The sequence below is a fragment of the Mytilus edulis genome, chromosome 1 (genome assembly GCF_963676685.1).
Source record: "Mytilus edulis chromosome 1, xbMytEdul2.2, whole genome shotgun sequence".
NCBI lineage: Eukaryota > Metazoa > Mollusca > Bivalvia > Mytilida > Mytilidae > Mytilus > Mytilus edulis.
In genome coordinates this window covers 111096982-111241160 of record NC_092344.1, presented here as the reverse complement: position 1 = coordinate 111241160, position 144179 = coordinate 111096982, and the positions used below count along the sequence as shown (strand labels likewise).

At 32.2% G+C, this 144179-nt stretch overlaps 4 protein-coding genes across 4 annotated transcripts; 3 read left to right on the top strand and 1 right to left on the bottom strand.

The window, feature by feature from the left end:
- Nucleotides 1-2458: 2458 nt before the first annotated feature.
- LOC139499669 (trimethylguanosine synthase-like) lies at nucleotides 2459-17554 on the bottom strand. The gene is made up of 11 exons (XM_071288426.1): nucleotides 17418-17554; nucleotides 15697-15791; nucleotides 13589-13814; nucleotides 11500-12844; nucleotides 10995-11106; nucleotides 10481-10561; nucleotides 9285-10057; nucleotides 7798-7929; nucleotides 7086-7302; nucleotides 5722-5800; nucleotides 2459-2885 (listed from the first exon to the last, which is right to left on the bottom strand). The coding sequence occupies exons 2-11, from the start codon at nucleotides 15789-15791 to the stop codon at nucleotides 2511-2513; spliced, it is 3435 nt and encodes a 1144-aa protein (XP_071144527.1). The 5' UTR covers nucleotides 17418-17554; the 3' UTR covers nucleotides 2459-2510.
- Nucleotides 17555-28153: 10599 nt separating this feature from the next.
- On the top strand, nucleotides 28154-29092 carry LOC139498794 (craniofacial development protein 2-like). Its single transcript, XM_071287388.1, has one exon. The coding sequence runs from the start codon at nucleotides 28154-28156 to the stop codon at nucleotides 29090-29092; it is 939 nt and encodes a 312-aa protein (XP_071143489.1).
- Nucleotides 29093-34923: 5831 nt separating this feature from the next.
- On the top strand, nucleotides 34924-75661 carry LOC139518202 (nuclear pore complex protein Nup155-like). Its single transcript, XM_071309889.1, has 34 exons — nucleotides 34924-35036; nucleotides 39059-39207; nucleotides 39658-39795; nucleotides 40471-40567; nucleotides 41023-41093; nucleotides 41350-41442; nucleotides 41928-42085; nucleotides 43615-43720; nucleotides 44039-44204; nucleotides 45337-45434; nucleotides 51181-51333; nucleotides 51691-51791; nucleotides 52227-52373; nucleotides 55005-55115; nucleotides 58266-58328; nucleotides 58962-59070; nucleotides 59473-59629; nucleotides 60485-60551; nucleotides 62362-62474; nucleotides 62692-62768; nucleotides 63785-63918; nucleotides 64417-64476; nucleotides 65029-65160; nucleotides 66065-66142; nucleotides 66944-67140; nucleotides 67925-68075; nucleotides 68498-68602; nucleotides 69408-69562; nucleotides 70287-70530; nucleotides 70862-70982; nucleotides 71232-71342; nucleotides 73506-73642; nucleotides 73972-74078; nucleotides 74381-75661. Exons 2-34 carry the CDS (start codon nucleotides 39063-39065, stop codon nucleotides 74514-74516), a joined length of 4038 nt encoding a protein of 1345 aa, XP_071165990.1. The 5' UTR covers nucleotides 34924-35036; nucleotides 39059-39062; the 3' UTR covers nucleotides 74517-75661.
- On the top strand, nucleotides 75570-141083 carry LOC139518207 (general transcription factor 3C polypeptide 3-like). The gene is made up of 28 exons (XM_071309895.1): nucleotides 75570-75964; nucleotides 76444-78685; nucleotides 80928-81117; nucleotides 87957-88097; nucleotides 89533-89555; nucleotides 89924-90047; nucleotides 90424-90500; nucleotides 91077-91191; nucleotides 91911-92077; nucleotides 92629-92716; nucleotides 93855-93913; nucleotides 94789-94901; nucleotides 97370-97457; nucleotides 97929-98075; nucleotides 99003-99183; nucleotides 100535-100566; nucleotides 101425-101554; nucleotides 103424-103492; nucleotides 103735-103787; nucleotides 104425-104529; nucleotides 104826-104912; nucleotides 105219-105317; nucleotides 107821-107896; nucleotides 112106-112230; nucleotides 112904-112991; nucleotides 119517-119587; nucleotides 120465-120576; nucleotides 139140-141083. The coding sequence occupies exons 2-27, from the start codon at nucleotides 78641-78643 to the stop codon at nucleotides 120573-120575; spliced, it is 2604 nt and encodes an 867-aa protein (XP_071165996.1). The 5' UTR covers nucleotides 75570-75964; nucleotides 76444-78640; the 3' UTR covers nucleotide 120576; nucleotides 139140-141083.
- Nucleotides 141084-144179: the final 3096 nt, after the last annotated feature.

Genomic DNA, 144179 nt, shown 5'->3' with positions numbered 1-144179 from the left:
ATTTAGAAAATTGCTAACCAATGAACCAAAAAAATGAGGTCAAGGTGAGATAAACCTTACAAGACAACATGTACATCTTGAAGTCATACACCAAATGTAACTGACCTATTATTATTAGGTATCTGATTAACAGACAAAATCCATTAAAACTAAACACTGACCAATGGACCATGAAAATGAGGTCAAGGTGAGATAAACCCTACAAGACAACATGTACATCTTGAAGTCATACACCAAATGTAACTGACCTATTATTATTAGGTATCTGATTAACAGACAAAATCCATTGAAACTAAACACTGACCAATGGACCATGAAAATGAGGTCAAGGTGAGATAAACCTTACAAGACAACATGTACATCTTGAAGTCATACACCAAATGTAACTGACCTATTATTATTAGGTATCTGATTAACAGACAAAATCCATTAAAACTAAACCCTGACCAATGGACCATGAAAATGAGGTCAAGATCAGAAGAAACCTGTCAAACAGACATGTACACCTTAAAATCAATCCTTACACCGAACATATTGATCTTATTGCTTATGACATCTAAGAAAAAGACCAAATTGGAAAAAAATAACATGGATCTCTAGGTCAGATAAAACTATACCTAGCATTCATCCCATACACCAAATATAGTCAACCTTTTGCTTATAGTATCATACTTTAGCAAAAAAAATTTACCTTGATCACTGATCCATGAAATGTGATCTTTCATATTACTCATAATAAGTGAGAATTTCGTAAGACAACATTGTTTAATACAGAAAGCATACAATAGTGAACCATAAAAATGAGATCAAAGATAATGGACATGACTGATGCAAACTTCGTAACATAATGCACCTGCATTCAAGGTATGAAGCATCCATATCTTCTAGACTTCTACCTTCTGATAAAAAGCTCTATACAAAAAGTTTATGCGGCTGTGTTGTAATCCCTTTGTCTTGCATACTGGGACTTCCATTGCACGAGAGACAATAAAATTCAGTTTCATTGAACATTGTAAATGAGACAGGGATTCGATGAACCCTGCAAGACATATATTCATCAGAGTATGGCACTATCTCTTCAAAAGGCATCAGATCTAACAAAACAACTCTGACAAAGTGGCTGTGAACTTGTAAATCCTGCACAACCAAACTGAGTCCACTTGGCAAGGGTTTTAATGCTGGTAGTAGAATGTTCATATTTCTATTCCCCTGTCACCCTTGGGGATTACACAACTCATAGTTGAACTTTTGCTTATAGTATCTGAGAAACAGTACTTACCAGAAAAACTTAATAATGAACAAAGAACCATTAAAATGAAATCAGGGTACGATGATGCTTGATGTCTTGATTGACAACATATTTGTTACGTTTGGAGGACTTTTTTTAACCGACTGTCAGCATTCCAATGGGAACCAATTGTGCCCCTCTTCTTCCTTTTTTATATTGAGTCTGACTTCATACAGGAACTTCTTTGAAAGAAAGATGAGAAGTTAGCTATATCCTTTAACTTAACTTTCCGCTGTATAGATGATGTTCTCGCACTAATTAATTAAAAATTTGGTGACTATAATAAACGCATCTATCCTATTGAACTAGAGATAAAGAATACAACAGATACAGTTAAGTCTGCCTCATATCTTGACTTACATCTAGAAATTGACAATTTGGGTTGGTTGAAAACAAGTCTTTACGACAAACGAGTTAATTTCAGATTCCCAATTGCGAACTTTCCATTTTTATGTAGCAACATACCAGCAGCGCCTGCATACAGAGTATATATCTTTGATTCCTATCATGATTTCCTTGATAGATGGTTGCTGTTCACAAGGAAGATATTGAATCAAGAGTTCCAAATGGTGAAGTTGAAATCATCCTTTGGTATGTGACCTACCGAATTAGACTATTTACCAGTTTGTAATAAAGGGTGCCACATGTGGAGCAGGATCTGCTTACCCTTCCGGAGCACCTGAGATCACCCAAATTTTTTGGTGGGGTTCGTGTTGCTTAGTCTTTAGATTTCTATGTTGTCTCTTGTGTACTATTATTTTTCTGTTTGTCTTTTTCTTTTTAGCCATGGCATTGTCAGTTTATTTCCAATCTATGAGTTTGACTGTCCCTCTGGTATCTTTCGTTCCTCTTTTAAAAGACAATGGCATATTATGCATTCCAATGCAAAAGTTAACAATACATCTAAATGACCTATAAGAAGAACCTGACGAGCTTAAAAAGAATAAAGGACACAAATGCCCTTAAATCCTTAACATTTATTTTTCTATAAATGTACAAACAATCATAAAAAATTTACTAAATACTTTTTCTATAAAAATTTTCATTAATAATTTGGTCTACAAAGTAGGTATACTGCAACATAAAAAAAATTAAAAAAAATTATAGTTCAATATGTGACTGACGATGTTCAATGAGAAAAGAGATGCAATCAATTTAAATCAATTTAAATTGATTGTCTGTTTTCCTTTTCTTCTTTTTTCACAAGAATATTATTTCCATATTAATCTTTATGCTTGATATTAACAGTATTTTCACTTTGCACAGGACTAAATTTCCCAGCAATAGTATCTTCTATATTATCAATATCCTTCTGTTCACTTTGTCTCACTTCATTGAGAACCTTATCTGAGTTATTTGTTTCTCCAAAATTTTGCTCATCTTGATGATTCACTTCAATGCATGGCTCAACATTTTTGGAAATCGCTATTAAATTTTGCTGATCATTTTGTTTGATGTCATCACCTGATTCCTGGGCATCATATGCCTCTCCATCCAGTATCAGTTCACCATAGTAGGCACAGATTGTTTTTAACTTTTTATTCAGGATATTTTGTTCTATTTCTACTCTTCCCCCAGGTCCAGCTATAACTGTTAACTGAAAATATAGAATAAAGCCAAAATGAATAGTTTTCTATGATTATCTTACACAGTCAGTCATACATTGGCAACTTATCTTTCCTATAATCACTTCTTGATATTTAAAACAAAATGTTCAGTATCAACTATGTAAACAGTACACAATAAAATCAAAATATTTACATCCACACTCAAAGGAGAAGGTATGATAAGGGGCGTTTTTTGGCCCCCTCTTAAAAGAAGCCTTAATTCATACCATTGTTAGCCTTGGTATAGAAACTTAGAATAAAAATGTTTTTTATATGTTCTGGTAAAAAGAAGGTTGTCCAGCAACCGTTTTTATTAGATAATAGAACAACCACATATGAAATGCTGTATCTGTACAAATAACCATATTTCAAGATAAGATGGTTGGTTTGAGAATAACTTGAAGTTACAAATGAATAGTCACTTCAATTTGAGTTTACAAGATGCTTAGCAACAACCTAACAACAGAAATTTTCCCTAACAACAGTTAATAAAAAGTGATTTTTGTCCAAAGTATGACTCTAGCAATGTTTGTGTTCATATAAGGGTGTTACATTATAATACAATGTGTGATAAATCCTTTTTTTTTACAAGGTTTGAATTGAGCCTAGCAACACAAATGTTGCTTAGCAACACCATAAAATATTAAATTAAAGCTTACTGCAAATGAAGTAGTCATTTTATTGTACAGAAATTAATTTGTCACTAAAATAGGGGGCCGATCAGAAAGCTTATCATACCTTCTCCTTTGAAAGAAGAAAAATTACATGTAAGGAATATATCTATTATGATGTAATGAAATAAACCAGATGCTCCGCAGGGCGCAGCTTTAAACGACCGCAGAGGTTGAACCCTGAACGGTTGGGGCAAGTATGGACACAACATTCAAGCTGGATTCAGCTCTAAATTTGGATTGTGATTAAATAGTTGACACAGCATAGGTTTCGGACACAGAATGAATGTGGTCTAATGAACTTAAAATATTTTTTTTGCCTTTGAGCAATTCACTATGCTGTTGAATATTAATCCTCTCAGTGTTTGAAGAAATTTTCTTTTTATTTATGAAATCTGAAATGGGAAAAATTTACCCCCCCCCCCCCCCCATTTTTTTTCACATCCCCCTTTCCCTTTTTCCAAAACTGATCTCAATTCAAAATTCTAATGGAGTTTGCAACATTGCAACAATAACTACTCATCTAAATACATCATAAAATATTAAAATGAAACAAAAGGTGCTTGTTATCACTGAATGGTAAAGATTGTTTTAATTTATCAGTTAGTAGTAAAAGTGAATATACATTGTATATTGTATAAAACAATGATTTAAGCTGATTCAACTACTATTCTGGATAAAGAAAGATAACTCCAATTGAAAATTTCTTGCTATTGCACAATATTGTGAAATTAGATATTTCTTGCTATTGCACAATACTGTGCAATTGAAAATATTTGCTATTGCACAACACTGTGCAAATGAATATTTCTTGCTATTGCGCAATACTGTGCAATTGAAAATTTCTTGCTATTGCACAATACTGTGCAATTGAAGATTTCTTGCTATTGCTGAATACTGTGCAATTGAAAATTTCTTGCTATTGCACAATACTTAATATAATAATTTTGGATCCTGATTTGAACCAACTTGAAAACTGGGCCTATAATCAAAAATCTAAGTACATGTTTAGATTCAGCATATCAAAAAAGCCCAAGAATTCAGTTTTTGTTAAAATCAAACTTAGTTTAATTTTGGACCCTTAGGACTTTAATGTAGACCAATTTGAAAATGGGACTAAAAATTAAGAATCTACATAAACAGTTAGATTTGGCATATCAAAGAACCCCAATTATTCAATTTTTGATGAAATCAAACAAAGTTTAATTTTGGACCCCGATTTGGACCAACTTGAAAACTGGGCCAATAATCAAAAATCTAAGTACATTTTTAGATTCTGCATATCAAAGAACCCCAAGGATTCAATTTTTGTTAAAATCAAACTAATTTAATTTTGAACCCTTTGGACCTTAATGTAGACCAATTTGAAAACCGGACCAAAAATTAAGAATCTACATACACAGTTAGATTCGGCATATCAAAGAACCTCAATTATTCAATTTTTGATGAAATCAAACAAAGTTCAATTTTGGACCCTTTGGGCCCCTTATTCCTAAACTATTGGGACCAAAACTCCCAAATTCAAACCCAACCTTCCTTTAGTGGTCATAAACCTTGTGTTTAAATTTCATAGATTTCTATTTACTTATACTAAAGTAAAGGTGCGAAAACCGAGAATAATGCTGACTTGGGCCCCTTTTTGGCCCCTAATTCATAAACTGTTCAGACCACAACTCTCAAAATTAATCCAAACCTTACTTTTGTGGTCATAAACCTTGTGTCAAAATCTCATAGATTTCTTAAACTAAAGTTATAGTGCGAAAACCAAGAAAATGCTTATTTGGGCCCTTTTTGGCCCCTAATTCCTAAAATGTTGGGACCAAAACTCCCAAAATCAATTCCAACCTTCCTTTTGTGGTCATAAACCTTGTGTTAAAATTTCATAGATTTCTATTCACTTTTACTTAAGTAAGAGTGCGAAAACTAAAAGTATTCGGACGACGACGATGATGCAGACGACGACGCCAACGTGATACCAATATACGACCAAAAAATTTTCAATTTTTGCGGTCGTATAAAAATTATAAATATAATATAAAACAAACTTGCCTTGATTGATAAGTAGCTTTTACTTTCTAATACACATAATTGTAAATTGTGTCTTAATATTGATTATAATTGTTGAATAAAAAACTTATTTTTTTATACTACATACCTGCTCAATGTCTGTGTTTCTTGGAACAAAGTACACAATATTTTTTGAGATCTTCTGTGCAACATCAAATATCTTCAATGTTTATAAGTTAAGGATATAAATTTTAGTACAAAAAACTATATATGTATTTATCAAAGTTGTACAAAATCGAACATGTAAAATGATGTTTGTTTATGGTTGTCACATGTTTGGTTAATTATAGTAAGGTTGGTTCGATTGGGATATTGAGTTCATGCACGAGTGAACTCAGGTTGTTGAAAGTCATTCGAGCTTTTGCAGTCCAAGTGTACAGTAGCATTTTGCCAAATAAATAATATTATTAATTATGTTATTTATTTTCAGATTTGTAGACCCCAAGTATGGGGAAACCAGTACAAGCTGCATAATACCTGTGTATTTATATGAACTTTCAACAATATTATACTCATATTTTTAATAAAATGTGCGCTTGTCTCTGTAAGTGGCGTCTCCCATGTTAGAGTTTGTGGTTATTTGATTAATATTTTATGTTCGTTTGAGTTTACGAATTAGAATTAAAACGTTTTTACATAATATAAACAGTTTATAAACTAAGGTCAAGCAGCCAGAATTCAAATCATCTAAGAATCTTGCTTGATGGGAGCTTTCAAGGTCATATGCTTATTTCTAAAGAATATTTTTTCCTGATCAAAAATGAAATTAATAACTTTTTTAAAACTGACGTCTTTTCAATAACATGAATTTCACATGTGATTTCTAAACAAAATTAATGAACATATTAATCAAAATAAAGGTATTTATGTCCTGAAAAAGATAACATTGGATGTGAATGTGGATCATTGTAATTCATGTAACAGTAAATAGTGGAAAGGTGTGACTTATAGATAACAGTTTGTATCAGAGCTATTCACTTAAAATAGGTGTAACACTGAGGGTTGGATGACTAATAACCTATACGCAGTTACATCTAAGAAAGGAGTGGGGACAATAAGGCCCTTATTTAGTCAATATTTAAGTATTATTTAAGTCATCATACTTACTCTTAAACTTGTCCATACTAGACTAAGGTACAAGGTGTCAGAAAATAAAAACAAATTTCACATTGAACAAGTTTATACCATGGCAACTAACTATGAAAAATTTGCAAATTTTGTAAAAAAAAAATCATTATTCTTGTTTTTCATCAAATTTTAAGTATATATTAGATTGGGAAAGTATGTGAGCACCCACAAACAATTGTGTATTTGGTGAGATAATGTAAATAGTTATTCTAAAGCTTTTCTTAAATCATTTTGTTTTTGCTTGGTCTTGCACCACTGTAAATCTTAATGCTTTCTGTTTTAGTTGAAGAATTTTTCTGATTCTTGTACAACAAAAAAGGATATCCATCAATTTCTATCATGGTCTCCAGATCAAACACTTCAGCAGTGAGGTAGTCTGGACCACCCCATGGTGGACTGAGGAACACTACATCAGCTGATAATGTAGGTCCAACCTTCAGGAAGTCTCCTTGTATGAATTCTATGTGGTTCTCCACTCCATACACAGCAGCATTATGTCTGGCTATTTCTATCTTCACTGGGTCAATATCTATTGCTATTACTGAAAATAATAATTTTGGACTATGTTGGTATGTTGAAAAGTAAAAGATTAATTAAGCTTTTAAAAAAAAAAATCTTTAGTTGTGTTTAGTAAATTTAAAGAAATAATTTTTAGTTGCGTTTAGTAAATTTAAAGCAATAACATTTAGTTGCATTTTATCATAAAACAATCATACAATTATTTGGGGATTAATGTCAATATTTGCTATATCAATCTGTTCAAACAAAATTCAATATTTAATCAAATATAGATAGCTCCTCATATTCTTTGTTGATTATTCTGTATAAACACTTCCAATGTATATCATTCAACACTCTTTTCTGTTTTTTTATAAACAATGTGTTATTCAATATTTTTCTAAACTGTTTATTTGTTGAAAAAATATTATGACCAGCATATTGGCATTCTCTGGTTTAGCTATCCAAATATTTCTGTATTAGTTTTTTTTTTTGATTATCTTGTATAACACCCTGCAATAATAATGATTTTTCTTACCATGATTACAGGTAAAAGCAAACTGTATAGCATTTCCACCAACACCACAAAAAGCATCTACTATAATATCAGAGCGACATCTGTCTGCAATATGTTCTGCTATTTTCTCAGGAGTTACAGAAAACCATCCCTCTGTAAATTCAAACAAATAACATTTATATAGCAACTTATGATTTTGATTCCCCATTTGATGTATAATATATTCAGTCTTAGACTCACAGGCACTCGTCTAGAATTTTTTTTTCCCCTATATACCTTTATATAACACAAGGTACTTAACTCGCGATTTAGAAAAATGTCGGGCGGTGACGAAATTCCGTTAAATGCAGATTTCTCGGCTGTCAACCCCACTAAGACTTGTTATGTCGTACATCTAAATTGATTTATCTTCACAATGGTGTATAACACGTCTACTTTTGTTGTCAGAATCATCTGTAGCAATCCTACCAAAATATGTCAGTCGTAATTATTTCGTCTACCACTATAAAAATATGCAATACACGTCTCGCAGTAAATTATTAATTATAAAAATTGTTTCAGAAAAAACTGTTAGTTTTTGTATGAATAGAACTCATCATCCAGTTAGTAAAATTGTAAAAGATACTGTGAAAAAAATCTAATAAGTGTTATTTGTGGTATGTCTAATAAGTTACAAATTTTCCCATGACGTCAATGTCATTCAGACTCTCTCTTGACTTTACGTATGAAATGAAACAAGATCAGATAACTCCGAGAATCATTTAGACTTTCCCACAAAATTGACCAATCGGAAACCGAGATATATAAGAGATGTGACGCATTTATTGCCAATCCATTGTCGGTAGACGAAATAATTATGATTGACATACTTGGATAGGATTGCTAAAGATGATTCTGAAAACAAAAGTAGACGTGTTATACACCATTGTGAAGATAAATCAATTGAGATTTACGACACAACAAGTTTTAGTGGGGTTGACAGCCGAGAAACTGGCATATAACAGAATTTCCTCACCGCCTGACAATTTTCTAAATCGCGAATTAAGTACCTTGTGTTATATAAAGGTATATAGGAAATTTTTTTCTGAGACGAGTGCCTGTGCTAAGACTCTAAGGAATATATATAATACTATGTATGTTATATTTCTGGTATTTAGAAAACTCCATGTTGAAATGTAGGTAAATAATGTACGGTGTACCAAAGTTGCATTTCTGTGAATACCCCTAGTGTAGTTTCCAGAAAGAAAGAAAAAAATGTTTTCCTGCAATTGAGATTGACCTTGACATTTTATTGTAGGTGAGTGTTCTTTGTTTTTGTTGGATTTTTTTATGATGCAAAGGTATCATAAAGTAAAGATACCAAGATCTACAGCAATAACTAAATGATACCTGAAACTTTCCATTGCAATGAACTTAAATAGACCCTTTAAATAAAGGTGCCAAAATTTTTATTTCAAGTCAAGTCTATACACTTATACCTATACAAATCAGTCCTTTACATTGCTTACCTCTGTCCATCTTTATCCCTTCATCAAACTTAGAAAACAACCTGTATCTCTGAGCCCAGTATTTTCTTAATTCTTTATCATTTTCTATTTCTTCTGGAACTGGCATCTGTTTTCTTCTCCTTCTTTTCTTCTTCCCTTTTTTCTGTTGCATGTTTTCTACATCAGCTGACTCCTCAAATGTTTCATTAAGAACATCATCCATATTATCATCTAAGAACCCATACAAATTAAGTTCCTCGTTCACTTCATCAGTATTGTACAAGGATAATGTATTTGTTGTCTCTGTACAACTGTTGTGTTCTTGGTTTTCAGACATACCAACGGGTTCATCTGTAATTATCTTAGGTAGATGGCTGCTACTTGATTGATCTCCATGTGACTGAATCTGCTTATTTTCTGAGATATCACATGTTACATAATCTCCTTTTGAATCATCAACAGTTTTTTCTTTTGTTTTAACTTCATTATCAGAAACAGATGAATCATTTGAGTCACTATCCTCCAAATTATTCAGTATTTTAAAGTTATCTGGGAATTGTAATTGAAGATTAGGGTCATGCTGACCTTGCAATTCAGGTTCTGTATTTGTTAAGTCCATGAAATTTTTAGCTTTACCCAGAACTTTACTCATCTTTGACTGCAGAAGACTACCCTCACTATCAAACCTTACATGGGAACTTTTCTTTCCTAAATTGACATATTCTGTTGATTTCTTGGCATTACGATGTTTGTATTTAACTTTTCCATCTTTGATTTTCATCTTTTTAGATAGCCTACAAAATGACAGCTTAACTTATCATTAAATATATAGATATGATGGTACTTGTATAAATCAGAAATAAAAATAAAAATTATAAACTAGTTTTCATCTACATCTTGAGTGTGGTAAAAGGTATGATTTTATCTTACACTACCAATAATTTATCTTATAAATACAATGTTGAATTAACATTATTGAACAATAAAACATATTCTACAAACCAAAAAGATTAAAAGTGAAATTTGCATTATGATTTGTTTTACATTCTTTGTTAAAAGCATTGCTAGACTTGCAGACAAATAAATTTCAATTTTGAATAGTCTGTATTAAATTGGTGCTTTGAATTATCTATCTGAATTCTATTCAATGCAGTAACAGTTCTAAGTAACATAACATTCCTGTAACTCAAATTATAAGCTTTTCTCCAGGTACATACTTGGCATTGTCTTCAGTCAGTGAAAATCCAAGGTGTTTTAGTCTGTCCTTGTAGCCTTCAGTCTCTTCATCTATCTCATGACTGAAATGATATTAACTTTTGTAAAAGAATAGATTATTAAAACATTTATATGCATGGTTATCCAGGCATATATTTTCATAATAAACTGCTTTGAAATTGATAATGACTTTAAAGTAACAAGTTCAAATCATAGTACCAATACAACTGCAATTAAAATCTTGTAGCTAAAAAACAAAAAGAGATATGCAACCTCATTGACATTAGTCCAAATTAAATTGTTTTGTCAAAAAGAAGTTTCCAAAAGATGTTGTACAATTGTACCAAAGTTACAGAAAAGTAGAAATTCTATTTAGACTTAAAGGTAATTGAAACAGTTACAAGAAATCTGATAAAAATGCAGGTTCAATGTTCCTCACAAAATTTAAGCTAGCCAGACATTTTTAAATCCTATCTAAAACTTACCATAGGTATGCAAGACAAGACTTCATCTTACCTGTGAGGCAGTTCTATAGGTTTGTCCTCAGGAGGATCCTCTCCATCTCCACTACCATTTATATTTCCCATTGCAGAATCAGGGTTAGTTCTTAGATTGTTCACCAATGATCCTATAAATATACATGATATATTACAAGTAACTATAATGTTCTGTCTTAAATGTGTCATGAATGAGAATGTTTACAAAAAGATGCAAAAACCTCACGATAAAGTTCAAAGCTAACAGAAACTGTGTTTGGAACATTTAAGAAATTTTCAATACAAGTGAATCCGATAATTAAGATTTATTTCTCTTTACTCGACTCTGAAAATTGAATTAACTTTCTCACCTTTCTCAATGAAAATTTTTTTATGATTATTGTTGTAATATCACCTCTATTTTAACTATGGGTAACAAAATAATAAAGTTTGAATGAAAATGAAAAAAAATAGTTGCTGTGTTCTATTATCTTATTGTTACTTTGTTTTGTCTTTTTATAAGTACTTATTTTTAATATACAAACCTAAAGAGAAATTTTTAGCTTTTGACTTCTTAGCATGCTTCCTTTTACCGCCACCAGATCCATCACATGGTTCACAGTCAGTGACACATTGTATTTCTGTTTCAATGGATTGAGATGAACCTACATTAACATCACCTATAGAATCAGTACATTTGTCAACTGAACATGAAGTGTCATTATTTGAATCTTTACTATGAGTAAGATCATCATTTATGCTATTTTTGGTAAGGTTACAACTTTCAGAGCAAATATTAATATGTTCACTACTTTTTTCTTCTACTGAGCTATGTGATTCAAAAATATTTTCAAGTGTCTTATTTTCACTTGACTGACATTCTAGTGCTGATGTTGTATCACAGTTATCATATGACTCTTCACCACATGGAACTGACGTTACACAGGCATCATGTGACGCGGAACCACTTTGCACTGTTGTACCACAGACGTCAAGTGACCTTACATCACATGGTACTGAGGTATCACATTCATCATGTAAATCAATGTCATCAGATATCAATGGACTTTCTGTAACTGTATTATTTTTTGCTTCTAACTTTTGAAATTCCTCTTTAAACTGACTATAGTAATACCAGTAATTTTCTGTGTAATGTTCATTCCATAAATCTTGCCATTCAACATCATCTGTATTTGTTACCTCTTCATTGTTTTCATCTTCTTCATTTTCAAAATTTTCTGTTTGTGAACTCTGACCTGGACATGAAGAATAACAATGCATCATGTGAACCATTTCTACATTTTGATTGGCTAAATTATTAGCTTCTGCACTTTCTAAGTTAGATATTTCACTAAGATCCTCTGTTTCTTTTAAATTGATCATAGTTGATTCTATTGCACGGTTGTAAGATGTCTGAAATCCAGAATAGCCTGCTGAATCAGGTCTGTTTTCCAAATTTTCAGTTTCTTTTGTTTCAGTTAATTTTCGTTCTTCTTCATTTTGAACCAACATTTCATTATCTTTAGCATTGTCTGTGCTTGTCTCTTTATTTGCATCTTCAGGAAAAATTTCCTTTGGTTTAGAATCTTCCTCTTCAATTCTACCAGGAGATTTTTCTATGACCATTTCTCCATCAGCTGTTATTTCTATCTCAGACACACATGGCATGCCTCTGTACTCATTAAAGTCGACTTGTTCTGGATATTTGTTCACCCATCCCTCCCATACTAGATACTCTCCATATTGAGCCCAGTAACTCTCCCATGCAGTATCAAAGTCCAGTTCCTTATAAGGATGTAAATCTCCAACAACACCTTCATCTTCATTCTTCTCCTTATTTCTTCTTTTTCTCTGTTTTTTCTTTTTGTGTCCATGATTCTTCTTCTTTTTCTACAATAGTAATAGGAAAGTCATTAAAAATATGTACATGTATATCAAAATTTAGGGATTCTACTAACTGTTATTCCTTCAATTGAATATAGTTTATATACAATTGTGATTTTCTGTTGAAAATTGATAGAATCAGTTAAAACTGCTGTGGGTAAATTTAGAGTTTTAGTAATAACTGGTATCAGTATATCTTGAGAGTACCAATGAAATGTTGATACAAGAGAAGTTTGGGAAAAGTTCAAATCTGCAGTATCTAAATAAAACCAAATAATATTTCTGTATCACAGAGCTACATGTATATAGACAAGGATTATATTTCTGTATTACAGAGCTAAAAAGACGAGGATTGAATCGACATCATTTATCCGTGAGAGACACTAGTCACTGGTTTAGTAAAAACTGTGGATAACACAAGGATCAACATGCAGATATAAAACACTAATATATTATCAGGGGCGGATGCAGGAATTTTCGAAAGGGGGGGTGCTAACCCAGGGCAAAGGGGGGGTGCAAAACATATGTCCCGATACAAATGCATTGATCGGCAAAAATAAAGGGGGGTGCGCACCCCCGAACCCCCCCCCCTGGATCCGCCACTGATTATGGTTTCAATAAGGCAACAGTATTTCGTTACAACAGAATTTTTGATGAAGCAATTTTTTATTATGGATATTTTTATTGTAATAATTGAACAGATTGATTTCAATTTGGCTGCTCACCGTGTATATATCATTGTATAAATACCTTTACTGATGTTTGCTCTATCTTTGAACTTCCTCCAAATGAAGCAAACCCCATGGCTTTCATTAGTTCCTCATCCTGTTCACATATTTTCTCCTCATCTTCAATGGGAGATTCATTTTCACTCGACTCCTCATGGTCGTCCTCTTTTTCCTCCTCTCCCTCTTCTTCTTCATCCTCACTGTCATCAAATTTTCCATATAATCCTTGTCTATATAATTCATTATCACTGTATCGGTAATATAAAAATTATAGTTGAAAATATTTTATAAAAGTTAGAAATTTTGTTTCAGTCATATGTACATTTGTATTTATAAATTGGTCATATAACAACAAATACAAATGTATAACAAACTTTTGACCCACGTTTGACCTTAATTGTTTCCAAACTTTTCTTTAAACAACTTAGTGACACTGTCAAAATAGTATTACTGTGTTTTCAACAAGAATTTCACAGATAGAAACCATATATATATATATATACAGCTTACACAAATGATACATTTTACCAATATATATATATGACTACATGTTGATAGAAATCATATATTTTTAAACTTGAGAAAGTTGTCTCAATCTACTAAAGCATGTCACCTTATACACCCCATTTAAGAATACCACAGAAACATAGATTATCTTCTTTCACAAGTTATTTGAAATATTTCTACCCTGAAGGCAACCAAGTTCTTATATTAAACACATGAACTTTAAAAGTCTCAAATTTAGCTAATAAGAGTTAAAATAGTGTATTATTCCTTTCTTCTCATTTATTTTTAATTCTTTCTTGCATTAAAATTTCTAATTGTACAGGAAAACAATGATGCTGTTGCTAACTTAGCAAGCAATAAAATGATTTAATTACTAATCATACTATATAGTGGGTATTTTTTGTTATTTTGTGTGTTGTTAATTTTTGTTTAATTTAGCAAATGAATAATTAGCAAAATTTTCAGTAATAAAATTCACAATGACAATGTTTAATGTGACGGTACCTAAATAGCACCTATTGACAGTTTTTTTACCTATGTTTATTTATGATCCAGACAAATGTTTCCATTCTGTGTTTATTTTGTAGAAGTGTCATTATTGCGTAAATGGTTCCACTAATTTAATTTTTGAATTTTTTCATATTGAATCATCAGAAAAATGGGTTTCAACAGACCTTCAAACTATCCAGAAAAAATGGATGCTTGTTACACATTTAACATTTGCTCATTTTTAAAGATGACTTTATGAGCAGGTCACATAGTGATTTACTTTTTCTATGGAATGCTTCATCTTATTGATATAGACTGAACATTTTGTGTATATTACAAATATATTTACCTATGTTGGAAGACATGTATTATGTCAAATCATAAAAATACAAATTGTTTAGTCTCAAAGAAAACATGCAAGATTTCCTCAGTTATTTTTGTTGAATAGGTGTAATTTGGGTACTGTGACGTTATGCACATAAAAGGTCCTTTTCAAAATCTTAAATGTTTTTGGAAAATTTCTATATTGTAATAAGAAGCAGGTCTATAATGGTTCATGTAAGTTTCAACACATGATTGTTAAAAGCACATCTTCAATAGTAAGTTGAAATAATTGAGTTTCTTTCTTGCTGGCTTAACTTTTCATAAATTACACATAAAACATTACCAAGATGACCAATTAATCAGATATCAAGCATATCATTTTATTATTTCTTAAATCACTATATATGTTTGACTATTGTATATTGATTGAATTCAAAATTTGCTTCTCCCATTCATGTCATTAATATTGTAAAAGTGACAACAACTTTTTTTCTTCATTTAAATAGAACTATATGACAAATCTAAAGGTTCATGTCTGGCAATAAATTTTACCACTTTTAACCTGCTTATAATACTGGTCAGCATATCTGCAAAGATAATTATTTGCATATTTGAATCCACTAAATAAAAAAAGGAATTTTTTGTTCATATTAATTAATTTTTAAATCAAAACCACAAACTTTATTTAGACACAGAATAAATTTCCTATACCATTCATATGTAAAATTATGAACTTCCAACATTATAAACTGTCTTTTTTTAATCAGCTAGTCATATTCAAGACTCAAGTTTGCATAAAATGATGCTTACTTGATGAATGCTCTTGTACAATGACAACTTATTATCTTGTCTTCATTCTCCAAACTTAGTTTCATGTCTGCAAGATGATTCCATCTATAGCACATCTGTAATATAAAGTCATGTATAGTAGATATAATACTTTGGAATATACAAGGCTGAAGAAACTGATAATCACTGTGCCTAAACTGTTTTAACGAAAATGAGACAAATAATAATGTAAAGTTTGTAAACATGTTGAAATCACACAAGATCTAAACAACAAAACAAACAGCAGTAAATGTGAAAGTTTCTGACCAAACTTGTTCACCCAAATTAAATGTCTGTGATATCTGAAAATTATTAGACATTGTTTCTTTGTACAATAAGTAATGTGCTATTTCACTACAATTCATGACAGAATTCCCACAATAACAGTATGCTATTTACTGTAATAACTTGTTTTTGTTATACCCATGACTGAATAAGTTAGATATTCCCATGCATGCTGTAACCATTGTAACCACCATTCCCATACCGTCTCGTTGTTGCCATAGTTACAGGGTTAAATAAACCTATAAAAAGTAATATGTACATCATAATTACCCTGACCCCGCCCCCTTTTTTTATGTAACCAATTTGACCTGGAAAGACTCAAAATGTTCAGTTTATCCCATGTGTGAAACCAATGTAACCAATGTAACCATTATGTCAATGGGGGTTACAAAACAAGGTAACTAAATTCTGGTGCACATTTTGCGCCTAATATCATGTATATGGAATAAGTTTACTTTTAACTTGCTTGAATCTTAATTTTGTTTTAAAAATAACTAGTGTAAGATTTAATACTTTAAACCAGAAACAGATATGTGGGTGTAAACTCTCATGATTTAGGGGCAATTAAGTATGTGAGTATGGCTAAACACGATGGGTGCCACAAGTTGAGCAGGATCTGCTTACTCTTCCAGAGCACATGAGATCACCCAGTTTTTGGTGGGGTTTGTGTTGCTTAGTCTTTTGTTTATTATGTTATGTCTTGTGTAATATTATTTGTCTATTTCTTTTAAAGCCATGACATTGTCAGTTTATTTTTGATCTACATCATCTACATCATACATGATCTAGTTTGAATGTCCCTCAGGTAATGTATCTTTCGCCTCTCTTTTACCTGAATGACGTCTTATATATGAGGGTAGTAATGCCCTTTACCGTCGGGCATCAAACAGTTTTTTTCGGCTCCTGTTAGTGTCAAATGAATGAAAATTTTATCATGATTCGTCAAAATATCCTTACTGTGATTTGTCAGAGGTTTCAAATAATTATCATTACCTTTATTTTTGGAAAAAAATTAACGTGATTTGTCGAAATCAATTGATTGTTTTATCGTCTAATAGAAAGTGCACATTTTATCGTCATGCACCAAAAATTACCATTAATGTCATTTGGCAAGAAATTTTACCATTATTCGTCATGAAGGTACAAAATGTACCCCATTACCACCCTCATATATTGTTTATGTTCTGATACATTTAATCAAAAGAATACCTTTAACTTTTATATTTGCTTTTTATTTCATTTTGGGTTCATGAGGAAAAGATATTGTAATCGGCTAGTTCTGAGGCTATGTTGTGAAACGGGTACCACGATTTCCCGAGGTTTACAAGAACAAACTGTTATTTTTTAGACAATAATCAATTTTCAATTGGTATTTATATTGAAATTGTAGAAAATTGCATTGGTGCACCTGAGCTTACAGTTTAAATTCGATGTATCTTTTACTTTGAAATGACTTTGGTGTGATTAAATGCACAAAAAGTGCAAAATCAAAGTTGAAAACAAAACGTGATTTCGCGCACCCTTGCTCCAAATACAACTTGTGTTTCTTTGCAAAAAAATTACATATCTTAAACGTTCTAAAGACAATGACAAAACCTCCAATTTAGGAGAGTAGGGACGGTTTATTTATATTTATATTTTTACCCAGTATAAGTAATAAGTTTCTAAGGACCCCGATAATATCAATGAATTTTTCTTCTTCTTTTTTTTTTTTGCATGGTAGTTTCAGAATAGCAATTCGAATCAGAGATATGTGTTATGTTTCTTTTCGAATATATTGTAGTGGGGGAAATTTCAACGTTTTCAAAAATTTAAAGGATCGATGTACTAAGCCGGTTGAAATAAAACAATATATAGAATTCAAAATTGATACATTAAATCAGAAGAGCATTAGTAAAGTGATATTGATATGGAACTCCTTTTTTTTAATGTATTTTTTATTTCAAATATGGCGGGAAAAGACTGACTCAGACTTTTACCTTATAAGTTGCATTGGTATTATTTGGGACTCAAATCGAAAGAAAAGAAATCTACAAGCATGATAAATAAATACCGCTATTGAGCCATTTCCCTGCAGCATATGACGGTAAACATTGTATCCCGAATAAAAGGCTCGTAATGGAAATATCCCTGATCATCCATATAAAAAATGGAATCAAGTGAGTTCATTTACCATGACCAGACATATAGTTTATCTATTGTGCTGTGCTGAAAATTGTTAAAGACATGTGGACAGCAAAACCATTACCAAGGCCGTAACTAGGCATCTTATTTTAGTGAGGCAAAATAATTGAGCCGAGCGAAGCGAGGCGAAATTTTTTTTGGAGGGTATGAAATGAATGGTGCAAAATCCTGCATTCTAGGCATTTTTAGAGAGTTTGATAATGTTTTGAATTTGGACACTTTTTATATAAATTTTTCATATTTTAAGACTTTTACTAACACCAAATTTTTAACAACTTTATTTAAATTTATATGTAATATACTCATCCAAATATCACTGATTTGAGTCTGCTGCCAGAACATAGAACAAACATCGATTCAGAAGAGTTTGCCAAATTTTTCTATGTCCGGTTCGGTCAAATCGTTTCAGAATCATAATTTGGTCTGCTGATATCCTTATCGCGATGAACATGGAGCATGGCAAGACCGCACAATCTCTCGCCACACATGCATGCTCTTTTCCAAGTTTTCAGTCGTTTCAGGGCAGTCTGTGTTTCTAAAGGTAGCACATTATCATCAACACAATAATCAATGTCTTCTTCCAATTCCTTCTCCATCAGCAATTCGGTAGCAGCTTTTATTTGCAAAAGGGAATTAAGCTTTTCTGTAAGCACCATCATACAGTCGCAGTTACAAAATATTAAACTCGCTTTTATGCTGACAAAGAGTAGACAAACTAGGGATAGAATGAGATAACATACATGTATATGATTCTATCTATAGAGTAAGTATATATGATATGGGTACAGGGGAATTGGAATTGAGTTTTTGACGTTTACATGTAGTTCCGTAATTTCAAATTATTTCTGGAAATAGTTGGTGGTATTTTAGTTCCAGAATCTATAAATTTAGTGGTTAGGGGTTGGGGGTGTCCGATTCCGAAACCCCGAATATAAAGAAACGAAATTCCGTAGTCCCGAATAAGTAAAGACAAAATCCTGTGTTAAAGGTTCTACCATTCCTCAATAATATCAAATTGGAATATGGGATATTCTTTCAATTTTTAAGGTTAAAGAAACATGGATAAAAACTAATCCATGCATTCATGTTTCATATTATTTATATTTTATTTATCTGTAAAGAGAAAGATTAAAGTTCGTGAAATGAATACGCAGATAGGACTGCCTCCTTGCGATGCCCAGTACTTGATTTGCCAAAAGTTGGTGAAACGGAGAAATGAATACGCAGACAGGACTGCCTTCTTCCGAAGACCAGTACTTGATTTGTCAGTCTACTTATCGTTTTTGGATTGTTCTAATGAAGTTATATGCAATACTCAGACTCTGTTCACACAAAAAAACTAGTTTACTAGAATTATTCCTTCTTTACCTTCAGTGTCGCTTTTCCTTTTTCTGCAAGAGCCTGTTTTTAACTAAAGATCCATGATAATTATCGTTACTAGGTTAATGTTATTGAGAAACATCACCCGTTGAGATGCTGAGTTATATCCAGGAAGAATTAATAGTTTAAAAGGAATGATGACAAGTTATAGCAATTAAGGTTGAGACAGAACAACAAATGACTATTATATTTATATATATGTAAAAAAAAAAATCAGTGTCGAAATTTTAGTGAGGCAATTGCCTCACTTGCCTCAAGGGTAGTTACGGCCTTGATTACAAAGACATTGAATGAACACAACGACGGTTTTAGATAAGTAGCAGAAAGTCGAATCTCAGCAATCTCTGAAATATGGGTTGTTGCGCAAATGAAAGAATTTTTTGGCGCAAATGAAATGGCAATTGGTGCAAAAAGAAAGCACCGAATTCAAGGACATATGATAAGCAAAGTTATTTATTACAGCGATTTTATTTTTTTTTTTGTTGGGAGACGCAATAAGAGGCCATAACACTTATGTAATATATGTTCCAATAATTATCAATCCTTCTAGGTTTTAACATTAATTCCTAAATGTATCTGTTGGTCTGTGTTGAATTCTGTGTTGAATTTATTCACTTCTTTTCGTTAGACTTGAGGCGATTTTCGGGTTTTCATGATGAGAACAAGAATATATATATGTCGACAGTTGATGACATAACTGTTGAACTATAAATATATTTTTGTTTTGTGTTATAGGGTGGTTAATGTCTCATTGATGTATAACCAAAATATAGTATTATATTTTATCTTAATGACATAGAATAAATGTCTTTTAAAATAAAGTCATCATAGAATGTGCACTATAGGGAAAACACATTAGAAAAAACAATCTGCAACCTAAACGGAATCAGCATGATCAGTATTCAATGTTATGATGAAGTGAAACTTCTTGGTTGGGAACCGCAGATTTTGAACTTCATAACTTCTCAAACAATTGTTAACAAGAAGTTTTCCTCTTCTAACCTGATTATATTAACAAACCTTCTCCCACGCCAGCATCCTTCCAAACCTTAGATATTGTCCTAGGACAAGGCAGTGAACAAAATTCGAAAATAAAAATCATGAACGTAGACTCATATGTATTTATGAGGACTACACAAGCTCTTGAAACACTCTACATGAACAGTCTTAACTACCAGCACTACATATAAAAAAAGAAGCAAAAACCGAAAATGGTTACGAGGCAGTAGTTAGCATGACCCACATGCACCAGTGCAGTAAGATATGAATTTGGGCAATGCCAAAAACAAAAAACATGTACAAAGTTTAAATAAAGAAAAAAAAAAATAAAGAAACATTTCAGTTTTTAGTTTTTAAGCGATTTTATATTATTAATCTTGAAATACCAGACGTCCTATCAAATATGAAAAGAGAATTATGAAGAGTATGAAGTCAAATAATGGCAAAGCTCACATCGAGGCTAAGGGTCCTGAAAGGTATAATTTTTATAATAAAGGAACGTCACTCAGACCGAAACTAGAACAACACTCTTATTAGTGCTACCGAGTTCAACCTTTGCTTACTCAAAATTCATCCGTCAATAATGGAACAAAATCATCTATATAATTATTTCGGATTTTTTTTCAGCTGGTGGTATATCTCTTTTGATTAATTTGCGTTTCTTCATGATAAAGACTTGGGAATATCCACCTGATTGCCAGTCTGCTTCTGCTCTATTTTTTTTCCTCTTAAGTCACATGATAATTCACAAAAACGAACACACGTTCCCTGTTCATTGTGTTACTTATTTCATTGAGACCAAGAACGATCTTTTTGTACAACAGTTTAGACTAACTTTTTGCAGACGTACAAAAATCTCATAATAAGACCTACTGATTGAAAGTAAACCAGTAAAATACCATTTCCTTTATTTAAAGAAATCGTATACTGATAAACTGTCTCGTATGGTATGATTGAAATGTATTGGTCTCAAATGTTATCATATATGCCCTTAAATGCAATTTACTTCACCACTTTATCATGTTGATTAATTTGTGCTATTGGCTATGCGTTAGTTCAAACTAATAGAAATATAATTTGTACTATAAATTCATGAATCCACATTAAGTTCTGACAAACTAATCAGCGATACAAAAATAGACACAAGATAAAATTTGTTGATACCGAGATTTTTTACCTTTTACCGTCTTGTTTTCTATGTAACTCGATGTCTGATAGAAAGTAACCAAAATTTGTGCAGGAAATTATGTGTCTATCGGAACTGAATTGAATTATACAAAAGTTATGTCCAATTTGACTGTAAATAAACCGGATTTAGAATCTAAGCAAACTCCTTTTCATTCCATTGATTCGGAGATAAGTTTTCAGAGAATTAAGGATCTTCCAAAGAAATCTAAATATTATGGTGCACATAAACGGTTGTCATGGATATGTGAAAGAGACGTGCAGAAGTTTGCAAAGGATACAAAACTTGTTACGCATGAACTTGAGCGCTCACAAACGTTTTATAAACAAAAACTTAAAGATTTAAAGGAAACTAGAAAGAACTTGACATCAGCTGTAAAGAAAGATAAATATATCCGCTGTAACAGTTGTTCCGATGTTGGAGAAGAAAATGAAGTTAAAACCAGCAGTGAAAATATAACAGAAGACGACAAATTGGATGCAATAGAGGACTTGAAGCCACCACCGAAAGTGATGGGTAGACGTTTTACAATGCCAAATTTGTCTAAACTGCCGTTCGAAAATAATACTGTGAAGCTTAAGGCTCAAATGGACATTTAGGAATAGTTTTCTTTGGCTGTTGTGTTGGTTTTGCTCACTCTTTCGTTTGCATCGTGTTTGTGCATAATACAATAGTTAATGTTTTAAAAAAACCAATAAATATAGACAATGAATATATATAGATATATGAAAATAATGAAACAAAATTTGCATCAGTAAGTTGTTTGTACCTAAATGATCTTTTTTGTTTGCAAAATAACGCAAAAAAAAAAACTTTTGATGCTATTGTCTTATTTGTCAATAACTTAATACTTATAACTACTTTTAGTTTATTCATCTTCATACGTTAATTTAAGCGTTCAGTTTATAGAACAGCAGGCTTAAGCCTATATACACAGGCAAAATTAGCTCACATGAATTTCACATCAATCTCACGTGAAATTCACATGAAAAATTTCACGTGAGATTCACCTCAATCGAGCTTATACATGAAACTCACGTGAAAATTTTCATGTGAATTTCACGTGAATTGAGATTCACATGATTCTGATGTGAAATTTTTCACATGAATTTCACGTGAAATTTCCAAAATTTTTTTTTTATATTTTTCATGATTTTAATTAAATTTGAAAATTTATATGTTATTTGAATTACTCTATTTTAAAAATTCATGTGAATTTCACATGAAAAATTTTACGTGATTTTCATGTGAAATTCACATGAGTTTCACATGAGAATCACGTGAAACTCACAAAAATTGTTTTCACGTGAGTTTCACGTATAAGCTCGTTTGAGGTGAAATTGATGTGAGATTCACATGAATTTAAATTCACGTGAAATTGATGTGAGTGAAATTTGCCTGTGTACATATAGATATCATCTCTTGCTTTTGTAAACTGGACCCCTGCTGTTGTTTCAATCTTATCTACACAAAGTTGAAGAATCAATCAGCGGGTGGCCAGTTAATTGCTTTTGTAAAAAGAACCAGAAATTACACACGTTGTCGTGTCCACGTGGTCGTGTCAGGATTTCCCCTGTGTGTTAAGTACCAGAAAACAGGATGTAAGGGTCCGAGTGACGGGTCCGAAAAAGGCGTTTACATGTTCACGTCATTTATGTCAAAGAACAGACCAAATACGAACCATTCTGTTCAGTCGTACTAGAGAGATGTGCGAGGAAAATATTAATTATATTCATCATATTCAAATATTCAGTCATGATCGGCAAAAAGGAATTATGTCATGGCGAATATAATCTGAGATCAGAAAAGCGCCAGCATTTTAACGTGAATGCTTCATAGCCGAGTTAATATTAAAAAAAGAAAAAGATGTACATTATGATTGCCAATGAGACAACTCTCCACAAGAGACCAACTGACGTAAAAGCAAACAACTGTAAGACACGGTATGGTCTTCAACAATAAGCAAAATCCATATCACATAGTATATAAGCTATTTTAAAAATGCCCCGAAATGGCGAACGTAAAACAATTCAGACAAGAAAACTAATGCCCTAATTTATAACAAAGAATACAAACATACAAAACAAAAACAAAACAAGGTAGAATATACAGCAACAAACGATATTCACTGAATTACAGACTCCTCTTGATTTTGAGCAGCACCCCATACAGAACTCGGCGGGGTTTACATGTTTTCAGAGGCCAAACCTCTCCTAACTTTGGACAGAAAAAATAAGAACAAATTAAGAAAATCAGTTGAAAAGGGCTGAACTCATCATATCGAGAAAATAAAATAAAACTCAAAAGACACAAAGTGCAGCTCTGTGAGTACGCGCAGTGACTGCGTGATAGTTCAAAGCTAACAACAATTAAAATATTTAATGTATTTAAGACTAAGATGTCAAGCATCTGGTCAAATATGAAGTCACTCTAATCAGTATTACATTAGAACTATGTGAGGTCTATATTCGTTGGACGAAAGAACAGATAAGATAAATATAACATAGCCCCCCTCCCTTTCCCCTCAAACTGATAGAATTTGATATTGAAACTAACCACAACTTCATTCATTTTCAATAAAAGTAGTTTAGAAAAAAGAGCAACTAGTTTGGCTCAAGATAGCATGAAACACAGTTGTATATAGAACATAAGATTATTCTTTCCCACTTGTATCTAATTACTTAGTATACATATACGTATATTCACTGTTTTTTTTTATACAATGTACTAACTTGAAACGTATTGATTTATTTCTCAGTCAATTAAAAAAAAACAGAGGGAAAACCTGCTTAAACTGTTCTTTGTCTTACTAACCAACAATTCAGCAACCTGCGATTGGATGCTCTGATTATAGAACATGTTGTATCCATGTCTTCAAAACCTGGCTGTATAACCTTTTAAGTTTGAAACATTTTAAATGAGAACTTCCTGACAACACAAAAGTCAATAATGGTCCCTCCGTCTTCAAAATTTCGAAATTACATCTAGTTATTTAATAAATAAAAAAAAAAAAAACTATTTGCTGACAGTTAACATTTTTTTAGAAAACAAGAGAATAGTTTACATTTAATATAAAAACAAGACGAAGTGGTGTGATTGCCAAAGAGACAACTCTCAATCAGAGATCATATGATATAAAAGTTTGCAAAAAGGTTACTGTACGTGTTTCATAGTTTGGTACTATATCTCATTGTTCAGTATATATGTTACAGTGAATTTGTATAATCAGGGATTATGTAGAATTCCTGATTTTTAAGGGAATATGTAGAATCACTGAAATCATTAGTAACTATATATATTAATCCCTGAAAATAACATTTTAATAATTATTCTACAAATTCCCTAATATGATACAAGGGATTATCAATAATTTAAAGATCATTTGTTTGATAACAAAAATATAGACAATTATCATTTTAATCTTTCACATTCCTTGCCAGATGAAATAAGTTTGCTTTTAAACACAGACATGACAAAAGATGATTTTAAAGATATAACCCACTCTTGGTTTCGAGATAAAGTTGAAGATTTAAAAATCAATAATATCAACATTCCCTTTATAGCAAAAACTTTACTTATATTGTTTGTTTATAAAAGTGTCAAATGGATATTCATGTTCTATTTGTAAATTCACAGAGCATGTTATGTGTGGTACATGCAAAACAAATGGTGAAGAAGATTATGGAACATCTGTTTTGTGTTTTTTTGTTTGTTCCAATGAATAAGAAATTTAAACTGAGAGAACTTACGCATATACATGTTTAGAAAAACAGGCAGAACTAAAGCCCTGGTCACAACGAACCCACGACACATCTATGCAGGGCCACGACATGAAATTTGGTAAAACCGCGGGTCATCTGTGATCGTCGTCCGACAATCGCACGACAGTCGCTCGATGTTTTGAGCATCGTGGCTCTGTCTCATGTCGTGGGACGAAAATTGGACATGCACCTTTTTTGCTCTACGATTTTTTGTCGTGTCACTGTCTTGTGGCTGTCGAGAGAGTTTCTTACCACAGTCGTTCGACTGTCGTGCGATAAACACATCGTCGATAATTAAACTCATCATAGATACCAGGACTAAATTTAGTATATACGCCAGACGCGCGTTTCGTCTATAAAAGACTCATCAGTGACGCTCGAATCCAAAAAAGTTAAAAAGGCCAAATAAAGTACGAAGTTGAAGAGATTTGAGAACCAAAATTCCTAAAAGTTTTGCCAAATACAGCTAAGGTAATCCATGTCTGAGGAAGAAAAGCCTTAGTATTTCAAAAAATTCAAAAATTTGTAAACAGTAAATTTATAAATATAACCATATCAATGACAATTCATGTCAGCACAAAAAGTGCTGACTACTGGGCTTGTGATACCCTCGGGGAAATAAATCTCCACCAGCAGTGGCATCGACCCAGTGGTTGTAAATAAACTCATCATAGATACCAGGACTAAATTTAGTATATACGCCAGACGCGCGTTTCGTCTAAAAAAGACTCATCAGTGACGCTCGAATCTAAAAAAGTTAAAAAGGCCAAATAAAGTACGAAGTTGAAGAGCACTGAGGACCAAAATTCCTAAAAGTTTTGCCAAATACAGCTAAGGTAATCTATGCCTGAGGTAGAAAAGCCTTAGTATTTCAAAAAATTCAAAAATTTGTAAACAGTAAATTTATAAATATATCGAGGGTACCAACATAAACCATTTAAATAAAACAATCGTCGTACGATTGTCTCACGAATACCAAATGTCGTACGATGCTCGCACAACGTGTCGTTCGACGGTGGTACGTTCGTCGTGCAACATATTTTCGTTTTATTTAGAAGAATACAATTCGACGGGAATTATTTTTTGGAATTTTAAACAAACCGTCTACCGTTTTAAAAGAGGATGGCTATATCACCAGAACGATTATGCTTTGTCCTGCTGAATAGGCGCCTTGCCGGACTCCTACAAGAGCGAAATAAGGTCCTGTTAGCGTTGATTCGAGCCCGTGAACAGTATAGGAACCAGTGAAACGCCCGACATTGGTGGCTTAGGCCATGGGTCGAACGGCGCATGCTATTTGGGTAGTATAGTACACTGATGCAAGAGTTGGAGCGGGAATCTGCTGGTGATTTCATTGGATTCATGCGGATGGAGCCAGGCATTTTTAAAGAGCTTTGCCGAGAGTCGACCCTGGCATCACAGTGGCACGACAATGGCACGACAGTGAAACAATGTAGTGACATGCGCATCCCATGACATGAAAACCTGAAAAATAGACACAAACAACTCACGATTGTCGTACGACTGTCGCACGACTGTCGCACGACCGACTTTCGACAAACCTACGACAGTACGATTATATATATTTCTTTTTTTTTTTCTGTCTTGTACCCATCGTGGAACCATCGTGTACAGGTCGTAGCTGATGTGACCACTCGAAATATTCAAGGAGCTGGCGCTTGGTGTAATATTCTCATAATGATTCAACAGGGTAAATAGGGAAAGGGAAACCCCAACAAAACATACATGCAGTGGCAATTGTTCACAAAAAGTCTAAAAAGAATATCGCCTTGCCACAAAACAGGGTATCTCATCGAGACAGTTCGTGGTTGCTAATTCCCTTTTTTGAGGAATTTTCAGATGTTTTTCTAACCATTTATATTTTTTTTATTTGCTGTAATGATTGTATGATGCGTACAGTGTGTTGATGTTGTGTTTGTGCTTGTCACTTTCGCTTTCAGCCTCACCACTGGATAGCAGCTTGCTGTGAAAAGGAAGCCGAGTGCGTAAGTCTTCCCTGCCAGTTATATCCTCTCATGCAGTAAGACCAATGTTGCCCAGATATGGGATCCTTCTCGAGGTAGCAGATTTAAACTGGGTATCACACGATCCCAGGCAGAACCACAGGGTCTCGGGGGAGACTAGGCCCCTAGATGCACGGCATGCAGGACCACCGGTGTGTGGACACGCCCTGATGCCTGCAAACCTAGCCCCCAGCTATGGGCAAATAGCTTCACTGCCTTGTGGATGACCTAGTAAAAGTCAAAGGCTATGGAAGTAAATCCAGACAGAAAATCCGGGTAGATGGAGCTCGTAAGCTCAGTAACAGCAATCGTCTAAGGGAAGGAACATCCTGACAGAAAAACCCGACCCTTCACGTAAAAGGTTTAGCTTAGGGCTAACAACCCAAACTTGTAAAAAAAGTTATGTTACAGAAACAGTAACGAAGAATTTATCTACAATTGTGGAGAAGAGCCTCCAAAGCAACAGTGGAGCAAGTATGACTGTTGGCAGTGAAAGCCGAGAGGAAACTACCAACAAGAATCTGGAGGCCCTAAACACAGCCAAAACTAAAACTAGAATTGGGTTCTGGAATGTCCGTACAATGTAATCTGCTGGCAAACTTGCAGAAATTACATCTGAAATGCGACGTTACAAACTACATATTTTAGGCGTAAGTGAAAGCAGATGGACAGACTCTGGGAGAATAACAACAAGAACTGGAGAAACTACACTCTACTCTGGAAGAGTTGATGGGCATCATCATGAAGAGGTAGCAATTATTCTGAAGAAAGGAATGGCGAAATATCTGATGGAATGGAAACCAATAAATAGTAGGCTGATTATGGCATGGTTAAAAGGGAAAGAGGTCAGCATGACTATATTGCAATGTTATGCTCCAACAAATGATTCCAGCGAGGAGAAAAAAGATGCATTTTATGAACAACTCCAACAGGAAATAGACAAAACCCCAAAGCACGACATCAAAATCATCATGGGAGATATGAATGCCAAAGTTGGATCTAGTAACACCCACTATGAAAGAGCTATGGGAAATCATGGATGTGGTAATATGAATGAGAATGGTGAAAGACTAGCAGAACTATGTACCACTAACAACTATGTAATAGGAGGGACAATTTTTCCCCATCGACACATTCATAAATTGACATGGTGCTCTCCAAACCAACGAGACAAGAACCAAATAGATCACATCATGATAAATGGAATGTGGAAACGATCCCTGTTGGATGTTAAAGTCAAGAGAGGAGCTGATGTTGGAAGTGATCACCATTTGGTAACAGCTGACATTAAACTCAAACTCAGGGCTAATGGAAAGAACACAAGATCTTGGAAGCAGTTTGACATCGAAAAGTTGAAAGAAAGCAACGTAAGAAAAGAATATACAACCTTGACAAGAAATAGATTCAAAATTTTAGAAAACTTAAATGATGAAGATGACACAGAAACAATTGATGATAAATGGGAGAAAATTTCTGAGATATTTACTAAAAGTGCAGACAAATCTATTGGATTTAAACAAAAACAGAAGCATAAAGATTGGATTACACCTAGAACATGAGACAATATTACTATCAGAAGAAAAAGTTGAACGAGGCAAAATCACAACGTCTTAAAGAAAGATACCAACTCGAATATAGCCAAATACACAGAAACGTGAATAGAATGGTGAGAAACGACAAGAGAGCCCATATGGATAGCCTATAGCTGAAAAGGCAGAAGAAGCAGCTAACAAAGGCGAACAAGGCAACTTATATAAAATAACCAAAATTATTTGTGGCAAAAATACAGCATCGTCTAATATTCCTGTAAAAGACAAGCTAGGGAATTTGTTAGCATCCGAAAATGAACAAGAACAAAGATGGACAGAACATTTCAGTGAGCTACTTAATAGACCAACTCCAACAGAACTCCCTAATATTGCAGAAAATAACAACGAACTAGAAATCAGCATAGAACCACCTGAAATGAATGAGATAATATCTGCAATCAAAAGTCTAAAAAATGGAAAATGACCTGGAAACGACAATCTGAATGCTGAACTGTTTAAATTAGACCCAGGTTTATCTGCCATCCTGCTTTATAACATCTTTAAAGACATCTGGAATAAAGCACAGATACCATACATTTGGAATAATGGCACTATAATCAAAATACCAAAAAAGGGAGCACTTAATGATTGTAACAACTGGCGTGGCATTACACTACTTTCCATCCCAAGTAAGATCATGGCAAAAATCATAATTAGACGAATCGCAAACTCCATTGATGATCTACTGCGAAAAGAACAAGCAGGTTTTCGTCAGGGGAGAGGTTGCGTCGACCAAATATTTACATTAAGAAATATTATAGAACAATGCACAAAATGGCAACGGCAGCTATATATAAACTTTGTTGACTTCGAGAAAGCATTTGACAGCATCCACAGGGAAAGTCTTTGGAAAATATTGCGATCATATGGCATTCCACAACATCTTATTAACCTCATAAAAGCATTCTACAAGAGATTTCAGTGCAGGGTTGGATACAGTGATATATACTTCCAAGTAAAATCAGGAGTAAGACAAGGGTGTGTCATGTCATCGACACTCTTCATTATAGTCATTGACTGGATAATGAGACAAACAACAGCTAATACACCAAGAGGCATAAGATGAGACACTTTCACCACTTTGGAAGACCTAGATTTTGCTGATGACTTAGCATTAATGTCTCACACACACCAACATATTCAAGATAAGACCTCAGAGTTAGAAAAATATTCAGGACAGATAGGGCTGAAAATCAACGTAAAGAAAACTGAAGTCATGACACTTAATGTAAACAACCCAGGGTCAGTATTGCTGGATGGAAAAACATTATCACTTGTTGATACCTTCACATACCTTGGCAGCACTGTTACTTCCAATGGTGGCGCAGAATGCGACATCAAAAGAAGACTATCAAAGGCACGGTCAGCTCTTTACAATCTGCAGGCTGTATGGAGATCTGGTCAATATACCATCCGGACCAAACTCAAACTTTATAGCAGCTGTGTCTTGCCTGTACTTTTGTATGGTTCAGAATGTTGGAGGATGACAGAACAAGATCAAAACAAGCTGTCCGTATTCCATACTAAAAGTCTAAGAAGGATTCTGCGAATCTTTTGGCCACATAAAATTTCAAACGAGGACCTCTTCATCAGATGCCAACAACAAGATATAGCCACAACAATAATGAGAAGACGCTGGAGGTGGATTGGGCATGTCCTGCGGAAAGACCAGGAGGATATCACAAAGACAGCACTCCACTGGACCCCAGAAGGTAAAAGAAAGAGAGGAAGACCCAAAATGACATGGAGAAGAACTGTAGAGGCAGAGGCTAGTAAATACCAACAGACATGGGGCACACTACAGAAAACTGCCAACGACAGACAAAAGTGGAAAATCTTCGTTACTGCCCTATACGCCAATGGCGTACAAGGGCAGTAAGTAAGTATAAAAAAAATTGGGTTATCCTTTTGATATATTGTGCTTAACATTTGCAATTTATGTTTATAAAGATGTTTTAATATGATTTAAATGTAATAGAATAAATTATTTGACTTTTATTCATTTTCTTTGTAAGGCCAAATAAAAAAGTATGTGTGGTTCCAGTTACATCTGAAAAAAAGTTAGGGTAGGTAGGTAGGGATTTTTTTTTATTTTATGTTTTTTTTTACATTGAGTCTATGGGAGCAACATTCTGACTTTAACAGTGCTTAATGAAAAATGACAATTAAATCTTTAGGGTAGGCTATTTTTAAGCCAAAAAAGTAGGGACGGTAGGGTTACTGGAACCACACATATATTTTTATTTGGCCTAAAGAAAACGTTTTCTTCATTTCAGTTATTATGTATAATCTCTAATGCTTTTTCTAGTGATTATACATAAATCTAAAATCCTCAAATTTTCATTATTTCATGCGTGAGGGGATCGGTTCTGATTGAGGACATCATGAATGCGTGAGGGGACGTGAAATCATATCTTTATATCCAATCTATGAGTCTTTGAAAGTTGCCTAAATTTGTATAGATTGTTCATGAACAACACATTTGTGTGCAGACAAAAAATATGAGATAGAATTTTGTAATAACAATAAATCACCACGTTTTCTTTATATGAACAAACAGTCTAACCAATAAATTGCAAATATGTCTCCCAATTTGCAGGTTTGGGCAAATACTCGGTCTAGTTTAGAGACATCATTTGCAGTTTATTGGTCAGACTGTTTAATCATACTGTGGATGCATTATATGTAGTTGGATACCTATTTTCGTAGGTTTCGTGGATACAGTCACGGTTTATTCACGCATTCAAATGTGCAACTAACAAATTTTTAATAGGCTGTGTATAAAGAGATTGACAAATCAAATATCCACGAATATGCAAATTTTCGGCAATCCACGAAAATTGATACCCAATAAAATAAGTGAATCCACAGTATACAGAAAACTTGGCACTTTATTGTATAAATCAACAAATATCAAAATTTGTGTTTTCACAATCATTTTTTTTTCTTCAAATGAGCAATTCAAGGAGAGATAACTCTTTTCGTAAAAAATATATACTGGGCTGATAGGGAAAATTCTAACTTTAATTTGTAGCAATCTTGAGCAAAATCGTTGACACGATTTTTTTGTTTATTCATCGCGATTTTTTCTTTATATTCATCGTACAATAAAACCTATCTTCCTACAATTTATTTCAAAATTCTATCTCATAATTTTTTTTTATGCACACAAATGTTTTTTTGTTGGTGAAAACTTGCACATTCGTGGATATTTGATATGTCAATCTCTTTTTACAAAGCCTATTGAAAATGTGTTGGTTGCACATTTGAATTCGTGATTAAACTGTACCCACAAAACCTACGAAAATTGGTATCCAACGACAAATAATGAATCCACAGTATGATTAAACCAGTGGATTAAACAGTCTAACCGATAACTGTTTGTTCATATAAAGAAAACTTGGTGATTTATAGTTATTTCAAAATTATATTTCATATTTTTGTTTATGCACACAAATGTGTTGTTCATGAACAATCTAACCAAATTTAGGCAACTCTCAACGACTCATAGATTGGATATAAAGATATAATTTCACGTCCCCTCGCGCATTCACGATGTCCTCAATCAGAACCGATCCCCTCACGCATGAAATAATGAAAATTTGAGGTTTTTTGATTTATAAAGACGTCTATCAACACAGGACAGTGTACACGCCGCCAAAAACGACATACATATCCATTGAATTGAGTAATTGAACTATTTGAGTAAACAAACAAGAAAGAAATATATTAATATGACGAGCCCAATATGTGTCATTGGAAACTATTTATAAAACATTTCGGGTTAGCTCTCGTTTTGTATGAGGAGAACCATGATATCAGGATATTAATTTTTTTTCTTAGTTATCTGATAAAATGAAATTTCGGTTTGGATTGTTTCATCAGAGGATTTGTTTGCAAGTTACTCAAGTTCTATTTTAAACGTATCTAAATTATTGCACTCCCTTTTTGAAGAACGCAAGAAACTCGTAGAAAATATCAATGTAGTTTGAAAAAATAAAAAATAAAAAATATATAATAAAATCGATCAGAAGTTGTCTCCCATAGACCAAGGACCATTAAATTGTTGAATTTCTCAAATTCCACTGTCAAATTCACAGTGGCTTCCAAAATTACTTTATGTTTTATAAATAACACGATACCTTGTTTGAATGGGTATTCATGTTTTTAGTTTAACTGTACTTTAATCATTTACTGTGCTTTATTTTGTAATTCATTTGATTGTATATAGCTCAAACTTTGGGCACCATGATCAGGTTGATAAAATTATATCATCTTAATTATCTCAAGTTATTTATCTATCAGCTAGGGAGTTACTATCTTCCTCTAATGGTGTAATAACTGCTTCCAAAGATTAAACTTTGTAGTTGCTATCATCGGTATGGTTAAAAAAAACAGTATTCGACCAAAAAAGAAATCATTAATACGGAAATAAAAAAATACAGGTCCAAGTCAGGGCCGTAACTAGGGTTCGAATTCAGGGGAGGCAGGGGTGTGGGACCGCGGAATGCGGCCCCCAAGATAGGGGCGCCGATTTTTTTTCCCTCAGTCATTGGCTAAAAATGACCCGTTCCTTCGATTTCCTTACTTTAAGAAACATCAGTATTGCTTGAACCTGGAAGCAACTCAAACTTATGCAAAAACAAGCTGAGATTGCTATTCGGGGTGAGCCAAGGCTCCGTCGTGAAGGCCGTACTTTTGACGTATAATTGTTAACATTAAATATATTGTGACCGCGGATTTTTTTCTCAAATGATTTTGCTAAAAATTACCCGTTTTCCTTCGATTTCCTTACTTTAAGAAAGATCAGTTTTGCTGGATCCTTGGAGCAATTTTCATGCTAACAATTATTATCTGTATTTAAAGATATTTTTTTTTAGAAACTGGCAAGTTCAAAAAACATATAAAGCAAGATAATAGAACGCAAGATATTTTTTTTTTGTTTTGAGGATCTTGACTCGATTTCAATATTGTGGAAAGCTGAACATGTATATAACTACAACCAGGGACTTTCAATACTAGTCTAGTATATACTTAGTATAGAAAGTCCCTGCTACAACGAATGGGAGTGTTTACCTACTAAGGCGTTGACCATAAATTATATTCTTGTACGATCGGGAGACTTAAAAAAACACACGATCCAACAGCTGATTCAGCCGGTAACGTATTTCCGATATCTTAAAAGATTCACAATACAAAAGGAACTTCCTCTGTTTAATTGAGCCCCCAAAGAAATGTGAATAGTTAAGTTTTTATTCAAAATTATCGAGAGCAAAGTTTCATATGTGTTCTCGTACGAATACTGACCCCCTCAATACTGAATAACAGACGGACGGCCACACAAAAAAACAAAAAAAAAGTAACTGAAACGGTTCACTTTCGATCAAAAATTCGAAAAACGACAGACATACCACGTATCATGATAACACTGTTAAAACTGTAAACTTGTGTTGTTTATAATATAAATTCAATTTTTTTCGTGTACATATTGTCAATATTTTATTTTATTACTTAAAACAAAATTTTGGTGTAGAAAATTCAGGGGAGGCAGTTGCCTCCCCTGCCTCATAGGTAGTTACGGCCCTGCAAGTAAAGACCCTTGATGAACACTTTTATAAATATCAAGCATTTGATAATATTTTGTCCTATCTTTACACCCTGTTTTCTTTTGTGAGATGCCTTTTTCTTTATTAATCAAGTTCAAATGAAAGTTATCTTATCCCCCTGGATCCGCCTATGAACGCTTTGTTTATCCTCAAGTTGCTGCTAAATATATCGATAACAATGCTTTCAAATAACTGCTCCCTAGTAAATGGATATGTTTATTTCCGAACTTTGACTAACTTTTATTATTTTTCTACTTCCGGAAATTGAATTCGGCGGGGGCATGTGAAAATAGAAAATATATTTTAGAGTAAGCAGCAAAGCTTTATCGCTAATAAGATCACAAGTACATTTGCAAAATTTAACCATTACGCATAGCACATATTGTTTGTCAAAGTAAAACTTAAATGTCCTTTTTGTAGTTTTGACGGAGAAACTGCTGGTGATGGACAGAGTAGCTCTCGCCGGGTTGCAACAGTCTTGTTCAATATAATTTACAGAGCACTGTACACAACAAACATGAATACATAATGGGGAAGGTTTTAATTATTGATATAAAATGAAACCAGGGAAAGAAGAAGTCTTTTAACTGGAAATAGATATATGCAGGTTATTTTAGACCCAAGCCATACACCTTATCGCTATTTGTCCGCCATTACTGGATATCACACAGGTTCCCGTGAAATTTTGACGTCATAAAACAAAATATCTGACGCCACAATGGAAAAGTGATTGTTGTTGACGTCAAAAGTTCAAGCGGCTGTGTCAGCCGGGATTAGCTATAAGGTGTATTGCTACATGGTATCAGGTCCGTTTGTGCACAATACATTTTCGCACCCTACACGTTTGCACCTCACACGTTCTCACCCAAGTTCCTTTCGCACTCTACACGTTTGCGCCCAATTTTAATTCAAATTCCAGTTGAATAATTGGAAAATCATGATTGTTGTTTTAAATTGCTTTGGTGTAAATACTGAATGTATTTAGCTTGGCATGAGTAAAACATTGAAGATTTTGAATAAAAAACACAAAAGATAATTGTTTTTAACAGCTTGGTCCCTTTGATCTGAAACAATGAAACAATAAAATATAGCAATACACTATTATAACCAAAACATGATAAAATTTATTCAGCACACAAAAAAAAAAACGTAGTCAGAATCTCACTTTATTTTGAAACAAGTCAATGAAACAAAGTTATGGCAATACACTAACCAAACCATGATTAAGAGTTATTCAACACAAAATAAAACGTTTACAGAAACCCACTTTATTTAGAAAGGGTTATTATTATATTTAACAATACACTATTCAAAACATGATTAAAATTTATTCAACACAAAAAAAAAATGCTGTCTCACTTTATTTTGAAACAATGACAACAAATATACTTATAAGAATACACTTGCCAAAACTTGATTACAAAGTTATTAAACACAAAACCAATAAAAATTGGGGGCGAACATTTAGGGTGCGAACATCTAGGGGGCGAACATGAGTGGGGGCGAACATGAGTGGGTGCGAACGTGAATGGGCGCGAAACAGACCCAGATTCTTGCTACATGTGGTAGGTCTTACCCTTGCTACATATATCCTACTTGGACTTTGCTATTGTACTTATCACACTGGAAAACTCTGCATTGATGTCACTACACTTTTACCAGCATACAAAATTAGTGCAGAATACATTTTTTCTACTCTTCAAAATAAAAAAAAATGTCTGAAGATATGTTTTTATAATATTGTTATTCTAAAGTAATGTACAAAAATGCCAATTTTCTAATGTCTGTTTCCAACCTGACTTCAGAACACCTAAAACAGTCCAGACCTTTAGAAAATCCCTCTTCCGGCCTCCATGGCTTTGTTTACATTCCATTTAGCATTATCAATCTTAATGACAGACTAAGCAGGCCAAGCAAATCCTATTGTAAAGAATTTCAAAATGACAAGCACCTTACGTCTTTACATGGTTTTCCTGCAAAAAAATATTCTCAAATGAAAGAAAAACTTTGGGAAACATACAATGTTCATGCCATTTTTTTGTTCAGCAATATAGAGTGGGTTAACAATATACTGTACATGATTGTATATTTCATAGAAAGAACAAATTGTTTCAATAGAAAAAGATCAATATTCTGACCATAGGTAAATACATGTATTCATATAAAATTCCATTGATGTCAAATTTTATGGCTGATAATGAGGTTTCCTATTGAATGAACTCCAATTTATTGCAAACTATTTCAAAGCAATATCATACAAACAAATAATTTAATTGCCTTAAACTAAAAAATCACATAATTGACAATAGAGCAATTTGATTGGATATATCGATTCAATGTGTCACATGGTTTTGGCGCCATTAGAATTTGAGGTAAACAAACCGAGTCAGCTGCTCCAGTATGGAACAACATCGTACATTCAGTGACTGAAAAACAATTATGAGCAACCAAGCTTGATAATACACAGTAATAAAAAAACAAAGCTAAGTCTACAGAAAAATTTTAAAAAATGTCCTTAATTAAGTGCATGACTTACTAGGCCAAAATAAAAAGATTGTATGTTTGCCCAAACGCGACCGACCCAAAATAAACCCGCCGACTCAAATTCTTTTTTTGGAAGAATTTTTTTTTCGGATTTTTTTTGGGTCCGCTCCGTCATCGTACAAAACTTAATGTTTGTCGTCTTTGCGTTTGAAGGTAATTGTGAATAAGATTAAAAGAAAGCGTATAAGAGACGCAGTTAATCGATATTCGATGTTCTCTGTATTTATCTTCTGATTTAACGAACGTAAAGAAGTGAAAAATGTGAAGTGGCACAGTTTGTTTACGCTGTAGTTGTTTGTACTACCAAACCCTTACCTATATGCTCAATGTTAATTTCATCGTGTTATCGAATATCTGATAAGAATATTCCGGTAGATTTGTTCAAAACCATGTGCAATCGAATATTTTCAATGTTATTCTGACAGGAAATGGATCCGGAAGTTGCGAATTTACAATCTTGCAAGAAGATTTTGTTTTTACTGAATAAAAAGGAATTATTTCTTGATAAATTGTTGTCTTTAATTATAATCTTCCTTTATCATGTAAATTAGATGTCCTTTTATTCAAATACTTCAAATTTACAAGTCTCATTAGACAGTCAGTACGTTGCTGTTTGGGAGAATTTGATAAAACTATAATTGCTCACAGAACCAGAAATATAATCTTAACTGAATGTAACTCCTTCTGAATAATTTATTGCAATATAAATATAAATCCCTTTTGACAAGAGAAATCTGACTTTTGTCAGAAATATTTTTTCACATGTGCAAAAGTAAAAACATGTTATGGACGCCATATTGGATTTTTATACAATTTGTGAGGAAGCCCCTAGAACCATGACCTAAAAATAAAGTCTTCAGAAAACGTTAACTTTATGCAATTACATTTTATCAATAATAATTATTTTCAGAAATTTAAACTTGATTATTTAAAGAAATAAAATTATATAAATACGTTTTTAGTTTGGAGATTCTACAGAACATGCTTTGATCTATTTATAGCCAAATTAGTTTACCTGTGTGATAATGTAAAATATAAATTTGTTTTCAAAACATAAAAAAGACACAAACTAAGGATGGTAGATAATAATTCATATAAATATTTTAGGACATTTAATCTATTTTAATAGAAATAGGATTTAAAAACTGCAAACTAATTTAATCATTACATAATCAGCTTAAATTTTTTTTACACAAACATCGTGTTGATGGAACTGTTGAAAATCACTTCACAAATCCAACAGCCCTTTCACACAGTTAGCAATTGTCAGGGTTATAAACATCTCGGGGAAACAAATCATATAGTAGACTAATTTATTTATAGAGGTTTTAAATTCATGGCTATTGGTTGTCTCTACAAAGGTTTGACAGAGAAAAAAAAGATATACTGTTTTAAGATCTTTTAATATTTTCATGCAAATTCGGATAAAAAAAAAAAAAAAAAAAAAAGAATTTGCCTACCTACCTACCCACACCCAGTCATCATGGGTCGGGTTTGGGCAAACTGAAATATTTTTAATTGTGGCCCTATCATTACAGGATATGTGCTTGTGGCTGTTGGTGCAAATGTAATGACAGCTGCTATAAAGTAGAATATATTACCAGGAAACTGCTTTGCTGTGTGGAAAATTTTATGTAGCTAAAGCAAATTAATTGTTGTGTCTTGTATACAAATCATGCAAAGTACAGGATAATAAATTGCAGCTGACAGACTGGTTTTTCTTGGTCAGCAAATTGAAATAAAAAAGCTTTTATTCTGACATGTACACCATTCACATCTTTTGTAGGAAAATGACATCTTTTATGACTACAACTGGATTATCTCCTCCCTCTCATCAAGATGTTTTGGATTCAAGTGCTCGGCTTATTGACAAGCAGTTACAAGATGACAGAAACTGCTTGGAGTTATCAGATCAATTAAAAGTGCCTGTTCATAGTAAGAACTATATTATAGTAAATGAAGTAATTAGTTAATAGCTGTTTTAAAAGTCTTTAGGTAATTAAAAAGAAAGAAAATGAAATATGTATGCTTCATATTGGAAAGAAATTAAGAAAACTTATTTTCAAGGTTGTATTTTATTATCTCACCTGGCACAAAAGGGCCAAGTGAGCTTTTCTCATCACTTGGCCTCTGTCCTCCGTCATTATTTTTCTCCTCTGAAACTACTGGGCATTGGGTTATGTTGTTTAAAGAATGTGTCTGATGACTCGGCCTGCCAACCAATATGGCCACCATGGCTAAAAGTAAAACATGAGGCAAAATGTAGATTTTGGCTTATATCTCTGAATTCTTGATATCATATTATCTTCCTAACAATGTTTTCATTCAGAAGTCTTCAAGAATGATTGTGATAAGTTAATTTTGAATGCCTCTTTTGTATAACAGATCAGCCAAGTCACAGTGGACTAAATGAGTTTGACTATCCAAGTTTCCCAGATGCAGGAGTAACTTTAGATTGTCTGACAGAAGTAAGCAATGTTAAAAGAGTGCCCTTACCTGCTGAATTGGTGGAACAGTTTGGACGTATCCTTTTGTCAACAAAACTTCAATGCCTTAATGTGCAGCGATAAATGTAAAGGGCATAAAGATTTATCTGTTTGTTTGTTCATATGTACAGTTTTGCATAGTTTTACTAATAAAGATCATTTCTTGTCTCTGTACATCCCAAATATCTTTTAATCTTTTTATAACAATATATTTACTTATGAAATGTTTACTTATTATACCATGTTTATCCCATAGTAAAAATTCCTTAGGATATAATGTTTTTGAGCCTTCGTTCTGTCTGTCTGTCCTGGTCACCTCAACTCCTTTAAACTACTCAAATAAATTCAAGAAAATTTGTAAGGAAATACATGTACTATTTAGTTGTGCATATATATTGACAGGAAATTATGATTCAACTTTTTTTTAGGAGTTAACCCCCTTTTACTTTTAATTTAGAAGTTTTGCCTTAAAATACTAGTGCAACAAAATTTGATAAAACTTTGTTCATATGTAGATTTGCGTAGCCACAAGAAATTTATATCATTTGACTTTTTGGGAGTTGTATATTTGAAATTAGGAATCTGGTGAGTTTTTTTGTCCAGTGACAGTGTAGGGGCCAGGGTTATGTTAGCGTGCTGACCTTTCATTCCGTTAGGTTACAAGAAGCTCAGATTGAAATAAAGATTAAAATTAACCTTAACTATTGTACAGGAATGCAGTGTAATTGTATGATGGGTTTGTTTCCAGACATCAGTAGAGCATGGCTGACTATAGATAGTGATATATTTGTGTGGAAGTATGAAGATGGGTGAGTATATAATGGGAATCAGTGGTGAATGGGATGTTATCACTGGAATAGAAGGATACCACAAACTGCAGCTTTGTAAATAAGTTTGTTAGATGTAATGTCCGAGTTTAAATAACATTTTATTTAGCAAATTAATTTAAGCATAAAATTTCCTAGAGATGGAAACTTTTAGCAAGTTAATGGCTATATCACATTCTTGTTAAAACTGAGTAACATAGATATTGATGTTGAAATTCTAGTTGTACTTTTGAGATGAAATGTATGTTTTTAGTCTTAGCTAATTTATTTTGTTTGGTGTTTTTTTTTGTTATGTTATTGAGTCATCATATGTAGTATTAAACATATTAATTAATACCCAATATGTAAAAACATCAATAAAAAATTAATAGAAAAAATTAATTAATAAATTTCACTATTTTGAGATCATTTTAATAATAAATATTTTCTATTTTTAGAACTGATATAGCATATTTTGATGGACTGAATGAAACTATTTTGTCAGTTGCACTTGTAAGACCTAAACAAGGTATGTGATATTCTCTTTTCATTGTTTAAATATCAACATTATATTAAAAGACTAAAAAGTATGCTAAAATTGTGGTTGAAGTGACCAATAGTTGTTAATTTCTATGTCATTTGGTCACATGTGGAGAGTTGTCTCATTGGTAATCATACCACATCTTTTAAAAAAAAATAAAAAAATATTCATTTAAGATTAGATGATGTATCCCATAGTTTAAATACATTCCTTATGATTTCAGTTGATTTTCTTTGTTTTACAGGAATATTCCAGCCACATATACAGTATTTATTATGTCTGGCTACTCCAGTAGATATTGTTCTACTAGGGGTCACCTTTACAAGACCATTTGATGGTGAGTAATGGCTTATTAACCCATTCCATATGTTGATTTATTACAATATCTTTTCCATTAAACAGTTATAGTGTGGTATGAATAGTGTCTACAATAAATATTGAATGAGATTTATCAGACGATATAAGGGTTGGAAATGGATACCAAGCAAACAATACAAAAATAAAACAACATTTAGAGGTCAAAATAAGGTCAACAATTATTATTTATAATAAAATTAAAGCATGTTTGCATTCATTTATTATTGCTTTATGATTGTTGAACAATATACAAAAATGCAATATCAAATACTAAAATTTCTGGAAATGCTGCATACACAAAATGTTATTAGTTTAAATTTTTTTAGTAAACATATTTTCTGTTATAGAAACTTTCAACAGTCTGAAAGTACTGTAGTTGATTTTAGAAATAACTTTGCACTTGAGTCTACATATTCATGTTATACCAAGGTTTTGATGTAATTGTTTTTGGTTTAATCTTTGTAGGATCATCCAGCTCAGGTGGTGGAGATATGCACTTGTTACCAGAATATCTATTTTCAATTCCAACAGACAATACATTTATCATGAACATCATAGGAACTGACAATGGTAGAATATTTATGGCAGGGAAAGATGGATGTTTGTATGAAATTGTGTATCAGGTGAATATTTTCTCTCTTACAACTTATAGACTATTCAATATTGTCTGGAGTAAGGCCCATTTCATGTAGGAATTTATGAATGACCCTGGCATGACAAAATGTAAAACAATTCAAAAGAAAATATGAAGGGTATGATTTATGCGAAAAACAGCAAACAAAAAACATTAGTGCAGATAGTTTCTTTTTATGAATATTTTATTGGAATTGTTTTGTTGAATTTTATTCAAATTTTCAATTATTAATTAAGAGCTTGCTTTATATATTGAATAGGGATGTCAAAAGATCTGAAATTTAATACTCGGATACTCGGTCCTGATACTCGAGTACTTGCGAGTACTCGGATGAATTTTAAACGTCTTTTCAAAAGTTTAGATTTTAGGTTGAATGCAGTGTTTTACTACCTTTCATAAACATATAAACGAAAGACAAACGTACTACAAACATAGCTTGGTCCTCTGGTTTTTGTGTCAATTAAACAATGAATTACCGACTGCCGTTTCTACAAATAACCTATCATAATAGCAATTATTGTTTGTGTACGTATTCATGAAAGAAATTGCAATAAAGTTCGACAAAGTAGACAATATAAGTATCATCTGTTCCTGAGGAGTTGGTAATTTTTATAATACCACTTGTCCATTAATTTGTCAACAACAATATTGGACTTCAAATTACATGTGCATTTTCGTGTTGCTCAGTCTTACTTTTTCTGTTTTGTTTTTTTGCACTATCTTTTGTCTGATTTTCTTTTTTTTTAGCAATGACGTTGTCAGTTTATTTTCTACTTTTGGATTTAAATGTTGCCCTCGTACTTTCGCCTATCTTTAAATTGTAAATTAAACAATTATAGTTTCAAATACAGAGTTATTAAATTAATTTAATTGTACATCTCATACCAATCACATTTACATAGAAGTCTTGATTAACTAACAATGGTAACTTTTTACAGCTTGTGATGCGTTGATTATTAATCCATGAAAGTGTTGATCCATGTAAAAACACAGTTAAAAATGTCTCTAATCTGTTGCATAGGGTTCACCGCAGGTCAGTTTGATTTTGTTCTTGTTTAGAAATATGATCTGGTCAACAATTTCAGACGAAAGACTGTTTGACTTTTTATTTTTTGTTATATTATAAGTTGTGCACGTGAAAACACTCCCTTGGAAGGAATGGACGTTGCTGGTAGTACTTTAACAAATATAAGCCTCAGATAAACATATTTATGTTGTAAATTGATTTTATCTAGTATTACGAAGGGGATATTTCAACGGAACTAAAGAGATTGAGAATGTGAAGAGAAATATCTCAAGATGTATAACAGACAAACGAGTATTCTAGTACTAAAACTGTACTCGAGTACTCGGCCTTCCGACCAAGTACCCCTAATATTAAACCATCATTTTTAACAGCATGCAGTAAAATTAACTTTATATTGATTTGGAAGTTATACTTAAACCATTTTTAAGTTAGAGTTGAATGAGTTTAACAAGAATTAATCAATAATTGTTTTGATTATTTTATTTGAATAGGCTGATGATGGTTGGTTCAGCAGAAAATGTAGAAAGATCAACCATTCTACCAGTACTTTATCCTTTCTTGTTCCTTCCTTCCTCAACTTTTCATTCAGTGAAGATGGTAAGTCTGTTCAGGTAGTTGTGTGAATATTAAACTGAATATTTTTATGCTGTGGCATATATATTTGTTCCTGTTCATCCATTTGAACATTCAACCAAAATTCGGTTAGGTTATTTATAGGTTCATATTAAACCTTGGAAAATTTTAAAGTGCAATGCCATTCATCAACATTTTGGTGACTGACACACATATATTACTTGAGCACTCAACCCTTTTCTACACTGGGACACTGATATAACACCAAAACAGTAAAATGAGAATAAAACAAACTGAGGTTACAGTAGAAAGATGTACCAAGTTTTTTAATTCTATTTTCAGATCCTCTTGTCCAGCTATGTATTGACAAATCAAGAAATATTCTCTATGCTAGAACAGAGAAAGGAACCATTCAAGTGTTTGACCTTGGACAGGATCGTAAAAGCATTGGCAAGGTCACATCTGTACCATTAGCAACAATAGTACATAATGCTTCACATGTAGCCAGGTATGGAAAAAGTCATGAAAGTATAACACATATACCCCTTCAAACATAAATAATGTTTCTCATGTGGCTAGGTAGGAAAAGGTCATACAAGCATTTGATTTATTCCTCTTCAGGTTATTGGCAACCATTTTTCTCATGCTGCTAGTTTGAAAAGGTCATGTAGCCAGGTGAGTTAAGCCATGGTCAATAGGCTAAAATTTTACTGGTGACTGAAGCTTAAAGTCAGTTGAACTTGAAAAAGCTTAAAAGTGAAATATGACAACAAAGTGATATTGTCTATTATTTATTTTCACATAGTTCAAAAGAAAACTAAGCTGGGTCAAACCTTTTTTGTGCGGAATAGAAATGTGATATAGAAAATAAACTTAGGATTTCATAAATTTTCTTACTTTTAAAAACAACTTTCAAAAAGTAGTATTTATTTGAAACATTTTTCAAATGTGTACACTAGTTGTGATGTTAAAAGTTTAAATAGATACATCATTGGTCTAGTTTCATAGATGCCAACCATTACGATTTTTCCGTAGTTTTTCCGATTTTGCGATAAAAACTACGCTATTACGGTCAAAGTAGAATAGTTACGGATTCCCAATCATCAACGTTCAATTTTGTAAAACGCGGATTTTTATCATTACTTTTCCGTCCTGGTCCAGTATTTAGGAAACGCCAATGTAATGCTTCCGGTTTCTCGGGAGTTATCAACCTATTGTTGGGTAACTAACTGACTTCCGAAGAGGCAAACTTGCATTTTATTAAGTAGCTTTCCCCATTTCTCTACTTCTCCTTGACAAAACAAAAATGTTCGAGTCAAGAACATCTGAACAATTAATGAATGGAATACATACTACAGACAACATGTTAAATGACAAATTTTAGTGTACATCACTTTGCAACCACTCGTCAGTAATTTTTATTGTTAAATGCACGTTTATGAATGATTACTGAAAACTTTTCAAAAATACGGAAAATTTGATAGTTTGTTACTGATTGTGTCAAAAGGGGGTTGGCATCTATGTAGTTAGATGTGTATTAACATTAGATATACTGTGAAGTGAAAAACCAGTATTGAAATATTATTCCTTAGATTTATGATAAAGTTCAGCTTTGTTTCACATCTCAATTTTTGTTTCAGAACAATAGAAAGATCAAATTTCAAGCCGATTGTCCACATAAGTGCCATTACACAGTCTGAATCTTCCAATATCCATCTTGTAGCAGTTACAAAAACAGGTAGGATACAGTGTTGTCCTCAAATATTTTTAAAATTTAATTTTGGTGTATAGTAAATTAAAGGAATGTTATAAAATTGAAAATAATTACCCAGTATCATTCTATGACTAACAAAATGTCTACAATTTGATGCCAAGGAAATTACTTTGTTTATAATATGGCTTCCTGCAAGAATACATGAAGACTATTTTTTTTAAGACCAGTGTTTTCCCATTTTTATACGACCGCAAAATTTGAAAAATTTTTCGTCTTATATTGCTATCACGTTGGCGGCGTCATCGTCGTCGTCTTCCGAATACTTTTAGTTTTCGCACTCTAACTTTAGTAAAAGTGAATAGAAATCTATGAAATTTTAACACAAGGTTTATGACCACAATAGGAAGGTTGGGATTGATTTTGGGAGTTTTAGTCCCAACATTTTAGGAATTAAGGGCCAAAAAGGGCCCAAATAAGCATTTTCTTGGTTTTCGCACTATAACTTTAGTTTAAGTAAATAGAAATCTATGAAATTTTGACATAAGGTTTATGACCACAAAAGAAAGGTTGGGATTGATTTTGGGAGTTTTGGTTCCAACAGTTTAGGAATTAGGGGCCAAAAAAGGGCCCAAATAAGCATTATTCTTGGTTTTCGCACAATAACTTTAGTTTAAGTAAATAGAAATCAATGAAATTTAAAGACAATGTTTATGACCACAAAAGGAAGGTTGGTATTGATTTTGGGAGTTTAGGTCCCAACAGTTTAGGAATTAGGGGCCAAAAAGGGACCCAAATAAGCATTTTTTTTGGTTTTCACACCATAACTTTAGTATTAGTAAATAGAAATCTATGAAATTTAAACACAAGGTTTATGACCATAAAAGGAAGGTTGGTATTGATTTTGGGAGTTTTGGTCCCAACAGTTTAGGAATAAAGGGCCCAAAGGGTCCAGATTTAAACTTTGTTTGATTTTATCAAAAATTGAATAATTGGGGTTCTTTGATATGCCGAATCTAACTGTGTATGTAGATTCTTAATTTTTGGTCCCGTTTTCAAATTGGTCTACATTAAGGTCCAAAGGGTCCAAAATTAAACTTAGTTTGATTTTAACAAAAATTGAATCCTTGGGGTTCTTTGATATGCTGAATCTAAAAATGTACTTAGATTTTTTATTATTGGCCCAGTTTTCAAGTTGGTCCAAATCAGGATTCCATATCAAGTATTGTGCAATAGCAAGAAATTTTCAATTGCACAGTATTGCACAATAGCAAGAAATATCTAATTGCACAATATTGTGCAATAGCAATTAATTTTCAATTGGAGTTATCTTTCTTTGTATAGAATAGTAGTTGATAATATATGTTGGAAATTTACCAGACATGACTATGATGTCATTTTCTATTTTTATTTGCCAATAACTTTATGTAAATAACTTCATTGGAAATTTGCCAATATAAAATGTTGCTGATGAAGCTTTTTTTCCTTATCTTATCTAAAATGTTTTTAGATAATGTATGTTGGACATTTGCCAGACATGACTATGATGTCATTTTTGGAAAATGACGCAGTCATTGTTCCATAACTGCCGACCTGAACTTCATTACATTGCTCTGCCTACCGCGCTTGGTTTCGTATTTCCTATTTTCAAAACAAACTGGAACCTACTTGTGTTATCATTATGCATCATTGTGTAGTATTAAACCAGCCAGGACCCAGTTTACACTGGTTTTTGCTTGTATTCCACTACACTCGAACAAAGTGTTGTAGTTTGACGGGAACCAGTTTTAGAATTTGTAAACTACAAAACGTAATCGGTTATTGTTCATTCCGTTTTGGTGTTTCATACCGACTTATATGGTTTGAATAAGCTTAAGACCATTTAAACATTAATGTGATAGGTATATTAAAGATTGTTTTACAAAAGGATTGAACTGTTTTACTTTCAAAGTCGTACTATAGGGATATCTGTCATATACGGATTTCCACTCTCACCGGTTAATTTCTTCTTTTACACGTGCTTTGGAAACTTCCTGTTTAATCGCAAGTTTTAAAATTGTTTTTGAGTGAATTAAACTTATTTTAACAATCATGAAGCGTTCCAGAATCATTTTAAAGCAGTTTCTTCTTCTCTTTGATGATGGAAAATAGGTTTTCTCAAGAAAATACCGCAAACGATCGCAGAGGAATTGAAACGTACAAGTCAAGTCGGCACCTGGTTAAATTGGCATCTAGTCAAATCGGCACCTTTTCGACGTCAATTCGGCATCCAATAATATTTTCTATTCAATTAATTAATTACTGTTACCAAGTACATAGTGAATATGTTGTTGTGTATTTCGGTAAACCACGAAACGAAAGTGAATATGTAGTGTATAAAGGTAAACAACGAAGCCCTTACCAAAGCTGTTGTTTTAACAATTAGACAATTTGTGTAATTGTAAAAACAAGTCAATTATTAACTACTTTCCTCTATACGGAGGTGTGCCTTGATTGGCAGAAATTCGTTTACAGATTACAGATTAAAATAAAATGGAAAACTATGAGTCCCTTTCAATAAATCAAACTTTCATGCCAAATAATTAGCAAATTTAAGGTGTTTGTTTTTCAGTAAAGTTTAAACAGCATTAAACCAACAATCCTGTAAAATGCTCAACTGGTTAAAATAATGCAGAAAAATACACAATATCTCATGTATTAGTCCAAATAATTATGACGTCTGGCAAGGCTATTTTATTATTTTTCTGGGACGCCTTCCTACGACGTTCAGGTGCCAATTTAACTAGGTGCCAGTTTGACTAGAATTCTTTGACAAATGTTTGAAACTATCTGAGTTTCATTAGACCTTTGATAGCAGTAACAAAAAGATTATTTACTTAATATTTTGTGGGAGAAGGGGGTTCAGACTGTGTGGCATCAGGTCTGTTTGTGCCCAATACATTTTCGCACCCTACACGTTCGCACATTCACACTCTACTCATTCACGCCCAATTTTAATTCAAATTCAAGTTGAATAATTGGAAAATTATGGTTGTTGTTTTAAATTGCTTTGGTGTAAATACTGAATGTATTTATAGCTTGGTATGAGTAAAACATTGAAGATTTTAAAGGAAAAAACACAAAAGATAATTGTTTTTAACAGCTTGGTCCCATTGATCTGAAACAACGAAACAATAAAACATAGAAACCAAAATATAGCAATCCACTAATATAACCAAAACATGATAAAATTTATTCAACACGCAGAAACAAACATAGTCAGAATCTCACTTCATTTTGAAACAAGTCAATGAAACAAGTTATAGCAATACACTAACCAAAACATGATTAAGAGTTATTCAACACAAAATAAAACGTTGACAAAATACCACTTTATTTAGAAAGGATTATTATTATTTTTAGCAATACCTTATCCAAAACATAATTAAGATTTATTCAACACAAAAAAAAAATTGCTGTCTCACTTTATTTTGAGACAATGACAACAATTATACTTATGAGGCCCCTCATGGGGGGGTCCTAGTAATCACATAATCACCATTTTTTTGCCAATATAATCACATAATCATTAAATATTTGCTTATCTTTAGTAATCAAATAATCATAAACTAAAAATACAGTCCTAGGTAATCAAATAATCATGAAATATTTGGCTTAATAATCAAATAATCATTAAAAAAACGGCCAAGTAATCACATAATCAAAAACCCCATGAGGGCCCTCACTTATAAGAAAACACTTGCTTACATAGTTATTAAACACAAAACCAATTAAGATTGGGTGTGAACATGTAGGGTGTGAAAGTGAGAGGGGTGAAAATGAGTGGGCGCAAACGTGAATGGAAGCGAACAGACTCAGATTCAGACTATGTACCAGTGAGAAATATACAAGCCTTTCTACGGTATTTATTTGTACAATTCAGCTAGTCTTGACCTATTCATTTGTCTTAAAAAACCAGCCAGTTGTCACCTTCACTTCACACACACACACATATACGAATATCAATTATATGCTTACGATACATGTTGCATTGTTAAACTAATTACGGTATGTGAAAATCAAGACTTGCATAAAAACTATCCCAATATTAGAGACAGTGGCGTCATTTTTCTTCAGAGCTTTCAGCTCTTTGATCTATTTTTATTTGCCAATAACTTTATGTAAATAAATTCATTGGAAATTTGCCAATATAAAATGTTGCTGATGAAGTTTTTTTTATTGTTTTATACAATAAACAATGTATATTCACTTTAACTACCAACCAATCTTTACCATTCAGTGATAACAAGCACTTTATTTTACATTTTAATATCTTATGATGTATTTAAAAGAGTAGTTATTGTTGCAAACTCCATTAGAAATTTGAATTGATATCAGTTTTGAAAAAAGGGAAACAGGGATGTGAAAAAAAGGGGGGGGGGGGGGGGGGGTTTAAATTTTTCTCATTTCAGATTTCATAAATAAAAAGAAAATTTCTTCAAACATTTTTTTGAGAGGATTAATATTCAACAGCATAGTGAATTGCTCAAAGGCAAAAAAAACCCTTTTAAGTTCATTAGACCACATTCATTCTGTGTCAGAAACCTATGCTGTGTCAACTATTTAATTTTAGATTTAAAAAGTTTGAAGAAATCTTTAATTGATTTGTAAAATCTTGACATTTGTTTTGTGTAAAAAAAAACCATATAATGTCAAAAATTTGATCACAATCCAAATTCAGAGCTGTATCACGCTTGAATGTTTTGTCCATACTTGCCCCAACTGTTCAGGGTTCGACCTCTGCGGTCGTATAAAGCTGCGCCCTGCGGAGCACCTGGTTTACTAAGGTAAGGTGGGTGTTTTATAAAAATCACTTGCAACCGCGTGGGTAATTTTTAAATGTCCAACCGTTTTTTTTTTATTTACTATGGGTGCACGTGGGGGTCACAAAAATAAAGATTAGTATAATATTCACATTTAATGGAGTTGAACAAACATTGATAGAAGACGTCATATTAAATGTCAAGTATTCTTTGACAATGTTTGATTTTATTTTTTTTAACAGATGGCTCTTGCAGGACTCCCTCCTTCTGCAAATGCAAAGCCTTTCGGTCCAGGTTTCTGTCCTGTTTCTTGCCTTTATGCCGTATTTTTGGCACACAGAACAGTAGTATCCTTCCTCTGTGACTATAAGCCATTTGAAGTCTTGCTCATATTTGTCTTCACTTGCGTGTCTTTTCCGTTGTTTGGTTGATTTTCGTTCTATTTCCACAACTTCAACATTACTATCAATTTTATTTGACTTATTTGGTCTGGTATTTTCTTTACCATCATCGTCATCTGCCTTTCTTTTCACCCCGATTGATAAATGAAAACATTGAAATTTGACGATTTGACGCCATCTTTGTCAATGAAAACAATCAGCGAGGCGCGATTAGTATTCAAATTTTAACGGTACGGAATTTGAAAAAAAAGCCAACCACCTCCTTAAATTGAAAGGTGGTCGGCTTTCAAAAGAAGGTGGTCGGCACACCCAGCTTAAATGTCGAATGGAAAACACTGAAGACGATATTATAAATGAAGGATAGTTGAATGTTTTAGACCACTTAAATAAATCCTCCTAGTTTGCTTTAATTTTCACTATTTAATATGAGAATGTTCTTTTTGAATTCATAAAATTTAAACTGTTTATAGTTGAAAAAACAATTCATGGTGGTAAAATCACCATTTATTGTGTTCATTATCAAAACCTTTAAAAAAAATCAGTGTTTTTAGTCTCATTAACTCATTTCAGGAGTCCGTTTGTATTTTACAACAAATCCATTTGGCAGCAATAAAGGAAGACCATCCATGTTGACTTTGGTGCATGTAAGATTACCTCCAGGATTTTCTGCAACATCAAGAGTGCAAAAACCGCAGAATGTTCATATGGCTTACTACAAAAAAGGTCATTATTATTACAGTATCTTCCTTAAAATCACATAATTAGATGATTGGCTGGACTGTTTGAGGTCAAGCAATTTATCCCTGAAATATTCAAATAAAAGTATGTATATGCATTTAACTGAAGTTTCAAAAATTTTTACTCTGTGAGGAATAGTTTGGCATCTTTATCATTTATAGTTTAAAAATGAATTGTCATAGACAAAGTTTTCCTTTCTAGTTCTAAAAAAATACTAGCCATTTATAAACTTCTTCAAACTTTTTCCCACCAATCTATACAAATCCAAGATTGATATTCAAGAGAGAATAAAGAAGCTGTGGTCTAAAAAGAAATGTAAATGAAGCTTGTTTTGTTTTGTAGGTTCTTTATTATTGGTATCATCACAAACAGAAGACAGTGATTTGTTATGGACCATGAGTCCAGATTCTTTTCCATTTCAAAGTCAGTTAATGGAAGCTCAGGTAAATTTAGATAGATGTTAATTGAAGCTTTACCAAGAGTGTATGATCTCTTTAAAAGAATAAAAAAAAATACAAATAAGTTTTTTTTTCATGAAATTAAACTTGTTGTGTGGCCATCTTCATATTGATCTTAAAAATATGGCTTACCTAAACACTAGGTCTTTAAAATATTGAGAAAAAACAGACTTTGTTTGACAAAACATAATGTATTTTATACTATCTTACCGTAATGTATCCTTTTCTATCTAATTATATGAAGATTTGGTATGAATGCCAATCAGACAACTCTTCACCAAAAACCAAATGACATAGTAAGTCTGAATGTTTACTTTTATTTTCATTTTATGCAGTGATCACATAACAATTATGTTCTAACACATGATTATAAATCCATATAATTTTCGAACTGTTTTTACCAAGAATATATGTTTTCAGACAACAACAGGTATTGATGGGAAGACATGGGCATTGTGTGAGGAGTCATCAGACAACTTTACATCAGGAGCAGGCAAAACTGATCCTCCAGCCATAGTCACTCAACATAGTGATTTACCCAGGAAATTTGTACTTCTTAGTGCTCAGGTGAGTAACCACTCATAGGTCTGATCTTCCAGCCATAGTCACTCAACATAGTGATTTACCCAGGAAATTTGTACTTCTTAGTGCTCAGGTGAGTAACCACTCATAGGTCTGGTCCTCCAGCCATAGTCACTCAACATAGTGATTTACCCAGGAAATTTGTACTTCTTAGTGCTCAGGTGAGTAACCACTCATAGGTCTGATCCTCCAGCCATAGTCACTCAACATAGTGATTTACCCAGGAAATTTGTACTTCTTAGTGCTCAGGTGAGAAACCACTCATAGGTCTGATCCTCCAGCCATAGTCACTCAACATAGTGATTTACCCAGGAAATTTGTACTTCTAAGTGCTCAGGTGAGTAACTATAGTCATAAAGCTGATCCTCCAGCCTTAGTCACTTAAACACAGTGATTTACCAAGGAAAATGTACTACATAGTGCTCAGGTGAGTAACCACAATCAATAAGCTGACCCCCGGCAATAGTAACTCAACACAGTGATTTACCCAGGAAATTTGTACTACTTAGTGCTCAGGTGAGTAACCACAATCAATAAACTGACCCCTGGCCACAGCAACTCAACACAATAATTTACCCAGTAGATTTGTAATACTCAGGTGAGTAATTTTAGTCAAAAAGGGGCTTTGCTCATTGTTGAAGGCCGTACGGTGACCTATAGCTGTTAATTTCTGTGTCATTTTGGTCTCTTGTGGATAGTTGTCTCATTGACAATCATACCACATCTTAATCGGTACGTTATTTAAACTTTGTGCTTTGGTGGGTAGCTTCAGCCATAAAGCTGACCCTTTATCATGAGCAATGCTACACATTCATTTACTATGCAATATTTATGTCCAACCACAATTTAATTTTAAAGATGTTCTTTCATCTTTGTGTGCATCAAACATTAAGAGTGCCTCTTTGCTTACACATATCTATACTATTAAACGAGAAGACCTCATTTTGGGTGTCGCTTCTCTTCTTTCCACAATAAATTAATCATCATGCCTCTGTGTCCTATGGGTTTAGTGCATAATCGCATTTGTCATCCATTCATATGATTATTCAGATTGAGTTATTTTAGGTGAAAAACGAGAAAAAAGACGTCCGGATATGTTTCCGTCATTGGGCGAAATTTTAAGTCAGATTAAACTTCCGGTTTTCGTTTTTCTGTATACTTTGAACATACATTAATACTACGAATACAGTGTATTTTCTGTCTTATATCCGTCATTGGACGAAATTTAAATCAGATTAGACCCCCGGTTTGCATTTTTCTTTTCACTTTGAAACAAATACATATTCTACGAATAAAGTGTATTTTCTGTCTGATATCATTTTCAAGTTTACTATCCACGGCAGTCACAAGGTTTATTTAATAGGTCTGAATAATATATCAATGACCACTGTGGATCAATTATTAAACTGAGAATTGACTGTAAAAAGAAAATACACTTTCAGGACGACTGGAGCGGGTGTTTTTAAGATCGAAATTTCAGGATTGACCATTTCGGGATCCGGGATTTCTTTTTTTCGAATTTCGGGATGTCGAGATATTTAATTTGTATAATAAATTCAGAACCTCGGGATTTCATGTTTTTAAGCCCGGGATATTGGGATCAGGGCCCCTCCGAAGTGGCGGATCCAGAAATGTTCATACGCAGGGGCCCGTTGACTGCCTAAGAAGGGGTCCGCTCCGGTCATGCTTCAGTGATTCCCTATATAAGCAACCAATTATTTTTCAGAAAAGGGGGGGGGGCTCCCTAAATCCGCCTCTGCCCCGATCCCCCCTTTAATGAATGTTCATAATATACAGATAAGCGCTAAAATTATTCATGTGTCATTAAAATAAATAGAGAACAAAAAAAAATTTGTGGAAGGAGGAGGAGCCGGGCTAGAAAAACAGTTATCCTGTCCCAAATTACCTATGACTTTTGATACCTTTTCTGAAATTCTCAAGTCGCTAAATGTTTTACAAAAAAAGAAGATGTGGTATTATGAATGCCAATGAGACAGCTCCCCACAAGAGACCAAAATGACACAAATTAACATTTAAAGGTCACCTTACGGCCTTCAACAATAAGCAAAAGCCGATACTGCATAGTCTGATATAAAAGGCCCCGAAATGACAATGTAAAACAATTCAAATGAGAAAATTAACAGCCTTATTTATGTACAAAAAATGAACGAAAAACAAATATCACTGAACCACTGAATTACAGGCTCCTGACTGGAATGTTCATAATACATGTACACTAAATGTATGTTAATAATGACATTAATAGAAAACAAAAAATAGGAATTTTGGAAATAAAGGAGGAGGGTTAATAAAAAAACATTTTCCTGTCCCCAAGTACCTATGACTTTTGATACTTTTCCTGAAATTCTGAAGTCATTATAAATCTTTTACAAAATTCTGCCTACAACACTTTATATTCTCTCAAATACGCTCTGAATGCCCGCGATTTCGCGGGTGTGTTCTAGTATTTATTTAACTATGAAAATTATTTCGAAAATTTGTTTTATCAAAATGTGGGCCCAATGGTAGTTATCCATGTATAATTACTTGGATGCCTTAAATATATACACTTAGACTTAAAAGATTGATTTATTTCATATAATTTTATAATTTTAGGGAAGTCATATATTAACAAAGTTACGACCTGTTGACCAGTTACGATTGTTATTGATTGAATATCAGGGACCAGACGCAGATGAGGTCAAAGGTTTCTTCAGATTACATAAGGTTTGTGTTATAGTGTACTATTCAATTAAGAGACTGTTATAATGTAATTATGGAGAAAGTGTTGATTAGAAGACAGATATTTCTTTATACATTTGTTACTATTAATAATAAAAAACAGTTAAAATTCTATTTAATTTCTTTTTAATGCAGTCCATCATTTGGGTTATTCTGTAAAATTCATAACAGACTGAGTATAAATAAGATGTGGTATGAGTGCCAATGAGACAACTCTGTCCAAGTCACAATGTATAAACGTTAACAATTATAGGTCAAAGTATGGCCTTCAACACAGGGCCTTGGGCCAAACCGATATGCAAGCTGTTTTATATATAAAATATATAAAACTAGTTTTTAGCTCACCTGGCCTAACAGGCCAAGTGACATTTTCTCATCACTTGGCGTCCGGCGTCGTAGTTAACTTTTACAAAAATCTTCTCCTCTGAAACTACTGGGCCAAATTAAACCAAACTTGGCCACAATCATCATTGGGGTATCTAGTTTAAAAAATGTGTCCGGTGACCCGGCCAACCATCCAAGATGGCCGCCATGGCTAAAAATAGAACATAGGGGTAAAATGCAGTTTTTGGCTTATAACTCAAAAACCAAAGCATTTAGAGCAGATCTGACATGGGATAGAATTGTTAAACAGGTGAAGATCTATCTGCCCTGAAATTTTCAGATGAATTGGATAACCCGTTGTTGGGTTGCTGCCCCTGAATTAGTAATTTTAAGGAAATTTTGCTGTTTTTGTTTTATATTATTATAGATAGAGATAAACAGTAAACAGCAATAATGTTCAGCAAATTAAGATTTACAAATTTATAAGTCAACATGACTGAAATGGTCAGTTGACCCCTTTAGGAGTTATTGCCCTTTATAGTCAATTTTTAACCATTTTTCGTAAATCTTAGTAATATTTTACAAAAATCTTCTCCTCTGAAACTACTGGGCCAAATTAATCCAAACTTGGCCACAATCATCTTTTGGGTTAGTAGTTTGAAAAATGTGTCTGGTGACCCGGCCATCAAACCAAGATGGCCGCCATGGCTAAAAATAGAACATGGGGTAAAATGCAGTTTTTGGCTTATAACTCAAAACCCAAAGCATTTAGAGCAAATCTGACATGGGGGTAAAATTGTTAATCAGTTCCAGATCTATCTGCCCTGAAATTTTCAGATGAATCAGACAACCAGTTGTTGGGTTGCTGGCCCTGAATTAGTAATTTTAAGGAAATTTTGCTCTTTTTGGTTATTATCTTGAATATTATTATAGATAGAGATAAACTATAAACAGCAATAATGTTCAGCAAAGTAAGATTTACAAATAAGTCGACATGACTGAAATGGTCAGTTGACCCCTTTAGGAGTTATTGCCCTTTATAGTCAATTTTTAACCATTTTTCGTAAATCTTAGTAATATTTTACAAAAATCTTCTCCTCTGAAACTGCTGGGCCAAATTAATCCAAACTTGGCCACAATCATCTTTTGGGTTAGTAGTTTGAAAAATGTGTCTGGTGACCCGGCCATCAAACCAAGATGGCCGCCATGGCTAAAAATAGAACATGGGGTAAAATGCAGTTTTTGGCTTATAACTCAAAACCCAAAGCATTTAGAGCAAATCTGACATGGGGGTAAAATTGTTTATCAGTTCCAGATCTATCTGCCCTGAAATTTTCAGATGAATCAGACAACCAGTTGTTGGGTTGCTGGCCCTGAATTAGTAATTTTAAGGAAATTTTGCTCTTTTTGGTTATTATCTTGAATATTATTATAGATAGAGATAAACTATAAACAGCAATAATGTTCAGCAAAGTAAGATTTACAAATAAGTCGACATGACTGAAATGGTCAGTTGACCCCTTTAGGAGTTATTGCCCTTTATAGTCAATTTTTAACCATTTTTCGTAAATCTTAGTAATATTTTACAAAAATCTTCTCCTCTGAAACTACTGAGCCAAATTAATCCAAACTTGGCCACAATCATCTTTTGGGTTAGTAGTTTGAAAAATGTGTCCGGTGACCCGGCCATCAAACCAAGATGGCTGCCATGGCTAAAAATAGAACATGGGGTAAAATGCAGTTTTTGGCTTATAACTCAAAACCCAAAGTATTTAGAGCAAATCTGACAAGGGGTAAAATTGTTTATCAGTTCAAGATCTATCTGCCCTGAAATTTTCAGATGAATCGGACAACCCGTTGTTGGGTTGCTGGCCCTGAATTAGTTATTTTAAGGAAATTTTGCTTTTTTTGGTTATTATCTTGAATATTATTATAGATAGAGATAAACTATAAACAGCAATAATGTTCATCAAAGTAAGATTTACAAATAAGTCAACATGACTGAAATGGTCAGTTGACCCCTTTAGGAGTTATTGCCCTTTATAGTCAATTTTTAACCATTTTTCGTAAATCTTAGGATTCTTTTACAAAAATCTTCTCCTCTGAAACTACTTGGCCACAATCATCTTTTGGGTTAGTTGTTTGAAAAATGTGTCCGGTGACCCGGCCATCCAACCAAGATGGCCGCCATGGCTAATAATAGAACATGGGGTAAAATGCAGTTTTTGGCTTATAACTCAAAACCCAAAGCATTTAGAGCAAATCTGACATAGGGTTAATTTGTTTATCAGGTCAACATTTATATGCTCTGAAATTTTTAGATGAATTGGACAACCAGTTGTTGGGTTGCTGACCCTGAATTGTTAGTTTTAAGGAAATTTTGCTGTTTTTGGTCATTATCTTGAATATTATTATTGATAGAGATAAACTGTAAACAACAATAATGTTCAGCAAAGTAAGATTTACAAATAAGTCAACATGACCGAAATGGTCAATTGACCCCCTTAGGAGTTTTTGTTCTTTATAGTCAATTTTTAACAATTTTCATAAAATTTGTAAATTTTTACTAACATTTTCCACTGAAACTAATGGGCCAAGTTCATTATAGATAGAGATAATTTTAAGCAGCTAGAATGTTCAGTAAAGTAAGATGTACAAACACATCACCATCACCAAAACACAATTTTGTCATGAATCCATCTGCTTCCTTTAATATTCACATAGACCAAGGTGAGTGACACAGGCTCTTTAGAGCCTCTAGTTTTAATATTCTCAAATAAACTTTTAAAATATATGTTTCTGTATTTGTAGATAGAGCAAGCATGTGCCACCTGTTTGATATTAGCATGTTCCAGAATAGCTGCTGATCAACAGGTACATTATTTTCCATACTGATGTTTCTTAGTCAGTTATTGTCTTCATGAATATGTCCATGTTTTATTTATCATTAACTGAAAGGTACTTTGATTAAGTCTCCACAGTGTTTCAAGATTTCATATTGATTGATTAATTGATTGTTGTTTGCTTTACACCACATAAGCACAAAAAGACTATATTGCAGTGAGAGCTATTTCAAATATTTTTACAATTTATATTTTATAAGGAACTCAGTTAATTATTCATCCTTTGAGGAAATTGACAGATTATGGATAAATTTTCCTATATTAGAAATGGAGAATTGTAAAAAAAATAAGTATAGCTTCATATCGAAATAAGCATTAATAGAGCACATTTAATTTTGTATGCCCCACCGTAGGGGAAGGACCATTAAGTTTTACACTTGTACAACCGTATTGGTTTCCGTTCTCTAACTTTAGTTTCCCTCAACTAAATGTTATGAAACTTATACATAATGCTTATCACTATAAAACATAGGCCAAGTGTGAAGTTTGATGGTGTCACTTTTGCCCTTCTAGAGTTATGCTCCTTTACATGAAAAAATTGCTAAGTTTGCCACATTTATTTGAAAATGAATTATCATTTAGAAAACTTTCATGTATATTAAAGGTTTCAAACTGGGCAACAATGGCCTTTTTTATGTATGGTGGAGATGCCCAGTATAATTTAAATCCTGGTATGGGCGACCGAGGACTAATGGCCAGTAATATTGGTCCAGGTTGGTATATGTAACTGCTATATTGATGGGAATGGATGACAATATTTTAACATAATTAAAAATCCTAAAGGAAATATAATACAAGAAAGGTCTATTGCCTATTGTTTACATATAAAAAAAGACACCAAACAAAAAGTTTTGATTCTTTTATATATAGCATGCACACATTTTGAATAGTTCACATCATAATGAACATTTAAAAATGAAACTAAGTTGAACATTGAAATGTGAAAGCGTGAAAGTCCAATTTGTCTAATGGGCACATACTCTTGTCTATTGTCTAATAGGGAATGGGGTATAGATTCTGAATAGATTGTTAGACTGATGTAATGGAATATATAAGATTGTAAAAATTCATGTCTGAAATGATACAATGAAAATGAATGGCTTGTATCTTTACAGGTCTCCATCCAAGTCAGACCTCTACGCCAGCTCCAGGAATGGGACCTGGTGGCATGCATTATCATCATCAGTTCAATCCAACTCAGAATATAACACATGATATTGTCTTCTCAGGAAAACATAATGGAATATGTCTGTATCTCTCCAGAATTCTCAGGTACTTTTAACCAGAACGATCACTGATATAGGCTTTTACACTTTTACAGTCTGAAAATATCACTTAAGTAACCCTTCTGCATTGATAACAAACTATTTTAATGCTTTATAAGCCTAATTATACCCCTGCTTTAAAAGTGGGGGTATACTGTTTTACCTCTGTCCATCCATCCCATGGATATTTTCTTCGTATTATTCTCAGGAACTACTTGACAAGGATTTCTGAAATTTGGTTTAAGGGTGTATATAAGTCAGTTATACTGTTTGATGCATTTTCAGAATCATCACTCAACAACTTCCTGTTGACCCAACACTTGTATCATTTTACACATGATAGCCAAGTTGAAAACTTTCATCACATTTTCAGGAACTACTATACACAGCTTTCTGAAATTTGGTTTCAGGGTTTATACAAGTCAGCTATACCGTGTGATGTGCTTTCAGATTCATCACTCAACAACTTCCTTTTACCAAGTATTCAGTGAGCAGTGGCTCACAGTTTTACTTTTTATAATTTCCATAACAAATATTATCTTCTACTGTCATGATCTACTCTATAAGAAACACAAGTTATAATATTATGGATGAATATATTCACAAGAACAATATTATGAAGGATTTTATATTTTATTAATATTTGTGTGCCCCTATAATGTTCTCAGTGGAATGATAACTTTGCATCAGAATATAGTTGTTGGAACACTAGTAATAAAAGTTTTCACATAAATCCTTATTCAATCCATATCCACATACCGGTACTTGTTCTTTATAATGCTAATATGAACATTTTGTTATTTATGTACCATGTTGAAATACTTTGCACTGAACATTTTATCAAGGTTATTTTTTTTTTCAGATCTGTTTGGGACAGCAATGTTGTTTCAGATTTTCCTTGCCAAACCCAACAAGGAATTGTTAATTTAGTAAGTTGTTTAGTCTGGTTTTGTTAGATATTTTAGATTTTGAACAATGTAGTAGGATATCATTTTCCTTTATCCGACAATGTGCCTGCTTGCAATTGTAATTTTCCTTTAAGTTCATTTGAAAGTTTAGTAATTGCACATAAAACTTCTCTAAATTGTAAAATCGTATGTCTATAGCAGAGAAATTACACTGACAGATTGTGCAAGAAAAACCTGGCCTGTATCTTGTTTTTTGATAGACTGTCTGACTGTAAAAAATATATACTAATTAGTTATAGTATTTAGCAAAATTTGTACAATTTGTACAATGGACTACTAGCATGCTATTAAATAACTTCAGGAGATGAAAATCATGTATATGATAGGTAATATTTATATTATTAGCTCACCTGGCCTAAAAGGCCATGTGAGCTTTTCTCATCACTTGGCGTCCGTCGTCGTCGTCGTTAACAATTTTTCAAACATCTTCTCCTCTGAAACTACTGAATGGATTTGAATGAAACTTAAAATGATTGTTCCTTAGATTATCCTGCACAAAGTGTGGGCTTCGATTTTTCATCCGTCAAAAAACATGGCCGCCGTTACTTAAAATAGAACATAGGGGTCAAATGCAGTTTTTGGCTTATATCTCAAAAACGGAAGCATTTAGAGCAAATCTGACAGGGGTAAAAATGTTCATTAGGTCAAGATCTATCAGCCCAGAAATTTTCAGATGAATCAAACAAACCATTGTTGGGTTGCTGCCACTTAATTGGTAATTTTAAGGAAATTTTGCAGTTTTTGGTCATTATCTTGAATATTATTATAGATGAAGATAAACTGTAAACAGCAAAAATGATCAACAAAGTAAGATCTACAAATAGGTTAATATGACCAAAATTGTCAATTGACCCCTTAAGGGGTAAATGTCCTTTAATGACAATTTTTCACAATTTGTTCATCATATTTGCTAACTTTAAAAAATCTTCTCCTCTGAAACTACTGAATGGATTTGGATGAAACTAAGCATGATAGTTCATTAGATTATCCTGCACAAAGTGTGTGCTTCGATTTTTCATCCGTCAAAAAACATGGCCGCCCTTACTTTAAATAGAACATAGGGGTCAAATGCAGTTTTTGGCTTATATCTCAAAAACGAAAGCATTTAGAGCAAATCTGACATGGGGTAAAAATGTTCATTAGGTCAAGATCTATCAGCCCTGATTGGTAATTTTAAGGAAATTTTGCAGTTTTTGGTCATTATCTTGAATATCATTATAGATAAAGATAAACTTTTTCTTATACTATATGCAATAGGTCTACTAAAATTGGTGTATAGAATGATTGTAAGGTGTACATGTCTAGCTGACAGGTGTCATCTAACCTTGACCTCATTTTCATAATTCAGTGGTCAAAGTTAACTTTTTTAGTTTTGGTCTATTTTTTTAATACTTTATGCATTAGGTCAACTATATTTGGTGTATGAAAATATTTTATGATCTATATGTCGGTTACTCAGGTTTTATTTGAACTTGACCTCATTTTCACAGTCCATTGCTAAGTTTTAAGTGTTTGTGTTTTGGTCTCATTTTCTTTATTTATAAACAGTAAGTCATATATATTTGTAATATTGAAGAATTGTTAGCTGTACATGTTTGCCTGGCATGGTTCAATATGTTCAATAAGGCATTGTTTACCAGGTGAGCGATTCAGGCTCTTGAGAGCCTCTTGTTAGTTACAGCTAACCTGTGGTGAATAGCAGATGAATTGATAATGGCAATCATTGTAAGTCCAAGGATAATCATAAATAATTTGTATTAAAATTTTGTAGATGAATTGCAATTTATCAAATGTGATATTGACAGAGATATTGGAGAATGTGCGAGGCTTGTCAGACTTTATGGACTTTAACTCTAGATTTGATACAGGACCTGCAGATACTGGGTAAGTTTTAATTCCATGTTACTATTTATGTAAATATGTTTGACAAATGTAACTGCAAAAAGAACCCTAGATTTGTTTAGATAAAGAACAATTCTGTGAAATTTGAATGAACTGCAATAGGTGAAGAGAAACACTTACAGTCAAGTCGCAGTAAAATGATTTTGTTATATTAAAAATTTATTAATAATTTGAACCATTATATTCATTACAATTTCAGTGTGATGCCTGCAATGGCATTTTCACCACGATACATGATGAGCCATGGGGATGATCAAATTAAAAAGAAATTGCAAGGTATATGTTTTATCATAGGACATAAATTGTACTATTTTAAGTCTCCTTTTAAAGTTTCAAATGAGAATCTTATTCAGTCAGGGATACAACTGAAAGCAGTTATGTTTTAATAATTTAATCCAGCTATATTTTTCTAGGCTGAGTAAATTTGGTATATTTGACAAATATTGACAATGATCTTTCATTTGCCCCAAAGTTGGTCATCAGGTGCAAAAAGCGTCAATTTTGACGATTTTTCATCCTTTCTCTTGACCCAGACGACCCAGGGATGCTGGTAAAGGTATCCAGCTGTAGCCTGCATGTAGAGTGGACCCTAGTTAACAAATTGACTCCAACAGTTGTAAGGTGGGAGTGAATCTGATCTTGGTTCAGTAGTCTACAGAAGGTCGTTTGGACCAAAAATACCGAATTTCAAGATTTTTTCCGATTTTTGACTTCAAATGGACCCGAAACCGGAAGTAGTCGTTTCCTATGCGTATTTCAATTATAATAACAATTAGTAGTTATATGGCCGTGGATTTGCACTAATTTTGCAAGTTTTATAACCTCTGAACTTCCTGTGTAAGACACAGATGTGAAGCCCGACCCTCCAGAAAACCGAGTTTCAGGCAATTTCAATTTTTCAAGTCTGTATTTGTGCTCAAAATGCAACTTATACATGAGAAACATGAATATGGATAGCCTCAGGTTGACGGAACATGCATAACTTTTAAAATAAGTATGATAAAGTGGACTTCTAAAAGTATGGAACGCCATTGGAGCCAAATTACGGTGGTCTGGGTATGCCTGTCATATGACGGTCACTGCTTGGTAAGGGTTAATAAACCAATGTTTTCCCAGTTGAAAAGACATTTCTCCTCTTTAAATTGCTATTTTCCTAAACATGCATGAAATATTTCCCACTGGACGTTAAGCAACTAGCAATCAATTTATCTTTGAATTATTAAGAAGTTTCTATGCATAAAGTATGTCAAAATATTGTAAGTTTAAAAACCAATGAATCAATTATTTTGTAGCTGAAGCACAGAAGATGGAGAAGATTTCATTACAACATGTCCAAGATTTAATTCATCAAGTAGAAGAGGTTTTAGGACTATTAAAAGTTTTATGTGACCATCCGTTCCATCATGTAGCTGCAGCATTATCTAAAGTAATTTACTTCACACATTTATTAAAAGTTTTATGTGACCATCCGTTCCATCATGTAGCTGCAGCATTATCTAAAGTAATTTACTTCACACATTTATTAAAAGTTTTATGTGACCATCCGTTCCATCATGTAGCTGCAGCATTATCTAAAGTAATTTACTTCACACATTTATTAATTGCTAAGTTTTACTGTTTTATTCTTGCAATGACACAGCAATCTTGTTATCATTTTGTTTGAAACAGAACAGGACTTTATAAGATATTTCAAAGCATGGTGTCCAAGCAATGCTATGTGAAATATCTAAGTTATGTAAAAAAGAATAATGTCAGTTTAAAGAAGTTCATTAATAAATTACTGGATTCAGCTTCCGTCATATGTAAGATGATCTTCTGAATTCAGAATGATGATGATATATCTTCTGAAAAGCTCAGTATTTTGTTCAGTTGTCGACAATATATATATTGAAAATTTCATGATGTTAATATTTTATTATTTAAGGATCAACAGAATCAGCTAAGAACAATGACACTGAAGCAGCTTGTTGTAACTGGGAAAGAGGTATTTTAAGGTTTCTATAACATGTTTAATTTATATAAGACTTTTATATAAACTTTATACAATTAAGAGTTAAACATGTTGAAAAGACACCGGTGTATTGTGGAACTCTTATGTCTGGTGTCAAATTGCCGTCTCATTGACTCATACCCCACATTTTCTTTTGATCTTGATTATATATAAATACACAAATGTAAAGAATGATATCTACACAGTCATGTATATCTCTTGTTAATTACAGATAAACTAGACAGTCATATTTATCTCTAAATAATGACAGATAACTTCTTAGTTATCTAAATCTTCTCTAAATCTTAGAAGAAAAAGAAAGTATTTATTATTATCAAAAGAAGAGTACAGGTATAGATTTTTTTTATAAATCGATGAAGCTTTTCAAGAGACCATTGTATAACAAAAAATTGTAACTAAACTAAAATTGATACATTGCAGTCAGTTCAAATAGTTTAAAGAAATATGTTTTACAAAACCATGAAACTTCGTGCTTCATGGGTGTCTAATGAAAACCTGTTCTCTGATTGTGTATTTTAATTTCAGATGTGTACATCACTAATTACAAGTTTAATCAACATATATTTAAATGACAATGCCAGTATAGATTTAGTCAATGCCAGACTGAGAGAAGTCTGTCCTACATTGTATAGCTCTGATGATGCTACATGTTCAAAGGTAAGGAGTATGTCTAGTTTACTTTAGTAAGGTGAGTGCAAGTTTATAGCATTTTTGGAAAATACACACAAACAGTATTTGTTTGAAAAATGCTGATGAATTTATATTTTTATACATTTCAAGAAGTAGGAGCCTTAAAGTGTTTCAAAAAGAATTTGTTATATATCACTTATCTGTTTATGGTAACTTAAGAATGTGATATGAAAAGGGAAATAGTTGCTAAATTTAAAAAATGGTGTGAAAAAACAATTACAGATATATGTAGAAACTTTTTTAAGCATCTCTAAATATTCCTATAAAATAATATGAGACAGGCATTACCTATAAATGGGGACTCAGTTTGTATTAATTTTTTTTGAATTAAATCATGTTGACAAAAGAAACGGAAATGCCGTAACGTTTCCGATATTGGTTCTGGGTTGAGTTCAATATCGTAGCAGCTACGTAGCTGCTATACATTTCTATGTAGCAGCCAGTCTATAGCTACACGTTCAATAGTCAAAATCTACGTAGCAGCTACGATATTGAACGCAGCCCTGTTAGGGATTTAGATATGATGTTATTTAAGTTATGACTTCATATTCAATGTAAACAAAGAAATGCTTTTATCATGGGTTACGTTTTTTCCATATCAAACAATTATTAAAAATGATTGGGTGTTGAATTCCTTCCTATATTTGTTGATATGTTGATAAATATACATTTTATTCAAAGTCTCATGCAAACAAGACCGACCGGAAAACATTTGTGCGCAGATACAGACCGGAAAAGGAAGTAGATCTGAAAAAAAAGTTAACGATTTTTAGTTCATTAGTAGAATGAAAAATTCGGGATTTTTTTTTTTTTTTTATTAATTATTTTTCTACTGTAATTGGGGACTTCGTTCCCATATTAACTTTTTCAGGCCAATGAATTACTACAGGCAGCTAGAGTTAATCAAAATCAAACAGAAAAAAGAAAACAGCTGTTGGAATCACTTAAGGTCAGAATTTAGAATAGCTATTATAGAATTTTTATGCCCCACCTACGATAGTAGAGGGGCATTATGTTTTCTGGTCTGTCCGTCCGTCCGTCTGTCCGTTCGTCCGTTCGTTCGTCCGTCCGTCCGTCTGTCCCGCTTCAGGTTAAAGTTTTTGGTCAAGGTAGTTTTTGATGAAGTTTAAGTCCAATCGACTTCAAACTTAGTACACATGTCCCCTATGATATGATCTTTCTAATTTTAATGCCAAATTAGAGTTTTTACCCCAATTTCACGGTCCACTGAACATGGAAAATGATAGTGCGAGTGGGGCATTCGTGTACTGAGGACACATTCTTGTTTTTTTTAAATGAAGATTTTGTATAAGAATTCAATTTTAATGCATGTTTAATGAAGAAATAATTCTTGTCGGTCATATACATTCTGAGTGTACAAGAAGCCTGAAAAAGCTTAGATATATTTCAATATAAGAGGATTCTTTAAAAATGTATTACACAACAAAATAAAAAAATAGACAAAAGGGACAGAGAAAGTCATAGTAAAAATAAAATATAATTACACCAAAAACAAAGTATGAGCTCTAGCATGTAGAACTTACATTTAGATTGGAAAAGTAAGTATTTTTTTTTATAAGTCATGGGTTATAATTTGAAATTTAAGAATTACATAATATTTTCTCATCTTTTTTTTTGTTTTTCAGTTGTTTCATTGGTATCTTTTACTATTATAAAAATAAAACCATGTATAAGTTTATTAATTTTGTATAAAAGAAACATGTTCAATTATTGGTGTTTTGTTTTGAAGTTGTACAAAGAAGTCACCCAACCTCTACAGCTTCCAGGTGTATGTAATTCATTTGCATTAGTACATTTCTTTGAGGGGATTGTTGACCTTTGTTTGACCTTGTCTGCTAAACGAGACCCACAGCAGTTAGCATTACATTACTATCGTAGTGGAGAACCACAAGAGGATCTTCAAGGGATGACAGCACATTTAGCAAGGTACAAAGGACAACATTAAATTATTCACCATGCGGTAATTGATTGGTGTTGTTGTCTTTATTGTCGTTTAAGGTACAATAATGTATATTCCTAATCAAAATCAAGAAATACTTGAAAAAGTCCAGGTTACATGTGTGTTTCTCTTCAGTTGTTATACTGTAAGGATTATCATATCTTTTTCAAAAACTTGCATAGCAATTTGGAGTAGAAAAAAGGCTTCAATACCATGTCCAAAAACAATTTGTGATCATTATAAGAATTTTTTATATTTTTACTGTGCAAGTCTTGTTTTTTCATAGTTTTAAAGCTACACAATAGATTTTAATACTCCCAACTATGAAATATGTTATAAAGATTTGTGTACATGAGTTAACTTTTAGTTTTGTTATGATAAAATTTGTATATTTATGGATATTTCAATCCTTGGATTATTTATTCTTTGTATTACTTTGACCTTAACTTTTTAAGGGTAAGAAAGTTAGAAATTGCAAGAAACTGGATCATTTTCTATGCATTCTCAATTTGGTTTGATAAAAAAATAATGTTTTGACAACTCCAATTGTTGTATGACACCAGAGGAGCAAAGTTATTGGATTTATTCAATATGTTAAATTACCTGTTTTTAATTTACTGGGAAATTACAGTATTTTATTCAACCAATGTCATATTATGTTGAAAGGTTAGCAAATATATTGTTATATATCAAATTTTCATTTCAATTTTTTATCGATTGTTTAAAAAAAATTATACTAAAAAGTTACTGATAATCATTGTTTATTTACAGAATGGAATGTTACAACTGTATAACAGACACTCTTGGATACCTGATGTCTGCCAGTGTATCCCATCCACAGGCACCAAGTATACCTAAGGGGCCAGGACCCCCTCCAACGCCAGATCCAAGCATACTAAATGCAACTGATGCGGAAAAATATGTAAGAATAAAGATACCAAAAACAAGTTAATAATGATTTCATGATTATTGTTTTGGCTCCATAATCAATAAAACAGTTCAGATAGTCCTTTTAGCAACATTAACTTTTACCTCTGGTATATGTATGTCTTGCACAATTCATTCGATCTTGACTTGGTTTATTAATTAATGTTTTATTTTTGTGTTTAGAATATATTATAAGATACCATATGAATAACTTTTGTTTTATTTGTCGTATAGAATGATTCTAAGGTGGATATGTCCATCCGACAGGGTTGATCTGACCTCACTTTCAAAAAATTGTTGATGATTTTGAATTTTTGTAGTGCCTGCAGTATGACCTTGATCTCAAAGACATTGAAGCAGATGCACTCTTATTTTTTTTTGAAAAATATATGATACCTGGGTATTTTTATTTTACAGAAATCCGATGTTTTCACATTGGCATTACGGTCTAAAGATGAACTGTTCCATGTTGCTTTATATGATTGGTTATGTAATGGTAACATGACAGAAAAACTATTAGAGGTAGGTACTTAATACATACAGAGCTTACCTTATATGTTTACTTCATTTAGAGTAATTGTGTTTAAGAAATGGTTCTTTCATGCCATGCTCTTTGCTCATGATAGAATGTGTAGACATTATATTTGTCAAATGTCTTTATATAGAGTCATTTTGCGAGGTGTAAAATGTTGACAAATATAATGTCTTCCCATGTTAAAATGAGCATAGAGCATGGCATGATAGCTGATGAACTTCAAAGCGCACCTATATTACGCCGTTAAAACATCCATTTTGTTTTCATGAAGCCAAAACAGTATAAAAAATTAACTGTTTAACCATAAAGAAGTGAACAGATACAAGTAAACTTACTTTTAGAATGATTTTATTTAATTTCCAAGTGAGCAACGCCAAAACAAAAGTCAATATTGATTTCTAGTGTTGTTCAAAGCACAGCTGACGTTACAATTTCAATTGTGACCTGACGTTACAATTTCAATTGTGACATCAATCACATGCAGGTCATGTTTTATAGGAATTAGAACATGGCTTTGTTTCCAAAGTGAAAGAAAAACTTCAAATTAGAATGCTAAATAGTCTAAGAACTAAATTACATTAATAAGGAAATGGTGAGGCTTTCCTGCAGATATCTTTCTAAGAACAATATCTTTCTATGATCTACTGATGAAAAGACATTTACTTATTCGCTGTAGCAGAATTACTCCTACAGATACTGTTATTTATCAAGAGAGATTCAACATACCGTATGGAGGTATACTTGACAATTGGTTAATAGTTTTTGATAATATAAAACTTTCTAAATTACTAGGTGCAGTCTCCTTTCCTTGAAAGCTACTTGAAAAGAAAAGCTGGGTACCAGGGAGAAGCTGTACAAGCATTGGATATGTTATGGAAGTATTACGAGAAGCTAAGAAACTTTCCAGCAGCAGCAAAAATATTGTCAAAATTAGCAGAAAGACATGGGTAAGTAGTATTTAATTCATTAAAGCCATGTCTTGCCTTATGTATGTTGTTGAGTGGTATACTTTGTCAGTTAGGTTTTTTTAATGTGAATTATTTTCTCCCTCGTTTCACTCCTCTGAAAATAAAATTTGTCTTAACTAGATATCGTTGAAAAAAACAAACACAGTATAGAGTTGTGTGTTTGCTACAAGATCGCCTTTAATTCAACATGTTTAACTTCAATATATACAATAGCAATGCATAAATGAATCATTTTTTACCATACACAAATCGATAAGAAACGATAAGGTTACATGTAAAAAGGGTAAGGGGTGGGAGGGTGGGGAATGGTATACCAAACTAACCTAGTCCTTACTATCTTGTAACAAGCGTTGCATTGGTCAAACACACCTAAAATCTTCCTTATATAGTGACTGCCAAAATCGTCCTGGCAGAAGGAATTCAATGGGTATTACCCCATCACATTTAAATATAAAACATAGGGCCGTAAAGAAATGTATATAATAGATATATTATGCAGATGCAAAAAATGAGGAGAAAAAAAATGAAAATAATGTTTTATAAATTTGATGAGTTTGAAGCCCTTCACTGGATTTACCTGCTAGAATACTCAAACCAAAAATCTAAAGAAAGGGTATGACCAAAAGGGTCATGCTATTTACTTAACAAGTTGAAAAATGTCTCTATAGTGCTAGTGTACATTGTAGCTTTTTGCATTTTTTAGAAATGATGTTCGTCTACAACAAAGAATAGAATATTTATCTCGTGCAATTATGTGTGCCAAAAGTTCTACCACTCATATCAGCTCAGCAGCAGATGGGGAATTTCTGCATGAATTAGAAGAAAAGATGGAAGTTGCTAGGTTACAATTACAAGTACAGAAAGCTTTGAGTAAACTGTCATCTAGTAGAATGGAATGTCAGGAGGCATTAAATCGTCTGGATTCAGACCTGCTTGATTTGACAATAGTAAGTGCCCTATTTACATGTGGTTAACTTTAACAAACTGTCTACCTCAATCATAAATTGTCCACAGATTTTTAATGGAGAGGGATTTTGCGAGTACTGTGTTTCTTTCCTGTGCACTGCACTTAAAAGAAATTAAAAAATACAATAACTTTTAAATATTCAAAACTTTATCAAATATTTTTTTATACTAGTATGTAACATCTTCAATGAAGTTATTAGTTTATATGAATTAAGATATAAAATTTGTCATTGACAAAAAAGAAGGTACAATAAATCAAATATTGAATGTTTGCTCTGTTCACATTAATAATTGAATTTGTTTTGTTTACAGTTGTATGAAGACTTTGCAGACAAGTTTGATTTATCTGAATGTAAATTAGCAATAGTCCACTGTGCAGGATTGTATGACGTAGTTCTAGTTGAAAGTTTGTGGAAAGATATTATTGATAAAGGTATTATTAAAATTTTATTTTGATCTTTTACAGTTAAATAAGTTATATTAAACTTACACAACAAGTATTATACTTTACATGCAGATTTTGTAAAAGTATTTACAGGCAAGCTTGCTTTTCCAATCTCTGGAAATTTTCATGAAAATAGACCATATTGTATTTTTACCTAAAGCATGTCCAGTTAGACTTAGGAGTAAGCTGTATTTTTCAATACAAGTTTTTCATATATAATGTGATTATCTTTTTCAGAAATATTAAGTACTGGAACAATGGATGGAAATGCTAGAGTAAAAAATCTTGTCTTAAAACTAACAGCTGTAGGGAAGCTGTACATAAAAACAGAAAGATATTTCCCTTCAGGTATAACATGGCCAATATATATACTTATTCCAATTCACAAAACTCCACTTCATAATTGGGTCATATGGTGTTATATATGTAAATTTTTCTGTCAATCTTTAATTCAACAGTTATCTGAATTTCTTCATTTTGTAGGTGAATATGGGTTAACTTTGGTTTATAATTTATAAATTGCTGAGTCACAGATCAAGTTCACATTTTTGTTTGTTTTGTGTATAATGAGTTATTAAAAAAGTTCTGTTTTTAGCTCACCTGGCCCGAAGGGCCAAGTGAGCTTTTCCCATCACTTGGCGTCCGTCGTCCGTCGTCGTCCGTCGTCGTCCGTCGTCGTTAACTTTTACAAAAATCTTCTCCTCTGAAACTACTGGGCCAAATTAAACCAAACTTGGCCACAATCATCATTGGGGTATCTAGTTTAAAAAATGTGTGGCGTGACCCGGCCAACCAACCAAGATGGCCGCCATGGCTAAAAATAGAACATAGGGGTAAAATGCAGTTTTTGGCTTATAACTCAAAAACCAAAGCATTTAGAGCAAATCTGACATGGGGTAAAATTGTTTATCAGGTCAAGATCTATCTGCCCTCAAATTTTCAGATGAATCCGACAACCCGTTATTGGGTTGCTGCCCCTGAATTGGTAATTTTAGGGAATTTTTGCTGTTTTTGGATATTATCTTGAATATTATTATAGATAGAGATAAACTGTAAACAGCAATAATGTTCAGCAAAGTAAGATTTACAAATAAGTCAACATGACCAAAATGGTCAGTTGACCCCTTTAGGAGTTATTGACCTTTATAGTCATTTTTTAACCATTTTTCGTAAATCTTAGTAATCTTTTACAAATATCTTCTCCTCTGAAACTACTGGGCCAAATTAATCCAAACTTGGCCACAATCATCTTTGGGATATCTAGTTAAAAAAATGTGTGGCGTGACCCGCCCAACCAACCAAGATGGCCGCCATGGCTAAAAATAGAAGATAGGGGTAAAATGCAGTTTTTGGCTTATAACTCAAAAACCAAAGCATTTAGAGCAAATCTGACAGTGGTAAAAGTGTTTATCAGGTCAAGATCTATCTGTCCTGAAATTTTCAGATGAATCGGACAACCTATTGTTGGGTTGCTGCCCCTGAATTGGTAATTTTAAGGAAATTTTGCTGTTTTTGGTTATTATCTTGAATATTATTATAGATAGAGATAAACTGTAAACAGCAATAATGTTCAGCAAAGTAAGATTTACAAATAAGTCAGCATTACCAAAATGGTCAGTTGACCCCTGAAGGAGTTATTGCCCTTTATAGTCAATTTTTAACCATTTTTTCGTAAATCTTAGTAATCTTTTACAAAAATCTTCTCCTCTGAAACTACTGGGCCAAATTAAACTAAACTAGGCAACAATCATCATTGGGGTAACTTGTTTAAAAAATGTGTGGCGTGACCTGGCCAATCAACCAAAATGGCTGCCACGGCTAATAATAGAACATAGGGGTAAAATGCAGTTTTTGGCTTATAACTCAAAAACTGAAGCATTAAGAGAAAATCTGACAGGGTTTAATTGTTTATCAGGTCAAGACCTATCTGCCCTGATGTTTTCACATGGATCGGACAACCCGTTGGTAGGTTATTGTCCTGAATTGGTAATTTTAGGGAAATTTTGCCGTTTTTTGTTATTATCTTGAATATTATTATAGATAGAGATAAACTGTATACAGCAATAACGTTCAGCAAAATAAGATCTACAAATAAGTTTACATGACCAAAATAGTCAATTGACCCCTTAAGGAGTTATTGCCCTTTATAGTTAATTTTTAACATTTTTCATAAATTTTTGTAAATTTTTGGAAAATATTTTCCACTGTAATTACTGGGCCAAGTTCATTATAGATAGAGATAATTGTAGCAACAAGAATGTTCAGTAAAGTAAGATCTACAAACACATCACTATCACCAAAACACAATTATGTCATGAATTTATCCGTGTCCATTGTTTAATATGCACAAGACCAAGGTGAGCGACACAGGCTCTTTAGAGCCTCTAGTTTTTTTCTACAATGAGCCTTCAGATATATATCCATTAAGAATTGTCACTGACTGGTTAAGAAGAGTTGCAGTATAACTAATTATCACACACACATATATGTAAAATAATCTTTTTATTGCAGCTTTCCTCATAAAATATTTGGAACAAAGAAGTTGTGAAATGGGACTGAATACAGAATGGGTATTTGAATTAATGTTAGAGACAGGACTAGCACCATCTAGGGTGTTTGAAATCTATGACAGATTATTTAAGTCTAGGGTATGTCTATTAATTTATACAGATAATACATTGTGTTCCCAATTAAGTTGCAATTTGTCCTTTCATAAAAGTGTCAGACTACTATTAAAGGGGTTGTTTAACAACCTTGACTACCATGAGGTATTTGTGTCTTGGTTTAAACTCTGTGATATTACCAGTAATGCAATAATGACTTTTTCATTTATATTGAAGTAAAAAAGACATGCAAGCTTCGCTAATTTTGTGTATTTCAGCTTAAAAACATTTGGTTATTAGAATTCAAATGAATTACCCCTAAATCATATCAATTGACTTTGTCCAGATATGTTATTTTTCATTAACAATTGTAGGATCCATTCTGGCTATCAGTACAGAAACCTCTGAGATTGCTGGAAGTTCTGTGTAAACTTTTATGTCATTTAGTGGCAAATCCAGCTCTAATACCAATGTATGATAGGTAGGTATATTCCATTTTATTAATATGAGCATCATCATTTGAGGTACCCAGATTCATCCTGGGCCTAATTTATAGTTGAAAAGGGATTTGAACTATTGTTATAGCCTTTAATTATGAAGCCATATTTATTTACAATAAATTTATTATTTGTGAAAGTGTCAAGTTGTGTTTCAATTTTGTAAAACTTTCTTGTCATGTTAAATGCCTAAATTTTCAAGCCAGTGTTCATAAAAATATTTAATAGTATTTGACTTTATTTGTAGTATTTTCAAATTAATAATTTCATGCTCTCTGTTTTGTAGGAGAACTTTTACAACTGTGTGCCTTGATTCAGTGGCAAGTTACTTGGTAGAACTACAGGCTATGAGAAGTACAGAATCACATATAAGACTGATCAGTCAGTTTAAAAGACTTCAGTCAGAACTGGAGCGTTTGTGACAGCCATAAATCTTTAATGAGATTATATGTAAATTATTTTATAAAGTATTGTGAATAATCAAAGTGATTAAATTGTAAGCTATGTTTTTATTACCGTTATGCAAAACAACATTTTAAAAACACATTCTGTAGTATAGCCTGAATTTTATGTGGCTTTTGAGTTATTAAACATCTACACAGTGAGTGAGCTTAAGATCACATTAAACAAGCAATCATCCCTAGAGTCAGCTAAAAATTACATTCATTGGAGATTCATTCCTTAAGTGTGCTGAAAATTGTATTCAGTGAGCTTCATTACCTTGAGTGAACTAAAAATCCTTTTTAATGAACATCTTTACCTTGAGCTAAGTAAAAATTTACATTCAAAGAGCATCAAAGAAGGGAAAATAAATATCTCTGCATTCATAAAACTTGGTGTAATGATGCATCTGAGGATGTATATCAGTATTTTACAAAAAAAGGTTACTTGCCCCTCATTTTGAAGTTTAGCATTTAAGGTTTTAAGCAAGCTTTAACCTTGCCCAATTCTATATTTGTCCGTTCTAAATCAGGAGCATGTAGTTTCGTGGTTGTCAGTGGTTCATGTCTGCCATATTTGTTTTTTCCTAAATTGTTTTGTTATATATTGTTTCACATTATCATGTCAAGACCTTTTATAGCCAACTATACGATATGGGTTTTTCTCATTATTAAAAGCCCTTAGAATGCCTTAAATTGCTTACATCTACTTCTTTCGACTTTTGGTGGATATTTGTTTCATTGGTTATCATACCACATTTCCTTATTTTTATTTTGTAATTGTAGATCATCTATGTTTATTTATGCCAGTGAATCATTAAAGAATTACTCCAAGCTCTGTTTATCCTTGATATAATTATTGCCATATTCATTAACTTACATTGAGTATACTTAAAATAATAAATGTTTTAATATGAAATAAAAATGTACTGTGGTTACATTAGGATATGGCATACTTTGGCCTTCAGTGCCTATTATATCATACATATCCAGGAACTGTTTGCCACTTGAAGTATAAACAATCAATGTCAATTAATTTAAAGCTATGTAACATTTTTAATACAAAAAAAAATTTGTAAATTATCTTCATATAAAATGTTCATTGAAATAATAAAAAGAAAAAGAAATGGTTGTCTTATTCTGTAATTGTTATACACATCAGAAGGTCCAGAATTAAACCAAACAGACATAGGTTTACCTGTGTCCTTCAATATGCACCCTTTTTCTACAAATTTTTATGAGGCCTTGATGGATAAAGGTGATCTAAATTATGTTTTTGTATATTGATCAAGACCAAATTGCATTTTTATCACATTACCCTGTTCTTAGCATAATTGTGTTCCATGAGCATAAATTTTGGGTATCTATCTGTACACTGTCCACAATTTTTGCCTTGTTTTCATGCAAAAAAAAGCATCTAATCCAGATTGGTTTCCTTCTTCAGAAAAGGAAGTGTATGGTTGTGTTATGTATATTCCAAAGTTAATGTGTGAAATTTTTATTAAAGAAGGGACATTTAATAACCTCATTGATAATTATTGTACATTGTAGAAATGTCTTAAATATATTGACCATCACTATTTATATATGAAAATTCAAATATATCACTAGTATATGTAAATTCAAATGAATATATAAAAAAAAAGATGTGGTATGATTGTCAATGAGTCAACTCTCTACAAGGGACTAAATGACACATAAAAACAACTTTAGGTTACTGTACACCCTCCTACAATGAGCAAAGTCCACACTGCATAGTTGGCTATAAAAGGCCCCAAATGACAATGTTAAACAATTCAAACGAGAAAACTAACGGCCTACTTAATGTACAAATAAATGAACGAAAAACAAATATGTAACACAGCAACAAATGACAACCACTGAATTACTGGCTCCTGATTTGGGACAGGCACGTACCAGTACATACAGAATGTGGCCAGGTTGAACTTGTTTGAAAGCGCCAACCCTTCCATAACCTGGGACAGTGGTATATCAGTACAACATGCAAACAAATTATGAAAATCAGTTGAAAAAGGCTCATATGATGGATTATAAAGAGAAATACATCTAAATAAATCACAGAGTTGACAGAGACCAGTACTTGTACATCCCATAAGACACCAAGAACAGATCTGAGAGTACTCTCAGTTGCTGACAGCTAGTTCAAAGCCAAAAACAGCTAATAAATAAAAAAATATGCATCTAGGACTAAGTTATCAATTAGAATACACCCAACACCCAACATCCATGGTTAGTGTAAACAGTCAGAAAAACCTGACCTTGTGCAATGCCAAGATACAGGTATTGACAGATTGTAGAGCCATGAATGTGCATATGTTTATAACAATAACATTTAAAGATCTAATTGCAGTGTTGAATTGGTAACCTTTTAAAATAAGTTTATTTGAAGGATCGATAAATTTACCAAGATCTTTTCTTCATTTCCTGGCTATCCTGTTTGAAAGAAGTTTTCTACAGGTACAACCAAACTTCAAAACCAAATCTTTATATCTATGGAAGAATTAAGTAAAGGTTTTAAGTAATTTGTGGTAATCCCTTACTTAATAATTTACCAGTAAACCAGATTTCATTCATTAAAATCCAAAACATCACAACAGACAACGAAATAGCAAATGAGTTTTGATATATAAACACTAAGATGGTGCCAAAGGAACATCACCATTCAAAAAAGGAAAATTAACAATAGGGACCAGCAAATTGTCCCCTTTGTCATAATTAAATGCTCCTGAGTAAAACTGAAATATTTAAATCTAGGAAAGGACAATTATTACAGTTATTTATTTGATTTATTTAAAAAAGGTTCATTTGGGTTAATTTTGGCAGTATATTTAGAAACTTCTGGATTATTTAAAGCAAAAACATCATTAAGATAACGGTAAGTGTTGAATTTACAAATTAAATGCAATGTAGACAGGTCTTTACTGGGTTAAAGATAAACTGATTCATTTTAATACAAGAACATGTCTGCTATTAAAGGAGCATAATTAGTGCCCATTGGGATACCTTCAACCTGTCAATAAACTTTATTGCTGAAAGGACGTTTAAAAAGCTATCCTAAAGAACTGTTAAAAAATATATGTCTGAATTGATGCACAAAAAGCTATCAGAAATGTTGTCAATTCTTAGTAAAAACTTGAAAAGTTGAAAAGTCTGAACTGATGCACAAATGTGATTTTCTCATCTGCATACTAGTGTTGCTGAGCTTTATTCAATTTCTATCAGCCAAGGCAATTACTTTGTGACTAGACTTGTGATACATCTGCTTCTTTGTCTACATCAGAGGCATCACTATTCAAGATTAAAAAGCTAACTATTGATTTTGGTACATGTAGAAATTTGAGGATGTCTTGTTTGGTGAAACCTGTTTCACAATCTAATATCCATAACGATTTTACGTTCTTTCAGCTGTATCTGCCAATAACCACTTAAAGGGTCAAAACAGGAAAATCTTAGAAGAATAATATAAACAGTCAAGGCAAAATAGCCACTGTCTTATTTTGTTCCATTTGTTTTATATTGAAATCTGGGAACAGTATATCTACTATATATGTTCCTGATGCAATGTAGCGGGTTATTTTACAGTGTACACCACATTTTTTATGTTATTTTGAATAGACAGAAAAAATATTACAGTTATTTCATATAATTTAATTCCAAAATTAAATTTAAACCGGAGTAAACCATGAAAAAACGTTGATGACGTCACAGTCACATGACTAAATTATGTCTATGAGCTGATAAACTAAACAACGTCAGCCAAACAGAAGAAGTATTACATCCAAAATTAAATTATTAGCTTTAACTCTTAATATGCTGACGTCATTTCAAACGTGTTTGACGATCTCGACCATATAAAAAACAACTGACCCCTGAACCAGGTGAGCAAAAATTCAAAATAGATACAAAGATCAAAGAAAAAATCCGAAATGTTCCGATTCAACTCTTTTATTTAGAGGTAATTTCACTTTCGTTACAACAATCCTCGGGTTTCTTCTTTACTTGGCGCCAATTATTATTTCAAGACCACCTTAGATCATAGATGTTTCTATCATTATATTTAAAATTAGACAGAGAAGATCAACGCCATGGACCCATTTAAAGGCATTGGAACACTATCCTTCGAACCTCAGGTTGTTTTTCAATTTGTATATAAATATGAGGCAGTTGTCAAAGACTGAACGAGGGACATAAAAATAATTCCATGCACAGGCACTCGCTTCTATCTATAGGAAGGTCGATAGTCGATAGTCGACCTTCCTATGGATAGAAACAAGTGCCTGTGCTCCAGGAGGGTAAGCAGATCCTGCTATACATGTGGCACATGTTGTGTTGCTCATGTTACAATAATAAATAGTATAATTTGGTAGGCCACATTAGTGGAAAGGGAACAGCATTGTAGTTATGGCATTAGGAATATATCCAATATCATCTGTGAAATTCTGTAACTATCAACCAACTCATGATGGCGTCCGTAAAATTTACAAAGGGACGATTTCGACTTTTCCATTTGGAACTCTTTGTTTTAAGGTTCATCATAAGGAATTGAAAAATATGGCTGTATTTACATCACAAATTTTTCTCTGAGTACAGACAAACCTATGCACCTGCAAAAGTTTTAAGGGATGGAAGGAACTAGATATATATATTTTAAATGCATTTTACGTTTTAGAAAATTATAAACTTTACAAGATTTTGCTATCCAGTTTTTTTCGTTCCTGCAGAAGGTGCCAAAATAAACTAAGTTGGGAAAGTGGTTTGAGAATCCCCCCTGGTATAATACATGTTGTGAGTAGTATTTATATGTATGGACAATAGACATCTGCAAAAAATAGGTGATTTAAACTGTGTAACTGAGTGGACCGTATCACATGAAACTCAGGTGTTTGTTTATTTTGCTATCTTCTGCAGACTGGAAAAAACTGGACATCAAAATCCAGGTTTTAAAGTTTTTAATTTTCTGAAACGTAGACTTCATATAACTTTTATAATCTAGTTCCTGCCATGCCTTAAAACTTTCCTAGATGTTCCAGTTTGTCTGTACTCATAGTAAATTTTTAAGTGTAAACACGGCCATATTTTTCAATTCCTTATGATGAACCTTAAAGCTTCCTTGTGAGCAGCAACCCTCTATCAAGGAAATTATGATAGGCAATACAAGCCCGGGAATATCTTATCAATTAGAGATTGATCAGGTTGGAAACAACCCCACAAATCATGGCAAATGAGGGATGTCCCTTCAGGTTCATAACTCTTGAGTAATTATGGCCATATTTACACCACAAATTTCACTTTTTAAGGTAACAGACGAACCTGTGCACCTGGAAAAGTTGTGGGGCATGGCTGGACCTTGATATATAAAAAATACATTTTAAGTTTTAGAATATTTAAAATTTTACTGGATTTTTCTATTCATTTTGTTTTCTTTCCTGCATAATAAACTAAGTTCAGAGAGATGTTTGAGAGTATCCCCTCATTTAATAAATGTTGGTAGTTGTATTGTATATGTAGATTGAAAATAGACACCTGCAAACAATAGGTGATTTAAACTGTGTAACTGAGGGAACTATATTAAATGAAACGCAAGTGTACATTTATTTTCTTGTCCTTTGCAAACTGGAAAAAAATTCACAGCAGAATCTAGGCAAGGTTTGGATTTTTGAGGTATAAACTACGTATAACTTTTATATATCTAGGTCCTGCCATGTCTGAATTTCTGTAAAATATAAGAAATTTGGGTCTTTCAAATTTGGCACCAAAATCTATTAATGCATGTACACTTTAAAAGTGAAAACTTCAATTTTTTTTAAACATGAGAAACATGACAATGAATGGCATATATATGGTTGAGGGAACATGCATCAATATCGAAATACATAACATACAGTCAACCTCTTAAAGTATGGAGAGACATTGAATCTAAAAACAGTATTTTGAGGTTTAATGTTACAGCCTCCATACATTGTATGTCATCATACTTTTCTAAGTGTAGCAATCAAATATAAATATTTGAAGGAATCTCCAAATCTACAAATAGGTTACCATGTCTGAAGTTATTGTCCTTGAAAATTGATTTTACCAAAAAAAAAAAAAAAAAAGGAAAATTGCAAGATCTTTGAGCATGTTGAGTACTTAGTGTTAAACTGTAAAAACACAAATGGTTATCAAACTTGGATCTACAAAATAAAAGTCTCTAGTCAGAAAAGTTGAAACTATTCTGCTAAGAAGTTTTTGCCTTGAAGAAAATTTTGAATCATTTTTTTCAGGGAAACTAAGGTGTCAGGGGATGGATTTGAATGTTTAATGCCATGGACATCACAGCTTTAATGTGGTCATGGTGGTATAATTAGACAAATAATTATTTTTAATTTGCAGAATGATGATGAAGATGATGAAGGGATGGAGGGTTTGGATGTTTTATCTTCACTGGTGGCAGGACCATCACAACCTACAGAATCAGTGGTAGAATTAGACCAACAACTATTAAGTTCTAATGAAGCATTATCAAGCATGATACATCAGTTAAAACTACCTACAAAAGATGTCACTTTTCAGTATTTAGAAGGTACAACAATGTAACAAGCTGTTTCCAGTGATCTGTACATTTTTATTTTAGACAGTAATTATAAATCATAATTATGTTAAACAGTTTTGCATAATTTACTTGACTGCTATTATTTATAACATTTATACTGTTGTAATACAATAGACAATAGACAATACTTTATTAATAAACCTCAGACACATAGGTGTACAAGAGGACATCATATATACACGTATACACATGTTTATACTCAATACATTCACACTAAACATAATAATGCTACATACATGGGAAAATATAGCAAATGTCAATTTACAAACTACCATAACTTTCAACTAAAAACCAACATAAATCACAAGTGTCGTGTAAGAATTTTTAAAAATATTGCTAAGTTTTTGTAAAGTTCTACATGACAAAATGTTAAAAGCTGTTTCAATTTGTACTCCGTTGGATTTGCAGTATAATATTGTGGAATATATTTATTTCTAAGCAGTTTTATTTCCTGTTTTTGACATTTAAAAAGATAATGAAATTCATCTCCTATTCCATTTCCACAAAGATGACAAATTCGTGCATTTTTTGGAATTCCGGACCATCTTCCCGTTTCTACAGGAATTTTTAAATTTGAACATCTGAGTTTTGCCATATAAATCCTGTCACACAGCTTCAACTTTATCAAATAGGTTTCCAAACGAAATTCCTCTTTATAAAATGAATAAAATGCACCTCTTGAAGAGTTATTCATTTGTGAAAACCAATGTTGGATGAATTGATCATTCAGTTTTTGTGAAATAATGTTCTTTAATCCCAGTTTATCCAATGGAAGTTGATTTTGCCAAATAAAACTAATTCCATTTTCGTCAAATATGGATTTAACGTACGTAATCCATTTAAATTTTGCGGGGTTTTGAAAATGTAATTTGAGCATTAATTTATACATAATGGAAGATAACTTGTTATTTTCCGATAACAAGTTATTCCAAAACAACACCATTTTACGTTTAATAATGGTTTCCAAAGGGAATCTTCCGAGTTCCCCATACACCATATAATTTGGTGTACTGCTTCTTAATTTCAAAATGTTTTTGCAAAATTGAAGGTGTATTTTCTCAATGCTTTCTTTATTTTCAAATCCCCATACCTCTGAAGCATATAATAAAACAGGACTAACCAATGAGTCAAAAAGTTTTAGCTGCAAATCGACGGGAATACATATATTTTTTATTTTTCGGTATAGAGCATACAAAGACTTCTGTGCTTGAACAAGAAGTTTTTTTCGTGCTGTACAAAAGCTACCGTTGTAATTGAAAAGTACACCAAGGTAGCAGTAGGAATCAACTATTTCAATTTTTTCACCATATATCATAAAATTCTGATTTCTTTTTACTTTCCTTTTACTAAAAATCACTGCTTTGGTTTTGCTTGTGTTAATCTTAAGCTTCCATTTTTAGCTCACCTGGCCCGAAGGGCCAAGTGAGCTTTTCCCATCACTTTGCGTCCGGCGTCCGTCGTCCGTCGTCGTTAACTTTTACAAAAATCTTCTCCTCTGAAACTACTGGGCCAAATTGAACCAAACTTGGCCACAATCATCATTGGGGTATCTAGTTTAAAAAATGTGTGGCGTGACCCGGTCAACCAACCAAGATGGCCGCCACGGCTAAAAATAGAACATAGGGGTAAAATGCAGTTTTTGGCTTATAACTCAAAAACCAAAGCATTTAGAGGAAATCTGACATGGGGTTAATATGTTTATCAGGTCAAGATCTATCTGCCCTGAAATTTTCAGATGAATCGGTCAACCCGTTGTTGGGTTGCTGCCCCTGAATTGGTCATTTTGAGGAAATTTTGCTGTTTTTGGTTATTATCTTGAATATTATTATAGATAGAGATAAACTGTAAACAGCAATAATGTTCGGCAAAGTTAGATTTACAAATAAGTCAACATGACCGAAATGGTCAGTTGACCCCTTTAGGAGTTATTGCCCTTTATAGTCAATTTTTAACCATTTTTCATAAATCTAAGTAATCTTTTACAAAAATCTTCTCCTCTGAAACTACTGGGCCAAATTAATCCAAACTTGGCCACAATCATCTTTGGGGTATCTAGTTTAGAAAATGTGTGGCGTGACCCGGTCAACTAACCAAGATGGCCGCCACGGCTAAAAATAGAACATAGGGGTAAAATGCAGTTTTTGGCTTATAACTCAAAAACCAAAGCATTTAGAGGAAATCTGATGTGGAGTAAAAATGTTTATCAGGTCAAGATCTATCTGCCCTGAAATGTTCAGATGAATCGGTCAACCTGTTGTTGGGTTGCTGCCCCTGAATTGGTAATTTTGAGGAAATTTTGCCGTTTTTGGTTATTATCTTGAATATTATTATAGATAGAGATAAACTGTAAACAGCAATAATGTTCAGCAAAGTTAGATTTACAAATAAGTCAACATGACTGAAATGGTCAGTTGACCCCTTAATGAGTTATTGCCCTTTATAGTCAATTTTTAACAATTTTCATTAATTTGGTAAATTTATGTAAATTTTTACCAAATATTTTTCTCTGTTACTAATGGGCAAAGTTCATTATAGATATAATTGTAAGAAGCAAGAATGTTCAGTAAAGTAAGAACTTCAAACACATCACCATCACCAAAATACAATTTTGTCATGAATCCATTTGTGTCCTTTGTTTAATATGCACATAGACAAGGTGAGCGACACAGGCTCTTTAGAGCCTCTAGTTTACAATATTCTTCAAAACATACAAGGGTTTTTTGTAATCCTTCTGCACTTTCAGACAATAGCGCAGTATCATCTGCGTACAGTATAATAAACAATTTAACATACATTTCTAATGATTCCAAGCACAGCTTTGAAATATTATTTAGACTTTCTATATTATTTTCCACAAAATAACTTTCTAAATCATTTAGAAACAAAGAAAATAAAAAAGGTGATAGATTTTCACCTTGTTTTACTCCTGTATGAGATATAAAAATTCGGAAAATTCATTTCCTTTCTTGACACATGTTTTTATATTTTGATACATATTATATATCACATTAAATAGTTTACCTTTAATGTTTGATTTTTGCATTTTTTGCCACAATCCTGGCCTCCATACAGTGTCAAAAGCGCTTTTAAAGTCTATAAAAGTGCAAAATAGCTTCTTACCAAATGAAAAATATATAGTAATTAACGAATACAATACAAATATATTGTCAACAGTAGAGAATCCTCTACGAAAACCTGCTTGTGACTTTGAAATCAGGTCTACGTGATCTGCATAATTATTTAACCTGTAATTCAACATAGCAGAAAAAGTTTTACTAAAGCATGAATTCAAAGTGATTCCTCTGTACATTTCGGGATCAGATCTTGATCCTTTATTTTTAAATATAGTAATCATGATTCCATTAAACCAACTGTCTGGAACAATTCCAGTATCTAAAATCAAATTGAATAGCTTAACATAAATTGGCATTAAATCGTCAATTGTATTCTTTATATACTCATTTAAAATTTCATCACTACCTGAAGCTTTGCCATTTTTTAAGTTTGAAACAACTTTTTTAATTTCATCTTCTGTTACTGGACTGTTTAAAAATAACTCAACATCGTCTGATAGAGTATCAAATTCCAAATCTTGTTCGAAATCATTTTCTGTCTCAACAGTTTCATTAAGTATTTTAAAATGATCATACAATGCTTTTAGAGATATATCGTCATTGTTATCTTTTTTTTTACTATCATTTAGATTATTAAGGATTTTCCATAGAGCTTTTGTATCCTTTTTAGAAATGTTACGCAACTCATCAGCAGCTCTCTGTTGATAGTCTGCAAAAGATTTATTTAATGTTATTTTATGTTCTTTACTAGCTTGTCTCATTTTACTTCTGTTTTCAGCATTTTTTTAAAAACTATATCTCTTTCGAGCTTTATGAAATTTTTTTCTACTCATCGAGCATTTTCTATTAAACCAAGGTTTTGAATTTTCATGTTTGTAAAAATGTTTATGTTTATTTACTTTCCCAAACGTTTCTGCTGCCGCATCTTTAAAATTTTTGCTGATATCTAAAACTATATTGTTTATATCATTTTGAGTTGCATCATTATTTACGGACAATTCGTCCAGTTTATTCATAACAGTGGTCAAAATACCTTCGGGATCATTGTGAATTCGATCAACGTATTCAGATTTCTGTTCACTTTTCCACCTGACAAAAGTTTTATCATTTCTATTGTTGATAACAATTGAATCTGATTTACTAAATGTGGCCTGAAGTCTAAAATTTATAAAAGAATGACAATCAGAATATAACGGTATAAAGTCAGCAATTTCAAAATAAACAATCAAAGGGAAGAGCATTGATGAAATAATTAAATAATCAACAACACTTGAATCGTTACATGTTTTCTCCCCAATATCTTTATCTGATCCAACTCTTGAATTCGCAATGTATAAATTATTTTTTCTGCACAACTCTAACAGTTTATGACCATACTTATTAGGTCTACATGTACACTGAGACACTCTTTGTAAGGTGATTTTGTTTCGAGTCAGATTCTCATAATCATACAAATACTCTAATATATCAGCATCACAATCTAAATCAAACATACTAACAACTGACTCATCAGGTATAATATAATCGGGTAAAGACCCAGTTTTTGAGTTAAAATCGCCAACTAGGGCAACTTAACAATTTTCAGTGTTTGTAAGGATATTCAATTCATTTTCCAATTCTTCAAAAGCTTCTATAGTAGAATACTTAGAATTTTCAGGTGGTACATAAACACAACCAAAAATTACATCTGAATTAAGTGACAAAATTGATTTCGAAATTTTAAACCATAAAACAAATTGACTCTCAGTATTATAGAAATTCAACTCTTTTTCTAAACTCTTTCTATAAATAACAACTATTCCACCTGATGCTTTTTTAAATTTTTTTCTATTTTTTGTGACATAAATATAATCGTCTGGTAAGTTTAAATTATCTAAATCAGTTAACATCGTTTCAACAAAAATACAGATATCATGTTCAAGCAAAATGTCAATGAAATCAGGAGACAATAGCCTTTTCTTAAGTCCACAAACATTTAAGAAACAAATATTTAAACTATCATTGTTAATTGTATATTTCTTATTCACAGTTTCATAATTTTTCGATTTCTTTTGAGGTTGTCCTCTTGCACCATTCCCCTATCTGCCAGAATTTGGTGAATCATCTGTGTGCGGTGGGCCAGGAGACGGTCCCTGTCGCTGTCTTTTGCTAGGAGGGGTATCACTAGAATAAGACCCTTTTGGGCTCGTGTCATGGTTTGTTGATGAAGAGCCAGTATGCTCCGTTCTAGTGTCCTCTAGTACCATGTCAGCAATGTAGAGCTGATTGTCTATGTATAGCCTATCACGCACAAGAGAGGCTTGTCTATTTTGCTGTTTGGCCTGTTTTAACACCGGATACAGTTCCTTCCGCTTTTGTTCAATTTCATGAGGAAATTGCTCCCGTATTCCATATGGTCTACCTTTTAGTCTGGTAGCATTTGCTAAAACATATTCCAGATCACGATGATATAGGAATCTTGCAACTATCGGTGCTCTTCTGTTGTCCCCCTTTGTTCGGAATCGATGGACATTGCCGAATTCGATCCTGTAGTCGATCCTCAGCTCATCGTATAGAAAAGATCGCAAAAGCTCTTCCGTATCTTCACCCGGAACTCTATGCAATCCCGTAAAGATCAGATTGTTTTTCATTGACCTGCATTGCAAGTCAAGAATGGCTGCCTTTAAGGACTCAATTTCCTTTGAATTGATGACTGGTGGAACACCCGGTCGGACGATGGTGTTGTCTTCGAGTTTCTTAATTCTCGTATCCTGATTGTTTATATTACGTCTGTTAGTTTTTACTTGTCCAGATACCTGATCGAAAAGATTGCTAACACCTTGGCAGCTAGTCTCGCAGTCTGACAGCTTTTTGTTGAAATCGCTCGCCTGGTTTTCTAATGTTCTAACCCTAGCTGACACCGTTAAGAAATCCTGTTTCAAATCATCAAGGCGCTTCTCCATACTTGTTTCCATTCGTCTCATTGTAGAGTCGATACCCGTAACTATTTCCAAAATCATGTTAAGCAATGTGCCGGAGTTCAGATTTACATCATTGGAAGCGTCAACTATTCTTCGGCTCTCTTTAATCAACCTCGACGTATCGCTCATCGACATTTTTTTTATATGATTGGTTGTTCTTATAGGTGAATAGGTCAAATTTACTATAAAACAGCTGATTTTACTATAGTCCAAAGTCCACTTTCATTCAATGTTTAATGAACAGTTTTCAATATATACACTGTTTATCCCCCAGGGTATACAGGACAGGTCTCAGTGAAAATAATAGTTTCGTTGTTATCAAAAAGTTCTAATATGGGTTCAAGATCTCCGAAATTTAGCCAATAAGCTCAAAAAGTATAATATTTACAGTTGTTGAAATCTTACTCCAAAATCTCCTGTATAACTAACCGAAATCCATATTTTTGTTGAGAGAGTAACAACACTTCATTTTCTTTCTAATCACGTGAAAATATTTTAGTTCTATTTACCGTTATTGTTTTGATAATCATTTCAATGCAACTAATGTGTGAGCAGAAACATGTATAACAAAAAATCTAACTCTTGTCAATTCATGTATCTCTTTCCCTAGATTCAATATTTAGTTAAATGATACATAATTGGATGAAATTCCAAATTATGTCAAACAAATTCACTTTCAAGGTGGAATTATTAAAATGTAATTTACTTCTATCATTTGGATGTGGTAAATTATGTTTTATATACAAAAAGAACTAGCTTTTTTTCTATAATGCAGGAAAAATAAGTTTTGAACAGTTCAGTCAAATAATGGAAGATAAAGAGGGAGAGAAAGTTTATGCCAAAGAACCTGATATAGATGATGCTGATTACTCACCAATAGATAGCCCTGTAGAAGAGGATTCTCCCAAGAAAAAAAGTAATTACTATTTTAGATAACATATAAGTTAAAGGTGATATGTGCAAAAAATCAATAGAGAAAGGCACCTACAAACATGTGAATGTACAGAGTTTACGCTATGAGGGAAAGTCCCTACAGAATAGTAAGCTTTGAAAGACTCTGGCATAACAAAATTCATTTCAATGAAAGAGAAGTTGATGGAACAATAACAAATAAAATAAAAAGTAGATATAAAAAGATGTGGTATGAGTGCCAATGAGACAACTCTCCATCCGAGTCACAATTTGTAAAATTTAACCGTTATAGGTCAAAATACAGTCTTCAACACAGAGCCTTGGCTCAAACCGAACAGCAAGCTATAAAGGGCTTAAAAAATGACTAGTGTAAAACCATTCAAATGGGAAAACCAACGGTCTAATCTATATAAAAAAAATTGTACTTTTCAGTATTATAAGATAAGATTTGTTGAAATATTGAAAAGTTCTGCTAGTACATTTATTATTTAACACACAAACTTCTCTTTATTGTTTAGTATAATTTAATGAAAATAAGGAGATGTGGTATGATTACCAGTAAGTCAACTACATGTATCCACCAAAGATCAAATGACAAGAACATAAACGTCTACATGTGAATGTACAGCATTTTAACTATGAGCTATGAAAGACCATTAACAAAATGTGAAACAATTCATGTCATTGTAAGAGAAGGGACAAAAACAAACAAAATGTGAAACAATTCATTTCATTGTAAGAGAAGGGACAAAAACAAACAAAATGTAAAACAATTCATTTCATTGTAAGAGAAGGGACAAAAACAAACAAAATGTGAAACAATTCATTTCATTGTAAGAGAAGGGACAAAAACAAACAAAATGTAAAACAATTCATTTCATTGTAAGAGAAGGGACAAAAACAAACAAAATGTGAAACAATTCATTTCATTGTAAGAGAAGGGACAAAAACAAACAAAATGTAAAACAATTCATTTCATTGTAAGAGAAGGGACAAAAACAAACAAAATGTGAAACAATTCATTTCATTGTAAGAGAAGGGACAAAAACAAACAAAATGTAAAACAATTCATTTCATTGTAAGAGAAGGGACAAAAACAAACAAAATGTGAAACAATTCATTTCATTGTAAGAGAAGGGACAAAAACAAACAAAATGTAAAACAATTCATTTCATTGTAAGAGAAGGGACAAAAACAAACAAAATGTGAAACAATTCATTTCATTGTAAGAGAAGGGACAAAAACAAACAAAATGTAAAACAATTCATTTCATTGTAAGAGAAGGGACAAAAACAAACAAAATGTAAAACAATTCATTTCATTGTAAGAGAAGGGACAAAAACAAACAAAATGCAAAGGCACATATTTTTTCAAAGATCCTATTTGCAGTAAATAATGCTTCTAAACATGATTCTGATTTTAAAGTCTATATATTTCAGAGAAAGGAAAACAGCCAAGAAAGGTACAGTTATTTTTCCAACATTAAAAAAGCCGTAGAAATCAAGGGCTTCATGAAAGTTTTTTTAGATGTTAATACTTTTTACAAATTATTTGTTTATAAGAGTGATTGGAATGTTTAATACACTGTAATTGTATTATTGTAGTGATGGGAAGTTTACTAAAACTTGTAATATGTTTGATTATTATTGTGATAAAACCATTTGGAAAAGTGTTCTTTTTATGCTGGAAGTTATCCTTGTGACTATAAAATCAAAACAAATGAATAACGTGCATTCAACAAACTAAATAAACATAGTTTTTTTTTTTAAATTTCAGCCAAGAAAAAGAATGACAGAACTAAATAAACCTAGTTTTTTTTTTAAATTTCAGCCAAGAAAAAGAATGACAGATTTACCCAAGCATTTGGAAGGATTGATGGGTGAAGCTAACATGAAGTTTGCTAAAGGAGAATATGACGAGGCAATTTCTATGTGCTCAGAACTTATCAGAACAGGTGTGAATATATGTTTGTAAATTCATAATTTAAGTACAAAAAATGTATTAGAAAGACAATATTTGATACCATTAAATTTACTACATATTGATCCCTGATTCAGCATAGTCAATTGTAACGCATCTTGAGGACATTTTAAAATTTAGAATTTCAATTTAAGTCTTGAGTTGAGATATACGCCTAAAAAATATATTGTGTCTCCCGAAATGCAGTTAAAAGATAAGTTTTCTTAAATGTTGAAAATTTCAGTGATCATTAAAAAATTCTGTTACAAACCATTTAAAAAGACCAAAATAAGTAGCATAAAATAGAAAATAGGACTGTAGCATTTATCCTGTTAAATTTTTTTAACCATATAGATATGATTTATTTTCAGCACCAAAAGCCATACAGCCTTTCCAGACATTGGCAATGATTTATGAAGAAATAGGAGATGTTGATAAATCTATGCAGGTATGATTTATAGACTTTTGTAGAACACAATATATACTGTTTTACTTATTTCTATTAAGGAAACACCTTTATATCAGTGGTATAATGAAAGTATAACTTTCTCTATTGAGAGATGATAGATTCATTACCTACCCTAGTCAGCAGGAAGTGAAAAAAATCTGTTTAGGATGGAGTCAGTGTTAGAGTAGGTGGATATGTCATGTATCTCACTTTTCCTTTCAGCTTGTATATGTAGACTCTGACTGAGTCTAATGTGAAATATGCATGTAGAATTTAGTATTTAGTGGTCTTTTCATTATTAAGAGAAAAAAACAAGATAGGTTGTCAAAATTAAAAACTTACATTTTGTTTTGATTTTGATAGCATTGTTAGTAGCATTTTATCTTGCATCTGCATTCATTGTTTAATAATTTCAATAGTAAACGCATGCAAAAAGTTTTGAATTTACACTATAAGTATTGTCTTTATCTCATAGAAACCTATTCTTAGAAATGCAATTATTGTAAATAATTATATTTTATAATAGATTTCAATTTTAACATGAAGATTCTCAAACTTATCTGTACTTTTTTTTAGTTCAGTTTGATAGCAGCTTATCTTAAACCTGCAGATGCAGATGCATGGATTAGATTGGCTGAAATGGCATTAGAGAAAAATGATGTGAACCAAGCCATTAAATTCTATACATATGGTATGTTGTTAATTCTAATTCCAAAATATTGTATTAGTCACTTTACTGTTGCTCAGGAATAAAGAGTTTCTGAAATCAGGTGTGAAGCTTCATGTGAGCATGCTTTACTATAAGATGGATTTTCACATGCACTGCTTAAAAAAATATCGTACCAAAGCTTATAGATATAATATCATTAGTGAGGCATACTTTACAGCACGTCTTGTTCCAAGTTACAGTTTGAAATTATCTCTCTAAACTGATTAACATGTGAAATATTTAAGTTCATTGCTATTGAAAGTTTTTTCTTTTGTAAGTAGGAAGCAAATGTGAAATTAAAAAATATTATTACCTTCAAATTCTACTGATTGACTTAATTTTTCTTCTTCGGTAGAAGGTATGAACCCATGAACAAACATGTCAATATCACAAACTAATTTAAATATTAAAGTATGACTTTATTTTAGTCTTCCATAACAACATTGACTTTCTCATATCGGCAAAAGAGTATCCATCTTGTATTCACAACTTGTCATAACCACTTGGTCAACTTTAGTTCTCTAAGTTCAGTATTTTTGTGATTTTACTTTTTAGTCAAATGTTCAAAGACTTTTCATTACTTAATAGCATCATGCACCTCCTGATTAATTTTCGGGGCTTTCCCCATATTAAAAGACTGTTCCCTACTAGCATTTATCTATGTAAGAACTGTTACATAATAGTGTGTTATATTTTGATAGCTATTCGAGCTGATCCAAACAATACAGGAACTATGTGGGAACGCTGCAGGTTATTTGAGGAGATAGGTCACCACAAAAGGGCATTAGAAGGATATATCATTGTTCTGAAGCACCTACCTGAGGATGAGGCAGAGAAATATCTTCAGTTAGCTAGATCTGTTTCTAAGGTAAATAGACCAAATATATTTAACTCATGTTCTTATAGTTGCATAAAATTGAGAAAGGAAATGGTGAATGTGTCAAAGTGACAACAACCCGACCAAAGAGCAGAAAACATTGGAAGGGCACCAATGGGTCTTCAACACAGCGAGAAAATATTCATAATGTAGAAAGGGAAATTTCTGTCAGCATTTTATTTTCACTAATTACACAAAATTATTGCCTCACATGAATATGGCATTTAAGAGAACAGATCAGGGACATGAAATAATGTAAAAAATAATGCTTGCACACAGGTTTGGACCAATTATTCCCGAAATGTAAACCCAACTATGATAAAGCCCTTTACACTATTTGCTTTATAATAGTTGAACCATATTGTTATATCTGTACCCTTTTTCTGCTGTGATTAAGCAGATTACTTATGTTAACCTTTGAGGTATTGAAAGACGAAAGAGGCTGATTTAAATGCCTCCTTTAATAGTTTTGTCCACTAAGATAAATATTGCATATGTTGAAGTTCTAAAAATATGTATATTGATAACTTAATTTGTTTTAGTCTTATTATGAGATGGGAGAAAAAGAAATGGCAGTTAGTACCATGAAGAATGCATTTGAATCACATCCTGAATTTGTTACATCTGAAGGTGGGTTCTATTAAAGAAGTATGATTGATATAAGATGAAAGTACCAAGTCAAAATACATTACTGTTATTTAAAAATACAATAACTTACCAATGCATGTTAAAAAAAAAACGGTGTGTAAAAAAATGACAAAAAGGTTGTGATTAGGCACAAAAATAGGGTTCATCAATAGCATACATTTTTTATATTAAGCTGCAGTCAAATACTATTAACAGTATAAATTATACTGTACCAAATAGGCATTTCCTAAATTTATGTTTCTTCAGTGCTGCTTGTGACCAAAATAATTAAAAATCCAAAACTACTATTAATGAAGGGAAATCAAACCAAAAATGACCAAAGTATAGCCAAATTCTTTATACAAGAAATCAGCTTAATATAAAAAATGTATGCTATTGATGAACCCTATTTTTGTGCCTAATCACAACCTTTTTGTCATTTTTTTACACACCGTTTTTTTGCATGAAAGTGATATTCCATCGAATTTTAAGTTATTTCAAACATTTAATAACAACAAATTTCAATCAAACAATATTCATATTTTCATGATAGTATTGAAGTATTACCTTCTGGTATGCTGATACCCTCTGGGACCAACATTCCACCTGCTGCAGTGGCAATTCTGGCATTAATGGTAACTGATAAATCTGGGGAAATGTTTTTTTTATGCCCCATTTATGCACATTATGTTTTCTGGTCTGTGTGTCCGTCTGTCCGTTCATCTGTTTGTTCGTCTGTCCGTTCGTTCTTCAGTCCATTCATTCGTTTGTCGTACCGTCTGTCCCGCTTCAGGTTTAAAGTTTTTTGGTCGAGGTAGTTTTTAATGAAGTTGAAGTCCAATCAATTTGAAACTTTATACACATGTTCCCTTTCTAATTTCAATTCCAAATTGGAGTTTTTACCCCATTTTCATGTTCCACTGAACATAGAAAATGATAGTGGGGATGGGGGGGGGGGGGGGGCATCCGTGTACTAGGGACACATTCTTGTTTATTATTAAAACATAAAAACTTTAAAGTTAATGCTTGTGTTAGTGTTTGTTCAATATGATGCTTTACAAGCAGAGAAAAAAATTATAGTATATTATTCAGTTTGTTTTGAGTGCCTCTGGTGTAAATAGTCTTATATTCTCCATTGCAGATGTAAACTTATATATTGAGTTACTGTTAACAGATAAACAGTTCATTCAGACAGTACAGGTTAGTGTTTATATAGTGACATTTTCTTCCTTAATATGTGATAAATAAGTATACCAGTGTTCAGTATGTATTGATTTAGGTTTTAATTTGTTTTCTACAAAGATTTTTAATTAAGAATTGAATGCTTCTTTTTGTAAATTTATTGGGGTGTAAAAGCGTTGACCGAAGTACATTTTGTATGAAGCGCAGAAGCGCTTCATTCTAAAAATGTACGCAACCCTATAAAGTTACAAAAAGAAGCATTCAATACTTATAATTACATTTTTTAGCTATGATTATGAAAACACGAATTTTATATATTTTATTATTTAATTCACCTGTGCACTTTATTGTTGGAGCACGTGTTATCATGAATGAAAAGTTGTATTGAGCAATCATCTGCTTACGGAATAACACGTGATGTGCAGTTAGCCAATCAGAATAAAATATTATAATGAAACATACATCTAATGTAATTATTAGAGAGTGATTTCAGAAAATAACCATTTTTTTACACCATTTATATCAGCTGTGTTACTTGAATTAAGGCAACATGAAGTAATAATAATGAAATAATAAGAGAGTTACACAGTTTTTTATAAAACTATTGCAGGCATTGTCTTTGACTTAATATAAGTTTTACACTGCTCCTTGATCCCCCCCCTCTTCTTTTCTTAATTATCATATTCTTGTATTTTTATTGAATGCACTATGACATTCAACGAAATTTTAACACTTTTGAATTTTCAATCATTAGGGCACTGAAAATTGCACCATTTAACAAACGTCGAAACATCTGTTGTTTTAAAAATATTTTCAGAAAGAGTGATAAAAAAATACTGTTTTTGAAAATGCATATATACATAAACAGTAACATCAAACTTATGTTTTTTCAGGTTCTTGTAAAATATTGTGGTGTAAAGTTTACTACAAGTTCTAAAGATGAATGGACTGCTGACAATGCTATAGATATCAACTGTATAATAATAGGAGATATACAGCTTACTGGGTTAGTGTTCATTATATACTATAGATATCAACTCTATAATAATAGGAGATATACAGCTTACTGGGTTAGTGTTCATTATATACTTTAGATATCAACTGTATAATAATAGGAGATATACAGCTTACTGGGTTAGTGTTCATTATATACTATAGATATCAACTCTATAATACACCGTGTAGAACGCCACATGCGGGGTGTCGGCTATGTTTGACATGGGGTGGCAATTTTGAAGCGACGAAAAAGAAAGAAGGTAAGTTCAAGCATCAAAATTTCTTATTTCTAGAACTCTCAGTACCGTATAATGTATTGCACGGAAGGAACCGCAACATAATCTATTTCCTGAAAGCAGAAGCAGTCGTTTTCAGTGCTCAGTTTTCTCAAACACCTAGCCCTAGTTTTCCGTGTTGCAGATTTTGAGGCTTAATATGCAAATTTCGGTATAAAAAACTACTTTACACAGCTACCCTCCGTATCATTTATATAGAATTGTATTCCTCTCATTGACTTATACCAAATACCAGTTTCTTAGTTAAAATTAATTGGTTTTAAAACTGTTATTCATCAAAATATAAAGTGTCGCTCGGGGTGTCAGATTTTGCGTCGCAAGGGGTGGAGGCTTGTCATAAAAAAATACATATTTGATTGTAAAGTAGTCTTCATATGATACATTTTATTTCATTCACATCTACTTTACCATGACAAAATAAGGGTTTTTCATTTTGCCTGTTTTTGGTCTTATAAAACATGTGCTTTTGATTTCATTCATAGTGAAAAAAATGGCTTAAAATATTTAGTTTTCAAGCTGGTAAACGATTTCTTTTCCTTTTCAGTCACTATCATGGTAAAAAAAAGCAAACTTGAAACTTGAAAACTTGGTAAAAAAAAGTCAAGGCTATGGCTCAAATAACCAAAACATCACAAAATAGTCCTCAATATAAGATATGCCTGAAGCCTCCACCAGCCAAAATGCATCATAGTTCATCAGCAGGTTCATCTAAAAAGCACTCGTGCACGCCGCAAAAATCCATTACTCCTAAAAGAATTAGAACACTCTCTCCAATGAAACACTCACCGGCATCTTTTTCAGCGAATGACAACACAACTTCAAGTAATCCTGAAGACGATGATACCACAACTGTCAATGAGAAAACAACGACTTGTACACAATATAAAACGGAACAGGTTTACAAGAAAAAATGATTCAAGACAGTTATTTCGTTCGTAATCGCCCAGCTAGAACTTTCCGTTTTCTGTTACACATCTATCATATCATATCTACTTTGAAGGTCTACTCTGACTATATACATATCTCTAAACGAACCGAAATTGAATAAAATTTGAAGAATTTGATGTAACCTGTGTTTTTCTGGGTTGAATTTCTGTTACATTTCTGTTCCAATTTTTGTAGGTGTGTTTGAATTAAAAAGTATCAGATAGAGATCGATTTATAAGAAAATGTATTCTTTTTTTATGACAAGCCTCTACCCCTTGCGATGCAAAATCTGACACCCCGGGCGACACTTTATATTTTGATGAATAGCAGTTTTAAAACCAATTAATTTTAACTAAGAAACTGGTATTTGGTACAAGTCAATGAGAGGAATACAATTCTATATAAATGATACGGAGGGTAGCTGTGTAAAGTAGTTTTTTACACCGAAATTTGCATATAAAGCCTCAAAATCTGCAACACGGAAAACTAGGGCGAGGTGTTTGAGAAAACTGAGCACTGAAAACGACTGCTTCTGCTTTCAGGAAATAGATTGTGTTGCGGTTCCTTCCGTGCAATACATTATATGGTACTGAGAGTTCTAGAAATAAGAAATTTTGATGCTTGAACTTACCTTCTTACTTTTTCGTCGCTTCAAAATTGCCACCCCATGTCAAACATAGCCGACACCCCGCAAGTGGCGTTCTACACGGTGTAATAATAGGAGATATACAGCTTACTGGGTTAGTGTTCATTATATACTTTAGATATCAACTCTATAATAATAGGAGATATACAGCTTACTGGGTTAGTGTTCATTATATACTTTAGATATCAACTCTATAATAATAGGAGATATACAGCTTACTGGGTTAGTGTTCATTATATACTTTCTTGTTGTTTATGACTACGTAACAGCTACATGACATGTATATTTTAATTATGGCCCCAGCAGTCGTTGGAAAAAATATATTAGATAGCCTGAACATTTGAACAACAACACAAGATCTAGGATTAAATCAATATTAAGAAACTATAACAAAATGATTTGTTGTCCCAATATCACAATTGTAACACACTTTTTATTTTCCTTGAAATCTATTATTAACAACAGAAACTTTGTCCAGTAAAATTGATCAGCAAGAAAATATTTTTGGCCTATACAGTTTCAAATAGCCGTTATTGCAATGTGTAAATTTTTATGCATAGATACCGGATGAGCAGAACAGGTAAAATGTTTAATCTGTTTTCATTCCAGATGTAATTGTCCAGAAATGATTCCTGTAGATCTACGTACAAAGCTGGCTGTAGCCATGATCAATCTAAAATTAACAGATATCAGCAAGGTAAAATCTTCCTCTAATCTTTGTACAAAGCTGGCTGTAGCCATGATCAATCTAAAATTAACAGATATCAACAAGGTAAAATCTTCCTCTAATCTTTGTACAAAGCAGGCTGTAGCCATGATCAATCTGAAATTAACAGATATCAGTAAGGTAAAATCTTCTTTGTCACCAAACTCTAAATTTTTCAAACTTTATTCAAATTAATTGCTATAGATTATAAGCTTATTTTGCCTTTATATAAATGCCAAATGTCAATTTCACCCTAAGACAGATTAATGAAAACAGCATTAATGCTAAATAAAAAAATCAGCTGAATTCAGATGTTACTCTGAATAGTTGCCTTTTATAAGTTACATTCACTCTAATTTACAATTATTAAAAAAGGCCAGCATCGACAGTTTTTGTCCATCTAAAAAGTTGTGTCTCTAGCAGTGTGTCAAGTTTTTATTATGATTATTATTTGTTTTACAGGATATGATAGAACCAATATTTCAAGTAGAAATAGAAGAGAATGGTGATCTGTATCTTGACATAGCTGAAGCTTATATGGATATTAAATGTTACAAAGAAGCCAAAGGCATTCTAGAGCAGCTTGTAGCTTCTACAAACTATAGTCTTGTAAGTCAATTTTCATAAAAAAAAAATTGTGTGACCTTCATATCCTGATAATGTTTTGTTGTAACCACATTTTCAGCCAGGTATTTGTTTTATGGTTTTTTTATGGCCCTGCAATGAAGTTGTCGGTGCTTCGTTGTCGGTGCCATGTAGTTTTACCCTTTTCCATTTTTTTTCTAAACGCCTTCAGATATTGGGCTGATATTTGGTATGTGAGTTAACCATGATGAGTTACAGATCAAGTGTAAGTTTCGTTCTGCTGCGCTAATTTGTGCCGAAATTACAGGCTTTGGACTCTGATAAATTGTTGAAAATCACAGTTATACAGACTTTTTTCTTAAAGCCCTCAAGTATTGGGTTGATTTTTGGTATGTGAGTTAACCATGATGAGTTATAGATCAAGTTTAAGTTAGGTTTCATTCCGCTAATTTTTGTTGAAATTACGGGCTTTGGACTTTGATAAATTGTTGAAAACCACAGTTATACAGACTTTTTTTCTAAACGCCTTCAGATATTGAGCTGATTTTTGGTAAGTGAGTTAACCATGATGAGTTATAGATCAAGTTTATGTTAAGTTCCGCTCCACTGATTTTTGTCATAATTAAGGGTTTACGACTTTGAAAATTGTTGATAATCACAATTAAACGGACTTTTTTTCTATACGCCTTCAAATTTTGAGTTGTGAGACTACCATCATGTTTGTTACCACATGTGTTGTTGAAATTGCAGTTATTCAACTTATTGAGACAGGGCTATTGGTGTCGTTTCGACACATCTAGTTTTATGTTTATTTGTTTATGGTATGATTGGTCATTTTAGAAAAGAATATGTATTAGAAATAAAGAAATATCTAACCAGTCGGACCCACTTTTGATACCTTCTGCAACTCTTTGAATTAAATAGAAATTATTCTTTTGTATGGTTTTATAGGCAGCAGTATGGTTAAAGTTTGCAGAGTGTTTAGATCATTTGAAGGATATAGATGCTGCTGTGACAGCATTCAGTCATGTTGTAGAAATGGCACCATCACATGTTGGAGCCAGAATGTCATTGGCAATGTTACATCAACAACAAGGAAAGCATGACGAGGCACTTAGAGCTTTATCTCAAGGTTTGTAGAGATAGATGGTATATAGTAAGGGTACTCATGAATACATCTACGAATTGCTTTTTCAAATGGTTTTGCTAATTAGAGTACAAGTCTTAAATATCTTTAATAAAATGAATCTGACTAATTGAAATTCATAAGCGATGCACCCAAAATGTATCCCATTGCATTTGTGCATTAGAAACTTATACCTTTTTTATACGCCCGTCAAAATTCCGTCAAAATTTTGACGGGACGTATTATGGTATACAAATGTCCGGTGTCCGTCCGTCTGTCTGTCTGTCCATCCGTCCGTCCGTCTGTCTGTCTGTCCATCCGTCCGTCCGTCGTCTGTCTGTCCGGCGTAAACATGTCGCACCGTAACTTGAGAACGACTTATCCAAATTTCATGAAACTTAATATAGTTGTTTCTCATGATAGTCAAATGATCTGTATACTTTTTGGAGAAAATAAGATTAAAACTTTTTGAGTTACGGCACTTTGTAACTAAAACAGGAGTGTGTTTTTTTCACATGTCGCACCGTATCTCAAAAACGATTCTTGATTATGGCTTAAAACTTTAAACACTTCTTAGTTATAGTAATCTTAATATCTGTATACTTTTTGGTGATGATTCAAAATTTTATTTTTGAGTTATTGAGTATTTTGTAAAAAAGGGGGAGGGGTTTTTTACATGTCGCACCATATCTCAAAAACGATTTATGATTATTGCTTAAAACTTTACACATGTCTTTGTTATATTAATCTAAAGATCTGTATACTTTTTGGTGATGATTCAAAACTTTATTTTGGAGTAATTGAGTATTTTGTTAAACAGGGGAGGTTTTTTTTTACATGTCGCGTCGTATCTCAAAAAAAATTTATGATTATTGCTTAAAACTTTACACACTTCTTTGTTATATTAATCTAAAGATCTGTATACTTTTTGGTTTTGATTCAAAATTTTATTTTAGTGATATTTAGTTTTTTGTAAAAAAAAACAGGGTTGGGGGTTTCACATGTCCCGCCGTGTCTCAAAAACAATATATGGTTATTGCTTAAAACTTTCTCAGAAACTATTTATGATTATTGCATAAAACTTCCACACAAGACGTCGGGTGTATCATGCGCTCATGGCGCAGCTGTTTATTTTTAATGAAGTGTCAGTTCAACAGTAGAATTTTTATAATTTATATTTTGTTAAAATTTCTATACTTTTGATAAACAAATGTTAAAACAAATAATTATAAACTTTTCTGATTAGAGTTTACTTTATTCTCATTATAATTTTATTTCATTCAAATGTGGTATATTTAATGCAGAATGTATAAGGTTTTCCTAAAAGATAATTATTAAATTGTTATTTATATTTCAGAAAACCCACCACATCATTCATTATCCAAACAAGTAAGTTTTGATAGTGTTTGACCTTAAACAATAGCATGATACAAGGTAAACACAGATTACATTTAAAAAGAAGGTAGGATGAAGAAATTAACACACAATGAATACAATTAAATATGAAGAACAACCATTTATCATTTACAATGTGTATCTCTAATGCAGGAGGTCTTGGGTTCAATCCCAGGCTGGGTCAAACAGATGAATTTGAAATTGGTATTAGGATTAGCTGATTTGCCACCAAGCTGAAAGCATTTATGAGTAAAAACAAAAACTGGTTGGCTATATGTCTAGGATAAGTGTAAAATCGTCCAGCAGACTGATGATAGGTTTTGCTCTAGCAAAGCTGACTCAGTGTCTCTGCAAAATATTGTCATATCTCATTAACATTAGACTCCTCTGAAATATGCATGTGATATTTGCTGCTAGACAATAAGCAGCCTTTAATCAATCAATAAAGGGAGCTGTTCTTTAATTGGTCAATATTACTATAAAAAAAGATAAAAACCTTCTGTCTAACAGTAAAATGATAACAGATTCTAGTATTGAATCTCTGAATTGTTGGCTATAGATTTAGAGAAACCTCTGTCTTTTTATGATAATATTTTTTTTAACCTAACAAATAAGGTAAAATCAAGTAGAAATTGCATGAATTTTCCTTATGATAATTAGAAGTCAAACTTCATGCAGTCACAAAATAAAAATAATGAATAAAATTATGAATGATTATATAAATTTTGATAATTATAACTTTGGATTAAACTGAAAACAACATTTGAATGACAATATGAGTGAGGCTTAAAAAAATAATGGATCAAATAATTTTAAGTTTATTAATAGCAATGTAAATTTTGTGTTTTATAGGAACAGACCTTACTGCTACATAAATGTCACCTTTTGTTGTCACAAAATAAACATGATGAATTGGTTCAGTCCTGTAAACTGTTGATGTGTCACATGTTTAAAGATTTAACATCTCCATCATTCCTCAGAGGTCTGTAAATATTAACATTGATTGGTTTAGTCCTGTAAACTGTTTATGTGTCACATGTATTGATAGATAAGCTTCATTTGTATGACAAGATGCTAGATTTTAAAAGCCTTGTATTGAGATAACTCACTTGATAAATAGTGCATCTCAGTTCTTTAGCAAACTCTCCACTAACCATCAGCATGTTGCATTCTATAATTTATCAAAGGCTTTGTTGGCCAAGTGATGTAAGTATTTCTTCATATTTTCATCCTGTAATGCCAATGCCAGAAGTCTTACTTCTTTTTCCAAATAACATGTTTCATTTATCTACAGTAGTACTGAAATGGTCACAGAATCAAAAAGTTTATATTACGTATAATTGTATTGTGATAACCTATAACAATCCTGAGCACTATCAAATTTTATGAAAAGAAAGAAGTATTAATCCCCAATTAACCTATTCTAAAGGCAGTTAACAATTTCAAAATAACTTGATTTGGGCTACCGCCTTGTTAAGTTTATACTAAATGTATCATATTGAATTGTTTACATTTTATACACAACACAATTTAAGATTTATGTTTATTAATAAAATATCAAAACATACTAAAACTACAACTAAATAAACTGTATCATAACAGTACATATCTTTCTACATTGTATGACAAACTATATAATACATTATTGGCTTTCTGGGGGCTACTCATTCACTTAAGAAAATTGAAATAAACATTTCAAACTATTCAAAATATGAGAAAATAAATTCAAAACTTATCAAAATATGAAAAAATAAAAATAAGCGATTAGTAAAAAATGTTCCTGTGGCGATCCCCAGGAATGAACCTATTTCCTGGGGTGATCCCTAGGAATGAACCTAGTTCCTGGGGCGATCCCCAGGAATGAACCTATTTTCCTCGACAGGAATGGACCTAATTCCTGAGGCAACCCCCAGGAATGAACCTAGTTCCTGGGGCGATCCCCAGGAATGAACCTATTTGTTCCTCGACAGGAATGAACCTAATTCCTGGGGCGATCCCCAGGAATGAACCTAATTGCTCCTGGGCGATCCCAGCGTAGTAAAAATACTACTTAAAATACAATTTGTTCCTCGACAGGAACTACCTATCTGTATTATTGAATTGGGGGAGTATGATTCCCCTGGAATTAAAAGCAAAGGCACATATCATTTCCATAAGAGTAGCCCCTAAACAAGAGATGAACAAATATATATATATATTTAAACTAACAAACAAGATATATAAAAGAAAATATAACATGTCATATAGCAATTTCAAATCACTCTTTCTATAACTTCAATTTGTATAGATGATATATTTTAGACTTTGCAGGAATGCATTGCATGAAAACACTTTAGCTTGAATGAAAATATAACAAACTAAACAACTATATGAATATTCTAAACAGAAATAACAGAAATACCAAGAACTTGCAGTCAGAATTACACAATATTGGTCTGACTGTAACTTAGAGTAACACCTTTAAATTTTAACATATTTTAATACATCCATATCATACCTATCACGTAAGCTAAATACCCAGTTAATGCACAGGTGTAGTTGGGGCTGGTGGGTGGGATAACTGATTGTAATTGCATCAAATACAACGATGCTTCCTCTCAATTCATCAACAATACTCTAACCCCCCTCTAGGGCACTATTCCTACTAAGCTAAAAATAGATGTTATGTAATTTCCTAAGAATAAACTAGATACCTGCCTGCTGAAATCATTGATAACAGATACATTGTATTGTGTATAAACTATAATTTAATAAATCAAATTTCCTTATGTAGAGGTAATATTAAAAGATGCTATGTCAGTTGAAAACAAATTTTAATGTTTTATTTAATACAAAATGCTTTTTTTTTCAGTTGTATTCAGTTTTAAGACCAAGAAACATAAATTAGACTATTTATCTGAACACTTGAAGGAAGGAAAAAGTAAGTTATTATTCTATCTTGCAAATATGATGAATATTATGTTAAAATGTTAAAACATTGTTTGGTAATTCAAATTTAAGGAAAAATTAAAGTTTAAACCTACTGTGTAATTTGGACCTTTTTCTGTCAGATATATGTCATTATATTATATTTCATTCAAATAATCAGTTTTGATATAATATTATCTACAATTAATATAAATATGAACATCTTATTTCAAATAAAAATGTGAACTGTTTCAGGTGCATTGAAGACAGAGTTGTCAGTAGATGATATCTGGGATGTGTTTGTAAAAGTAAGTTATGTATGACGAAGATTTTAAATTTAATTACATACCTTAAAAATAACATTGAAAACATATTATTCAACATTTTTGACATATTCCATGATCTAGATGTAGACCTCTTTAAATCTTTTGAGTATTTTTGTTATTGATTGTATCATTTATGTATATTCCCACATTACCTATTATTCATACTTTTAGAAGATAGTGGATAAATGACTCCAATGGAGCATTTTCACATCTAGTGCTGTTACACTTCATGTTTACCAGATGCATCATATTTATAGCAGCCTATCATTTTTGTGAGCAGTAGCTCAAAGTCTAACTTGTTGTCTAACAAGATGTTATTGGGTGTTTTATGTTTTTTTTAAATGAAAACATATACTTCTGTTTACTACAGACAAATGTTTATTTAAAAAAAATTTAATCCTTAAACAAGTTATTTTTGAAGATGATTATTTATCTGTTATTTAAATTTTGAGATGTTTTAAGGTACTTGGATAAAATAGGCTTGCTAACAGTCAGTACTTCCCTTCATACATTTTGTATTACCTGTATTTATATGTGCTATTTAAAAGATCCTATATTGGAGAAGTTAGCATTCATATTCTTATTCAATTAATTACTAACTCTCTATATATCTTTATAGGTATATGAAACATTACATGGATTAAAACGTTATGATGATCTACTTGAATTATCAGTATTTGCAATGAATTGCCCTTACATTTTGGATGATGTCAGAAAATCTAAGGTAAGTTTCAACATTTAACAAATGTAAGACTAATTTCTTAATTCTTATTTTTTACATTTACAAACTAGAGCAAATATTTTTTAATATTTTTCCAACTTACATGAATGTTTTTACAGAAGAATAATATTTCAATAATCTGTTACCCTATAAATTAATGTTACAAGTAAAAAGGGAATAATGTTATTTTGAATACAGGCATTTTTTGTTTGAAGTAATGAAGGAAGAAAAGGAAGTGAAAATGTTCATACACTGTAAGCAAAGAATTGTTTACAGCTTAGTCTGTGGTTCTATTTCAGCAAGCAGAATTCATGTGTTTCCTAGCTTGTTTGCTGACAAAAAATGGAAAATTTGCCTTCAGTTTTATAAGAGATTTGTGTTATAAGGTTTGTATAAGCTAGTTTATAAAACTTCAAGTACAGAGGGCAATTTTAAATTGTTAAACGAACAAATTTTGACAAAACAACTAAATAAAATATCCAATAAGATAAAATTTCATCTATCCACAAGAAATGGAACCCACAGTATAACTGACTCCCAACCTGAATACAATCTTGTTAAACTTCATTCACATCAAATCTGAAATCGATGTCTATGCTGATAGCAATAGTTCATTTATTTCTTGATTTTTAACAACAAATATTTCCAATGATTTAATCATAAGTTGATCATTTTTAATTTTATTGTTTTAGGATCCAGATAATAATCAAGTATGGAATTTATTAAACCAGTGTTTGTTGATCAGCACAGAAAGCAGACATAATAAATTTTCTCTCAGATATTTAATACAGGTATAGTAGGTCCGAGAACACAATTATTTCGTAGTGCATTTCTTTTAGAACATAAATGAAAATAAAAAAAATCCCACCTGCGCTTTCTCAAAGAAACTTTTACAGTGTGTTGTACTACTTTTGGGACAAATTATATCAAAATTATAGAAAACTTCATCGGCTCTAACTCAAAATATGGACAATTTTATGTTTAGGGCGTCTTGAAATCTTTTGACAGCTTCCGAAGTGCTAATTTTCAACCTTTTTCAGCTGGACCAAATCACTACTTTCCTTTAAAATTCTGGACCCAAATTTTTTTACAGTGTAATTTCACCCCCCCTACTTGCAATTTGAGACATTAAACATGGAGAAATAAATTTGGAAGGGGTATAAAAATTAATGGCAAGTAACCCACTGTCAACACTAGGGACTATATTCGTGAACAACGAAAATCAAGGGACGACAATTGTGGTCTCGGACCAGTTCTATTTTTTTTTTTAATTTTCATTTTTTAGCTCACCTGGCCCGAAGGGCCAAGTGAGCTTTTCTCATCACTTGGCGTCCGGCGTCCGGTGTCCGGCTTCTGTCGTCGTCCCGCGTCGTTAACTTTTACAAAAATCTTCTCCTCTGAAACTACTGGGCCAAATTTGACCAAACTTGGCCACAATCATCATTGGGGTATCTAGTTTAAAAAATGTGTCCGATGACCCGGTCAATCAACCAAGATGGCCGCCACAGCTAAAAATAGAACATAGGGGTAAAATGCAGTTTTTGGCTTATAACTCAAAAACCAAAGCATTAAGAGCAAAACTGACATGGGGTAAAATTGTTCATCAGGTCAAGATCTATCTGCCCTGAAATTTTCAGATGAATCGGACAACCTGTTGTTGGGTTGCTGCCCCTGAATTGGTAATTTTAAGGCAATTTTGCTGTTTTTGGTTATTATCTTGAATATTATTATAGATAGAGATAAACTGTAAACAGCAATAATGTTCAGCAAAGTAAGATTTACAAATAAGTCAACATGACCGAAATGGTCAGTTGACCTCTTTAGGAGTTATTGCCCTTTATAGTCAATTTTTAACCATTTTTCGTAAATCTTAGTAATCTTTTACAAAAATCTTCTCCTCTGAAACTACTGGGCGGAATTAAACCAAACTTGGCCACAATCATTGTTTTGGTATATAGTTTAAAAAATGTGTGGCGTGACCTGGCCAACCAACCAAGATGGCCGCCATAGCTAAAAATAGAACATAGGAGTAAAATTCAGTTTTTGGCTTATAACTCAAAAATCAAAGCATTTAAAGCAAATCTGACATGGAGTAAAATTGTTTATCAGGTCAAGATCTATCTGCCCTGACATTTTCAGATGAATCGGACAACCTGTTGTTGGGTTGCTGCCCCTGAATTGGTAATTTTAAGGAAATTTTGCTGTTTTTGGTTATTATCTTGAATATTATTATAGATAGAGATAAACTGTAAAAACAATAAATGTCAGCAAAGTAAGATCTACGAATAAGTCAACATGACCGAAATGGTCAGTTGACCCCTTTAGGAGTTATTGCCCTTTATAGTCAATTTTTAACCATTTTTCGTAAATCTTAGTAATCCTTTACAAAAATCTTCTCTGAAACTACGTGGCCAAGTTAATTGTAGATAGAAATAATTGTAAGCAGCAAGAATGTTCAGTAAAGTAAGATGTACAAACACATCACTATCACACAATTTTGTCATGAATCCATCTGCGTCCTGTGTTTAATATTCACATAGACCAAGGTGAGCGACACAGGCTCTTTAGAGCCTCTAGTTTTTGAAATCTGTACATTTATTTAAGGAATGACTGTAATATTTTTCTGTCTATGAAGAAATAACATAAAAAAATTTGGTGCACACTGAATAACTCGCGTAGCAGGTTATTTATCAGTGTGCACCACATTTTTTATGTTATTTCGAATAGACAGAAAAATATTACAGTCATTTCTTATAATTTAATTCTAAATTCCATTTAAACTGTAGAAAACCACGAAAAAATGTTGATGACGTCACGGTCACATGACTAAATTATGTCTATGGGTTGGTAACAAAATAATGTCAGCCAATCAGAAGACGCGTTACATCCAAAATTAAATTTTAGTAATGAAAACATTAAGTTAATACATAAAAAAAAGAAAAAGAAAATAAATATAATGTTCTGATGAATATTTTTGATGTTAGTTCACAAATCAACATTCTATCATGTTTGTCACATATGGATTATAATTGAACAAATGAGCAAATTGAATCCACAATTTGTATAAACTCTCAAGTTTATTGTTTCTTACTGTTTAGTAATGCAAGCTATTGTGTCACAAATGTTGGCAGGTATGGTTACAGAATCCCATGTTATCATTTCTTTTCAAACCTGTGGGATTATCTTGAAAATTAATTCAGATTCCTAAATTTTTGAAAATTACAATAATTCTTTAAAAAAAAAATGTCTGATCCTTTGGCTAAATTAATCAATATAATTTAATTTTGTTTGTAGAATCCAGATCATATACCAGTGGCTTTGTTAAATGGTCATAATGCCTCAATATCTGGAACATATATGTATGCTTTAGGTGAGTTATTTGCTTTGTTAAATGGTCATAATGCCTCAATATCTGGAACATATATGTATGCTTTAGGTGAGTTATTTACTTTGTTAAATGGTCATAATGCCTCAATATCTGGAACATATATGTATGCTTTAGGTGAGTTATTTGCTTTGTTAAATGGTCACAATGCCTCAATATCTGGAACATATATGTATGCTTTAGGTGAGTTATTTGCTTTGTTAAATGGTCACAATGCCTCAATATCTGGAACATATATGTATGCTTTAGGTGAGTTATTTGCTTTGTTAAATGGTCACAATGCCTCAATATCTGGAACATATATGTATGCTTTAGGTGAGTTATTTGCTTTGTTAAATGGTCATAATGCCTCAATATCTGGAACATATATGTATGCTTTAGGTAAGTTATTTACTTTGTTAAATGGTCATAACGCCTCAATATCTGGAACATATATGTATGCTTTAGGTGAGTTATTTGCTTTGTTAAATGGTCATAACGCCTCAATATCTGGAACATATATGTATGCTTTAGGTAAGTTATTTACTTTGTTAAATGGTCATAATGCTTCAATATCTGGAACATATATGTATGCTTTAGGTGAGTTATTTGCTTTGTTAAATGGTCACAATGCCTCAATATCTGGAACATATATGTATGCTTTAGGTGAGTTATTTGCTTTGTTAAATGGTCACAATGCCTCAATATCTGGAACATATATGTATGCTTTAGGTGAGTTATTTGCTTTGTTAAATGGTCACAATGCCTCAATATCTGGAACATATATGTATGCTTTAGGTGAGTTATTTGCTTTGTTAAATGGTCATAACGCCTCAATATCTGGAACATATATGTATGCTTTAGGTGAGTTATTTACTTTGTTAAATGGTCATAATGCCTCAATATCTGGAACATATATGTATGCTTTAGGTAAGTTATTTACTTTGTTAAATGGTCATAATGCTTTAGGTGAGTTATTTACTTTGTTAAATGGTCATAATGCCTCAATATCTGGAACATATATGTATGCTTTAGGTGAGTTATTTACTTTGTTAAATGGTCATAATGCCTCAATATCTGGAACATATATGTATGCTTTAGGTGAGTTATTTACTTTGTTAAATGGTCATAATGCCTCAATATCTGGAACATATATGTATGCTTTAGGTGAGTTATTTACTTTGTTAAATGGTCACAATGCCTCAATATCTGGAACATATATGTATGCTTTAGGTGAGTTATTTACTTTGTTAAATGGTCACAATGCCTCAATATCTGGAACATATATGTATGCTTTAGGTGAGTTATTTGCTTTGTTAAATGGTCATAATGCCTCAATATCTGGAACATATATGTATGCTTTAGGTGAGTTATTTACTTTGTTAAATGGTCATAATGCCTCAATATCTGGAACATATATGTATGCTTTAGGTGAGTTATTTGCTTTGTTAAATGGTCACAATGCCTCAATATCTGGAACATATATGTATGCTTTAGGTGAGTTATTTGCTTTGTTAAATGGTCACAATGCCTCAATATCTGGAACATATATGTATGCTTTAGGTGAGTTATTTGCTTTGTTAAATGGTCACAATGCCTCAATATCTGGAACATATATGTATGCTTTAGGTGAGTTATTTGCTTTGTTAAATGGTCATAATGCCTCAATATCTGGAACATATATGTATGCTTTAGGTAAGTTATTTACTTTGTTAAATGGTCATAACGCCTCAATATCTGGAACATATATGTATGCTTTAGGTGAGTTATTTGCTTTGTTAAATGGTCATAACGCCTCAATATCTGGAACATATATGTATGCTTTAGGTAAGTTATTTACTTTGTTAAATGGTCATAATGCTTCAATATCTGGAACATATATGTATGCTTTAGGTGAGTTATTTGCTTTGTTAAATGGTCACAATGCCTCAATATCTGGAACATATATGTATGCTTTAGGTGAGTTATTTGCTTTGTTAAATGGTCACAATGCCTCAATATCTGGAACATATATGTATGCTTTAGGTGAGTTATTTGCTTTGTTAAATGGTCACAATGCCTCAATATCTGGAACATATATGTATGCTTTAGGTGAGTTATTTGCTTTGTTAAATGGTCATAACGCCTCAATATCTGGAACATATATGTATGCTTTAGGTGAGTTATTTACTTTGTTAAATGGTCATAATGCCTCAATATCTGGAACATATATGTATGCTTTAGGTAAGTTATTTACTTTGTTAAATGGTCATAATGCTTTAGGTGAGTTATTTACTTTGTTAAATGGTCATAATGCCTCAATATCTGGAACATATATGTATGCTTTAGGTGAGTTATTTACTTTGTTAAATGGTCATAATGCCTCAATATCTGGAACATATATGTATGCTTTAGGTGAGTTATTTACTTTGTTAAATGGTCATAATGCCTCAATATCTGGAACATATATGTATGCTTTAGGTGAGTTATTTGCTTTGTTAAATGGTCACAATGCCTCAATATCTGGAACATATATGTATGCTTTAGGTGAGTTATTTACTTTGTTAAATGGTCACAATGCCTCAATATCTGGAACATATATGTATGCTTTAGGTGAGTTATTTGCTTTGTTAAATGGTCATAATGCCTCAATATCTGGAACATATATGTATGCTTTAGGTGAGTTATTTACTTTGTTAAATGGTCACAATGCCTCAATATCTGGAACATATATGTATGCTTTAGGTGAGTTATTTGCTTTGTTAAATGGTCACAATGCCTCAATATCTGGAACATATATGTATGCTTTAGGTGAGTTATTTCCTTTGTTAAATGGTCACAATGCCTCAATATCTGGAACATATATGTATGCTTTAGGTGAGTTATTTACTTTGTTAAATGGTCACAATGCCTCAATATCTGGAACATATATGTATGCTTTAGGTGAGTTATTTGCTTTGTTAAATGGTCACAATGCCTCAATATCTGGAACATATATGTATGCTTTAGGTGAGTTATTTACTTTGTTAAATGGTCATAATGCCTCAATATCTGGAACATATATGTATGCTTTAGGTGAGTTATTTGCTTTGTTAAATGGTCACAATGCCTCAATATCTGGAACATATATGTATGCTTTAGGTGAGTTATTTGCTTTGTTAAATGGTCACAATGCCTCAATATCTGGAACATATATGTATGCTTTAGGTGAGTTATTTACTTTGTTAAATGGTCATAATGCCTCAATATCTGGAACATATATGTATGCTTTAGGTGAGTTATTTGCTTTGTTAAATGGTCATAATGCCTCAATATCTGGAACATATATGTATGCTTTAGGTGAGTTATTTGCTTTGTTAAATGGTCATAATGCCTCAATATCTGGAACATATATGTATGCTTTAGGTGAGTTATTTGCTTTGTTAAATGGTCACAATGCCTCAATATCTGGAACATATATGTATGCTTTAGGTGAGTTATTTACTTTGTTAAATGGTCACAATGCCTCAATATCTGGAACATATATGTATGCTTTAGGTGAGTTATTTGCTTTGTTAAATGGTCACAATGCCTCAATATCTGGAACATATATGTATGCTTTAGGTGAGTCATTTACTTTGTTAAATGGTCACAATGCCTCAATATCTGGAACATATATGTATGCTTTAGGTGAGTCATTTACTTTGTTGAATGGTCATAATGCCTCAATATCTGGAACATATATGTATGCTTTAGGTGAGTTATTTACTTTGTTAAATGGTCATAATGCCTCAATATCTGGAACATATATGTATGCTTTAGGTGAGTTATTTACTTTGTTAAATGGTCATAATGCCTCAATATCTGGAACATATATGTATGCTTTAGGTGAGTTATTTGCTTTGTTAAATGGTCATAATGCCTCAATATCAGGAACATATATGTATGCTTTAGGTGAGTTATTTCCTTTGTTAAATGGTCATAATGCCTCAATATCTGGAACATATATGTATGCTTTAGGTGAGTTATTTGCTTTGTTAAATGGTCATAACGCCTCAATATCTGGAACATATATGTATGCTTTAGGTAAGTAATAAGGTGTAAATATTCGTTAGCAAAGTTTGTAATAAAGTCATAAGCAGATAAACCTTGTACTGATGAATGAAAAGTTATCATTTGTTTAAAGATAAAGGCTCATATTTTCTGTTTTACCTATTCTTTGCGAAGTTTGATTTATATTATAATTGATTTTGTCAGGTGAATATGTAGCAGTAATGAGAGCCTGGCCAGACAATCCATTGGTCAGTCTGTGTATAGGGATAACATTCATCCATCTTGCAGGACAAAAGTTCTCTGCTAAAAAACATTTCCTTTTAACACAGGTAAGCACACCATTTATTAAAAAGTAATTTTATTATTTATTCTGTTACACGATGCCATATGTGGGATTCAAACTAAGTCCCTCAGTATTGACAGGATTTTTGAAATATATGTAAAGGATCATTTGTTACGATGGTATATATTCTTGTTCATGCAAAACTTCTGTGAAGAAAATAAGTTTATTAATGAAAAACCCCAACTGTGTAGAATTGATACCACATTAAGAATATGCATTTGAGTTATCTCCCTTTGCCAAGGAGAGACCAAGAATTATTTATTTCAATCAGTATGCTTATCAAGTAAACATGTACAACTCCTTTTTGTTCCTTTTTTCGCCGTATTTTTTTTATTCTAATAATGAAAAATAACTCACTTAAACTGCACCTCAATATTCTTTGAGCTTGTTAGTGTTTAACTTTCACACCACATGCTCAATTTAATCTTCTCTTACTGATGAGGCAGGTGATCATCATATTTTGCAGTGGATTTTCCAGCAAATGATTTTTTATTTTTAGAAAAAAGATATTGACATAGGCTGAGACATAAAAAGATAGCAATTTATTTTTGTTCATTTTGCATGTTTTCACATTTTTTTTATGTTATAATACGGTACTTCCATATAGATTGTTATAGTTTAATTTAAAGTTGAAAGTTAAGTAATTTAATAATTTGCAGGGTCTGGCATTTCTGAATCATTATTTGGAATTGAGAGGTGAAACTCAGGAACCATATTACAATATTGGTAGAGCATTACACATGTTAGGTAGGTTTCTTTAATAATTATGTTATTGTTTCTCTTGCTACAAATGCATGTAAGTAGATACTTACCTCCTATACATTTCCAGGAATATGATTGGTTAAAAGCGTCTGTGTGCAAACCGTGTATATTTGATATAAGGTTAGTGGGGGGCGGGGCTTATCTCATACACGGTTAGTAGTGGAGTTACGTCCCTTTATATTCCATATTAGGTAAGAAGGGGGCGGGGCTTATTTCATACACGGTTAATAATGGTGTTATGTCCCTTTATCAAAACAAAACGGTACTGAGAAAAAAACTTAAAAGTTCCAAGAGACGAAGAAATTGATGATTAAGATTGAAATAAATTCATAAAACACATTTAAACCTTACAAGTCGTTATTGTTGGCATCTGTTTTTGTAGGATCAATGGAAGTATTTTCTTAATGCTAACAGTATTGAAGACTTGCTCATTTTGAGAATCACTAGTCTTAATTTCACGCGTTAAGATAGTCGGTAAGATAAATTTGTTACATAGTGTGCTAGTGACGTAATACGGTATATATGGGGTCAGTAAGTTCCATATGGGGATTCGAGCTTCACTCTCACCCCATATGGAATTTACTGACCCCATATATACCATATTAGGTCACTAGCACACAATGTAACTAATAATATCAACTGGAGTTAATTTAATTCCAATATTATAAAAAAAATAGCCCTCCACAAGTTTATTATTACTATTCAAAATAAATAACGAGAGTTGATATATCAAGGGATATCCAATTTTAAGTTGTTCAATCTATTTCTTTTATGGTCAACACTTTCAATGTGTAAAAATTCAAAATTCCACAAAATGTTGATCTAGTCTGTTGCACATTTCAGTATTATGTCAAATGTCCTTTTCCAGTGTCAAACTTTGACATTATACATTTTAAGACTTTTATGTACTCTTCAGAATGTAATAAAATTTTTAAAAGTCATCATTGACCTAACGAATAGCCAATATCAATGCCGCAATGTTGTCTTCTGAGCCTGGATGTGCCAATCAAATTAATGCAGATTTTTGTATCACTTTTTCGTGATACAAGAAATATTTATTCATGCAAAAAAACGATAACAGGCCATAATCATAAGAGAATATTGTATAACTCCAATAGCATCAGCATTAATATCTATTTTAAGTTAAAGATTTAAGAGATAGATGTATTGTATTTAAAGCTTTGCCAACGTCCATCGGTACTTTTACTGTCGCAGATTTAGTTTACCTGGCAACACATAGCAGAGACAGGTAAACGGGTATTTGCGACAGTAAAATTACTGGTGGATCTCTGCAAAGCTTCAAATAAAATACAGTGAGCTCTTTTCTAATGCAAAACAAATTCACAATTAAATTTCAATCATTACTTCAGTGTAAAATTTTCATTAAGGAAATTCCACAAAAAAGATGTTATCTTCTTTGGTCCCTAAACTAGGTGACTTCATAAGTATGCTTCCGGCATTAAACGTAAACACCGGGTGTTTATTGGCTTCTTGGACGCTTCAGAATGTAATAAAATTTGATAAAAAGATTTGCAGGTGCAACATGTGTGTTTTTATACGACAGAAATTTTTTTTAAAAAAAATGGTCATATATTGGTATCACATTGTCATCGTTGGCATCTGCGTCGGCGGCATCGTCAGCGTCGTCCAAAGATGGATGATTTCCGGATGATAACTTTAGTATCAGTGAATAGAAATCAAAATTTTTTTAACACAATGTTCATAACCACAAAAAAAGAGGTTGGGATTTATTTTGTGGGTTATGGTCCCTACAGTTTAGGAATTAGGGGCCCAAAGGGGCCCAAAACAGGCATTTATCTAGTTTCAGGACAATAAGTTGTGTATAAGTATTTCAAGTTGCTCTGAAATTGAACCACAATGTTCAATACCATTAAGTTGAAGATTGGGATTAATTTTAAAGGTTATGGAGCAAACAATCTAGGAATTAAGGGCCAAAAAGGGGCCAAAAACTAGCATTTTTGAAATTATACTTCAAGGTTTCTTACTAGAAAGGAAAGGCTGGAATTGAGTTTTGGGGTTCTTGCTTCAAGGGGGGTTCAATAAGAATGGGGCCAAAAAAGGGGAGGTAATCCAATTTAAATTTAAAGAACACTGTAATACTGTTATATATATGTTTACTTGATTACCTCCCTTACACTGATTGAAAAGTATGTATTTAGAAATGATGATTGTCTTGAGATGTGTAGCTGTAAATTTTTTTTTTAGAAGTTACTGTTAATTAATATTAATTTTAACCATGACTATATCATTTTATATTTTAATATTTTATGATGTATTTAAATGAGTAGTTATTGTTGCCAACTCCATTAGGAATTTAAATTGAGATTATCTTTGGAATAAGGAATCGGGGAGGTGAAAATTTTTAAGGGGGGGGGGGGGGGGGGGGGGTAATTTTTTTCTCATTTCAGATTTCAGAAATTTTTCTTCAAATATTTGTTTTTTGAGGGGATAAATATTCAACAGCAAAGTCTATTGCTCAAAAACAAAAAAATATTTTAAGTTCATTAGACCACATTCTTCTGTATCAGAAACCTTTGCTGTGTCAACTATTTTTAATCACAATCCAAATTCAGAGCTGTATCAAGCTTGAATGTTGTGTCCATACTTGCCCCAAATGTTCAGGGTTTCGATTTCTGCGGTTGTATAAAGCTGCGCCCTGCATATTTTAGAAATTACATGTCAATGCATTCCGCAATTCAAAATGTCGGCTTCCTTAGTTACAAACAAGGAGAAAGACAATTTTACGCTTTCTGACATCCAATCAGAACCATTGATACAAAATAATTGCATTAGAATAATATTTGATATGGTGTTGCATGAGGATAATTTATTAAAAATTCAGAAATTATTGTAGGCATTTTTTATTGCAAACATCCAATCAGAACCATTTATACAAAATAATTGCATTAGAATAATATTTGATATGGTGTTGCATGAGGATAATTTATTAAAAATTCAGAAATTATTGTAGGCATTTTTTATTGCAAATTTTGAATTTTTGACATTAATTATTTTTCAGAAAGTCTGCATGTTGATATATGTATAAGTATCAGAATGCAAGTTCTTATTATTGGAATGCTCACCAGTTACATTATTCACATCAATTAAAACCTTCCAATAATTTCTGAATTTACAGAAATCTCATTTACATGTTATTTGTTATTTGTCGATACCCTACCAATTAGTCAAATAATGACCGTCATATTTTCTAACCAAAAGTTTTCATCAGCTCACCTGACCTAGGGCCATATAGACATAACTTAGCTGAAATGATACTTGCAGTCTTTACTTAAAAAGTAGTGTTTCAGTCAGTGTTTTGCATTGGCGCCAATCTGCATTTCATTTACCCTGATTTTTCATTCACTTGCCCCAATTTTTGTTTTCATTTGTGCCGATTTGTGTACAGGTAAATTACAGGTAAATGTTATTATTTATTTATCCTTATAAACATCTACTGTTAGACAGTTGCACATATGTTATGTTATGTTATGCAAATGAAGGATTGAAAATTTAAAAATTGGTGCAAATGTCATACGCCTGTTTCAGTAGCCACCAATGTTTGGGAAAATGATTATTCCTCCTGAAAACTTGTAAAGTGGTAAATATTAAACTGTTTTGGCATTATATATTTTGTCCTGTTTTGGTTTACGGTAATTGAACAATGATGAAGTTGTGGTCACATCAGTTGAAGCTTTTCAATTTTAATCATAATGTGAACTTTTAAAAATATGAAACATTTAAACAAATGAGCCCAGATTTTACAGTTCATTTAGTGTCCAAATGGCATTGTGATCTATTGACAAATTATCTTGTATGAATTTTTGTCCTTGGATGCTTCCTTTCCAAATTTATTGCATATGCAAATCTTCCAACCAGCATGATAACACTTGAAATAAAGTTTGAAAAAGGATTAAGGAAAAGTTTTGTTTTTGTGGATATTTATTTTTGTGGTATTGGCACAGTCTGTATACATTCATTTACATAATTTGTAATTCATAGTTCCCCTGTTACCATGAAATCCTCAAAAATTGATATCATACTAATATTAATGAGTCTACAGTATAAAACAAATCCTAAATCATGTGCTAGTAAATGGTATAAAGGAAGATTTGTAGGCTCCACCTACAATAAATGTGTTTTCACATCATGAATATGGATATTAAATGTATGTTTGATCATAGATTTTTTACCAGATTTTCCTAGGAAAAATTGGTTATTGATTTGGGGATGTACAGTGGGTGCATGGTGGCTGCCAAACAATGTCCAAGCATTTACTTATGAACCATTCAACCAAAGCTTTTCCAATTTTAAAATGTTGTTACTGATGAAAAAATGGAGATCAAGTTCAATATAATGATTTTCACTTTCACTGTTCAGGAGTTATGGTGCTTGAAAGATTAAAAAAATGGTCTTTCCAGTCATGTCTGTGCCTTAACTCTTAAACCATTCAACCGAAGCTTTTCAAATTTTGATATGTTGTATGTTACTGATGACAAAATAAAGGTCAAGAACGATATTGTTGATTTTCACTTTCACCATTCAGGAGTTATGTTTCTTGGAAGATTGAAAAATAATCTTTCTAGTTGTGTTCTTGTTTACAAATTTTGATATGTTGCTACTGATGACAAATTGGAATATTGATGATTGTCACTTTTACTGTTCAGGAGTTATGGTCCATGTCATATTGAAAAATGCCAGGACACAAATAAACTGTAAAACATCTGGTTTGCTGTTGCTCTGACAGCCTTTGGTTAGTTATGCATCCACATTAGTTCACACTTTAGTTCATGGTCAGAGGAGAGATCTAATGCTATGTATTTCAAGGTGACAGGCTAAAGGTTGAGGTAGTAAAATTCATAATGATTGAAGAAAAAATTTATAGATTTTTCAATATGTCTGATGAACAAAATAAGGTAACCATTTACTTTTGAACTTCAACAATTTGATGATATGGTTCCCCTTTTCCCATTAGGAGATTAATTCTATTTAATATATGTGACAGACCTAGAGGTCAGAGGTCAAAGTCACTGAGACTTATTTGTATTATATGAATTACTTGTATGTTTTAGACAAAATTTGTCAACTTTAACCAAATTTAATCAGTTATTTTATGAGTTTCTTAAGAAACTCTTTTAATAATATTTGTGTTGGAGGTCAACATTCAGCTGATAGCATTAGGGAAAAAGCTTTAAGTAACTGCTGAAAAATGTGACACTGTAAGCCAGTGTTTATTAAATATAGTTCAATGGTTTTCCATTAGAATAGAAATGATTGATTTAATTTTGTGCACTGAATTCTATTATAATGGAACAAATTGTAATTGAAAAAAACCCATTCAAGTTCTTTAGTGTAAGCATATTTTATTAATGAATTGGCATGTGTAAATACTTTTGTAATATAAACAGATTGAAAAATGTGATACGGAAAAGAGCTCTTACGTAAATCCATCTACAAAGTTCTTTGGGAAAGGAGGAGGAGATGCTTCAGTAGTTCTTATGAAATAATAACAAAATTACAGACAGAAGTAGAAATCAAATATAGAGTATTAGATATAAAAATAGCAAATTAAATAAATATCACTTAAAGTTAGAAAGATCGTTAATACTTGTTAATCATTTATAAAAGAATCAAAATTGTAAAAAACAAAAACATTTTTTTTTTCTATAAATAAGATTCAAATATTGATAAAAATTGATTTTAAAATAATGAATCGTTAGCAGTTGTACAAAGTTTTAATAGTTTCTTAAATCCCTTTTCTATGTGCTGATAAGCAAAGTTTGGGCGTTTAGCAGAACATTGATAAGAGTTGAATTACATGCTGTGTTCACTTTCTTCAGCCTATGAAAATGTTCAGGTTGTCTGAAAATAAGAATTCTAATATTGATTTTTATGTAAATCTGTTAAACAGAAGAGGAAATTATTTCCACTGACTATCTGAAATAGATATCAAATATCATGATGAGAATGCATAATAAACTATTTATAGTTAAGTAATCTAGATGATTTTGAACTATCTGTGAAGTTCAGGAATAATGGAATAATTTATCACATAACTTTAATTATCTTGAGATTATAATGAAATTTGATCTTGTCCTACCAGAATAGTTAGTTGTCTGACATTTTATGATATGATATTGGTTTACCATCTTTGTAGCGCGCGTTATTGATTTAGGAAAACATTTACATCGTCTTTTGTTATCACTGATTTCTTTCTATTTATAATAATGGATAAACAATTTATAATAAATTTGATCAACTCCTTTCAATATAAATGTTGTTTATCTATGAAATGAATGTGTGGAGTGTTAAGCTTATCTAGTCTTACTGTTATGGTATCAAATTCTATATTTATTGGTTTGCAGGTATTGATCTTTAATTTTGATCAAATTAATTGAAAGATAGACAAAACTAGTTGTTAACTAGCACTTAACAAATATTTTCATAAAAATTCAAAACAATAAGATAATTTGTTTTTACCATTATTTTCAGGACTATCATATGCAGCTGTACATTATTATAAGAAAGTGTTAGGAATGACCCCTATTGAAGAACACCCAGATGTAAGTAGACAGTACATTTGTAATTATCTAAACTGTTGATTAATTGATTGAATGGTGTTTAACGCCACTTTCAACACTATTGTGCAATTTCGTAGGGTCAGTTTTCATTGATGGAGGAAACAGGAGTGCCGAGAAAGAATAAAGATCATTTTCAGATATTTTTTTGTGAATTTAGGTTGATTGATTGTTGCTTGTTTAATGCCAAGATGTAATTGTTCATTTAGAACGTTGTAATGTACCTTTAGAGATTTCGATAGTGTAATACTAAAGGTATTTTCCATGGTTTCATAAACAAACTGTAGTTAGTGAATAGAAAATTCACACATTTTTAATTGAAAAACACCTAGGAAATACAATGTATCAAAAAATAAGATAAAAATTGACTGATTTGAGTAAACTTTTTAAATCAGTTACAAAACTATGTAGACTAGTGGATTAGCATACTGTAGACATTTTGATTTGATAAATATTTTCATGTTATGTTTTAGGTTATTAAATATATTATTGTCATGTTAACATTGTAGATGGGGGATAGGACTTTTATTGGGACTCCGGGATTGGGTATTTTTAAGCTCTGGATTTCGGGATTGACCGTTTCAGGATCTGGGAATTTTTTTTTCCAATTTCAGGATGCCAGGATTTAGATTTATTTAAATTTAGGACCTCAAGATATCGCGTTTTTAAGCCTGGGATTTCGGGGTCAGGACCCCTCCTACCCCCCTCATTGTTCGGCACAATATTTTTTTTTCCTAAAAAAAAATGTTAAATTTTTTTTTTTTAAATTATAAAATAAAGACTTTGTAAAGCTTTCCAATGATATGATTTACCAAAAAAATGTTTGTGTTTAATTATTATGACTGTTTGTTTTATATTTAAGGGTAAATATGACTTAAGCAGAGAGGCAGCCTACAACTTATCACTGATCTATCAAGCCAGTGGCTCTCTAGAGTATGCAAAACAAATTGTTAACAAATATCTAGTGATATAAGGTAAAGTATTCTTATATATACATGTAATATTAATTTTATCTTCAGTAAAGTTTGTGTTGATTGTGAAACAGAAACAGGCTTTATACATTGTGTCTTTTGTATATATTGAATAAAGCTTTGGGTCAAATGATGTGATGATACTTGTAATTTCTGTTAGTCCCCACTATCATATCTGTATGAACACAGTATTTTTTTTAGCGTAAAGTTGGAGACAGAAATTGTTTTTTCTTTCGTACCATCACTTAAAAGTGTGTTTAAGACAAGTAAGGATTATAGAGCTTGAAGGTCAAAGTCATAATCATAGATACTGATGTTATTTTTGTCCTGCATGTCCCAAGATTCCAGGCACAAGGGTAGTAATTTGGCTGTGTTAACTATTTTTTTTAAAGTTTTATATTTCAGAAGGAATACCTTGTTTTCTTATGCCTAATGTTAAAATGTTTCATTTTCATTTGCCAATAGTCCATTTGCCAATTACCGATTTGATTCTGTTATTACACACTTTTAAAACAAATTACTTCCTTTTATCAATCTTAGACTGGTTCTATACCGGACAATATTGGCTTTTGCCAATGCAAAGTATGATGAATTGAAAAAGATGTATCGGCAGTTTAACTAATTTTTCATGAAAAATAATTTCTGATCAAGAAGTATATAGCTAGACAACAAATTAATGTAATTAAAAGATTTCAAAACCTTAAAGATTACTCGCATTACGCACAGGTAAATTTGCTCTTTCTGCTAGCTCTTCATTTAGGCGAGTGATATGAGAGCCAGATTTACATTTTTAATGCACCTACCTAACACACGGCTAAATTATAGATCACTGGAAAGCTAAGAATGTGTACTTTCTAAATATCCCGGTCGTCAAAAGAAATTATGGTGCATTTTTTTTTAAATCGAGGTCAAAGGTCATGGGTGCAATTTCAATTCTCGGATACTTCCAGAGAAAAAATCGAGACAAAACAAATGCTAAAACGAAACAATTTTATAGAAATGCTGTATTACTGTTGGGAAAATATATTTCTATCATAGTATTAATTAATTTTGGTTGATTTTAACGGTAACGCATGTTACGTAACGTTTTCTCTCAGAATCTTGAAAATCAACCATTAAGTCACACAAGTGTATCTATAGTCGCCCTTGCATTATCTAAATCTTATGATACCTCCATATCATTTGATTACACGTATTTACAAACATATAACTTTAAATTTGATATAAATATTCCGAAATTAAATATTTGAAGCAAGGGTAAAATATAACATATGACGTATTTTTAATTGTTTAGAAAAGTCCCATGTTGAGCTGTACAATAAAATTGAGGAAGCGTATGGTCTCCTGTTAGTTTGAAAGCCTGTCAACTGCTTCAAGATGAGACAATCATAGGGCAAATTTTTTTTATTATTGTAGTGCAATATGTTGAGTCTGGATCATACCACAATTTCATTTACATCACTAAATCAGATATGATAAGAGTACTAACTAACATTACTAAAATGAGTAAAGTGCTACTAGTATTTTTATATCAACAAATTGACAATTTTAATATAAAACATCACAAGGAAAATATGATCACTCATTGTACGTCAAACTGTGTTTGATTTTAATTAAGTCGGCCGCCGTGTATCTTGAGATATCTAATTAATCAAACAACACTTGACAAAGTAGTTTGTACTTTTTTTTAAATTACGCTAGTGATGACGTTCGGCTACTTTGGCACTAAGTATTACTTTTTTATATTTTGTTTCAACGCTTCAAAAGGGAGGACAAGGTATCCTAATATGGAACCTTTTATTTGACTTTCTTATGTTAAAATCCCGTTAGCGTATAACCTAGATGATCGAAACGTCGGACCAATGGGATGTTCGATCATTTAGGTGTCGGAATATTGCGATATCGGAATATTATAGCTTCATTTTAACTTGTTAGCTCATCATTCTTATCGGTCAACATATCCATACAAATACAACTTCCTTGGCATGGGTATATATCAGTACAGCCAGCAGAGGTTTTGCTCAAAGCGGACACAAGATCTACTATATACAGATTGAATTAAAAATTGGGAATGGACATTGAGGGATTTGTCGAAGAGACACCAACCCGTTCAAAAAGCAGGCAACGACCGAAGACCACCAAATGGGTCATCAATGCAGCAAGAAACTCCAAAACCCGGAGGCGTTCTTCAGCTGGCTCCTAAACAAAAATGTACTAGTTTGAAATGATAATGGACGTCATACTAAGCTTCGAAATATACTCAAGAAGTTAAAATAAAAAATCATGCAAAACTAAGAAAGGCCAGAGGCTCCTGACTTGGGACAGGCGCAAAATTGCGGCGGGGTTAAACATGTTTTTGGGAATCTCAACCCTTCCCCTATACCTATACCAATGCGTGAACAGATCAAATATTGTAGAACGTTGGATGACATCATACCGGACCGATGTTGCCTTTTAGCCAACCAAAGTCATACGGAGAACTTATTGCTTTTGTTGTTAGGTCGACATTGTCTAGGATAAAATTTGACCCCCAGAAGAAAAATAATGCCATGTAGAATGTATGCCCCATTTTCAATTTTTCTAATCTCCTGATCAGTCAAACTTGTTAATAGTTATCAAAGGTGTGTCCATAAATACGGTGCATTTGTAATGATAAGCATAAATGAAAAAGAGTAAAAAAAATATTTATACATAATATACATTCTACTAAAGCCATACATCTAAGAACTTTGTCAATAGGAATATTGTACGCTTTATTGACTGCCGCAGATGCGCCATCATCCAAAAGACAATACAGAAATATTTTTAAAGCAGGTGGCATAATTTCAATTGAATAGTCCAGTGAAATGTTTTTAGATAATAGATATTCATCTGACTGATTTACAACTTTACCCTATATCTGCTTCTGTAAAATACTAGTAGCTGCATAAAGTGCTTGCAACCAGTTTCGCAGTCACTGCTCAGATCTTTAAAATTGACAGACTATATATCACAGTCATTTTAAACGGGTAATTTTCCGTCATTACGGCATAAGACCGCATTATAGAGATACTGTATACAATATTGGATTTACCTTGGTCTTGTTGAGGCTGTATACATATAACTATAAACTAACCATATATTTTTAGTTTTTGTTGAAGCTGATAATATATTGTGTAGTTTTCTCGGCGGCGATCCTCGAGCAGAAATTAAGCCCGGTTAACTGATCAAGTAATCAGTAAAGTTGTTAACCAGAATACTTCCTTGTGTACAGGCACGTCATCTTCAATCGTCGAAATGTTAGTAAAAGCTGTTTTATGTTCAGAATTAAATAGCTCATTACTTTCTGATTTCAAATTTTGTAGCAAATATTTAGCGATGCAAGCTCGATGGTATAACGATTTAATAGTAAAATTAACAAGAGTTATTTTGTAAATCAGATCATTGTAGGAGATATATGTAGTAACACTCAATACAGCTTGAGTTTGCTCCTCAGAGGATATCTTATGAAGTTGTGTAACTTGCTTATAGGCTTTATATACATTTGCAAAATATACAAACAGAAAAATCAGAATGAGTTGTTACATCTACCGCCCTCGTTGATATATGAGAAGAGACTGGTCGGTAGAATTGGTACACGTAGTACAAAGTCTTTGTACAGACAAAACTAACTTTTGAAATATTTATAGCAACTCTTATAATATTTTGTATTTTCAAATGGAATGTTTTCATTTTTTCATATTCATCGACCAGTCTTCATCTTTTCGTTTTCCCACTGCGGCAATACAACCGTATCTTCATTTAAGTGTTTAACTACATAGTTTCTATGTAGTAAATACATGACAGACTATGCATCTGTGTCAATCAACGGATAGTTTTTGCTTTTTAGCATAGGAAGGGTTTGATTGTGAACTGGGCTGTGAAAATTTGACACTATCGACTCGGAAGATTTTCTACAATTTTCCGATACGATTCCTTATTTAGAAAGGGATGAATTCTACAGATCTCAAAAACTATGTTTTACTTTGATTTGATCTTAATTTCGGACGATTTTATATTTATTTAAGCTAAACTGAAGTTAAAGATAGAAAAAGAACCGTTTAAATATGATTTATCGTACTCTAATAGCACTATTAAGTACACGGAAATCGACTAATATATTCAATAAAAAAACGAAATCGAAATAGATAAGAGATTCCGGAAACTATTATGATTTTACCAACATCATAAAATTACAGAAATTCGTGATTTTAAGAAATGTTGAGATAAAGTCTTGATCTTGAATGAAAAAACGATAACTGATGAGTAATTTGGTGTGTTCTAAAACGGATAGAGTGCAAAAGCATTTAATAAAAAAATATTTGTAGATCCGAAAAGGTCAGGATTATGAAAATTTTCGTACAAAATGTCAAATATTTAGAAGGAATGCAAAAGCATGCGGACTTACAGTTGTAAATATTGTTTTTCATTATTTTAAGAATCTAATTCACTTAATTATTCTGTCTAAAAGAAGAGATACTACTAATTTATTTTGCTTGAAAAATATGTCGTAATTTTATAATTTTCAACTAATTTCTGAAATAAACGTCAATTTTACAAAAACTGCACCGTACGATTTTGTGACGACCGGGCAAAAATCAAAGTTAAATCATTATTCTTTCATTTAAAAAAGAAATTAGCCGTGTGTTAGGTGGGTGCATTAAAGTCCTTAACTAGACGTCTTTTTCAAATATTACTCGCCTAATTGTTAATAAAAAATTAATGTCCCTCTTAAGGGAGACAACTAAAAAAAAGGTCTCTAATTACAGGGTCAATTACGTTAAAAACTGTATAGCCAGTCAATTCGTTAAAAACTTCATTATCATTATGGTAAATATATATGATCCTGGGAAGGTAGACATGTCAGCAAGATGGGGTTCACCTTACCTCACCTATTTTTGTGGATTAGTCAAAGTTAAAAGTTTGATGGTCTAATGCATATCTCAAACTGTGTAGCAATAGGTAAACTTAATTTAATGTATGCAATGTGTTTATCGTGCAGGTTTTCGTCTGACCTTGAACTCATTTTATAGTTCAGTAGCCAATGTTGAGTTTTTGTAGTTATGTCTATTTCTCAAGTACTATTTATAAGCAATAGTACTTATTTGGTGTATGGAATGATTGTGATGTGTCCATGACTGTCTTGCAGGTTTGTCTCTTACCCTGACTTTATTTTCATAATTCATTGGTCAGTGTTAAAATTTAATGGTCAAATCTATTTATTTTTCAGTTATAAGCAATAGTTCAGCTATATTTGCTATGGGATGATTTAAAGGTGTACATGTTCTTATGGCAAGGTTAATTTAAGCAACCCTAATTTACATGGTTCATTTGTCAATGTAAAGATTTTGTTGTTTTTCGATCAGTAAGAAAAATGTTGACGATATTTTGCTTATAACATGACGTGAAGGTGCTCATGTCCTTCTGACAAGGTTCATATGACCTTGACCTCATTTCATGGTTAATGTTTGATGTTAATTTTTTTTTGACAGATTTGTTTCCAAGATACTATAAGGAAAACTTTGACTCTTTTGGTGTATGGAATGATTTTATTGTGTTCATGTCTGCCTGGCAGGTTTTATCTGACATTGACCTCATTAATTTACATTGGTCAAATACATCAATTTGGACATCACAGTTACATACAAGTTACAACTGACATTTCAGCTCTGCTTTCTTATCATACATACCTCTTCCTTTGAATATAATTTCATTTCAAGACAACAATAATACATCAATGAAGGTTATTATTAGTTCATGATTGTCAATTTATTTTTATAATATTTTAATGAATTTATAGAATTACTTTTTTATATGTTGAATGAGTACAATAAGTACGTTGATGTCTTGTAATTTCTACTGAATGTGTACAGGTGTACAGCTGTTGTTTTATTTTAGTCATAAAGGTTTTTAGGTGTGGTATAGGTATTCATTAGATAGGTCTGTATAAGATGTGTCTAGTCATAAAGGTTTTTAAGTGAGGTATAGGTATTCATTAGATAGGTCTGTATAAGATGTGTCTAGTCATAAAGGTTTTTAGGTGTGGTATAGGTATTCATTAGATAGGTATGTATTAGATGTGTCTAGTCATAAAGGTTTTTAGGTGTGGTATAGGTATTCATTAGATAGGTCTGTATAAGATGTGTCTAGTCATAAAGGTTTTTAGGTGTGGTATAGGTATTCATTAGATAGGTCTGTATAAGATGTGTCTAGTCATAAAGGTTTTTAGGTGTGGTATAGGTATTCATTAGAATGGTCTGTATAAGATGTGTCTAGTCATAAAGGTTTTTAGGTGTGGTATAGGTATTCATTAGAATGGTCTGTATAAGATGTGTCTAGTCATAAAGGTTTTTAGGTGTGGTATAGGTATTCATTAGATAGGTTTGTATAATATGTGTCTAGTCATAAAGGTTTTTAGGTGTGGTATAGGTATTCATTAGATAGGTCTGTATAAGATGTGTCTAGTCATAAAGGTTTTTAGGTGTGGTATAGGTATTCATTAGAATGGTGTGTATAAGATGTGTCTAGTCATAAAGGTTTTTAGGTGTATAGGTATTCATTAGATAGGTCTGTATAAGATGTGTCTAGTCGTAAAGGTTTTTAGGTGTGGTATAGGTATTCATTAGATAGGTATGTATTAGATGTGTCTAGTCATAAAGGTTTTTAGGTGTGGTATAGGTATTCATTAGATAGGTCTGTATAAGATGTGTCTAGTCATAAAGGTTTTTAGGTGTGGTATAGGTATTCATTAGATAGGTCTGTATAAGATGTGTCTAGTCATAAAGGTTTTTAGGTGTGGTATAGGTATTCATTAGATAGGTCTGTATAAGATGTGTCTAGTCATAAAGGTTTTTAGGTGTGGTATAGGTATTCATTAGATAGGTCTGTATAAGATGTGTCTAGTCATAAAGGTTTTTAGGTGTGGTATAGGTATTCATTAGATAGGTCTGTATAAGAAGTGTCTAGTCATAAAGGTTTTTAGGTGTGATATAGGTATTCATTAGATATGTCTGTATTAGATGTGTCTAGTCAATAAGGTTTTTAGGTGTATAGGTATTCATTAGATAGGTCTGTATAAGATGTGTCTAGTCATAAAGGTTTTTAGGTGTGGTATAGGTATTCATTAGATAGGTATGTATTAGATGTGTCTAGTCATAAAGGTTTTTAGGTGTGGTATAGGTATTCATTAGATAGGTCTGTATAAGATGTGTCTAGTCATAAAGGTTTTTAGGTGTGGTATAGGTATTCATTAGATAGGTCTGTATAAGATGTGTCTAGTCATAAAGGTTTTTAGGTGTGGTATAGGTATTCATTAGAATGGTCTGTATAAGATGTGTCTAGTCATAAAGGTTTTTAGGTGTGGTATAGGTATTCATTAGATAGGTCTGTATAAGATGTGTCTAGTCATAAAGGTTTTTAGGTGTGGTATAGGTATTCATTAGATAGGTATGTATTAGATGTGTCTAGTCATAAAGGTTTTTAGGTGTGGTATAGGTATTCATTAGATAGGTCTGTATAAGATGTGTCTAGTCATAAAGGTTTTTAGGTGTGGTATAGGTATTCATTAGATAGGTCTGTATAAGATGTGTCTAGTCATAAAGATTTTTAGGTGTGGTATAGGTATTCATTAGATAGGTCTGTATAAGATGTGTCTAGTCATAAAGATTTTTAGGTGTGGTATAGGTATTCATTAGAATGGTCTGTATAAGATGTGTCTAGTCATAAAGGTTTTTAGGTGTGGTATAGGTATTCATTAGATAGGTCTGTATAAGATGTGTCTAGTCATAAAGGTTTTTAGGTGTGGTATAGGTATTCATTAGAATGGTCTGTATAAGATGTGTCTAGTCATAAAGGTTTTTAGGTGTGGTATAGGTATTCATTAGATAGGTCTGTATAAGATGTGTCTAGTCATAAAGGTTTTTAGGTGTGGTATAGGTATTCATTAGATAGGTCTGTCTAAGATGTGTCTAGTCATAAAGGTTTTTAGGTGTGGTATAGGTATTCATTAGATAGGTCTGTATAAGATGTGTCTAGTCATAAAGGTTTTTAGGTGTGGTATAGGTATTCATTAGATAGGTCTGTATAAGATGTGTCTAGTCATAAAGGTTTTTAGGTGTGGTATATGTATTCATTAGATAGGTCTGTATAAGATGTGTCTAGTCATAAAGGGTTTTAGGTGTGGTATAGGTATTCATTAGATAGGTCTGTATAAGATGTGTCTAGTCATAAAGGTTTTTAGGTGTGGTATATGTATTCATTAGATAGGTCTGTATAAGATGTGTCTAGTCATAAAGGGTTTTAGGTGTGGTATAGGTATTCATTAGATAGGTCTGTATAAGATGTGTCTAGTCATAAAGGTTTTTAGGTGTGGTATAGGTATTCATTAGATAGGTCTGTATAAGATGTGTCTAGTCATAAAGGTTTTTAGGTGAGGTATAGGTATTCATTAGAAAGGTCTGTATAAGATGTGTCTAGTCATAAAGTTTTTTAGGTGTGGTATAGGTATTCATTAGATAGGTCTGTATAAGATGTGTCTAGTCATAAAGGGTTTTAGGTGTGGTATAGGTATTCATTAGATAGGTCTGTATAAGATGTGTCTAGTCATAAAGGTTTTTAGGTGTGGTATAGGTATTCATTAGATAGGTCTGTATAAGATGTGTCTAGTCATAAAGGTTTTTAAGTGTGGTATAGGTATTCATTAGATAGGTCTGTATAAGATGTGTCTAGTCATAAAGGTTTTTAGGTGTGGTATAGGTATTCATTAGAATGGTCTGTATAAGATGTGTCTAGTCATAAAGTTTTTTAGGTGTGGTATATGTATTCATTAGATAGGTCTGTATAAGATGTGTCTAGTCATAAAGTTTTTTAGGTGTGGTATAGGTATTCATTAGATAGGTCTGTATAAGATGTGTCTAGTCATAAAGGTTTTTAGGTGTGGTATAGGTATTCATTAGATAGGTCTGTATAAGATGTGTCTAGTCATAAAGATTTTTAGGTGTGGTATAGGTATTCATTTGATAGGTCTGTATAAGATGTGTCTAGTCATAAAAGGTTTTAGGTGTGGTATAGGTATTCATTAGATAGGTCTGTATAAGATGTGTCTAGTCATAAAGGGTTTTAGGTGTGGTATAGGTATTCATTAGATAGGTCTGTATAAGATGTGTCTAGTCATAAAGATTTTTAGGTGTGGTATAGGTATTCATTAGATAGGCCTGTATAAGATGTGTCTAGTCATAAAGGGTTTTAGATGTGGTATAGGTATTCATTAGATAGGTCTGTATAAGATGTGTCTAGTCATAAAGGGTTTTAGATGTGGTATAGGTATTCATTAGATAGGCCTGTATAAGATGTGTCTAGTCATAAAGGTTTTTAGGTGTGGTATAGGTATTCATTAGATAGGTCTGTATAAGATGTGTCTAGTCATAAAGGGTTTTAGGTGTGGTATAGGTATTCATTAGATAGGTCTGTATAAGATGTGTCTAGTCATAAAGATTTTTAGGTGTGGTATAGGTATTCATTAGATAGGTCTGTATAAGATGTGTCTAGTCATAAAGTTTTTTAGGTGTGGTATAGGTATTCATTAGATAGGCCTGTATAAGATGTGTCTAGTCATAAAGGTTTTTAGGTGTGGTATAGGTATTCATTAGATAGGTCTGTATAAGATGTGTCTAGTCATAAAGGTTTTTAGGTGTGGTATAGGTATTCATTAGATAGGCCTGTATAAGATGTGTCTAGTCATAAAGGTTTTTAGGTGTGGTATAGGTATTCATTAGATAGGTCTGTATAATATGTGTCTAGTCATAAAGGGTTTTAGGTGTGGTATAGGTATTCATTAGATAGGTCTGTATAAGATGTGTCTAGTCATAAAGGTTTTTAGGTGTGGTATAGGTATTCATTAGAATGGTCTGTATAAGATGTGTCTAGTCATAAAGGTTTTTAGGTGTGGTATAGGTATTCATTAGATAGGTCTGTATAAGATGTGTCTAGTCATAAAGGTTTTTAGGTGTGGTATAGGTATTCATTAGATAGGTCTGTATAAGATGTGTCTAGTCATAAAGGTTTTTAGGTGTGGTATAGGTATTCATTAGATAGGTCTGTATAAGATGTGTCTAGTCATAAAGTGTGTCTAGTCATAAAGGTTTTTAGGTGTGGTATAGGTATTCATTAGATAGGTCTGTATAAGATGTGTCTAGTCATAAAGGTTTTTAGGTGTGGTATAGGTATTCATTAGATAGGTCTGTATAAGATGTGTCTAGTCATAAAGGTTTTTAGGTGTGGTATAGGTATTTATTAGATAGGTCTGTATAAGATGTGTCTCTGAATGTTTTTAGATAGCACATCTATCACATTGTAACAAATAGGATACATTGACAATTAGAATTTTTTTAAAAGCCTTTCCCTTACATTGACAGAGTTTTTCTAATATGCTGTATAGAAAATTTCACTACGTTTCACGGTTTGAGGGCATCAAGTGTATGCACTTGTATTATTACTGTTATGGTGTTTATATTTGAACTTGAGATAGTTTTGTTTTTTGTACTACTTCACTCCAGTTGTTTTGGGTTGTAAGTATATAAAATAAAGCTTTCAATTGAAGTTATTTTATCCATTCATACAATATTATCTATTGTTGCAGAGAGCTTGACATAGGGATTGTGAAAAAAGCTTTATATTTTAGAAAGTTGAAGACATGGATGCTTTATACTTTGTATAAGATACCTTATGTTATGACGTTTCCGTCTGTCACATGGCCAATGTCCTTGACCCCACTTGACCTCAACCTCATTACAGGGATCAGTGAACAAGGTTAATTTATGGTTGTCAAGTCCATATCTCAGATAATATAAGTAATAGGTCTAGTATATTTGGTGTATAAAAAGATTGTAAAGTGTACATGTCCAACTGACAGGTGTCATCTGACCTTGACCTCTCATGGTTCATTGAATATAGTTGAGTTTTTATACGACCGCAAAAATTTTAATTTTTTGGTCGTATATTGCTATCACGTTGGCGTTGTCGTCGTCGTCCGAATACTTTTAGTTTTTGCACTCTAACTTTAGTAAAAGTGAATAGAAATCAATGAAATTTTAACACAAGGTTTATGACCACAAAAGGAAGGTTGGGATTGATTTTGGGAGTTTTGGTCCCAACATTTTAGGAATTAGGGGCCAAAAAGGGCCCAAATAAGCATTTTCTTGGTTTTCGCACTATAACTTTAGTTTAAGTGAATAGATATCTATGAAATTTTGACACAAGGTTTATGACCACAAAAGGAAGGTTGGGGTTGATTTTGGAAGTTTTGGTTCCAACAGTTTAGGAATTAAGGGCCAAAAAAGGGCCCAAATAAGCATTATTCTTGGTTTTCGCACAATAACTTTAGTATAAGTAAATAGAAATCAATGAAATTTTAACACAAGGTTTATGACCACAAAAGGAAGGTTGGGATTGATTTTTGGAGTTGAGGTCACAACAGTTAATGAATTAGGGGCCAAAAAGGGGCCCAAATAAGCATTATTTTTGGTTTTTGCACCATAACTTTAGTATAAGTAAATAGAAATCTATGAAATTTAAACACAAGGTTTATGACAATAAAAGGAAGGTTGGGTTTGATTTTGGGAGTTTTGGTCCTAACAGTTTAGGAATAAGGGGCCCAAAGGGTCCAAAATTGAACTTTCAGTGATTTCATCAAAAATTGAAAAATTGGGGTTCTTTGATATGCCGAATCTAACTATGTATGTAGATTCTTAATTTTTGGTCCCGTTTTCAAATTGGTCTACATTAAGTTCCAAAGGGTCCAAAATTAAACTTAGTTTGATTTTAACAAAAATTGAATCCTTGGGGTTCTTTGATATGCTGAATTTAAAAATGTACTTAGATTTTTAATTATTGGCCTAGTTTTCAAGTTGGTCCAAATGGGGGTCCAAAATTAAACTTTGTTTGATTTCATCAAAAATTGAATAAATGGCTTCTTTAATATGCCAAATCTAACTGTGTATGTAGATTCTTAATTTTTGGTCCAGTTTTCAAATTGGTCTACAATAAGGTCCAAAGGGTCCAAAATTAAACTAAGTTTGATTTTAACAAAAATTAAATTCTTGGGCTTATTTGATATGCTTTATCTAAATATGTACTTTGATTTTTGATTATGGGCCCAGTTTTCAAGTTGGTCCAAATCAGGATTCCATATCAAGTATTGTGCAATAGCAAGAAATTTTCAATTGCACAGTATTGCACAATAGCAAGAAATATCTAATTGCACAATATTGTGCAATAGCAATTAATTTTCAATTGGAGTTATCTTTCTTTGTATAGAATAGTAGTTGATAATATATGTTGGAAATTTGCCAGACATGACTATGATGTCATTTTCTATTTTTATTTGCCAATAACTTTATGTAAATAACTTCATTGGAAATTTGCCAATATAAAATGTTGCTGCTGAAGCTTTTTTATACGCCCGTCAAAATTTTGACGGGACGTATTATGGTATACAAATGTCCGGTGTCCGTCCGTCTGTCCGGCGATCCGTCTGTCCGGCGTAAACATGTCGCACCGTAACTTGAGAACGACTTATCTAAATTTCATGAAACTTAATATAGTTGTTTCTTATGATGGTCAAATGATCTGTATACTTTTTGGTGAAAATAAGATTTAAACTTTTTGAGTTACAGCACTTTATGACTAAAACAGGGGTGTGTTTTTTTCACATGTCGCACTGTATCTCAAAAACGATTCTTGATTATGACTTAAAACTTTAAACACTTCTTAGTTATATTAATCTCAATATCTGTATACTTTTTGGTGATGATTCAAAATTTCATTTTTGAGTTATTGAGTATTTTGTAAAAAAGGGGGAGGGTTTTTTTTACATGTCGCGCCATATCTCAAAAACTATTTATGATTATTGCTTAAAACTTTACACATGTCTTTGTTATATTAATCTCAATATCTGTATACTTTTTGGTGATGATTCAATATTTCGTTTTTGAGTTATTAGTATTTTTTAAAAAAGGGGGAGGTTTTTTTTTACATGTTGTGCCATATCTCAAAGACGATTTATGATTATTGCTTAAAACTTTACACACTTCTTTTTTCTATTAATCTAAAGATCTGTATACTTTTTGGTGATTATTCAAAATTTTATTTTTGAGTTATTGAGTATTTTGTAAAAGAGGGGAGGGTTTTTTACATGATGGCCGTATCTCAAAAACAAGTTATGATTATTGCTTAAAACTTTACACACTTTTTTGATATATTAATCTAAAGATCTGTATACTTTTTGGTTTTGATTCAAAATTTTATTTTGGTAATATTTAGTTTTTGTAAAAAAAAACAGGGTGGGGGGTTTCACATGTCCCGCCGTGTCTCTAAAACAATATATGGTTATTTCTTAAAACTTTCTCATAAACTATTTATGATTATTGCATAAGACTTCCACATAAGACGTCGGGCGTATCATGCGCTCATGGCGCAGCTGTTTATTTACTTATCTTATCTAAAATGTTTTTAGATAATGTATGTTGGACATTTGCCAGACATGACTATGATGTCATTTTCTATTTTTATTTGCCAATAACTTTATGTAAATAACTTCATTGGAAATTTGCCAATATAAAATGTTGATGATGAAGTTTTTTTATTGTTTTATACAATAAACAATGTATATTCACTTTTACTACCAACCAATCTTTACCATTCAGAGATAACAAGCACTTTATTTTACATTTTAATATTTTATGATGTATTTAAAAGAGTAGTTATTTTTGCAAACTCCATTAGAAATTTGAATTGATATCAGTTTTGGAAAAAGGGAAACGGGGATGTGAAAAAAAAGGGGGGGGGGGGGGGGTTAAATTTTTCTCATTTCAGATTTCATAAATAAAAAGAAAATTTCTTCAAACATTTTTTTGAGAGGATTAATATTCATCAGCATAGTGAATTGCTCAAAGGCAAAAAAAAACCTTTTAAGTTCATTAGACCACATTCATTCTGTGTCAGAAACCTATGCTGTGTCAACTATTTAATTTTAGATTTAAAAAGTTTGAAGAAGAAATCTTTAATTGATTTGTAAAATCTTGACATTTGTTTTGTGTAAAAAAAAAACATGTAATGTCAAAAATTTGATCACAATCCAAATTCAGAGCTGTATCACGCTTGAATGTTTTGTCCATACTTGCCCCAACTGTTCAGGGTTCGACCTCTGCGGTCGTATAAAGCTGCGCCCTGCGGAGCACCTGGTTGTGTTTTGGTCTGTTTTTCTTATACTGTATGCAATAGCTTTACTATATGTGGTGTATGGAATGATGGTAAGGTGTACATGTCCAACTGGCAGGTGTCATCTGACCTTGACCTCATTTTCATGGTTCAGTGGTCAAAGTTAAGTTTTTGTGTTTTTGGTCTTTTTTTTTCTTCTTATACTATATGCAATAGGTCTACTGTATTTGGTGTATGAAAATATTTTATGATGTTCATGTTTGTCGTTCAGTTTTTACTTGACCTTGACCTCATTTTCAAGGTTCATTGCTCAGTGTTAAGTTTTTGCGTTTTGGTCTTATTTTTCTTAAACTATAAGCAATATAGGTCAACTATAGTTGTTGTATGGAAGAATTGTAAGCTGTACATGTCTGCCTTGCATGGTTCAACCGTCTTTTCTTTTCAATTATTATTGGCATAATCACTCCCATCTTCTGTAATTGAATTTACTTCAAACTCTCTGGTGTAGGAGAGAAACCTATGGTACTTACATGGAGAAATTAATTTGAAATATATATAAGGCTATTTTATTGTTATCATAGATACTCCATTCCTAAATCAATATTGTTATACTGAATTTCCAGGAAATCGCTGAAATGAATAAAAATGTTGACCAAATAATTACACGATATTAGATATTAAAAATATTAAATAGAATGTTGGCAATATAATGAAACTATATTTGATAAGGGTTTACTATAGGGAACACATTTAAATGTCTAGCCTGTTGCAATATTTTGACTAATCGAATAAGTTAAGATTTCTACTTTGAATATACTGGTCACGTTCAAATGTTTTGCAAATCATCCTAAACCAGTTATTTTCTATGATTGTTAAGGTATTGTGCTTATTTATGATCTTTACAGGGGATATAGACTTTTATTAGTCCCCTACCAATGAAGTTGAAGGGGACTTTAGTTTTGCACTCCACCAGTCTGTCTGTCTATCTTTCCTTCTACCAGTCCAGCAAATCAGTTTTACACTTTTTTCTTCATGCTTGAAGATATTGATTTGATATTTGGTATATTGATTAATCATGAAAAGTTACAGATCAAGTTTAAATTTTGTTCTGGTCTGATGATTTTGAGAAGTTATGGTCCTTGAATTCAGAAAATTCACTCAAACAATCTGTTTTCTGCACCTTTTTTTCTAGCTCATCTGGCCAAAAAGGGCCAGTGAGCTCTTCTCATTCCTTGTTGTCCTCATCCGTTAACTTTTACAAAAATCATCACCTCTGAAACTACTAGCCCAAATGAAACCAAACTTTGCTGAAATCATCCTTAGGGTATATAGTTGTATAAAATTGTATTTACTGACCCTGCCTATCAAACAAAATTACCGTCATGGCTAAAAATAGAACATGGGGGTAAAATGCAGTTTGTGGCTTATATCTCTGAAACTAAAGCATTTAGACAACTCTGACATGGTATTAAAATGTTCATCAGGTCAACTACTAACTGCCCTGAAATTTTAAGACGCATCAGACAACCGGAGACAAATTTAACCAAACGTTGTCACAATCATCATTAAGGTTAGTTTAGTTTAAACATATTTATTTATAGTGGATTGTGAAACAAGTTTTGCAACTTATATTAATCCCTTTCCACTTTGCGGGTGCGAGTGCTGCCTTGTAGCGGCATTAGCCTGCTCTTTTTCGAAATCTACAAGGGTGTCTTTAACGTGCAAGAGATATGGCTCTCTCTTAACACGGGTCAGCCATTTATCGTCCCCTCCTGACGGACTATCATCGTTACCTCGAGACCATACTCGCAAATGGTGTCAAGGGAGAGCCGAAAATTCAGTTCCTGAAATTTTCATCCCAGACGGGAATCGAACCAGGAACCTTTGTATTAGTAGTCCGATGCACTAACCACTACACCACGGCTCTCAATGAGGTATCTAGTTAGAAAATGTGTAGGATAACCCTGCCTACCAACAAACATGGCTGACATCGCTCAAAATAGAACATAGTGGTAAAAAGCAAGTTTTGACTATTATTTTTTAAACCCTTATAAATAGAGAAAATCTCAAAGGAAAACATAGGTTCAGAATAATGAGCTCTGCCAATTGTCCATATCTACTTCAAAACTGTAAGACAAATTCTTATGGGAGTTATTGCCAATAAATGACAAATTTTACGATTTTCTTATCATTTTTGCCTGTTATAATGAAAACTATGATATTTAGAAAGAAACCTTTTTCTGTTATGACTTATTATGATAAATAAGGGTGAGCGACACAAGCCCTTGAGAGCCTCTATTTTCGTAATTCTTGAGGATATTGATTAGATATTTGGTATATTGTTTTATCATGACAAGTTACAGATCAAGTTTGAATTTTGTTCCGTTCTGATGATTTTGTGAAGAGTTATTGTCCTTGGACTTAAAAAATCTACTTAAATGATCAGTTTTCAACACTTTATTTTCTCATGCTAGATATTGACTTGATATTTGTCCTATAGTTAACACCATGACAAGTTAGAGATCAAGTTTGAATTTTGTCCCTATACAATGAATTTTTAATAGGTATGGGACTTTTGATTTGCCATGCAGTACCCACATGGGGTTAGTAGAACAACTTCCAAAGTAGGCATAACAAGATTGTAAAAGAAGAAATCACCTTTACGATTGCCTAAAAAAAAGCACATCAGTATACCAATTTCTTCTTTCTGCATTTTATTGTATATAGTATCTTATCACACAGGTTTTATTATGACATAATTCATTACCAATCTCCAGTATACTTTTGTTAAACATCTTAAAATTTAACTGTTTCTAACTACATAGTAGTGTATTTTAGTATGCCTTGTGTTTGCTCCAATCAGTTTTAAAATCCCTCTTTTGATTTGTGAACAGGTTTGCTTTGAAAATAAGCAAAGTTAGTAAAATTTTGTAATTACTCATTCAATAGGAATTAAAGTTTGTTTTAGTAACAGTGAATATGCATGGCTTATGGTTTTAATTATGTCTTTTATCTGGATGGAAAAGAAATTAATCAACATATATGAAATTAAGTGTGATTCAGAAAATCTTATAACCAATTATTAAATAAATAAGTTTTTTAATTGATAAAGTGATTTCTTGATAGAACATCTTTTGACTACACCAGATGCTGTACAGATAAGAGTGTGTATTAGCAATGGTTTATGTGTATTGAGATAATTATATTTTACACAGGTGCATTAAGTTTATAAGAAATAAAAGAATCTCTGCAGTAAAGATTACATTACAGTAGCTTCAGGTTTATTTAACTGATTTGTGAGATTCAGGTATTTTGGGAATTAAATTGGGTTGATTTTTGTTTATAAGTAAGTTGAATATTCATTTTATTCTTTAAGATCACTTTTTAAAGTTATGTTTTTTTATTTTTATTGTACGAAGATAATATTCTGTATGACTTTAATATTAAACACTAATATTCCTCTTTGAAGTACACAATTAAAAAAGAATGAATCTGTTTACCCAGTCTAATAACATGATCTAAACATTTTCTTTAATATGATATTATAATATAGGTTAGGAACTGATAATTGATTAAGTTTGCCCGATGAAAAAGGGGGAGGGAGCTTATAAAATTAACAAAAATTACTCTGTATATTTTCATGATTTCATGATAATTTCTATAATCCATATAATCAATATGCAATGACAACACATTCATTTAAAATATGAATATGAGAAAAAAAATATTTTAACCTACAAAATTTATACTTATTTTATAAGCATACTTATACAAATTGCATATTGAAGAATGGCTCCATTTGAATCTAAAATGTTGTTTAGAGATATAATTGATTTATTTATACAGGGCTGTATACATTTGTATATTGAACCTTTTCATTTGGTTAGAAAATGTCTGTGTCATAAAATATATACCGATACTGGTTTAATATCAAGGCTTTTATATTCATCCTACCTCAGTATGTTGAACATATATTAGTTAATTTATCTGACTCTTAGTGACAAAACTTGTAACTTAATATGACTGTTGTTTATTATTACATAGTTTTTATGGATTTAATTGTTAAAGGTTAACCAGAAATGTAACCATGATAAATGAACAAATTTGAAAACAAAGAAAATATACTATCCAAGAAAATAAAAAATGATCCTTAATCTAAAAGATATTGGTCACAAAAATAGTAATAATCCACAGTATGTATTTAGTTTTCTAAGCTTTAACTATAATTGGTATGTACAATTCCTCACTGATGATATGCCATTGTCAATGTTTGTCATGAACGATGTCAGCTAAAGTAATCATCATCTTTATTAAATGGTAATTGTGTTTTTCAGATTGTTGTTACACAGGTTACAGAATTACCACAAGGATGGTGGAACATTTTAATTAACTGAGCTGATAAAAGATAAGCGTATCCGTATCATTACACAGAAACAATCTTATTGACAACCTCTGGCCAATTTATTACCATCTTAAGTAATTGGATTTCTTTCAAAAGGATAACTGGTTGTGAAGGCCTTCAAACGTAATGTCAAACATCCATCAAAGGCAGTGCAATATGAACTCCGGGTTCTACAGCTTTTTGATACAAATTAGGCAAAACATGGACATGTATTGATTTGGCAGTCTTCTGGATTACATATGAATTTGGAATATTTACATAAACAAAATGATTGAAGTATTCCTATGGTATTTGAATTGTTGTCCTAATCGACTGTGATTGTTTAACTCATTTATGCAAATGCTCTGCAAGTAATGAGACTGTCAGTCTGAGGAAGGTTAAAAGTTTTTAAACAAAAAATCTTTATGGATAATGGAAAAATGTATGCTGTTAAAAACTTGGCTCAGAAGATCCACACATATAGGAGATAAAGGACTATACTTTAACAATCATAGCTCAATTGATCAAGAGATGTGTTATAGATGCAAGCTTTAGTTTTCTGAATTGTATTTACGATAGTGAATGTGTATTCAACTTGTTCTAAAGATAACATGTATTCCACAATGCTGATAAATACTAGTCATTCAGCAATGAAAAATACAACAGATTTGTTTACAGGAGAAATCAGTACAAAACCAGAAATAACTTTAACAGAGACAGACTATCAATGTAACACAAGGAATGAAACAACTTTACTTCACTGGTCAAACGATCCATTGTTTTATATAATAACTGTTCTTATGTTCTATGCTTTAAGTATAATTATATTAATGGTGAAATATATCAGAAGAGAGAGACAAGAAGCAGAGTATGACAATTACTATTATGAATTTGTAACACGAGAAAAGTTTCAAACACCGCAATTTAAGAATACTCAAAATATGAGTAATGTCTTGAAGTCAATGCAATATACAAAATTGACCAATAGTGACAATGATCAGGCAGAAAAAGAATCGAGGTGTAAAACATCGAATCTAAATTCAACACAAAGTTTGTGCAGTGAATTACGGCAGTTTACCAAGCTTAGTAATGTTGACGATGGTGATGGCGATAATCCTTTGCTTGAACAAGAGGAGGAGGAGCAAGGTATAATTCATACTGAGCAGGTATTGACTAATCCATCTGCTGAACAGTCCATAAATGTAAAGGATAATAATGTGTAGGATTAGTAATGTACAAAACAATAGTGTTTTAGATCAGGAGACATATTAAATCAAAATGTTTACTTTTTGTGTTGATACAGATTAGCTTAAAGTCAAGTAAAGAGATTTGTGTCTTTATATTTTTAGATAAAACTTGAGTATAAATTTATTTAGTTGAGAACAGGCGATTGAAGGGTGTTTGTTTTCCTTCCTTTTTTTTTTTTAAATATTTTATAACAAAGAATTTAAATCATATCAATTATATTTTATTTTATTACATTCAATTTTGAACTTTTAAGTCACTATCTTTGCATTGGTCCTGATTTTTAAATTACAGAACGATTAATTTTCAGTTAATAAAATTTGTAATTTTCAACACATAGGAAGGATGCAATTCAATGGTGCAAATTAATTATCAAATCAAAACCCCCAAAAATATACTAAAATAGTGTATAAATGGATATTTGCTTTTGCAAAAGGGTACATTAGTTTGCCCATTGTTTAAAGATCTTTATATTACTTTTCAAGTTTGTGATCTTGATGTAAAATATTATGGAGTCTTACACTATTTATACTTTTGTATAAAGTAAAATAGTAGAATTGAAATAGAGTTATAACATGTTTTTGTTTATTATATTTTGTTCAATAGAGATATATATATATATAATAAACAGCAACTGAACTTGTTAAAAAAATCATTTTACATTCTACTTAAACATCCCGTCTAAGATAAATCTAAGGCCGTGTTCACACCAAACGCCATGTACCGTAAACATGTTTACAATAGTTTAATGCAATGTACACTGGTTTGACATTAAATTTGTTCACATCTATACACCTTGTTTAATTACCTGTACATAAGATTTGTTCACACTTGTATACCATATGTCATTTAAATGTTCATTACGTAGAACCAAATGCAATTTTTTCGGACATATTTTCTAGCAGTTAGGGAACGACCATTTGACTTCAGAAAGGGGGATGGATTTTTCCTTGAAAAAAAAAATCATTTGATTGCTGGCATCGAAAAAAAAAACCCTGAATAAAAACATTCGCGCAAAAAAAAAGCTGACTCAGAAAAAAAATACCCCCCCCTTTTTGAAGTTAAGTGGTTACTCCTTTATGAAAGCCATTTTGATGGTTTGCAGTAGTTTAAAGATGTCTCGATTGCGCATTATAAAACGGAGGCTACATCAGCGTGCTTACAGACGAAGAAAAAGGATTGAGATGTTAAAGATCACTATATTTCTATCTTTTCTGTTTGTTTCAAACGGTATTCTTCTGCTAGAAGTATTTGGCAAAGGGAGGAGGGGGTAATGTTTCTAAGTTTATTTTACAAATTTAAGATACTAGACTAACAATACAATTTGCCTAACATTTTTTTTAGAAATGTATTTATGAGTGAATCGTTGTTAGAGTAAATACCAGTGGCAAATATTTCTGTGTTCGTCCAGTCGATTCGGGACGATCTTTTCAAATGAATTATATGTTCGGCAATGATGATGCTTTAAGTTTTGATAAACAAATTGATACAAATATTTCTGTAAAGAACTTCATTAATAATTGTTATAAATATCAATTTTATACAGGAATTGTTCTTCCTTAAATATATACATTGTGAAATTGATGTTTTAAATGCCTATAGTTTTGTTTACACTTAACCTACACAAGGCCTACGTTGACTATAGACTGCATGTAGATAAAACATGATTTAAACTACATGTAAACATTGAGTTTTATCAATGGGAACGTAATTTTGTTTAGTTAACGTGTGAGTTACACTAACACAACACCCAGTTTAGGTCAATGTGAACACGGCCTTAATTGGCCAAAGTCTACTAATTAGGCCTCACCACTCTTTTGGCTTGTTTGTAACAAGAATCTTACTTTAAGGGGAAAACATGGGTATTAATAGTTGGGAAGCAAAGTCAGTAGTTTAAACAATTGCAAATATCTTTATACCATTTCTTTAGTGTTCATCAACAAAATTTGAACTAAGAAGCTTATAAGAGTTTCCTAATGTGGGTACAAAATGTACCTTCATGACGAATAACGGTAAATAAAATTGTGACATCATTTTAACAGTAATTCTTAGTACATGGCAATAAAATAATCAACAGATTTTTAACAATCATGATAACGTCTTATGAAAAAGAACAGTAATGGATAATTATTTGAGACCTCTGACTAATCAAGATAAGGATATTTTGAGGAATCACAATTTAAATCAATTTGGTGCTAACAGCAGTCAAAAAGCACCAATGGACGCCAACCGTAAAGGGCATTCCCCACCCTCTTTTAAGACATTGTCACCTGACCTTCAAAGTTACAACATCATCAAGGGAATATACCTGATTCTTTCTTTCAGTTTCAAGTAAGACAAATAATGTCCCTCTTTTAGACTAAGAGGTAAAACTTAATGTGAATTGGTTCCTGCTACATCAAATTATTCTTCATATGACTACCCTTATTTGTACTATTTTATTTGTTCACTTTCAACTGGTTTGTTTGAAATACAGTTTCAATTGCCCTTACCTTTTGTTCCTTCTGTGTTCATCAACAAAATTTGAACTTAGAAAGCTTAAATGACCTTGTCACCCGACCTTCAAAGTTACCAACATCATTTTAAAAGGGAAAATACATAATTTTCAACCTCTTTTAGCTGGTTTGTTTGAAACGAATCTGTCATATATGCAGCAAACCATAATTTTTGGCGCTCTTCATTTGTAATTTCCTGCTAAATGATCTAGCATGGTAACATATAATAACATTTGCCCAATGATTGTCCGTTTGTTTTGTTTCCTTAGAGTCAGATTGTCAGACAATTTATGATAGTTATTGTAGTACATGTAGTAATAGAATTTTGCCAGATGTAATTTATAAATTGTTGATATTACCCCTCAGCTGTGTTTTCCAATGAACAGATATAGTGTGATTGACCCGACCTTGTGGTAAGGTTAGAGTTTCTGCTTCATTTTGAAGCACTGTAAATTTAAGTGAATTTATCCAGCAAGAAAATTGCTATCACTTCGATACAAAATCACAACACACTAAAACTAGAGGCTCTTAAGAGCCTGTGTTGCTCACCGTGGTCTATGTGCATATTAAACAAAGGACACAGATGGATTCATGACAAAATTGTGTTATGGTGATGGTGATGTGTTTGTAGATCTTAATTTACTGAACATTCTTGCTACTTACAATTTTCCCTATCTATAATAAACTTGGCCCTTGAGTTACAGAGGGAATATTTTGTAAAATTACCAAATTAATGAAAACTGTAAAAAAAAAATTACTATAACGGGTAATAACTCCTTAAGGGGTCAACTGACCATTTTGGTCGTTTGATTTATTTGTAGATCTTATTTTGCTGAACATTATTGCTATTTACAGTTTATCTCTATCTATAATAGTATTCAAGATAATAACCAAAAACGGCAAAATATCTTTAAAAATTATCAATTTGGGGGCAGCAACCCAACAACCAGTTGTCTGATTCATCTGAAAATTTCAGGGCAGATAGATCTTGACCTGATAAACAATTTTATCCCTGTCAGATTTGCTCTAAATGCTTTGGTTTCAGAGTTCTAAGCTAAAATCTGCATTTTACCCCTATGTTCTAGTGTTAGCCATGGTGGTCATCTTGGTTGGTTGGCTGGGTCACAGGACACATTTTTAAACTAGATACCCCAATGATGATTGTGGCCAAGTATGGTTAAATTTGGCCCAGTAGTTTCAGAGGAGAAGATTTTTGTAAAAGTTAACGACGACGGACGCCAAGTGATGAGAAA

Excerpts from the sequence above, each read along its gene's own strand:
- LOC139499669 (XM_071288426.1), bottom strand. The coding sequence starts at position 15,791 with ATGTGCTATAGATGGAATCATCTTGCAGACATGAAACTAAGTTTGGAG. Across the intron at positions 5,801-7,085 it reads ACCATGATAGAAATTGATGG|ATTGAAGATATTTGATGTTG; the intron begins ATATCCTTTTTT and ends TAACTTATAAAC. Across the intron at positions 2,886-5,721 it reads GAAACACAGACATTGAGCAG|TTAACAGTTATAGCTGGACC; the intron begins GTATGTAGTATA and ends CTATATTTTCAG.
- LOC139498794 (XM_071287388.1), top strand. The coding sequence starts at position 28,154 with ATGCGACGTTACAAACTACATATTTTAGGCGTAAGTGAAAGCAGATGG.
- LOC139518202 (XM_071309889.1), top strand. The coding sequence starts at position 39,063 with ATGACATCTTTTATGACTACAACTGGATTATCTCCTCCCTCTCATCAA. Across the intron at positions 63,919-64,416 it reads TAGCTGCAGCATTATCTAAA|GATCAACAGAATCAGCTAAG; the intron begins GTAATTTACTTC and ends TTATTATTTAAG. Across the intron at positions 70,983-71,231 it reads GAAAGATATTATTGATAAAG|AAATATTAAGTACTGGAACA; the intron begins GTATTATTAAAA and ends TATCTTTTTCAG.
- LOC139518207 (XM_071309895.1), top strand. The coding sequence starts at position 78,641 with ATGGACCCATTTAAAGGCATTGGAACACTATCCTTCGAACCTCAG. Across the intron at positions 92,078-92,628 it reads TAGCTAGATCTGTTTCTAAG|TCTTATTATGAGATGGGAGA; the intron begins GTAAATAGACCA and ends AATTTGTTTTAG. Across the intron at positions 112,992-119,516 it reads TAGAGCATTACACATGTTAG|GACTATCATATGCAGCTGTA; the intron begins GTAGGTTTCTTT and ends CATTATTTTCAG.